Source organism: Phaethon aethereus, assembly GCF_964289735.1.
Source record: "Phaethon aethereus genome assembly, chromosome: 5".
In the NCBI taxonomy this organism is placed as follows: domain Eukaryota; kingdom Metazoa; phylum Chordata; class Aves; order Phaethontiformes; family Phaethontidae; genus Phaethon; species Phaethon aethereus.
The window spans coordinates 66434616-66578794 of record NC_138579.1 but is presented as its reverse complement, the minus strand read 5'-3'; the positions used below and the strand labels follow the sequence as shown (position 1 = coordinate 66578794).

At 39.7% G+C, this 144179-nt stretch overlaps 2 protein-coding genes across 2 annotated transcripts; one reads left to right on the top strand and one right to left on the bottom strand.

Moving 5' to 3' along the window:
• Window positions 1–25211: 25211 nt before the first annotated feature.
• GAS2 (growth arrest specific 2) lies at window positions 25212–112529 on the top strand (the record flags this gene model as incomplete). The annotated part of the gene is made up of 7 exons (XM_081999881.1): window positions 25212–25361; window positions 33525–33649; window positions 51225–51366; window positions 61413–61476; window positions 66229–66373; window positions 69700–69807; window positions 112311–112529. The coding sequence occupies exons 1-7, from the start codon at window positions 25220–25222 to the stop codon at window positions 112527–112529; spliced, it is 945 nt and encodes a 314-aa protein (XP_081856007.1). The 5' UTR covers window positions 25212–25219.
• Window positions 112530–116733: 4204 nt separating this feature from the next.
• Window positions 116734–124214, bottom strand: SVIP (small VCP interacting protein; the record flags this gene model as incomplete). Its single annotated transcript, XM_082000194.1, is given in 5 exon segments — window positions 116734–116919; window positions 120405–120518; window positions 122989–123039; window positions 124033–124175; window positions 124178–124214. Coding segments are annotated over 5 exon segments (531 nt in total).
• Window positions 124215–144179: the final 19965 nt, after the last annotated feature.

The following is a 144179-nucleotide window of genomic DNA, read 5'->3' as shown; positions in this document are numbered from 1 at the left end:
GGGATAGCCAGTGTTTCTTGTGTTGTGGGTTTTGGGTCTTTTTTTTTTCTCCCTCTCCCCCCCCAATAACATCTATCTTTTATTTTAATCTCCAAAATGAGCATTAAAATAAGAAAAGAGTCTTTGAGTGTATTGATCTACTGTTGTGTTAAACTGTGGTAAATATTTCTCTGTTACAGCTTTTGATTGATAAGATACATAGCAAAGAAAGTTGTTTAGCAAGTAAGAAAACCGTCTATTGGATACAGAATCTGCGAAGTCATTTCCACAGCTCCCTGAATACAAGCCCACTTTTCAGCGAAGCACCACAAAACAGTTTCACAAGCCCTGCATTTTGTATGAATTACTGTACTGTTTTATCTAAGCTGAGAAGTAAAGTAAAAGACTCATATGAAGTTTCATGGAAGTAGTGAGTTTCTTCACTCTGGTTATGGAGCCAGTAAAATTCACCCTGGCAGGGAATATCAGTTTTGAAGCAAAATTGGTCGAAGTAGCCAGAAGTCTGGATTCCATTGTTGTATTTTCCTTCCTCTAAGAAGTCATGTTGCCTGTAATATGGTTATAACTATTTCTTCTGAATAGAAATTTAGTACTCCGTTTACTCAGTATACCTAGCATTATAAAACTCTAAAATGGCCTTTCCTTGGGTAGGAAGTGTTATTTCAAATTACAAAAATTAATATAGAGAGATGAATGATCATCTTCTAAATTTCTGGCCCTAAAATGCACTTTTTAACTGTAAGGAGGTTTGCTTAGGCTGCCTCAAATTGCATGCTAGGCATAGGGTTGTTCTGAACTTGTGGACCATTCTTGCAGAATTTCTTCCTATTTCTGCAAGAAACTTTGTGGAAAACTGAGATTATTAGTCAATCCTGTACTGGCACACCTTGTCACTCCTTCCATAACTTCCAGTGAAGTCCTTAGAATTTTTTTGTCAATGTAATCTCTCATATCTCAAAAACTAGCAAGGCTGTGGTGGGCTTTTGGAATGAGAACAGAACAAGTATATGATCAAATTGCATAATAAAGGTATTGAGCCTACGAATTTGTACATCAGCGTGAGCCTCAGACCGTACAAAAGGCATATCTGTCAGCAGGGGGACTTCCCCCGAAACCTCTTAATGCTTGTTAGGATAGCACGGTGAGTCTGGCATACGCTGATCGTAGTGTATCAATGTATTGATAGCAATGCCCATTTGTGATGAGTTAGACCTATGATTTCAGTAATTGATGTCAATGTCAAAGCAGCAGTTTTATAATGCACTAGAGCGAAAATTGATTGAAAATCCACGTGTTGAAAGTACTATATGTAACTTATGTCATTACTGAGATAACCTGAAAAACCTGAAAAAATTCCTTCTCATTAGGAATTTTGCCTATGCCTGGCTATACCAGAACTGAATTTTTAGGAAATTGATATAAATAGGCAGACTTTACTGCCTAGACCCATTTCTAATTTTGATACTATGAGTGAGGACTATACTAGCAAAGCTGCTAAGCTAGGGTGTAGCTCTGCAGAACTAAGGACAAAAATAAGTAAAATTGAGTGGCAAGTTGTGTCACCTTTTTCTGACTGTGAATAGTTGAAGTGAAGTTACTACACACTTACGGAAGTCCCTCTCACCAGATGAGCCATGTTAAATGATCATACATGCGCTCTGAAACCACTTGCAGTGTATTAGCTACTAGTTTTGCCCTCAGGTTGTTTGAGCTAATGCATTTTCGCTTACCTTTGCTGTGGGGTAAGAGCATGCCTGCAGTCAGTTAAGATTGCTCAGCTGATGAATGGTAAGGTATTAAGCTGTGTGCTTTGATCATGAGCCATTGTTTTTGAGAGGTTTCATTTGCTGTCTGTTGTGGTTGTGAGTTTGATAGATCACAGGAAGTACTGATTAGAGTATTTGCCTGTGTGCCTTTTTCCAGACTGCTTTTCCTTCAAGCCAGGAAAATTCTTAGTTGCTTACGTTAAGTACTTTTATTATAGGATCAGGTGCACAAATTCAGCCTTCTGAGGCAGTTTGAATCCATCCGTCCCACCTCCCCGCCCTTTTTTAGGGTACCTGTTAGGAAGTATCTTAAAGAGCTGTCTGTGTCAGAGAGCATTTATCAGAATCCCTAGGAAATAATATTCCATAAAGCTTGAGCCATGAAACACTGGCTATGGCTGAAGGTATGTAATTTTGATATATAATGCTGTGGTACTTGCATGAAGTCAAGTATGCTAGGACTAAGCTTTGTCTAGCATCACGACTTTAGTATTTAACAACGAAGTGTCTTTAAGAGTATTGGGGGAAAAAAAATCTGTACATTTAAGAATAGCACCTAAAAATTCTTTCCTACTCATAGATTCTGTGTGTTTCCATGACAGTTAAATTGCTGTCATTCACAGGAGTACAGGGAGATCTTATAAACACACTTTCATGTCAGAATTGGTTATATTTTTCACTTGCATTTTTTATATATCTTTTTATGTAGGACAACTATGTATAGAGCTATTTATACATATGTCTGGGTTCTAATAACATAACTTAGATTTTTCACTTTCATTGCCCTAATAACGTGCGAACATCTTAAATTATCAGATACACTAATATCACTCCTTCGTAGCTCTGTACAGTGTCTTTACAAATAATACATGTCTGTGTATGCACAGGTAGCTGCATTAACACGCACACATGCACATGCTGGATAGACATTTCTTTTTTTGACCAATAAGGCTTTTAAGTATCTGTTGTTTCCATTTTCATGTCTCCACAGCTTTTATGTGAATTCTTCCAGCACATTTCTCATTATTCTCTCAACCTTTCCTCTGCTGGATAGCTGGGGTTTCCAGACATATAACCTGAAATGTCCTGAGAGAATTTACATAAAAACAATAAAGCCAAGGAAATGGAAACCACAGAGTATATACATAAATTTTTTTCAGTCTTTGCTAAGAAGCTCATTGGTTTATATTTACAAAGGAATCCAATTTTCCATATTAACATCCTTTTCACTGTGAAGCAAATGTGGCAGAATGGGATGGTAAGAATCATTACTTAAGTGAGAAGGGGGCTATATGTTAATCTCATTAATGATTAAAATGTTTTATTTTTTTCTTTCCTAGTATATCAAGAAGATCATCCCATGAAAAAAATCAGATAAATGGCTCAATCAAATGTTCATTCAAAACTTTGAAGGGACTTTTCTCCCTGTTTAAGAAGAGTTGAAGGGTTTTTTTTTGGTGTTAATCTATCTGAACACGTGTAAAGGGATACTGGTTTCTGTTACCTATACTCATAGCATCCTCTGAAAGCAAATCATAAAAACTGATACAGCTGGTTATAGGATCAATACTACAGTAAAACAATTTCAGTTTCTGTTGAGGGCTGCTTATTAGTAATGAGTTGTGTACCTGTCTCTGTGAAATGCCTCTGGCAGGTTTTGTCAGGAACTTCCTGATGGTAAGCTTCTCGTATCACAGAAACCCTTACCATAGCTGTCATATTGTCCTGATATTTATATTTGCTGCAGAAAGGGCAGGCCAAATAAACACAGACTTAAACTTTTTTGCTAGCTCCAGAGTTTTTAACGGTGTTCTTTAAGAAGACATTTTTCCCACATTTTATGGAAAATACCGGTTTATAATTAGTACAAATGCCCAGAAACCAGAATATTTTGATCTGGTGTTACAGTTTTCAATGGCAGTTAGGATTTCTGTATTTCATATTAATTCCATATTATTTTGGTTATCTGACTTGGTTCCTGGTCCAGTGCTGAACAACACTTAAGGATTTATATAATGACAAAGGTTGGAGCCTTTGTGTATATCCAAAAAGCATCACAATACAGGTAATACATGTATTAGAATATGCTAGTTCATAGCTGAACCTGAGATGTTGCCATTAGCTTTCTCATTAAGACAGGAAATTAGCAGCGCTAAATGAATTCTACTTGCAGGAAAGAATAACAATGAGTTTAAAAAAAGAAAGAAAAAAAGCAGAGGTGAGATTGTAGCATGTAGGATACTTGCATAAACCTAAAAGTCAGCTGGAAAAAAACTGCTGTGTAGTTCATACCTATGGATGAGATGAAGGTGATGGGTGAAGATGAATTCCTACAATTAAGGAAAAAGTCTAAAAAAGAGGTCTGCTCTATTAAAGGTCCAATTTTTTTCTGGTAAGAAAAAGGTAACAATCATCCAGTAGTAAGCCTGGAAATAATCAAATTCATATTAATTCAATTTGTTCTAATGAAAACAGCAAAAGCACTATTCTTAGTTGAAACCACTATTGCAAGCGTCCTCATATTTCTTGATATTACAATAGCTTCCCTTATTTTGAGAGAAATATGTTTGTAACTGCATCAAGGAATAATTACTCTCTAATGAATGTACTGGAGTTTTATACTCTGCATGGAGAAAATAACACTCATGAAACAATGAAAAATTATTGTTTGTGTCTGTATGTGTTTCTGTGAAATGCTGATGTTCCTCAAGTGTTTAGAAAGAGCGTGAAGTTCTGTTAACTGATAACTTATGACCCTTGAGGGCTGGAATTGGTTCCCTTGCTTTTTGTAGGAAGAGCTGGATGTATTAGTTCTTAGGAAAGGGACAATATGGATCAAGTCTTCCAGACAAAACTTGCCTATGATTGACTGTTTGAAAACACGTAAGGCAGTTAGGCGCCTTGCCACAATAGCAACTCAATGGGAACCAGATGCCTAAGGGTCTTAAGCGCTCTTGAAAATCTGTGTATTAACAGAGATGCTTGTGTCCCAGTTAGGGATCCTCATTCACCTAGTGAAAACATCTTGTGCATCTGGCAATAGTCATGATTTACATGGGAAATTCAGCATCTTACAATCTGGGTGTAACTTGCCTAAATACTGCAGTCCTAGTGGATAGATGCTATGAACTACAGTATAGAAATGATTATCCAAGAGACTAGTCCAGAGCATTTCCGTGGGAGTAAGCTGAGTAGTTTTTTAATCTCAGAATTAAATTTGCTTCTATTTTCTTGGGTGGTCTTTGCTATCAAACAGTAATTTCACCATGAATGAAGTTATTAAATAAAATGACTTGGGACAAATCAAAATGTTAGTTTAGATAAAATCATTATATTTTTCTTTAATAATTTTTACATAACTTTTAAGTGAACGTTTTAAAATTAAATGCTTTTAAAGATTTAAAAATTAAACATTTGTTAAAAATAATTTTTCAAAAAAGCATTCCAATTCTGTAGTAATGTTGAGGAAGGAGGGTTACTTTTACATCAACAGATTTTTACTGTAAGCAGAGAATTTGTTTAGGAGGTTTGAATTCCAGTAAGGGCATTTCCCAGCCTTCTGTTGAAATATTTTGAACATTCTCTTATTAGTTGGAACGGATGTTCACCGGTTTGAACTGCTCTTCCCTGACTTGATCTCTTCAAAGGACTTGGAAAAGAAGAAAGGGTCTTGTCAGTCCCTGCCCTGTTGACAGAATCAAGAACCTGGCCTGGTTCAAAATTACCCTTTCTCTTGCTGGTGTGGGAAGAACTGCAGAAGAGGGAGAATTGGAAATGCAGAGACTGTCCAATAGGATGCAGTGGGTCCTCGGACGGTAGGCTTAGCAGGGGTTGATATCCAAATGGAAAATGTTTGTTTCTTCTCACATTATATTATTTGTTTTTCCGAATATGTAACTGTTTCTAACAGCATTTTGTTATTCCTGGTTTCCAAGTCCTTTTCTTTTACAGTTTTTGCAAAGCTTTCACATGGGAATGATTTCAACTTGTGTATTTATGCTTCATACTAAGCCTGTAAGGTTCAAGTTATATAAGCCTATTGGTTCTAGGTAATTTGTCCTGCAAATAGATGGCTTCTGCCTAACTTGCTACTATGGCTAATGCATCACTATCTCAGGTAATTTGAAGTAACTAGTTTGGTGGGAAGTACTGACAAAGATATTGGTCAAAAATAACAATATGGACGTTCTTTCTTTATTTTTTTAAATTTTTACATGTTTTTTTTAATTTAGTAAATTGCAAACAGTGACTTCAATCCTGTTCCGAGTATTCCTCCATTTATAATATTAATGAACATAAACAGAAGTTTAATCCATCAGATTTGGTCATGGATTTCCCATTAAATTTGTCCCCAAAGTGGTTCAGGATCCCAGTTCTTAACAGGTCACTGAACGTGCCCAGTCAGTTGTAACTGGTCTGTATACAAATTAATGCCATGTTCAGCAAAATCCATGGAATTGTTTTGAGTCCCTGGGGAGAGTTTTTTTTGAACTTCGCAAAACTGGGAATATTTGTTAGAGTTTATTTTATTTTTCAGTGTCTTTTCAAGGAGAGATATTTCAGACTCTTTTTTTTCCCTGAAATTTACACATTGTGGGCCTGGCATTCTTAGTATTTTCTCCACTTTCACAGTGGTGTACATGTCTTGGTTTCATTAGCATTTCTCCTAATTTCTGTCTTTTATAGCATTTAATGAAGAAGCAGCCGGTGAACTTGGTCTAATCTTAGGATGTGAAATATGATCATCCATTATACTTAGGCTAACATATATATTATTAGGTTTATAATCGAGTTTTTATTATTAGAGTAATAAAAATTAAAGTTACCCTAAGAAAGTAATGGTTTTTATCTATGTCCAGTGAGACTTGGCGTACGTTACAGCAGATGATGTGGATCACCAGCTATGCCTTGGTAGATCACTGCATGTTTTTGTTTACCTCACATTTTTTTCTACGCATCAAAATTTCACATGCATAACTGCTGGGTTGGAAATGGAGAGGTCCTTGTGGTGGATTTAGACCCTAGCCCTTGTATATACTAAGACTAAAGTATGTCAAATTATTGTCTTTCCCATCTCGTTTTTTGTTGAATGAAGCCTGAGGGTCACAGATACACAGTACAGTATTTGATAGCGAATTCCATGTAGAATTATAGCATCCAACCATCTCATGCTATCATATCATTTAGATAACTGATCTAAATATTCGGTCTTCGTTGTTTGGTCTACTTTGTTCCTAATTCTTCTCACTTACCAGGCCTACGATATTTTGCACAAGTGTTTTTTTTCACATTTGTTGAATTATTTCTTGGTTTAATTATTTTGTGGGCTCTTTGCCTGGACTTGTGACAGATGAAGAAAAAGCAACATACTGAATTAAAAGATCACACAGAATGATTTTTTTAATACGGGAATCCTGACCCTGGACTTGCAAGCATGGCTATAATGTTCATGAGGTTAAAAAAATGGCTTTCTATCTATAGCTTTCTCTCCTCGCTATTGGTTTTGGGCATCTGGTTTCAAGGTTGGTGTGAAATTTGATCTTACTCAAATTCTCTCAATGTGTTTCAGCAACATATGTCATTAATGAAGGAAGCTGGGTAACTGGTCTCACCATTGTTTGTAATTCAGGCTATGACAGGCAGCAGGAAAGCAGAACAGTTTCAGCCAGCCCCAATTAGGAAAACATGCCCAAGGCATAGGCTATAGCATGAACAGAGATATGTTAGGCTCCTCCCTAGAAGAAAACTGAAAGTGTACATTTGGCAATGATGCTTTGCTTTTATTCTGAACAAGAAACCTGTTGAACAAAACCAACTCCTTATTTTGACATTAGTATGGCTAATGGCAAGGATAAAGAATCGTTCCCAATGAAGAGAAAGATAAACTAGGAAAGGATGATCTGTGGATTGCAGGTGCTGAAGTAACATTTGTGCAAAATAATAACCTTCTAAATTAAAAATGCACTGAATTACATAAGTATATTTTTGTCTGAAAAAAATATGCTAAAAATATAAACACTACTCTTTTGTCAGCAATTAGATATTCCCTTATCTTTCAGATTGTAATGCTGTGAACTTGGAATATTCTTCTGACGGAAGCTGCCATTCCACAACATGCCCTTACATGAAGAATAACGTCACAGAGATGATTCTGGAATTGAGCAACTTCTTTACAGCAAGAAGAATGCTTGCAAAAGAGGTAATACACTAAAAAAATCAAATACTCACATCAAGATGTTAAATAGGTGTCTCTTACCTCCCAACCCTCATGAGATACACCTAATAATCATCTTATAGATTGGAAGTCTGAAGCATCTGGAAGATTAAGTAACTTTCCCAAGATCACACACAGATTTCTTGTTTTGTTATGACAGCAAGTGATTACCAGAGCCAAGATTATTCCCAAACCACCTTACTTCCCTTCTCTAATAGCATATCACCAGATATGTGGTTTGCAGGATAAGGAAGAAGGAAAAACAGAGAAGGGAAATATGTGCAGGACTCTTCTATAAATTGAATTAATAAATTGAGCCCAATTTTATATAATTCTCACTGATCACTAAGATCAGACTACTTTACCAGAGAAAGTTTTTATGAATATGCCAATTTTACAGATGGGAAAACTGAAATAAAAAGTGATTTGATGAAACTCATACAACAGATAAATTTGCAGGGCTGGGAAAAGGAACCCAGTCTCCCAACGCCCCTGAGACAGGAATAACTTATACTCATTAAATGAGCTGGCATTCACCCTGTTTCATTTGGCAATGTAATACCGTGCAGAGGGAATGGTGTTCTTTCCATTAGGAATGCTTCGATGATGCCACTTTAATAGAAGAATGGAAAGGAATGCTGGACTCGAAGCATTCCCTAAGGTATAAGATTGACTATTTGAACTGAGCAGTTAGAGAAAAAATACTGGAAAAGAATAGCAATAGAAGTAGTATCTCAGCAATAGCTTCTGAGGAAAATTAATTTGAAATGTTGATGGAGAAAGTGTAGGGTTGAGGAATAAATGCTGAAAAGTGGTGTCAGAAACACCAGAACAAAGGCTGGGAGAACTATGAAGGTGATGTGGTAGGAAAATCTAACCGGCAGAAATGCAAGCGAGCACCTAATTTTTGCCTGTAAGGACCAGTCTGTCTCTCCTCCTTCACAATGCTAGGCAGGCAATGAAGCTTTTGAATTTTGTAGTTACAAAGGCATGTTTATTAGAAAATTACAAGTTTTGTGACTGTGCATCACTTCAAATGGGGTAGAATTAAGTATCTGCCATTTTTGACTTCGTGAACATAGCAATGTGAGGAAAGTAGAACCAAACTTCTGAGACAGCCAAAGAATCTGCTGCTTTATGGGGTTTTCATATGGAAATAAGATCCTAAGTTGGACTGCAGAATTTGTTCCAGTGACTAGGCTAGAGTAGCTCTATGAAATTTCTGTATTTTCACTAGGTAGCCAGTAGGGAAGGAAGACATATTTGTCTCACATAGGCCTGTACGGAGATACCTCTGTATGCCACATACTTGCTTCTAGGTTGAGCTTAATGTTTTCATTTAGAGGTGTCAGATCACTAGCTAACTGATTGAAATAACATTTTTCCCCATTCGGTAAAATGTTATGTAATGTCTCTGAGAAATACAGACTAGAGTGGTGTGGGAAAGTACCAGTGTGGATACGATGAAGTTACGAAGACTTTGGGATGAGTCCATAAGACTCTAAGAAGAGACTTAAAGCTCTATCTGTAATTATCTACAGTTCTCCCCTATTTGTAATACCTGCTGATAATTTAGTTCTTATAAACTAGATACAAAAAAAAGTGCCTTATCTAATGTCATTAATGTTAAAGGGAGTTTCGCTGTGGGTGACATTAAGGACAGAATTGGGCCCTGGTTTACTATAAATAGAAACACAAAAAATATTTTCATACCAAGTCCAATAACATGGGGAATAAACTAATGGGAATATTAATGATTTTAAGAGAAACCTAGGTATGTGTCATGAGAAGGAAGACTTTGAAAGGCAAAGAGAAAGAGGGAAGGCAGGACTTTCACCAGCCAAGGGGGGAGCAGCTGGTCAGATGTTACTACTCTGTTAGAGCATTTTCTGTTTAAAAGAATTTTTGAGTTCTTTAATAATGAATTGGTCCTCTGGTATTGTTGGTCTGGAAAATTTGTTACTTTGTAAAAACTGTGATGTGTGCATCTGGACTGTTTGTAAATTGTCTTCCAAAGCACAGCATTTATCTGTTAGCTCCGATGGATATTAGTTTGTGTATTTGGAGTCGACTACTACACAAGAAACTGATAAAATGATTCCAGAACACTTCTGATACAAGAAGACAGTGTCGCTGTGATAGCTGCTGGCATTCTTCAATCCTCTTTTTCTCATTGCTGTTTGTATGCTGCTGGTAGTTAAATTCTGACGCTTCTATGTGACCTTAGATAGCACCTTATTTTAATGACTTGTCCATCCCAAGTAGAAACCATCCGCAAAATCTGGGGCTGCTGTTGTAAAATATAAGGAACAGGAACAGAGATCAAACATGCATTTTTCCTTCACTTCATTAATATTTGGGCTAGTTCTGACAGGTATTTGGGTTAGCTTCAGTTGCTATATTGTCTCCTGAGTCACTTTCAATTGCTACGCTGTCTCGTGGAGAAGGCAGTGCAGTATGAGGTAGTTAGACAACTTTGAGTTCTGCATGTGGGTGTCACTGATTTCACTTCAAGAAAAAGGAAGGTGTTATGAGGCCTACCTAATCTATCTAGGCATTGCGATAATCTTTGTCAATGTAGTAGCTGAGATCCTCATATTTAAGAAAAAAGTAATAATAACAATCTGCCTTGTTAATGTTTAAGGCACTGGTTTGTTTAGAGACAGATCATTACACTTTAATTGTCAAATAGAACATGGACTTTGGCCTGCTAATCATTGTGTCAACCCCAGTATTTTTCTTGGCATGTCAGCAGCATGCTCTGTATCCATGAATAAACTCTTATGATGCTCAGCCGAAAGCTAGCTTTTCTGTATAAATCAGGATTGTGAGCACTTTGTGCTAGTGGCGCGTATTCCATGATTTATGTCCCAGCGGTGCACGTACTATACACCTGTAGCTTCTGAGCAGTCTATATATGCTGGTACGCAGTACATCAGTTCAAGTATGTGTACTCCATGATGATAGACAACTGTCTGTTATTGGGTCAAATTTCATCCAGCTGTTTTCCCTGACGCTGATGAAGATTACTCCAAAAGATTAGAAGTAGGTATGTTTTAGTAAATGTGATGCAAAGGAAACAGTTAATTTCTATCAGGCTCACAATGATAAAAACTTGTTTTTCTCAGATTGCAGCAATCAGTTTCACATGTAAGATTAAAAGCAAAAAAGTTTCATGAAAATTTTAATTATATGAATAGAAAGTACATTTCTTAGTAAGTTTACAAGATGGAAGGACAAAACATACTATTTATATGGTGAAGAAATTGTTTGCAGCTAGTAGAGCTTTAAAATAGGTATTTCACTGCAGGTTAGATGAAAGTTCAATTGATTACGAAGTCATTGTGTGCGTTGAACTGAATTATCAGAGGATTAATTTAGAGCATGCCTTATTTTCATAGTAATTAAAATGGAAAAGCATGCGTGACTGAATTAATTTTAAGTATTACACATTCATGATTTTTTCACATATTCTTCAAATTGCCAAACACAGGACATATCATATACAAATCCTAATTAAAATATTCCAACTGTCTCAGCAAAAATGTAAAATTAGGAGGTATCTGCCACCAGCTAGTGCAATATATTTCAGTGAGTTCGACAAGTATATATTTATTGATCACGGGCCTGCAAGGCTACTGACTACTCTGCCTTTTTTAAAAGTCAAGAAAGACATGGAAAACTTTGCAAAGTAAAAACTATCATATTGGGACAATGCTAGGTCATTTATGAAACATGTTCTGCGCTCATTGTGGCTGCTCATATTCTAGCAAGCTGACTCGAGCATCAGCAGTTTTTATTCACCTCTGACTCGACATCTTCTGAATTTTATCTTCTGTGGCATATACTGAAAGAAAGAAGAGAGTAAATGTACTTCTGCATTTCAAACTTTTCTTGATTTTCAGTTAAATAGTTTAATTGTACAGTCCCTTAAGTGGCAAAAGCAAGAAAATCAACAAGTATGACACTCTCTACTCAATATACACTTTGTTCATCATTTCTGCTACTCCTCAGTTGCTCTCTCCCATCTCTGTTCTCTTAGCTGACCAAGGTGTGTCCTGTTTAATGACTATATTGGGCTTTAAGAGTTGATATAGAATTGGGATGCCTGTCATAAATTACATTGTATCCATTATATTTAACTGATATTATACTGGTCAGTTGTGACACTTATTACATACTGAGGAAGGATTATTTGGGAAATTTGGAAAATCACCAGGAAAGCATGATCTAGAGATATGCCCAACCAGATGCCTGTGTCTCTTCTCTGCCCACCGAGAACTTCAGCCTCCTCTACATTCTGCCTCTCGTGCTCCCTTTTCTGCCTCCCATTTAGAGACTGCTGCTTCAGCTCCCTGTGCATTGATAACCCTTTGATCTAGGAATTTTCTCTCCCCATTTGTAAGTGAGCTGCGAGGTACCACCTTCTTGAGAAAATCATGATAATGACACAGAAGGATATAGCATCCGCTGGTCACCAGAGATGGTGATTATAAAGACACTTTAAGAAAAGAGCTGAAAAATTTAACGGATTAAAATGGGCCATTGTAATAATCTCCGCTGACCTTGTGCTCCAGAATTTAATCTGTATCTATGCATCAAGATTTATAATGTGCAACCATTTTAGAGTAAATCTTTCAGTATCTTTAATCCTGAGTTTTTGTCCCAAGCCATTAAAAGTCTATGACATCTTTAGACAGAATTTGCTGCATCTCAACCAATTGCACACATCGTCTGTCTCTTTTGAGAGTTAACATTCCCCTCCTACTGTTAAAATTATCTAAATGACAATACCTAGAACCAATTTGTCCTAGTTAGGGTAATAATTTTGTTCAGGCTTCCTGCATGTGCATATGACTTCCAAACAAACACTACCTTACTCAGTCACTGTTAAGTCTTCCCTCCCTGTTCTCTCTTCTCCTTCCTATGTCTGTCTTCAGATCATCATTCATTCATATGTGCATTCATGCTCTTATCTGTTTGGAAGTAGGCTGTGTCAAAAATATCAGAACATGTGGACACTGGAAGTCGGAAGCGTGGGGAGCTAAGATTGTTTATGTAGAGGAATATTAAAGAAAATGATAGCATTTCACAAGGAAATTTTTGTGCATTTCCTCTACAAAGGTTAGCAAGGATGTTATGGAAATGACCTTATGTAAAAAATGGATTTGTACTGTGGCTCTGAAGTTACTGTGTCAATTTTGAAAGTCAAATTCCAATGGTTAAGTGTGAAACAGAGAAGCTGTAGTCTTGCTTGAAGTGTGAATCTCAGTGCACTCATAACTCTGGTGTCACTACTGAAACTTCCAGAGCATTCGTATAATGAACATTTCAGATGCATACTTGGCATTGTTTTCCCCTCAGTCTTGCTTGTTTTTATCTAACTTCCAGTTTTTTGTTTTTCTTATCTGTTGTACTGGGTATTGTACTGGTATATAAGCATATTGCTTGCCTACTATCAATTATTTATGAAGTGATGGTAAGAAACTAACGACTGAAATAATAAAAGGTAGGACATGTTTCATATAGAGAGTGTATCTCTGAATGCATGCTCTTTTACTACCAGCTGATATTAGATTATTCTTTGGTACAAACTGACTGTATCAAGGCACGCACAACCAACCCTGGCTTCAAAACCTTACAACTGCTTTTTCAGCACTTCCCACTGGTACGTATGTAAATGCACACACAAGATTTCTTGCATGATGTCTGGAGAAGCCTCAGCTTAATTCCCTATGTAAAATTGCTCCTGAACTTAGTAGGAATCTTGTAACTTTAAGACCCTACATGTGAACCTTGAGAAGCTTTTACTGGAGGCATCACTGCTGCTTAAGGGGAATGTTTTCAGACTTCTCTCTAAAGTGGCAGAACTTATAAGTATAGAGGACACCATAACAGAATTGGTCTTCTCATCTCAAACTGTTTTTTATATTGAGGTGACACATGAAATTGCAGCTCATTATTAAAAAAAAAAAGAAAAATCTTTCCTAAGGTCAGATAAAACCTCTGTAAGATCATTTAGTGCATACAAGAATCTGCTAATCGGCTCACTATCCACTCCACCCAAGTGTATTTTTAGGAAATTTGAAGGCTTTTTTCCTCATTTTTTTTTCTGACCAAGAAATTGAATGAGCCAAAGAAAACCATCATGATGAGAGGCATCCAAATTCTGCTATCCAGAACAAAACCAGGAGTTCATTTAAATCTGTACTGTAACTCACGTAGTACATGGCTAGAGATCATCATGGTTAAATACATCAGCATGCTGATGAAATAATCTCATTTAAGCACCACTCATCACAGCAGTTTGTAGTCCATCAGACCAGCATAACATGAGCATAGGAATACAATAAATAACGAAAGATGTGTGTATTCTGATTGGCCAGAAATGAACATCTGCTACTCGGAGAACAGGAATTTGCTTACAGTGCAATTATTGAGAAATAGCCTAGCATTAATTGTGCAAATCAAGTTTTCCCAGCAGATCAGAGTACTAAGAAATGAATGTAAATAAAAAATAAGGGTCAGTTTGACATGCTTTTCAGCAATTGGGTTAAAACAATTCTTTCAGTATAATTATACATAATGTGCTTTTGTTAGAACAATTTAATTAAGTGGATATACACTGTGAAAGAAAAAAAAAAGTGTGCTGTTTGACTGGAGCACTCTTATGGAAAGTGATAACATGATGCCATTAGGAAACTCAACAAGACAATCTACGTCCACGCATTAAGAGAAGCAGAAGTCTGAACATCTGTTTCCCGCTATTGAATTCACAAAAGGGACTTCTCTGTGTAGGGAGTAAGTGAATAAACAACAGTTGGAGAAGGTTATCTCTGACATTTTGTTAAATGCTGAAATGTCACGAAAATGAGAGAAGGCGAGAATGAAATGACTGAAATAAAGGTGTGCTAGGAGTTTGCTTGGCAAACGAAGCATAGGCATATGAGAACAAGCAAAACTTCTACCCATCGCTCTTCTAAAAGCATAATATAAGAATGATTAATTTGTGAACAGCATATGGTTTTTGTTCAAAATAGACTACAAGGTGGCATGAAGTTCCTTTGGAGAAGTATGTAGTAAAGCAGAGTTCCCCAAGATGTTCCTTTAGCCAGGAAAAAAAAGAAAAAAACCTGCCAATTAAAAGAGGTGCTACTAAGTGTTAAAAAGTCCCAGAGGCAACTAGTCAAATTAAAGAAAAAGGGAGTTTTATCTGGGATGTGAAATTTTCCTTTCTCCCTTTTTTTTTTTCTCCCCCGGACAATCAAGAGTCTTGGAAAGGCAGTAGTAATAATAAAAGAGACATGGACCCAAGCACCAACTTTCTGCCAAGGGTTGTAATACAATATCTCAGCATTTCAAGGGTAAATCAGTGTGAACTGCGTTTGCCGTCCCTCGGAAAAAAAAGTAAGTATTTAACTTCCGTTCAGTCGGTGTGGACTGCTTAAATATAGGAAATCGGTTTCGGAGGGGGGGAAAAAAAAAAGGAAAAGGGGGGGGGGGGGGGGGGGAAGCAGCCGGGTTTCCCAAAGCGAGCACCGAGCGAGCGGACAGAAGTATGAGGAGCGGCAGCGCGGCTGCTGCCGGTCTGCTTAGCTCAGCTCGGGGACGGCGGCGGCTGCCGGAGGCGGGGGGCCAGCCAGTGCGGCCCCGGGGAGCCCTGCCTGCCCCCCTGCCCGCACCCCTGCCCGCCTGCCGCTCTGCCCGCGCGCCCCGGCGGGGCTCGCTGCCGGCCCCACGGCGCAGCCCGCAGCCCGGGCGCCTTTAAATTGAGGGCGTTTCGTGGCTCTCGCCGGCTGCCTCCGAGTTTAGAGAGCGAGGGGCCGGGGAGCGAGGCGGGAAGGTGAGCTGCGCCCGGCGCTGCCGGGTAGGTGCGTTTTGTTTCTTTCCCCCCGTGCCACGGGGCGGCCGGGCTCGGCGGTGGGCTGTGCGCGCGGCCGCGGTGGGTTTCTTTCTGGTTGTGGGGGTTTGTCTTGGGGTGTTTTTTTTTTTTTGGTTGGGTGGTTTTTGGTGGTGTGTGTGGTGTTTGTGGGTTTTTTTTTCGTCTTTCTTTCTTTCTTTTTTCTTTTTCCTGCCGGTCTCTGTCTGGAGTTTGAAAGCATCACGGAGGCGGAACGAGACCGTGCGTGGTGGAAAGTCACGAGCGGTTCACCCGCGGGTGGCTGGCGGGCCGCCCCGGGCACCCCGCGGAGGGCCGGGGGCCGCGGCGGTTTGCGTGGCCCTGCCCCCGAGGGGCAGACCGGGCAGCAGCGCTCCCGGCAGAGCCGTCGGCGCAGCCTGCCTGCGGAGCGGCCGCGAGGAGCGCAGCCGCGCCCCGGCGGTGAGAGCGGGGGAGGGTGCCGGCAGCGGTGCGGGCAAAACGCGGGGGCGTGGGAGGGGGATTCCCCTCGCGAGGCGGCGTGCGCGGTTCCAGCCCGTCTTTCGGGTAGCTCCTGCTCGCTGTGCGCTCCCGCAGCCTCTGGCTTAACTTTCGGGCTGCTCCGCGTAGCCCAGGGCTGCTGGTGGGGCAAAGAGAGGGGGAGGAGGACGGGTTCCGTGCGCTTGCGGTGCTCGGGGGACGTGCGAGCGCCTCAACAGCATCGGAGGCTGCGGCGAGTGTTGGGTGGGAGGCGGCCAAGCCGTGCTGCCGTGCGGGTGGCTGCCCCCTCCGTGCCCCAGAGGGCAGGCGGGCTGAGAGCCCTCTCATGCCGGAATCCATCCTGCCAGGTTCTTGCTTTCCTGTTCGGGCTCTAGATTCAAATCTCAGGAGGGCAGAGTCTGGCTTTACGAGAGCTCTGTTTCTTCACCGCTGCTTTGCTTGCAAGAAACGAAGGTTGCTGTCTTCCTTATCCAAGGTTAATGTCAGCATCCTGCTGTAATGGTGGGTGTCAGCTGAGCCCGCTGGCTTTGTGTGCTCCTAGGGGAGAAGGGCTTTTGGGGCACCAGCAAGGACGCATTGCAGGCTCCCCAGTGCAGTTCCTGCATGCTTCTGATGTTACTTTTTTTGTTCATTTTTAACTTCAAAGTTTTCTTCAGTTTCCATGTACATTAAATTACGAATGGTTTCTTCACTGCGGAGTAGATGCTGTGCCAAGTGTAATGGTTTTATGATGGTTTTGTGATGTGGATTGTGATTTAATAGGAAATTAGCTGATGGTCCTAAATTCGTATCATATGGTACCATAGGCCATCTGATCAGCATTATACCGTGGTGCCCTAGTTGGAACCACAGCCAAACCAAACCTAGATTGAGGTGGTGAGGAAGAGTCAGTACTACCGTCAGGTTTCTAGCTCTTACTGTCTTTAGGCTACTAACTTACTTGGTCACTTTATTTATTTTACCCACAATCTTTTTTAAATTGGCACACTTACTATCCAAAGTACCTCTTCAACTACACTTTACACCTTTCAGTTAAGCTTCACGCTAATTTCAGGACAGGATTTGGAAATGGAACTTCATAATTAAAAGCAAAGCTGGTGATCGGGGGTCCGCTTGTAATACTGTCTGCATGGTGTGCTTGCAGCAAGCAACATGCTTCTACTCCTTGTAAGATGTGATATGGCAGTTTAAATACGTATTTCCGTTTCTAGTTCATGGAGATTGAGACTTATTTTGTACTAATTTTTAATGGCTATTTTGCTTAGACAAGCAGAAAAACGCACAGTAAGAGCCAGGCAAAGAGAAGTCAACTTGAAAGTTTTTGGACTGTGTTAGGAATCGGGCTCAGTTTCCAGAAGTTATAATTTTATGAGCAAGTAGATATTGAACATTCCTGAAGTTTTATTTTGGTCTATGCGAGAAGGACTTTTTGCTCTCCTTTTTGGTAGAGGAGACATTATCAAGGCAACAAAATTGTTTCTACGAGGCATAGTCCTGAAAATGTCTGGGCTTCCAATGATTAGCTCAGATTTTTAAGTGCGGTTAACTTCATTTTGGTCTGGCCTCAGACCAAGGGCCTTACAGGTCTAAAGTATCAGCAAGCTGCTGTGCCAGGTTCTCTATCCTCTGCTCTAAGTGCTGCACACATTTGTAACACGTATATTCATAACGCAAAGGACAAAGGCTTCTTGTGATTAAAGTTTACTTTATCAATGTAGATCACATTTTGATGTAAGCCCTTAAAAATTCTAATTGATTAATGAGTTTCAGATGGTGGTTCCCCTCCAGTGCCCCTCCCCCTGCTCCTAACATGTACAGTATGCTCCAATTTAATCTGGGAAAGCTCCAGAAACCTTGGGCTAAATTGGTTGTGGTATAGTTTATAAGGATAATAAAATAACTAGAAAAATTGAATTTCCGTACAAAAATATGCTTGCTGCATTTGTGAGCTTATGTTTTATCTGCTTGTTTATGGTAGTGAGAAAACTAAGATTACAGATGTGTGCATTTAGGATGATGCAAGCAAGAATGACCTGTTGTTTCTTACAGAAGGGAAGGCTCTGCGATAGCTCTTGAAGAGGAGCTATTTGACGGAGTAGCAGAATCACTTTAGAAGTGATTGTGTTTGTTTTTACATATGTAAAAGGGCAAAATGAGAGTGATTACTGTTCTGTAGTAAACTGGAAATTGCAGGTGGGAAAGATTGAGTAACATCTACCAGTGAGTGACAGGTCTCTGTTTTTTCCTACTGCTTCTTTTAGTTAATTTTAAGAATTTCAAGTAGGGGACGTTTCACTTGGGGAAATTATTCTGCTGTCTAGCAGACCTCACCATAGGGAACCGTTTCATGACATAAAAAACATCAATTACAGAAGTTGTTAGTTACTTCTGTGGTTCCCAAAGGAAGACATTCATATATCTTCCCCCCGCCCCCCCCTTTCTGCATATATGTGTGTGTATACACATATGCACGGACATGGGTGAGGGGGTGAAAAAAACAGGAGCAAACTTTAGTCTATGCATTAATCCTATACTTTCCAAATCTGACAAATATACTAACACTGAGGCAGCAAAACTGAAACCAGTTTTCAAATGTGAATGTATTTATGCTTGGATGTGCTATGTGGGTAAAACTGGCACTTGCATCTGTGAAAAGTGGTGATTGCAAGTATGGGTCCCAAATTGTGGTCAGCCTCATTTGTGCTCGCACAAATGTGTGTTTTGTGGCTGCGACTTAATCTGTTTATGAACATTGAATCTTTTATTTAAGCCTCTTCTGCACCTAACTTGCAGTTACAGTAAGCGAATGCTTCACACAATCCACTTAAACTCCAGTAAAGTTAGAGAAGTTCTGTTCTTTTCCATCTGCTTGAGGTGATTAGAACTAGCAGGGAGATCCAGCAGAGACCCTTGCCAGATACTCATGAGCTCTGTTCTGGCTTTTGATCCTCTGTCTCCTCTCTTTCCAGGATGGCTGCTTTCCAATAGCATTACCTTCTCTCTAAGACAGCAGGAGATTGTCTGCAGTTATAGCTGATAGCCCTCTGTCAAAGCCAATGTGCAGTCTAGAGCTCAAGTTCCAGTTTCTTCAGAGAAAACTATTGCTGCTCTTGTCCTAAGTTGCTGTCTGCTCCCTCTACCATTGACAGTAAAGCTGTTGCACAGTTGCGTGCATGATGGCTTGTTTCTTCTAGAACTGGTAGCTAATGTGCTTCCTCGGTCATATTGCAAGAGACCTCACTTCACAAGCTTAAAGCCTGCATGTTCTGTGAAGATTTTATGAAGCAGAGTCTTTGAACCCAGTGTCCGAGGCAGAGTTGTGCCATCTTCTGTTCCAGCTTTGTAGAGCAAATAGGCCACTGAATTGGCACATGTGCAAATCTTCAGCCCTGGATGACTCTGGTTTGGCTGCCAACTGAACAGAGCCAGTCAGTTAGCTTGCCTGCTAGGCGGTAGCACCTGGGTGGGCCAAAACAGATGTCTGTTGCCCAGTGTCACAGTCCAGCTGGTACGGTGCGAATGGGACATCGTGTATGACCTTTGCATCAGACATGATTTGATTGATCTCTAAACACAATTCTGTATTTGCTTTATGATTTTTTTTTTTTACCTCCGTAGACACTTCTAATGTCTTCATATTCTTTTCTAACTGAATACAAATACAAAGAAAAATGCTTATTTTGCTGGATACTTAATTTCTGTGCTAATTCTTAAACCAAGTCATAAAGACCGAGTGACTCAGCAAGACTTCTTTATCCCCAACCTGGAAGGATTGTATGTAGGAGCAAATTAAAAGGAGTTGTTCAAGCCTCCTTTTGCTTGAGAACAAATGCACATGTTGTAATTAGGAATAAGGCTGAAGTGACAGTGAAACTTGTGTAATACAGAGAGCATTGCATAGCCAGCAGCTACTCAGTATGAGCCCTTACGTATATATGCTGGAACTGGATGAGTAATTTGGAGTAAAAACTTACTGGTTTGTATGGTTAAATCACAGGATGGAGCATGTGTATTTTCTGTGTATGTACATCTATGCATACATGCACACTCTTAAATATACATTTTTACTATATAGGATAGATTCCCCCGCCCCCCCCAATTATACTTGATTTTGGTTGAAGAGTGCTATTATCACAATTTTACAGGTAAGGAACGTGGTTGGGGTAGGAAATGGAATTGAATCCAGGGATCTGCATCTGTGAATGCCTAATTGTGCAGTCAGTTTTCCTTTCTGGATTAAACAGTCTTCCCCTCCTGCGTGTTTTGAGTACAGAGTGTATAATTTCTGAATTCATTTGTTCTACTGGTTAACCCCAACAAAAGCCAGGGGAATTACAGAAGATTACTTGTTTGATGCTCATTGCTTTCACCTGATGATCACTGACACCAGTGAGCAGGTAGTGTCCCTTACACTGCTGGCAAAATACAAGGAGTGAACTACAATACACAGAAAACTAAATCTACTACTGTGAAGCAAAATAAAAACTTTACTGTTTGGTAGAAGCAAGCAGAGGAAAATATAACCTTTCAGTGTGTTGAATCTGTTACGTGTCACTGGGTGTACTGTAAACTATCCCACACTGAATTCTTCAGCTAGACAGTAAGTCTAAGAATTTGAGATGTTGTCCTCTTATTGAGAGAGGTGGGGAAAAAAGGCAGTGCTGCATAAATACGACCTGCAACAAAACAGAATGAAAAGTAGTTAAAGACCTTTCCTTGCTTGCCTTCAGAATAGCAGGAGGAAGAAGCTGCCTTTTGAGGAACAAAGCATTTAGAGGTAAGTTTTGAAAATGCTTGTGCGTATCTCACATCAGCCTCAACAGTTTATAGATAAGTGTAACATTCTATAAAATATTTGACATGTTTGTGTTGCCTAGTTTTCAAGAGCTGTATGTGTGATGATGTGATGTTGCTATTAGGAAGTAGTGCGATTAGGAAAACCAATATTTTTTTGGCTACTTTGTTCATACCTTATGTCTGCCAAAAGGGAAGGATGAAGTAGCTGTCGGAGCCAAAGAGGCTTGCCTCAGGTGCGGTGGCGTATCCTTTAACGCTACCGTCCACCTCTGCTGCAAGTTAGTCCATTTCTCTGACCAAATTCCTCACGGCTAAACTGAGGAGTAAACTTCTCTCCAGCCCCCCAGAAAATAAATGTTAAGACGTTTTAAGGAGGCGAGTTGGTGGTATCTGAGCGAATAATCATGAGCCCGGCCTTGACCACAGGTGGAATCTTCAGAAGGGTCTTGAAGGAGCTCGGGATCCAGCTGCTGTTGCCTTTACCTAACTAACTTAGTTCAGCTTCTTCACAGATCTGAGCTAGTGTGTGATAAAGCTTTAGTAGTTACTGTATGGGCTATTACAGTTGATGAAGTAGATGAACATTTTAATGAAGCTTAGGTACTTCAGCACTGAAGTACTGTGGAGGCTTAAATTAAACTCAGAAGTTCAGTAGCAGCCAGTGTTTGCATAAAGAATAATTAAGAGTTTGATAGCTTCTGATGCTTGTGGTTTGATGAATGACCCATGATATCATTGGTAGAATTTGTGACAGGAGCTGCAGGTAACAAATTATGCTCTGTTCCTTAAAGGCTAATTTTTTTTTTTTTTCATTTTAAAAATCTAAGGTAGGAGTTTTGTTGCTTTGATTCTAATAAGAAAGTATTCTAGTGAAGTATAGGGCAGGTTTTTAGAGAAGCATTGAGGAAGGGAAAATTAATTTCTTTCACGAATGAAATTGAAGAAAACTTAAACAGAGGTAAGGTTGGATTGTAGGTGATTCATCTGTGATTCTTCAGGGTTCTTCTCGGGAGACTCTTCATCAGTATTAACTTTCTCATTCCACAGCCCTCACTTTGCATGCCTGCTTCACAAAGTAACCCATACGTTATCGTTAATTCAGGGCTACTGTTTCAAGCAGACGTAGTCCCAGAGATGCCCGAGTCATTTTCAGCTTCTAGAGATTTTTGTCACCTGTCTACCTGCTTCTCCTCATCTTTTCTAGTTTCCTATTCTGAGAACCTGTGTCCTGTTAAAACTACCTTAAGCTCAGAATACCCTTCTTGTCTCTGGATCTTCTCTCTTCTTACCGCCACAGCTACTACCAAACTGAAGCACCCATGCATCCTTCAAAATTGGAGCTATTATTCTCCCACTTTTCTTCCTTCAGTGAGTTTCAACAGTTCCTTGAGACCTTTACACAGCCTGGTTGCTGAGTTTTATGAAAAAGAGGTAGGTCAGTACAAAATATATTTAAAGACAGCCCTATATTTAGAGCCAAACTGACGTAACATCTCAAATCTCTGAATTTTCTGTTGTGCATCTTCACAGAGATCAACTCGACGCATATCGACTGCAGTACTTGTTTCACAGACTGATGGGCAAACCCAAACTGCTTCCATGTAGCTGCTCCAGAAGCCTTCCCTCTTTTTTTTTTTTTTTTTTTGTTCTCTAGTCTTCAAGAAATGGAGCTTTCAGACCCTAGAATTACTTCAATCCCATCGGTGGCAGCAGCTGGCTGTCAGGCATATTATAATGTTGGTGGTTATTAATTAGCTTCAAGTTTCAGAGGGCACTTCATACGGTCTTGGAAGTGATAAAATAGGTGGACCTTTCCTGAGATTAAAGAAGTAGTTGTCTCCGTAGTTTTCCTGTTAACACAGCCCAGCCCATTGTGTGTGCCATGTGTTACACTCCTAGCAGGGCACACCCTGGAGTTTATAGACTCCAGAAATTGGTCAAATATTATTTTAAGGTTTTTTTTTTTTTTCCCCCTGGAAAGAAAATATGACAGATGTACGTACACCTGATTTTTCCCATATAATCGTTGAAGACAAGGTGATATCAATTATCCATCTTGCTTCTGTTTCTACCTATCCAAAATGAAGCAGTGATTTGAAGCACCACACTGCACTGTTCTGAGTGACTTAGAGCAACTTTAAATATAGTGTCATTGTAACTCCTTAGCTGTTAGCATCATCTAGTCTGAAGGAATCTGTTTTAAGAGTGGCATTCCAGATTGATTTTTTTGCAGAGCTAACAGCCTTAATTCTTCTCCCTGCAGCCCCTCACACTCCGCCCCAAATGAACAGGTATGATTTGGATTTAATCAACAAGGAAGCCACAAATCCAAGCTGATGTTTTTACAAAGTCAGTTTTCAGAGCAGAGCTGTGCTTAAATTACATACTTTAGTCTGCCTTAAACTCCTCTGCTTTCAAAGGACCTTTGATACACAAGGATTTTTTTTTTTGTTAGAAAAATGTCAAATCTATTGATAAACCAGAAATCTGTATTTATACAAGGGAATAAAGTCTTCTTAATGTCTATTTTCCTCCCTCCCCAAGGGCCAAAAATGTCTGATTTCAGTAAGCAGTATATTTGTAGTGTAAGCTGTGTCTGCCTGAAGGACAGGTCGAACTTCAGGATTTGGGGTGAGGTACTCTCAACAAAAGCTTAAGGATATGTTTTTTGCAAACAAGAGTTGAGCTACCTAGGATATGGTTAAAAAATGCTGGAGGATTTTAATGTAAGCATTAAAATATCCCAGATAGCATGTCATATATGTGGAAATGTCAGTTACAGCACAATTTTAAGGAAAGGCAGTTGCTTTTTACATTCCATAAACTTTTTCCTTTTTGTGGCAAAGGAATTTTTTTAGTGTTCTTGTTGTTCCAGACCACAATGGCATGGTTACCAAATTGTTCTGTTTTGTTGTTTTTAAAGTCACCAACACCTCTTACCTGACTTGAAAGGTATGCAAAGGACAGAAGGAAGCTGTGTTTGCAGTGTATCATAAGCTGAAGCTGGCTGACACATGTAAGCACGGTTGGCGTGGATCAGCTGGTTGACAGTAGGCAAAGAACTATTCCTTATGGACCTCCCATCCCCGCTTAATGTCTGTCTGGTGCCACCTATAGAAGAGCTTGTGACTGCTAGTTGGTGTGGATGGGCTTTCAGCAGGCTCAGCCTATCGGGCAAGAAAGTATCGCGACTCATTGCCCCAAGCATTAGGGTCCGGGTCTGACTTTAGAGAGAAAAATAACCTTCTGTCCTTAGCAGGCTTCTGCCACAGATGGGGGAATTAGTCCTTCAGGAGCAGAGATACGGGTCCAGGGCGCCTAAGGTCTCTGCCTGCTGCAAAACTCGGCACACTTAACTCATATGTAACACATGATGTATTGTCTTACCCGAAACTAAAGTTTCGGTAAGTTGCCACTGAAGCGGGCGGGCAGAAAAGGTGGAAGTGGGAAGTGCGGATAACCAGCACTAGCTGTTTTGCTTCTTTCTGAAGAAAAAATGCTATTCAGTAAATATATTTGGTGTAGATTTTTTTCTTTAATTATTCTGAAGCAGTAGAATAGACTGATTCCATTTTAATTGCATTTTCTTAATTGTTAGTAATTTTGCTGTAGTAGTGTAACTCAGTTGTTCCCATGTTTTTCTTGGGCCTGATCCAAAAATCTCTGAAGCTTTCTATTTATTTTGAGTGGATATTGGATGAGGCACCTTAGTGAGTTGCGAGCTTTGTGTGAAATGTTTATTTTGATTTGATTTTAATAATTGCTTTCAGAATATTTGGTTATGTGTTGGCAACATGTGTAGCTTGGTGAGTACAAATGAAGTTGACATTTATCTGTATGATTTAATCACTTGCAACGTGATCATTAACAAAACAAAACTTCAGTCGTCGGTGTTGTATTCATATGTTAGAACCACAACTGTGTGCCTGGCATCCGATTTCTTAGAATCGTGGTTACTGTTGTCATCTTCTACAATTCTAAAAAGAGAACCTGCAAAACTTGATTTGGTATAATGAAGCACTTATTTTCTGTTCTTTTTCTTTTTTTATATATAATGAAATAGGTACGACAAGTGGATAAGCAATGTGCACTGCTCTGAGCCCGAAGGCACGTGGGCCTGGCCTCTCTGATATGCATCAATACAGTCAGTGGCTTGCGAGTAGACATGAGGCCAACTTGTTGCCGATGAAAGAGGATTTGGCCCTGTGGCTCACAAACCTGCTGGGTAAGATGCAGTAAAATAGAATGCAGATACTGGGCGGCAAGAGAACTCTGTTCACTGTTAGCTGGGAATTCAGTCCTTCAGACTGTTTACATTTCAAAAATAAAGGTAGTTATGGTTAGGTAGCTACCTCCACATAGTGCAACTGTTAGGAAGGGCAGAAAAGCTAATAAATAGTTTGCCTCCCTGGTGTTTCCGAGAGTAGCATAATTGAAGTTTATTATTAATTTCATGTTTATTTTTCCTCAAATTAACTTTTAAATGTTCTTTTGCATGGGTTTTCTGTATTAATACCATTAAGCTGAATGGTGCTAATTACTGCCATCAAGTACATTTTCCATTTTCATTGGTAGGCTGGCTAAAGAGTATGGGTGTATGGACGGTCTTGAACAGTAGGAGCCATTAATTACTTCTTTCATAGATAGAACTTTAAATAGTTCAACCAAGCAGTCTAGTGCTTGATAATTGCCACCCAAAGCAATGTACGCTAAGACTTGTGGAAGCTTGTGCACGGAGGGGTCTGACCTAGTGGCTGCAGCTGGGACCTGGGGATTTGCTGGTTGTGGCTGTACGTCTCGGTGTGGGAAGCCAAAACACATTGTTGGTGAAAGAGGATGCAAACCTAAGGCCAAGAAAAAAACCAGGTACACATGAAGAGGCGCGAATGAGAGTATGTCCCTGGCAGGGAGGAGAGAGACAGTTCTTCGGGATATACGACTCATTCAAGAAGGCGGAATTTGGAAACTGTGAGACAGGAAATAGTATGTTGTTTGCTGAGAGCATTCGGGGAAAATGGCTTTTGTATGATCTCTGTAAGTCCAAAGGATTCTACCAGAGAAACCATGACTTATAGAATACCTCATCCTAAGGGAAACATGCCAGTAGTTCCTCTCATTTAAACAAAGAGGAGAAAATATTTTAGAGGTCATGTTTACATGAAACTTCTGCTGATGTGATTTCAGAGGAAAATTTGGTTGAGCATTTTTAAATTTGTGGTCTGTGGTTTGGTGTGTGTTGTGTGTGTTGTTTTTTTTTCTTTCCTCCGCTGGAAGTCTGTTCTGGAGACACATAGACAGTGTCTTGTCTTGGCAAATGCTGTAGCTGAATCTTCTCGGTGATATCATACAATATAATAGAGTATATCTGATGCCTTTCATCTACACGTTCTACATTGCTCTATTTCCCCTTATTTTAAGAGGAAGGGAAGTATTGCTGTGTTACAAGAGGTGTAAGTCGATAAATACATTGTCAGCAGAATGCAAGACACGGTGTTTTGCAGGTAGGCGATACCCATTTTAGAGCTGTAGTAGTTATGAATCCACAGCTGCAGAAGTGGCACTCGCTTTGAATAACATCTTTATGTGGTAGTTCCATTTAAATTAAAGAATTTCAAGTATAAAGTTGTCTAGGCAATGCCAGCACAAAATGCAGAAATCCTGACTTTTCCTTCCAATTATCACAAGACTGCAGTCCAAAAGACTGCTTTTTTGAATCAGAAGCAGCACGTTCCATTCAGTATTTAATATATTGTTTAAATGCTTTACACAATGAAGTTTTAGTGAGCTGCTCTAAAACAAATAGAAGCTTGTTTGCAGTTCAAAACAGAGTTCTCACAGTGACAAGTTTAGGAATGAGGTCACTTTTTTAGCAAGAAAGTAATAATCAGCAGGAGGTTCTGAAATGCCAACTATAATTAAAAATCTGATTTTTCATATGGCCACCAAATTCTGCACTGCAGAACTAAATGGGCACAACCTTCTTTTAATTAAGCAGCATACACAGTTCATTTGCTTAATGCCTTCCCCCACACCTTCTCACACCAAGCTCTTCTCTTCTCAGAGTTTGTCCTGAAGAACTGAAATTATAGTGATTTGTTAAACTGTTTTGAATTCTTGTGTAGACATTGTTATTCAAATTCATAATTCAATTAAACTAAAATTCACATTCAAAATAAATTAAGTGTAACTGAATTAAAGTAATTAATATTCATATAAATATATTAACTCAGAATTCAAATTTGGTTTAATTACTGTATAATTTAGGTTAACTGTAGTGAGAAGAGGGACATGTGAGTGTGTTGCTGTAAGATAAAATAGGTATGAATTTATAGCATGCCACTACCTTGCTGTAAAAACCTGTTTGTACTCTGACTTTTCAGTATCCAAAAGGATATGCAAGGCTCTTTGTTTGTTTGTTTTGTTGTGTTTGGTTTTTTTTCCCTCCATGGGAGAAATAATCTACTTTGCATTAATGGTCAGTAGATTTTGATGTGCAGATAATGCTCTGTGCTGTAATTTGTGTGGCCTCATTGTAAGTGTCGTTATGCCGGTTTCAATGCAATAGGACTACTCAATTTATTAAAAAAAATTAATATGCATTTCAATTAATTTTGCCATGTTGGTTCTTCTTTTGTCTATATTTTGTTCATTTGTACTATGAATCAATAAGGGCACATGATCTTTTCAAATAAATTTAGTTTAAAAAAATAGAAAGTTTTAGGCAAGAATAGGGCTGAAACTCTTTGAGGTAGTTTGATTGACTGATAGTGTTTTTGGAAATTTTGTGGAGAGGCAAATATGTCCTGCACAGTGTTACTCTAAGTTAAAATAGTGACAGTTTTGCGGTAGCAAAGCCTGGTGTGGGTTTGAAATTACAAACCAGAAAACATTAGAGGGATATTGCATTTTGTAATAGGAGTGAAGGGTTTTGATATTAGATGGAAATCAGGCATAGCGAGAATTTGACCTTACCTGAGTCACAAATTGGAAGACTGAGATACATGGTGCATCTGGAAAATAACGCTGAAAGAATTTTTAACACTGAGACTTTGGACTTTGTCCATGCTAAATTAGAATAAATAGTTGTGGATTTTTTTTTTTTAGTAATCGTTAGTGCTTTTGTATGTGTTCTGCTAATTATTTTTGCAACTGTGTCAGAGGAACTCAGACCTTCTGAGAGGACAGTTTGTCATTTCAGCTCCATTGCTGAATAGATTTTAGCTGCCTGTATTCTGGGGGCTGGAAAAAGGACATTGGAGATGAAATCGATGTGCCACATGCGATTGACTTGTACAGTATTGTACATTATAGCGTTCGCAAAATGGGACACGTTAGCATTGCGGGGACTTGGGGTTTGCCTGCTGAAGAGGAAGGTTGGAGCAATGGATGTTGTGTCGCTCACTCTCACTTCCCTCTGCTGAGATCCAGTGGCTCGGTCGAGAGATCCTTGCAGTGGCGAAGTTAAGGAGATGTGCTGACCCAGCTGTGTTGCAGATCATGATCAACTCTCAGCCTTGTTTTCATTATGTAGAGAGCGAATGAAGCACTCGGCAATGCTTTCGCTTCAAATTTGGTAGACTATGTATATACTTATTTTAGTAGAATGCTCTTGAGGATACTTAAAACTTCTGTTTCCCTTCGAGCAAGCTTCACAGTTGGGCGCAGCATTAGCACAGGTTTGGCTATAGTAATCTTCTAGCAGAGGCAAAATGGCAATTTGAAAGCGAGTAAGGCTTTCTTGTCTGTTGTACTCTCCAGTACTGTCTTGTTCTCTCTTGTGTGTCTGCAGAGGGGAAAGGACTGACATCAGGAGGAGTGGGTCTCATCACGAGTCTGTAGTCTAGGACAAGTCCAGAAGGATGATTTCTCTGTTTCCCCTTCAGTTATTGTATAGAGCTGGGATCTTTCTTCCCCATTCCTGGAGCCCATTTACCAGCTGCAGACAGTTACCATGATGTAGGTTGCTCCATCCAGCCTCATTTAGCACATGGAACCACAGAATAGACCTGTAAGATGTGCCCTGGGCACACGCCTGGGCTCCCAGGGTTCATCGCTGAGGCCTCTTCCCGACAGAGCTGTCTGGGCTTCAGAAGCTCATAGGTAAAGAGCTGGAAAGTGCAAGATGCTGAGGAATTGGACATGTAAACATGAAATATTGCATGAGACATGTTAAAAGTTGCTGGAGTGCAGAAGTGAAGTGTGTTTGGAGAAAAGGAACAGAGAGGTGAGGATGTTAGGAGAGGCATTGAGTTGAAGACCAAGTGTGGAATTTAAAGGTGTGTTGAAGGAAGTGTAAAGTTTGGGGGATGAAGGGTGGTAGGTCTTCTGTGAGAAAATGGTCTTTTTAAATTGTGAATTAAAGAAAACCCTGCTTCAACTCGGTGACCTTGCTCATCTTGCTGTCAATGAGGATTCTGTAGCAGTACCTTCATTTTCAACACCAGCGTGTTCGGCTCAAGCCGGTGGGAAAGGCAGGTTTTAAATATCTGAATATGAAGACAGTCACGGTACTGATACTTCTAGTGATCCTGCTGGCACTGATGCAGTTTCTGATTTAGTTGAGAGGCTTTATAATTTTCTTTAGTATCAACATACCTTTGGGTTTTTTTATATGTCCTGTTGCAAGTAAGTGATAATGCCTCAATGCTATCAAAACTATTTCTCTTGCTGTCAGCTGTTCTAGGATACACAGTGGCCTTGTCAGAAAATAACAAGTTTCGCCTGTGCCTAAAATCATTGGCCTCTATGTTTTCTTTATTTCTGTTGGTTTTGGTTATGTTGGGTGTAATTGCCACATAATTTGAGACGATCAAGAAGAGTAGTTCCACTGGTGCCTCAATATTGTAGAAGCGCATCCTACCGATGTGTTTCAGAGGTTCACCTGAGTGAAATATTTCTGTTTGTAAACTCATAGTTTCGTGTCACCGCTGAAGTGTACAGTTAAAATAGTTGATGGGCTAGTTGTGAAGCTGGAGTCAGTGTCTTGCATTGTATTTGTTAAAGTAAGAGTGGAAGAACTTGGTGCAGTAATAGAAGAACCAACTACATTTTGGTACTTTGTTTTAGTCTTTGAGCCCCCTTGCCTTCTTCTGAAGGCTCTGGTTGTCTGAGGTGGCCCACAGGGAATGCTTTATCTTCGGCCTCTCGGGCACACACCCTGGGTATGGGCTTTTTAGTTATCCTTTTGTAGACCTCCCAGTCTGGTTACATGAGGGCCCCCAGGGCTGGATGGCCGTAGAGACAGCTGCCCACAGTTTCCAAGGGGTAGGTGTTCAGGTGTAACAGTTTGTCTTTGTAAGGGGCATCTGGTGATTGCGGTAAAAGAGAGGGTAAGTGATACTTCGAGGTTTGAGACAGCCTTCCTATTCTGGGTTTTTTTTTTTTTCATACTTTTAGTGTTGTTTTTTTATTATACTTAATGTTATTACCATTCTATAGAAACATTGCAACTGCTTTCTTGTAATTATAGAGGGAGTTATACATTTTTAATGGAGTTTAATGTTTTTTCCATACAAATATACAGAGCCATTTTCTTCCTCAGGCTATGAACATTACTCTCATTTGAATCAATACATTTCAACTGTTAAATATGTCAGAGTGTCTGTTTTAGCAAAGAAATGCCACCTTTTGGAGCCATAAAATACATTGAATTGAAAGCTGACACCTAATATATTTTTCATTGGATACAGATGTTCAATGCAAAACTCATTCTTTCAGCTTTCATAAAAGGGAACAGAACTAAAATACTCCAGCTTAGTGTACGATATGCAGTGACCAAACTGCTAACGTAATTCAGCATTTAAAATAATATAAACATATTGTTAAATAGCAGAAGAAGATAGAAGAATTTTTCCATGTCTGTTTAAAGAGAAAATACCTCTAAATAGGTTTTAGGTTTTTTTAATGCTTAACCAGTGAAATAATAAATCTACAAATCATAGAGCAGAATAGAGGTGTAGAATGTGATTTTTTTTTTTTTACCCGTGTGAAAAATTATGCTCTCCAAAAAAGAATAAAAATCTTAAGTAGCATAAAAATATTTGAAATACATTTTTTTTAGAAGGCAATGAGTCTATTATAAAATGTATTACTGTATTAAAAATAAAGCAGTTCCTATAACGTAGTCTTTTTTCAAATTTAGCTTTCTGATGGCTTTACACCTTTTGCCAAGAATGCTGATGGGCAAATGGGAAAATACGTAGGCTAGAATGGTGATGAAGGCTTTTGAGGTGCTGCGATGTTCAATTTTTGTATCTGTGGACTATTACAGTTTCAGTCCCGGCTTCAGCTGAGCTGGAGGCACTGCTAAAATACCGTCAGTTATGCGCAAGCTACCACCGAGCGTCCGCAGTGCTGCTACTGCTCTTTTGCCTGGAGAAGTCATTTAGGTACACAGGAGCTATGAAGTAGGCTGTATGGCAGAGAGAATTGAGGGGGAATAAAAAGGGAAAAACACTTCACATTAATCAGATACTTCTGAAGTAGAAATGTGTTAGAACTAAACAGGTTTAAGTTCAACCGAAAATAGATATCTACTGTTGTATCTGAAGGTGATTTGCTGCAAAGATCCAAGATGTTAGTCTTTGATTTTAAGTGACCAAGCTGAAGAGACTCAACAGGTTTTTTTGCCCCCAGGATGCTGAAGTAGCTATCAGTTTTCAGGCAAAGGCCTAGAGAAATCAACTTTCCTTTAGCATTTTTTAGTCCTATTGCTCTAATACTGCTGTCTTCAGTGTTAAAAGTGACATCGACTATCGGATTACAACGTACCAGCAATATATTGCAGAAGTACAATGTTAATTTTTGATTACCTACTTAATTTTTGTTACTTTTGAAGGTTAGTTTTCCTCTCTCTTCTGAATGAAAAGCTATTGATAAGCTTTACATCTTTTTTCTGAATATACTTTTTCTATGTTTTTTGATAAAAAAACAAAACCATTGTGAACCTGTTCTATACGGTTTAATGTTTTCAGCTTCCAGACATCTCATGGAAAATAAATTTCCCCAAACTAACTAGGAAAAACAAAACAAACAAAAAACCGGGTTTAATCAGGCAGCTGCTTGTTGATCAGAAATCTGTGGCAAAAAAATCCGACCAGAAGTGAGCAGACTTCTATTGTTGTCCTGCCTGCAAACAAGGTTTTGAGCAGCATGGGAGGATCTGGATGGGATGAAGAACCACTCTCACTTCAGCTTTTTAATTTTTTTCATTTTTTGGGCAGGGTAGACTATTGTTACTGATGACTGCTATGTAACAGCCTGTGAAAAATGAGTTGATAAAGCTGTTCTTGTTCCCAAATGACATATGTAAATATTGCCAAACATGCATAAATCCTGTCTTAATAGGAAGAGCAAGAATTAGTCCTCAATGCTCTTTTCATATTAGTAGAAGTTAAGAGGGCTGAAAAATGCAGCTGCTGGTCAAAAAAAGTGTCCAAAGAGAAGGCAAGTTTTCCAGTAGACGTGAAAATGGAAAACCTTCAATAAGGAATAGGAATATTTTTACCTGGAAATGATGTTAAGATGCTGGAAGCTTAGTTTAGGGTGGTAAATGATTCCCTTCTCATCTGGCCTGTCCAGCCTGGTCAGAGTGCACGTCTCATCCTGGGACTCGTGTCGTCTCCGCCAGGAGGATGTAATTACGGTGTAGTGGAAGGTTGTCTGGTCTGCTGTAGCCAGGGAGGACTATCTGTGGCAGCTGAAGTACAGCATCATCTAGCATGATAATAATTCCTAGATTTTGAAATTGGAGTATTTTGGCTTTCTTTGGGTGAAAATTTTAACCTGTGTGGCAGGTAGATACATAACATAGAGTTTCACTCTCTCCCTATTTTCTAATGAACCGAACTTTACCTCTGAAAAATCCCTTTCAAAAGGAGTGTTGTAATCACTGTAGTATTTTGTCAACTTCTTTGCAGGTTCAAGTCTTAAAGTCTTTTTAAAGAAATACAGTCCTTTCCTTCTTGACAGGGTTTTCTACTTCGGTTACAAAACAAGCCGCAATAGTGTTAGCAACTCTTACACTGTAGCTGCCCACACAGAGTGGTGTAAACCATTTGCCTGCTGTATTCTGTCTTTTAAAACATAGTGTTAAAAGCACTGGAATTTCATGAGTAAAATGAGATATGGAGAGTCTGCTATGCTAGAATTATTTTTCAAATACCACATGCCTTCCCAAAGAAATGGTGGTTTTTTTGAATAATTTGCTGTATGTCTACCACTGAAGTAATAGTGAGGTTATTCACTAAATATTCAAAGTAATGGAAGTTACTCATTTACAGTATGTTTCAAATTGTTGTCAAGATTTCTATTAATTTCTCTTTTTACACAAATGCCATCTGTACTATTGCATGCTTTCTGCCATGTTAACTGTCTGTTTGCTGTTCAGGTAGAGAAATAACAGCAGAAACCTTTATGGAGAAATTGGATAATGGTGCCTTGCTTTGTCGGTTAGCTGAGACCCTGCAGGAGAAATTTAAGGAAAACAGCTTTGATGCAAACAAGCCTGGCAAAGTAAGTGTCGGTAAATGTTCTAGCATATATTATCAGTATCTGAGGTATCTGACTGTTTTGGTATTGAACTTTTTTCACAGTTAAGAGAAATCATTTGTGGAGGCCCTGCAAATGGGCAGGGAGGTAACTGCTCCGTGTAGGAAAAATTACAATATAAAATTGGGGGGGATTAATACTTCTTGGGTCATTATTAAAGTAACTACAAGACGAAATTACCCCAAAAAATGGCTTGTAACGTGGAGGATAAGACATAGAACAAGGTCTAGCAGTGCGATGTGGTAGCTAATAGAGAAAATGTGATCCTTGTATTTATTTGCAAGGGGACTATTAAGTAGCTGTGGGAGGTGCCTTTTCCTCCATAAACGGCTCTAGGGAAGCCAATAATAAAATTCTGTAGTTTCGGTGCCTTGAGTTTAAAGGTCCTGTAGGTGTCCTGGAAGGGGCTCGGTAAAGAGTTTCAGGGAGGATGTGGAAAATCTGAACCTTCAGATGACACTGGAGAGTTTTGCGAAGATGAGGTTAAGATCTTGCTTGACCGCAACCTCCCTTTAATTTAAATGATTTTCTTAGGACAGTCTTATTGGGAGAAATTTAAAGACTGCAGCATGCTTCTTTTTGGGAGGAGCTGAATTAAATGGTTGATGTATACATTAATGCATTTACTGTGAAACTGTTTTTATTTTTCTTATTGAAATCAGATACATCTTCCTTGAAAACTAAATCAGGCAAATACACAGAAGGTAAAAAAGAGCTCAAGAGCGGAAATCACAAAACGTGTTGTCGTTTCTTGGTGTTCTCATAACTGATCTGTAGCAGAAATTAGGGCACAGCCTTGTGTCAGCTGCAGCTGCATATGTTGTTTTTCTTGGGTCCAAGCTGATAATTGTTGTTGCAGAAGAAATTGTCTGGACAAAGGCAGGCTTTATTTATTTAATTATTTTTAACCTTCTGTGGGTTGGGGTGGGTGCAGGGGGCATTGTTTGCTTGCTTTGTTTCTGTTTTTGGTTCTTGTGTTTGGGGTTTTTTTCCCCCCCCCCCCCCCCTAAAGAAAAAGGAAGCGAGAGCTGGGAAGGAAGATAAGAAGTAGAGAAGGAAGGAAACCTTTCTCCGCAAAGCGGGAAAAGACATCTGGAACTCATATTTCATATTTCAAATTCTAATCAGGGTTTGGTTAGTAGAAGCACTGGATGACTTTTGAGTTCCTCTTTATAATATGGTCTAGCTTGTCTTCAACTAAGTAATGGCCTGTTAGTGTTATAGTAGATCCCAAGCTGAGAAAACACTTATGGCAGTCGTCTTGGTTGAGCCTAGGAACTAGCGAGGCCAAAAGAAGGGTTACTTGTTGTTTTGTTTCCTTCCCTTAACAAACAAACAAAAGGTACCATTATTGATGAAAAAGCTTCAGTGAATGCCCAAAAGCGTAAACTTGGCTATGTAGTTCTAAAACATTCCCTTTTCATATACTGCCCAGCTGGTATACTAGAAAATCACAAAATGCAAAGCATTTTTTTACAGACTGACATCTCAGAAAGCCATGTCCATTTAATATAAACCTATCAGGACAATAATAGTCCTAAATTCATGAACAACTACAAAATTGTAGTGAAAATTCAGAAATTCAAGCAATACATTTTTGTTAGCTGTCTACTGCTTTTTGGGGTCTGGCTTTGTGTTTTTTTTTTTTTATTTTGTATCATCAGGCTTTTATCTGATGGTGGCTCATTTGGAGAGAGCTACCATTTGGAGAGAGAACCCAGAAATGTACCAATGTTTGGTACTTCTATTTTTGCTGCTGAAAAGAGGTAGACCTCCCTTGTTGTATTAACTTTCTCATCTGAGAATATGGCCTTCCTTACTTCAGTTATCTGAGCCCCTTTATTTGAACATAAGTTACATTAGAAGCCAATTAGTCGTTTGTAATCCCATATGTTGTAATTACTTAGATTTGTTGGTCTTTTATTTGTCAAACTGGTATAACGGGCAATGCAATTAAAGGGAAAAAATTGTGCTCCACTGCTGTTTCTCAGTGTGTATGATTTCATACTTAGTGTAGTAAGAATTCAAAGAAATGGCAGAGTAATAGATTTGTGTCATTGTAGGCTATTAGGGAGCTATTTATCCTTTCAGATTGTAATTCCCTGGGTATCAGTCCTAGGCAATAGGACTAGTCTACACATTGGAAAATCTGACTTGTGGTGCCAAGGAAATTATAAGACGACTGTACCGTATGAAATTTAGCATAGTAAGAATTCCTCAATCCTCCCCTGAATAATTATTATGCATTCTGTTATTAATACATGTGGAATTTTGAAGCCATTTGGCCATTTCTTTGTGCACAGGAAAACATTATGGTCTTTCATCGTAGTGCCCTGGTGACTTCCCTGGCAGCTGGAAGAAGCTGCTGACTTAGAGTGCCGCTTCTATCAGAATAGATAACGTGCTTTTCTATCCATGTATGTAACCTTTAATTTTTTTAGATAGAAGCAGACTGATATAAAAAGAGTGGCTGCCAGAAGGATGAGCTTGCAGGCAGCACCAGGTTGCCACTGAGTAAGGGAGACAGGATAAGGCTATGGGTAATGGGGGTGGGGGGGGGGGCAAGCTTGAAGATTTGGTCTGTTTTCACAAGTGAAGTTTTTCCTTGTATAAGAGCTACTTCCTAGATTGCAAAGCTCCATAAAATACTTTGGTTTTAATTTTTTCTTGGAGGAAGATGATATATCCTGCTCTGCTTGATATGTACTACTGATGGTGAATTTACTTTTGCAACTCTTTGGGGCTGTCTGGCCAGTTTAGCAGCTATAGCAACATGTGTAAGAAGACATTTAAAAACTAATACTGCATGAACTGACTCATCGCTGTTTTTCTGTAATTCCTTAAATCCATATTGCAATAGTCTACAGAATGGCAGAGGTTAAATCCTGTTGCACAAGCAGTTAACCCAGAAGCAGTAAGTTTCTAGTTACTGTCAGTTTTGCAGTTTGTTTCCTAACAGAACTGTATCATTCCCTTTCTTACTAGGGAGGACTGAACTTCATCTGTCAGGGACCCCCTAGGGCAGCATCAGCTTTTTTGTGTGGAATAAATCAGGAAGGCAGAAGCCAAAAAATGTGTGCCTCCCAAAATATCACGTTTTCCAAATCTGGAAGAAAAATGGTGGTATTGATATAAACCCTTCCTTTTTTTTTGTCATGTGGAGACACTTTTGGATACTGGGGACATTTTCTTGAAAAGACGTAGGGAACTACTGGTAATATGACTTGGGGAAACAGCTTTAAGAAACTGAAAAGGAGACGAAAAGGTGTGTGATGCAAAAGTAAAGTTGTCTTCCTTTAAGAGTCAGACGAAGGCAATGAAGGATTGATTTTTTTATGAGCGAAGGAGATGAATGGAATAGCTTTTTATGAGTGACTGAGTAGGCTAGGATTCTGCAGTGTGGAAAGAGGCAGCACGAGGGCATATGATGGAACCTGTGAGATCAGGAATGGCATGCTAGATGTTCAGTCTTTTCTATACGAAAACTATGGGACATCGAATGAAGAGAGTAGGAGCCAAATAAACAAAAGGGGGTCCTTGTTTGTGAATCGGTTGGAAATTTCTTGCCAATGAATGTTAAAGTTTACCTGGGTTCAAGAAAGCACTGAATAAGGTAACGGAAGAGGGATCTCTTGGAGGGCGGAATACACAGAAACCTTACCTAGGCGAGGAAGTCCCCATAGCTGAAAATGCTTGGAGCTTCAGAAAGTATTGAGAGGTGTAATGTGTTTGCTGTGGTCTTTGTCTTCCCTGGATGCTTACTTATGGCCACCTGGGTTGGATGAACCTTTAGCTGACCACACACCCTTCTGTTCTGTGTGTTATTGCTTCTTGGGGATGGATACCTTGCTGGTTAGGCAGGTGGACGTGGACAAATCTATCCTTTCTCAAGGGTCAAACCTCAAAGAAATTATTTTAAATTAAGGAATTTAATACTTTTTTGTTCTATGTAGAGATGCCTCTTTAGGACTGAATGCCTACAGCTAAAAATAGCACCCGAGTCACACGCTGCTTTGGTATCTGTTTTCCAGGGGAGTAACGTGTGCTTGAGAGCACTGGAGTTTGGCAGCCTCTGGTGCCGTTTATGCAGTCTCTGCTTGTTGCCTTCTGAGCTTAATGCCATAATAGGCACCTTTGGATATCATAATGGATACTCTGAATGCATCCGCCACGAGTCTAGCTCCCGAACCCTGTGGTGTTTGATTTGTTAACCATTCAGTAATAAGTTATTAAAAGCATTTCAGTTTCTAAAGGTGAAGCATTTAACAGTTGTTCATTTCAAAGGCTGTTAGGTGCTAGGTTCTTTTGCAAATCCCAGAAGACAACGTTCTTCATTGTTAAACAGCTATACCGTGCTTCAAAATCTGAAGGTTCTGAAAAGGGTGGTGTTGTATCTGATCCTTTGCTTCAGACAGAAAAAACTTTTAAGCTTAAATGAAAATAGAAATTGTAAACAGGGAGCGCAGTATTAGACTGGTGTGACTGGATGCTGTATTTTTAAAGAAGTAATTTTTTCCACTTTTTGGAGATTTTAGTCATAAATAAATGTAATCATGTACATTTGTAAAATGACAAGGAGATGACTGATACCAATCTTAATAAATGCTCAAGACTTGTACGGTAGTAAGCTGTTGGAACTATCTGTGCTGCTGCTGCTAATGATCTACTGTGTAGAAGCTACAGACTTATTATTATAGCAGGAGTTATGCCATAAAAGTGATTCATGTCACAGGATGCCATTTTGTAATTTTCTCCCATTGGCTTGGATTTCATCTCCGTGTTCTCCTGGCAGTATTTTACTTTTTCTGACAGATAGTTAATTTGAGAATTTCACAGCTGTAGAAACAAATTCAAAGCATCAAGACATGTGCAATATGCACAGAGCCCACATTTGCTTGGGCTTAGTTTAGTAAGCCCATTAATAAAGACTTTAAAATAAACATAAATAAATTGTGTTAATAGTTATCACCATTTTAATAGGCAGGTCATAATAGTCTGCCCACCATCCTTGAAGCTGCCTATATGTTTATGAACATGCCATTGAAAACAAAGTTTTCATGGGGAATGAATGAAAACGGGTTGAAGCTCAATCATCCTTGTTCTCAGAGGTTAATCAGATAAATCTCAGCTCAAATCTGTCTTAGAAATACTTCTGAGTAATGAATCAGAATGTAATATTTAACCTTGTTTTCAGGAAGTTGGGATCTAGATTTGATTTGGCCTGTGAAAGAAATAGAATTAAGTCCAAAACAGATCTGGATGCAAACATTTTTTAAGTCCTATAATGTTTAATTCAAACACCCATTTAATTTTGTTCTTCCAATGGGAACTGATTTAATAAGATGAAACTGAATGTGCACTGAAATGAAGCTGTTGTGTAGAAAATGGCAAATTTTGTCCTTGAATGTGCATGTGCCCTTCCATCGAAACTGGCTATGAAAGCAGTAATTTATGCGCACACACATTCATGTATTTCCTAACATTAAGAGATTCTGTCTGTGTCTTGCCCATAGTCCTAGTATCCAAAGTGTATTTTACAGTTGTTCCGTATCCAAAGCTTTCATTTGCTCCTGGGAAATACACTTAACGAATCTGATATTTGGTGTAGATCAATGTGACAACATTGGCTTCTCAGAGTCTGGCAGGTTTGCCTAGGGTGAGATTTTGGGCTAGTGAGAGCACTTTGAGAGTCACATTACACATTTTGAGAGTTACAATTAAGGGGTCCCAACCGAGGTTTGGGATGGAAGTTTTTTGCCCTTAATTAAGTTCTAATATTGACGTTGGATCTCAGAGGCAAAACAAGTCAGCAGTTACACACCTGAAAAGTCACAGTTTGTGTTAAATTTCAAGATGTTTATGTTTCTAAAGAGAATTATGTATATCTGTGGAAGTAGAGGCAGAATCCTGTAAACTAAGGGACTCAAAGCCAGGGAATTGACTTGAACTCACTGAGTTCAAATATTGAAAGAAGAGGCCAGTGGCAAAAGGAAATTAACTTGGCCTCCAGTTTATAATCTTGTTCTATCTCAGCTCTGAGCTTATTGTTTGCTTTTGGAAGAATACATCTCTCTGCTTTCATTTTTCCACATCTGTAACCTGGGAATACTATTCACTGTACACTAGTGGCTTGATTTGTGAGCATTGTAAAGTGCTCTGAGCACTTCCCGTGCCAAATGGTATTGCTACCCCATTCGGTGAGCTGTGAATAATATTAGGTAGTTCCCATTATGAAAAAAAAAAAAAGATATTTGACTCTGCTTATTTACAAGAAACATGGAAGTTCATGGCGCTCTAAATGTAGGGAGGAGACAGACCTTTGCTTGTGAATCTACTGTTTCAAAAAGCTTTTTCCGTTCTGCGATGGGACCACAAGCAAATGTAGTGATCCTAGTCCTCTTAGTAGAAAAGTAGAGAATTTGGACCAATCTGGTTTAGGATTTGACTCATCTCCAAAACCGGTGAGAGTCGGGGCTGGGTAACAGCTTTGGGCTTGCTTTAACAATTTATAGGAACACAAAGATGTGTTTATGCTTGTTCTAGCTTTTCAATCCTTCCTTTGCATAAAGGGAATTCTGTGAACGGAGAAATTTATCGGAATCCTGGAGTTTCAAGAGAAGTAACAAATGCCTCTGAGTCTCCAAGGCATCCGCCGTCAAGGAAAGCAAAGTGTCTGGCAGTTTAGAAATTCAGTTTAGAAATGAGGAAGTTTGTTTTTAGAAAACACTATATATCTTCATACGGAGATATTATCACATAGGTTAAATGACAAATGAATATGCTACTGTAACCCTCATTTGTAAGTAATCTGTTCAAGTCTTGGACAAGGTGAGACACTTGTACAGATACTGTAAGGTTAAATTGTTATTTTTGTTCACAGAAGACCATACACATCTGACAAATTATAAAAGGTGTAACAGGTCATGGTAGTATATCTTCACCTAAACCGAAGAAAAATCAAACCAGGAAGAGAACTAGGAAGATACTTAATAATTTGCCAAGGCAGCTAGCTTGGCTGGCGGACAAGAGGCAGGCTGTACTTGGCATAATTCAAAGGCTCAGTAGTTGGTTTAAGATCTAACTAAGCCTGAATAAAGTAGTAAAGACCACAGTATTTTTGAAGGGCTCTTAAAAATGAGCAGGCTAGTAAAAAATTTTTTGGGCTAGATAGTACAGTTTATAAAATCAACACCAAAGCCCTTTGACCTTCCCTTGCTGAAGTAGTCAAAAAGTGGGTGTGCATTAAAATTATTCAGGATATTAAAATACAAAAAAGAAGCCAAACGAGAGAACTTCATTTTTCTTCAAGTAGAAAAGGTCCTGCCCTAAGGAAATCTTGCTTTTGACAAGTGATTGAGACGCTGTGCAATGACAATTAGTAAATTTATAATTCCCTTTCATGTGGTCTTTCTGTAATATAATTTTTGAACTTACTGCATCAAGGTATTCTCAATTAAGAATAAGACTAACAGATTCCTAGACAGAATCAGAACGTGTGATTGCTATGAGAACATCCACAGATACAGTAGAAAGAATAGCTTCAATTTTTTTAAAATTATTTTTAATTTGGAAAAGGAATACATTTTCATGCCTGAAGGTGTAATTCAAGTTAAAACGGAAGGGCCTAAGAATAAATTTTCTCTTTGGATAGTTTCTTCTATCGTTGTCTGCTTTGAAGTATCTTCCTCTGAAGCGTGTGGATCTTAGTCCTCTTAGACCCTGGATGGCCAAGCTGAAAATCGGATCTAATCAAACATGGTGGTTCTATTTTTACTGTAGTCTTCAGTTTCTCAAGTTTATCTGTGTCCTGTAGATGGGAGGGATTCCCAGCAAATACAGTATTCTGTAAGCTTGGTGCCTTGAGCCTGTCTGTCCAGCGTAAAGAGTCCTCTATAGCACAGCCATGCTCAGGTGCTCTCTGGAAGTTGCAAGTCTGACTCTCCAGTCGAGAATCGCGTGGATGTGGTTAGGTTATGAACAGATTCTTTGTGGTCTGGGGCAGCAAGTTGCTTGTCTGCACACTTGTACTTTCTGAAGACTTTTGTTTTGCAGTAAAAGCTTGTGGAGCCAATTTTCTAATCATTTACAGCATAGATATGGCCCTCGGTTACTTGGGAGTAAAAAAAAAAATAATAGAGCATTGTCTTTTTGTATATTAATCTTTTATAGTGGTAGACTGATGTGGATATGAGAGGAAAAGAATAATCTTGTGAAATGACTCACAAGTGCTAATCCATCTGGAAGGAATCATTTCCACAAGACTGTAAAGCTATTTGTTGGAGAATTCCTTGTACCTTTCTCAGACATGTCAATAGCTTGCTGAGCTCATGTTCAACTGGATTGCTACCAGGTTTCTTGCGGATGCTGTAAGATTCGCCTGCAACAGGTCATGTGGACAAACCCTATATGCCTCAACAAATAATTCTTGCAACTAAGGCTTTTCTGCTTGCAGGAGAATTGCATGGTAGGGCAGAGTTCTGTTTCTCACCACACCGTAAGTGGAGATTTCTGAATAAATTTAGGATATTCTGCGGTTGTCTGCTTGGCACCTTCCAGGTGAATACATTGAAGAACTTTTTATAAGTTTTTAGGTGTGCTTGAAGCCATGCTGTGGTGGGGGCAGAGCTACACAATCCTGGAAGGAGCACTGAGACATCTCTTTCCACATGGTTCTTCTCGCTGATACTTCTTGTCCTTGGGAAAGCATGGTTTGTTCCCTCGTTTGGCTGGAGCACGTCTAATCTTTGTGTGAACTGGCCTTGCTCTTGTCAGTGACCCTGAGGTAGGGATTCCCCTGCATGCCCTCCCTCCACTCCTATCTGACATTGCAGAAATAATCGCAACTTGCATCTCAGGGTAGGTGTCGTGGAAAAAGCGGTGCAGATATAAGCGGCTAACTGCCTGTTAGATCCTGCTTTGGGAAATAGCCTAATGATTGAGACTGTAAATCAGGGCAAGAGGAGAACCAAACTTGGACTTCTTATAGTATCATTTACCTAGAAGGCATTTTAAGTCGTTTGTTTTTTTTTTTTTTAATTAACATTGGATTTGTATGGAATACTAATACTTTGACACTTCATAAAATTTGTATTAAGACGGGAAATTTTTACAACATTTCTACCATTGCTTCAGTCCAGGTATTGCAAATAGGGATGGCATATTTTCAGAGACAAGTATATAAACAGCCATTTTTAGATTTGCTGGATTTTGCCTTTTAGTTGAAATGCAATGTAACAATCCTATAATTTATTTTGTTAGGTCTTTAAAGCAAACTGTAAAAATCTTTCTAACAGATCTTTCCATGGGGCTTTTTATTTAGACTATTAGGAATAGTCCGGAACAGAAATGTAAGATGATGGATTTGAGTGGAAATTAGCATATGTTTTTAAAAGCTCGAGAAAATATAATTTAGTCCAACTATCTTCAGCTTAATTGTGCAATTTCTAGGTCAAACTTACTGTTAGTAGTTTTTAGGGAATAATGAATAAGCAAGAACTACAGAATTTGGTCCATTTACCAGTAGTGAGCCTGGAACTTACAATAATGAGCCAAAATTCCTGAAACAATGGGAATAGTGAATATACAGCCATAAGTGATGAATGCAATGCAGAAGGAGAGAACAGAAGTCACTTTCAGGCATAGACACCAATTTTTAGATATCATAGTTATGTCTAAGTTGTTTATTTAAACATGTATTCTCATTTGGACTTGTATATGTAAATTGGCCCCAAATGCTTCAAGTATACAGTAAAGCTTTGTTCGCAACTTTGGAGGCTGATTTAAGGCTGGTTTGGAAATTTGGCTGTATAGATTAACATTCCAACATGTTTTTCAAATCACGGACACTTTTAAATTCTACACCAGCTTAGAATTCCCAGGGCTCTAGCAGTTTCCTTGTGGTTTCTAATTGGAAAACTCAGAGAAAATCAGATTCTTGATCATAAAGGCAAAGATGCCATTTTTCTTTAAAATGAACATACAGGGCTTTGGAGAATCAGACTTACCTGCAGTGAACTACGTGTGAAATTCTTTCTGAATGTTTTCAGAGTCTGCGTGAAAATTCTATCTTTGTTAAACATCTGGAAATCCAAAAAGCGAACAGATAAAGCATCTGAAAAAATTCTGTCTTCCTTTAGACTGCATAGGTCTTTATCACAGTCTTCCTTGACACTTGGCTCGTGTTAAGTAAAGCACCATTTGGAACTAATCTTACAGAAAGAGCTGGGAACCCCCCACCCTGCCTTGCACTTGAAAAGGTCACCAAGCATGCGACTGATCATTGAGAGGAAAACGGGGGGGAAAAGGGAGCAGGGGCATGACTGCCATTCGGCAGTATCCCCAGCGTGATAATTATTAGGTTTTTGAATGCCACCTTACATTTGCTATTGAGGCTGCCAGTTATCCACTATAATTCCATAGATCAAAGAAATATGTTGGTTATTTGAACTGTATTATGCCACACTTACAGTGAAATTATGGAAACATCTTTCAATATGAAACTTTAGAACCTATAATGTGTCTTGATGGACTTCAGCTATTCTGACTGAAATTTTTCTAAGCATTGTCCTTAGCTTGGGTTCTCCTGGAACGATTAAGGGGAAAAAGTGATTTTGAAATTTCTGAGACTAAAATGAGTTGGTTTTGCCAAAAATTAATATTTTTCATATTTAATTTTATTTTGTGAGACAATCATATCCCCTTCAAGAATGTGATGTTTGATAAAGCATGATTGTGGGTTAATAAGATGCTTTTTGGAATGTGTCCTGTGAAGATCCCCTCAGATTTGACCAGTTTAGATCTCATGGAAAAATTGCTGCTTATGCATATAGTTGCCATGTTCGTTCACGCGTCCTGCTGTGAAACAGTGAAATAGCTACAAGCAACTTACTCAAATGCAATCCTCCTGTTTTTCTCATTAAATTACAATATAAATGAGGGAAATTCAGAAACTGGGGTTCTTTAATGTCTTCAACTAACTCTATGTTAATTCAGCTCTGGCTTCTGTGGTTGTGATGAGGAAAAGCTCACGATCACGCATCAAAGATAAGGTGTGTAACTGCCCTCTGGAAGAGCAACTGTGAGAATTGCCCCATTCTGTTGTAATCAAGTATTATCTAAGGAACCTATTAAGAAATGCCAATTTTAATAAAACCTCATCTAAACATAAATTATGAAAAAGAGGCCTAAGGCCAAAGTACAGAGCATTTATTGAATGGGCATCAACTACGGAATCCCAGGCTTTGCCCCGTGCGTTTGTTTTCAGGAACACTGCAAGGAGGTATTTGCCGTGACTTACCTTAGTGTCTCTGTTTTAAAAAAGTTTATTGAAGTTTTATAAATTTTGATTGTAGTCTCTCTCTTTAATGTGGTTATCTCATTAGGAAAAAAAACAAGCCACCTTTGATTTTTGTGTTTGACCTGCTAGTGTTTTCAGATTGTAGGTTAGTAGAAGTAGTGACTTTTAATCTGTGGTGCGTACGTGCCTGGAGCATGTAAATTACTTCTACAAGATCTCTGGAAGTCTGTTAAAAGTGAGCTTGTCGGTAGGCATAGATATGTTATACAGTTAGGTGTTTGGAAATTTTGAAAGTCAATTTATAGACCTCCCCAAGATTTTGATCTATAGTGACTTAATACCATCCTCAGTTCCACAGATTTGAGTGGGCAGGAGCAGGGTCTGACGTCTGTTTAAATGGGCTCTTTGTGGTCGACTTCCATGAGTTGTGCCTCACCTGCTCTCCAGCGGAAGGTTCCTGGTTGTTGGGCTTTGTATGTTATCCAGCTGCCCGATAGCCAGCCTCTCATAGGTGGCCTTCTGATTCATTCACAACATGTCCCACACATTTCCTCCTTTAGTTTATCTTTCCAGACATTTCCAGGTAATTCAGTTGCCAAATGTCAGTTGAATCTTAAGAGAAATTCATCACCTGTCATATTTTACTGAGGCTTTTGCTTTCAGTTAGATAGATGTCACTTAGTCTGGCAAACAGCGTGATTTTTGCCTCCATATGTTAAAATGGACATGTCCCTTGGCTACATTTATATTAGTTATTAGTCAAATAATCAAATGTGCTTAAGCTCATGAATGAAGCTCCTACCTTGCCAATTTTTGACATTATTTACATCTGGGTGTCCCAGTTGTCTGGTGTGTTGTATGTGAATTGAATCATCTCTTGTAGTCTTTGGCTTTCTAACACACTGCAAAAGTAGGAGATGCAGTGTTTCTGTTAAACTAGTTTTTCATAAATATTTATTAACCATCTTTTGTTTTTTTTTTTTTTTTAAATGATAACCAATGTTTTCATCTTCTGCTGTGTGACCAGTAAGCTGTGTCTTGGACACAGCACCTGGAAGAACAAAGCCATGAACAAAATCTTAATTTAACAACATCGTTTTAAAAGTTAACCTTATTCTCCATCTATGCTTACTCTTAAGAAGTTAATGCTATGTGGAAGAAGTGGGAGAACGTATTCTACTTTGACCCTAATAGTATGGCTAAACCATTCCTTTAGCTCTGTGTTTATTTTAACATTGTAGTCTGTATGTTGATATAAAGCCTTGATGATGTTAATTATTTTTATTGGCACATCATAAATCTGTTAGGTATTCCAAAGTGATCACAAGTGCTTTCTTAGATTCTAGGGAGTTGATAATGAGTGATTTTTGGCTTTTGATGATCTCTGCAATGATTACATAGGATAAAAATCTGGTCAGCACATGATTACTTCAACTTGAAATCCAACCTGCTGTTCCATTAAAATGACATCTCTCTACAGTGCTTAATATGATGATGCAAAGACTGTGTTTCACTGAAGGAGAATGTTTTGCCAATTGTTAAGTGACTTGCTCGGGATGCTTTCTTTGTTGTAAGCGCAATGTCATTTTTCATTAATCTGGAAGCTGTTCCTGGTTCCATGTCTGTTGAAAAGTTTGGCGATTTTTATTGATGTCTCGTAAGCCTTCAAAATTTCCATGCTGAGTTTTTGGTTTTTAAATTTTCCTGGATTTTAACTTCCATTGCAGCTTTGGGAGGGCTAGGGGAGGGGTTTGTATTTTTTTTTCTTAGGTTTTAGTTTTTTTGCAGTGGGAAATGCTTCATTTTAAATTCTATGTATGTATTTCTACATTCAGAGTTCTTTGTACCCATTTTATATATGCATTTAGCACATTCTTTTGATTGTTGGTCCAGTTGTTATATTTGGAATGTGCTTTCTCCCATAGTAAATGGGGTAGGGAAAAACAAAACTGGGCCCACCTTGGAAAGGAGTACTTATTTTACCTTGTAGGTATTAGAGTTGCATGTATTTAATGTCTAGTTCATACTTGTCTATACTTTATGGCTATTCGCTAAACCTGAATTTTAGCACTGCAAAGCATTCTAAGGTAAATTTGATTTTTCCTTTGCTGAAACGAGTGTCTGGGACACCACTTCTGCGATTTATAAATGGGATCTGAAACGTTTTAGGTTTGAGTTTCTGAGGAATTAAGACTAGCAGCTGAATAAATGATGGTTGGCTAAAGGGTATTGTCACTCTGTGGTGAGGGGAATTGTAACAGCTCAATAAGAGTAAGTTCTTGTAGCAATGATCTTCAGTTCATTTATGTTTAACTAATAAAAGACAAGGAGAAAAATTGTATTTACAGAGAAGATTGTGGGAGAACTTCTCTTTTGTATTCTCTATCCTAAAGCGCAAATTCAGATTTTGAGGGGAAGGAGGGCTTTTCTAAGAATACCTGAGCCAAATGAGGGAAGAATTTAAGAAGGAAAAGAATAACTCTGTGGCCAGTAGCAAAGTTAAAAGCAAAATTGTAAAAACTTCTGAAACAGATGCATGTTCTATCTAGCTGATATACACAAATTTCAATAAATATAATAATATAACATAAATTTCAACTTATGCTTACGTAACACTGAGTGGTTGCATGAGACAACACTGCAGTCAGATACTGCAGTCTCCATAGTGTAATCTTCCCCCCCCCGGCCCCCCCTCCTTTTTTTGGTTAATGTAGGTCATCAGGTGATAAAAGCAATTTTTTGTGACGAGTGCCTAGCTAACTGTAACCCTCTTCCATAACAAACAAAATTGCTAACCTTTTTCCTTTTATTCAAGAGTGAGCGACAGTTCAAAAAGTTGTGAAATGATCTATTCCAAGAGGAGGGTATGATTAGGAAGCTTCTGTCTCAAGTCTACTATAAAAAAAAAAAAAAAGGTGTTTTTAACATGTATTTGTTGACCCTCAGTTTGAAAAAAACAGTACACAATAATACATTTTTCCATGTGATTTCAGAGCATCAGTGTAAGACAGCCCCTTTTGGGATTAGAAGTGAACCTGACAGCATTTTTCCAGAACTGCGTCATATGTTTCACTCACACTTTCACATCCTGCATTAAACCGCATGCATGCACATCAACAAGACAAGATTGTAAAAGGAGTGTAACTGGGGAACTGTTTTCATGATATTTGATAGGAGTAATTGCGGCCACTGCTGTTTCAAAGCAACTGCGGTTATACTATACTATGTCAACAAAAGTCACTTTTACCATATGGAAACCTAATTACTTCAGAATGATCTGTTAGAAAGCACTTTTGAGATAGTCAGGCCATTTGTACAAATCAGTAAAAAATATTTGTGCATGAAACCTTTCTTAAATTAGAGCTTTCATGTGTTACAGGTTGAACATTACAGTGATGGTTTTGGAAATATTAAAAAAGTAGACTTCTATTTAAAAGGCGGTGGGGAAATTTATTGGGTGATGAGAAAATATGAGTGTATCCCTATGATTTCTGTGATAAACCCGATCGTGCTGGTGTTGAATGGAAAGGAGGGTTTTTTGCCGTTCTCTTCAGCAAGACCCTAATATTGTGGGAAACGGGATGAAATACAGAATGCTACATTTTGGTGAGATCATGTGGTGCCAGGGATACAGATCTCTGTAGTATTTGTTCTGTAAAATGACTTAAAACTTTTTCATGTCTTCCATTAACGTCGTTTTTTTCCCTTCTGTAATCCAGGACATGCCTTGTTTTTGCATTTGGATGTTTGTCACTTCTGAGTTGTTTAGGGTACCTCTTAATCAGACAATTTTTTCTGTCGCTATGAAACTAGAGACTGTCACAAGTTTGATTAGTTAAGTGTGATAGTTACCTAGACTCCTCTTATTTGCTGTCAGTAGCTGTTACTACAAAAACGTACTTCTAAAAGGCACCGTAATCCTTACAGTTGTAAAAGCAATGTCGCGAGCTCCACGAACGTTTAAGTGTCACAGCGAAGCTAGGTTGACTGATGTGTTTAAAGGTCTGTCTTAGTCGTCAAGGTATAGAAGCCTTTACGTACGTAAGTTTTAGGTGGTTTATTTGCCGACTCGAACTGCATAGGTCTCTGACACATAAACCGTCTGGTCTGAATCGCTTTCCTTGAAAGCGTTTCTGTATTCAGGCCTTACGATCTACCTAAATCAGAAGACCTAAAATATTTAGTGCCAGGTTTAGTCGCCTGTTGTTAGCACTGGGGAGCAGCAGCGACCCCGGGGAGGACCAGCGCTGTGCGTGCTCCCGCCGGGCGCCGCGATGCCTTCCCAACAGCCCCTCGTAAGAAGGGCGGTGTGCGTTGTCCTGGCCGTCTCCTCGCTTCTAGCGGCTTTCGTACTGCCGCGGGCACCTGCGCCAAGGAGCAGCTCCTGCTCGCCCGGGCCGGTGCTACAGGCTTGCCCAGGGCCGGGTAGAGCAGGTCGGTTGTGCCCACGCTGGGCCCAGGGCCCCTCTGATTGCCAGCGAGCGGCCGCCAGCCGTATAGCACAGTATTTCTCTGCTAGTTCAAATTTCCTGAAGTAATAGGAGGGTTTTGTCACCGATTTCCAGAACAGCGTTTGATGCCCTTAAAATGACATGGAAGAACGTAGGCTGGTTATTGGGGAGCGTGGTAGGACAAAGCAGCGTAAGGGCACAGAACTGGCTGGGCTGGAGTTGGAGAAGTGGGTGGACAGAAACAAACCTGGTATGATTTCGTCTGTAATTTCAGCTGTTTTGTGGTGTGGTGTGGGTTTTTTTTAAATTTATTCTGGGTTTAGTGGATAGCTGCCTTCCTTACTTTCTTCCTCCTTCCCCTGCCTTGCTCCAGGATGGTCCAGGAGGTGATGCAGTATCTGTGACGCAAGGTTTACTTGGATTTTTCTTTAAAATATCATGTAAAACTGGTCAGTGTTTTCTGCTAGTACAAAATAGAAAAGTATTAATATCTCCTTGTAAATACTTTGAAACATAAGCATAATTTTTACGAAACAAGGAAATGTAAAAAAGTGCATTTGGAATAAGAATTGTGGGGGAATGAGAGCTAGACAGTGATCTGAGGAACAGGTCTAAACGTTTATAAGGCATGTGTTTATGTCTAAGACAATTTATAAACTCCCATTGACATATTGATAAAACAAGTAGAATAGTGTTTATCCCTGTAGCCGTTTTACTTGCAGTTTATTTGATTTATCAGGTATATAGAGGTGTGTATGCATATATATTTTTGCAACTACATTGCTGCTATCATATCTTTAATATAAAATCATATATCAACTCTTTCTAAGCTGTCTTTAAATAGTATTAGTGGCATTAGTATGCTGCCAGCCGCTGTTGTAAGGGGAAGCCTACTCCAGTGTCTTTTTTTTTTTCTCCCCTCCTCACATTTCCACCATTAATTCCTCCACGATTTGGAGATTTCTAAAGTTATACAATAACAATGTTTCCTTTTCTCTTCATTTTGCCATGGACAATGGCTGTTTTTCATTAGAGGAACAGAAATCTTAAATGACAACTAAATGCTAAAGGATGTTTTTTGTGTGTGTTTCGGTAAATGTACCAGTACAAGCAAAAACGTTGCTGTGGTAATTACTCTGGTTCGGATATTGAGACGCTGTATCAGTAGCATCTCCCCTGATATCAAAATCCTGTAAATGGAACCGCTCTGGTACAATGAGAGCCTGGCTGTGTGTTACGCCTTGATGTTGTAGCTACTAGACTAAATTGCTGTGTTGTGGGTAGGGACCTTTTGTGCGTTGTTAAATGGGAGACAGTGCATTTCTGAAGCGTTCACGGTCTTTAGTCCTCAAGACCTGTTGCTTTACTCTTATGATTCCCACCTAACAGAGATCTGAAACTAATTAATTTTGCAAAAGTTCAGTCCTAGCTTGAAGTCTGTCTTTATAAATGTTTTCTTTTCTTTTTTTTTAAATTTGGTGAACTGGACCAAATGCTAAATCCCCAAATTGTAGTTGCTAATATTGCTAAAAAGTTGATAATAGCAATTCAGGTCTCAACTTCACATTGCCTAGTCAGTCATGATGCTTTTGAAAAGACTTTGTGGTTGACAGCTTTGTGCCATTAAATTCACTTCTCATTCTTCTTTGGTTGGAATTCTTTAATGGACAAGGAAGTATGTTGGTGGCTCTGTGGTCATCCATCTATGCAAAACTTGGTTATTGATTTCAACGTACTTAAGTACTGTGCTTGCAGGTATTGTTTATCTAAGTAGAGAACTTCTATTTTTCAGACCTTACCGGTACGGAAGATTCCATGCAAAGCCAATGCTCCTTCAGGGTCTTTTTTTGCACGGGACAACACAGCAAATTTCTTATCCTGGTGCAGAGATGTAGGCGTGGATGATACCTGCCTATTTGAGTCGGAAGGTTTGGGTACGTATTTGTTTATATAGCAGTTGATAATTTTAAGTAACTTTTTGTGTTTTGCCTTGAAAGACAGAACGGCTGTCTTCATAGATCCTGACTCCAAATCTGACCCTTGTCTGGCGGTGTTAATTCTGTCCCTTATCCGAGCAAATAAAGTACACATCACTGAAATGAATTTTAAGTTAACTTTAAGAGGGGCTTAAATGAGAGAGAAATCTTTCTATGATCTCTTGCCCACAGATGATTTTTTCCACCCTACACACACTTTTTTGGTCGTGGAATGCTGTTCCTTAGCTTGATGTATACAATGGTGCTTTTCTGTGTCAGGAGAGTAGGATACACGCGCGTGCTCAGTTTTGGCTGCAGATTTTTATTTGTGCAGATTCAATGGGTTGCTCGGGAGGCAAGAAAATGTGAAATTTTTGTCTGTGTCCTATACTGACTTTTTTCCCAGCGGATTTACTAGTGCTTCAGGGTGTTCCGTCAAAAGAATTGGACTGCATAGGAAATCACTGTTCTAATAGCACATGTTCTTCATTATTTTAACTCTTCTCCTTTCAAAGGAAAAATTCCGAATCTTACCTCGAGAGCTTGTCTCAGCCAAATATCATGAAATGAAGAGAATCAAATGTTTGTTTGTTATCTGAACTCAGATAAAAGTGTAAAGCAGTTGTGATGATAGACAGCTCAGTTTCTGTGGAAGGCAAATGAACACACTGTACTGAATGAAGAGGCTTCTTTGTTCTGTTGCTCAAAAGGTCTTTGACTGTCCGGTTGATGTTCTTACCTGCGTTGCAACTGATCTATTCCCTTCCTTTGTATTACAGTCTTGCTCTTCTAGGTCAGCTGTTTCTGAAGCAATTTTTTCATGTATGTTCTTTTATCCTGTGAGGTTTTTTAATTAAATTAAATTCTTCTATATCCCCAGAAGAAAATGTTTGGCAGAGAAGAAATCACTATCACAAAGGTGACAAATAATAAGGAGGATACATGTATTGTCTCTGTTTTGTTAATTAAATCCTCAACACTAAATTTTTATTGAACATGGTAAATCATGTGGACTAATAATTGTATTTCCAAAGATTTGAAATTATGGAGGAGTTGGACATTGCCTAGGACAAAGAAACTTGCAAACACGAGAAAGAGAGAGACACAGACCTCCAGTGTCTGAGAAAAGCAGAACAACCTGTGGGTAAACAAACATTTAATTTAGACTTTGTACTGCTGTGGTAAACTCATCAGTTTACCGTTGTTCCAATAATAGGTTAACCATGTAATTGAGAGCATGTTTATAAGGAATTTTCTTGTGCATTGTTAAAAAAAGAGATCTTGTTTAGAGCTGGAATTGGGTATAGCCGAAGTACCGACATGCCCTGGGTAAGTTAATTTTTACGCATACGCAGTACTTTGCCTGCCACAGTATAACACTGCGTGCAAACGCACCTGCAATGCTGATGTTCAGGATGCCTTCCTCTCTTGGAAGTGAGGTGAAATATGCCCAGATACACAGTGCACAAGCCAGGTATGGCTGTATTAGGTTTGATTAATGACTGATTTTTCTTCACTGATTGAAAACTAGGTGCTGTTGTTCTTCCTTCTCTGAGTGGTACTGTTTATAGAATGCACATGCTGAAAAGGACTTGATAATACTTTGCCTTATTTTTCTGGACTTGAGAGGGGGATAGCAACCATGCCATTGCTAAAAAGGATAAAAATCAAAGCTACTGTTCTCCCTCAGTTTGAACTAGAACTCTCAAAGTTTTTATTTCATTTGAGGTTTTTCTAATGCATTAGAAATAACGATGAATCATAACAGCTGCCAGTCTAAAGCTTTTATGTTCCTCTCTCTCCCATAAATCACTTCTCCACTGCATAGGAAATAAAAATTCAGCAAAGGTAAGTATTATCAAAAGTTCCAGTCAAAGTGGTGAGAAGCGTGTGTGCACGTCATCTAAGTGTTTGCACTGCCTCATGGAAGTCTGCTGTATTTTTGATAACGAATAATTGTTACGAAATTATGGTTATGGAGGTAACTGGGGTTTATGTTTTCTTGTAGTTTTTTTCCCCAGGGCTAATAAACTGTATTGATAATGTAAATTGCTAGTGATAAAGCAACTGTTTTCCCTCTATACTGAGGAATCTTACTGTGTTAATGTTTTTAATAGATTTGATTTTTATCCTCCTTTTTTACTGTATTCTGCCTACTTTATTGTATGTAAATACTGCATTGTTTAATAAGACACACATAGTGATATTTTCTTCATGCCACTGTAGCACATAAAACACTCCTGAGGCTTTTTTCTAGTAAATTTCTATTGTAACATTATAAGAGTAATTTTTAAGATACATTGCACTGAAATATTTGAATGATGGATTTATGACACTACTTAATTTAAAAAGGGAAAAAGACCAAAGCCTACTCAGAGATCAGCAAAATTAGATATATACTAGCTAGGAAATTACTAATTGCTATTATTTCTAATTACTTAAAGATATGTTCTGATCCTGATGAGTTCTGAAGTCTTTGAAGTCATGCAAGTATTTTAGCCCTCAGATTGAAGTCATGTGAAGGTGTTTGTCACTGGAACGGAACTGTGTCAAACAGACACTATCGCAGATAGGTGCTGTCCATGCCCGAGGAGCTTGCAGACGAGTGATGTTAATGGGAACCTTGAGTGTTCCTAGAAGCTTGGTTCTGCAAAGTGTTAACATTCTAGTGCTGTTCCAGACAAGCCGGTGAGTAGACCTAGTCATGTCACTTTGTGTCCTAGTTCATCACTTGTTGACTAATTCAATTACTTGAAGTTAAACAAGTGTTCAGTTGCTTTGTTGGACTTGGGCTATCCAGCTGAGGTAAATAAGGAAACGTGATCAAAGTCTGTCTTCAAAATAAGTAGGAGGAAAAAAAGGGGTATTTGTTATGCTGGTAGATCTGATTATGCCTTCCAATCCATGGAGTTGCTTTAAAGATCCTGGAAAGAGATCAGTACAGAGCTCAAAAGTTTGAAAACAATGCACTTGTACTACGAACTTGTACTTAGTAGTCTATAATACGATGTAGTTTGTCTTGCTGAATGTTATGATGCTTTATCATAGTTGAAAATTCAAACAAATTGGAAATAAAGTTTTCTGTAAACATTTATAATACAGCCAGAGCTGACTGGCAGCAATCTATACTTATTTTGCCTTTAACTTACGTTAATGCAGAGAGATGGCAGGAAAGTCTCGGTGTTAATGCCTCTGCGAAGAGAGAGTGGATGCTGTGCCTGTTGTGTGAGCTGCAGGAAAAACATGACCATCTGTAATGTATCCAGCAATGCACTATGTAGGGGTAATCTTGAATGCTGCAAGATAGAAGGAGGCTCTGCATGCTCCCTGCACTTGTTAAGAAATTTAGCATGCTTTTCTTAATTGTTATTTTTATAGTTAATGTATTTAAAGAAGGAATTAGCTTTGATAGCAAAAACTATGATCTGAAGTCCAAACTTTGATCTGGGCAAATCTTGAGACATACTGTATCTGAATGGGGTTCCTTGACGTGTCAGAGGTCGAAATTTGTCCCATATCTAGGACTTGGAACATAATGCACTAACTCTTTTCAGTCTAAGTAAAGTAATACTGTCTGTGACTCCTCTGTTCCCATGATGTGTATGTTTTCTACGTTCCCCTTTGTAGGTTTTAGGGCAGCAAAACCACACATCTATGGTAATTCAATTCATGGAGGCTTTCTTGATGGAGATATTTGTCATTATGGTGTTCGAGCCTGAAGAGTGTAATACTCGAAGAAAACTCTTCCTGGCCAAATACATAAAGTCTTACTATTCTCGCTGATTGCTGTAATTAAGTGAACTTAAAGCATAAGTTACGAAGCTTTGTTGGTAATGTAGTGTTGTTGAATGATTATAGGGTTTGGAACCAGTGAATATTCTGCATCTCTTCTATGATAAAGACTCTACCAGGCAAGAAAAGGGTTTGCTACAAAGTGTGCCAGCATGCTAATGTGTGTTGTTTGTTTTGGGAGTTGTTGGATGATATTGTTGTATTAATGTTTTGTGCTTGTATATTCTGTAACTGTGCGTGTGTACATACAATATATGACATAAACTTCTTTTGATGCAACTTATTGATTATAGAGTGTAATGGACAGGTTTCATATACACAGGCATCCATCTAGTGTTCTAGTGGAAATAACAGACTTAAACACGGACACCTCTGATCTCTATTCTAATGTGGGCTTTTAAAAAGTTTCTTAAAAACACTCATATGTTGATTGCTTAAAAATATTTTATGCATAGGGCAAATGATATTTTTAAACAAATACTTTTGTTGATCTAATTTAATGTTACAAGATGGAAGTACACTTTTGAATCAGTCTTTCACAGTGATGCGTTTACGGCTTGTAATAGCATGTTAAATTTTCCATGTAGTTGCATCAGAATAAGGCTTTGTCCCATCTTTCACCACATTTTACTAACCAACTCTTACTACTGTTGAATATATCTTGTTTTGAGGACTATAGAAGCATCTGGAAACTGTCGTGTTATCATTGGATTAGCATCTTTAATAATTTACTGGAATCCATTAATTTGTGTTTAGATGATACCTATATTAATTCTAGATTAATTCATAGATCTACTGTGTTTGAAACATTAATTGTTTGGAGACTTCCGTAAGTGACAGTGCTGAAATGGGGAGTGGGGGGGACACAACTCCTTGATTGAAGTATGTCCTCTTTGATGCAGGAGCAAGGATATGTTTGGGATAAGCTAAACGGAGTAAGTGTTGTCAAAGCAATGCTTAAAAAAAAAAAAAAAGACTACTGTAGGATTGGAAGAAGAAGTATTAAAGGAGAAAGTGAAAGATAAGAGGAAGAAGAATCGAAGGAGCAACCTTTTGAAAAACCTTCCCTTAAACATGTTTGCGTTCTGATGGCAGTTGGAAGGCTATGATAAAAAGTCCTAAACCCTTTTGAAAAATCTCTTCTAAGTGAGACAACAAATGCTTTAGAAGCAGAAAAATCATACTTACTTTTTTGATTCAGCTATGCCTGAGATCTAAAAAAAAAAAAAAAAAAAAAAAGAAAGAAGGAAAAAGTTTGTTTGGAAGAAAAAGCGACTCCACTAATAATGGTTTATAAAAATGTTAGGAGGCAAGGTTTGAAAGTTGGCAGGGAGGTACAAGAAGTTTGTTCCTGTATTGTGATTGGGAATTCTGCTAATTTAAAAAAACAAAAAAGACAACACCCCCCCCCTCCCATTTCCTATGGCGAACACTCTCCAACTGGCAGGCGCGTGCTCTCAATGTGCAGGGCACGTTCTGTCTCCCCACAGCCCCAGGGCTGATCAGCGCTGAAAGCAGCGGCTGTTCCTCCTCCCTTCTCTCTACTTCTCCTGGTAGCATCCAGGTGCTTGGGAAGGGAGCAGTGAAGGATGCAGAAATGTGTTGAACATTAGGTAGGAAAGGAATGAAGTGCAAGGAAGGAGAACAAGGGGTGCGTGATCAGGGGAGGAGGACCTGTATGTAAAAGGAGCAAGGGGCAGCAACAAGACAGTAGTGTGGAGAAAGAAGTTCTAGCCAGAGAGGAGCAGGAATAAAGCTTGCTAGGAGCTGAAAGAGTTAAAAAAGAGTGGCTGGAAGTAGCTTGAAAAGATGCAGGCAGTGAGGACAGCAGATAAGTAGGATTTGAAATGAATGAGATGGAAAGCAAAAGGGCTTGTCAGGCCACCTAAAATAAGCTGGACTTGTGTGCACCATTTCTAAGACTTCACATTGCTTTCTTCTCATCAGGTATCATCAGCGAGATTCTCTGGCAAGGTGGATATTTCCATTAATCTTTTGCAGTAGACCTGTATAGTGTATGTGTCTTCTACATTTACAAATTGCTACTTGCTTGTAGTCCCCTACTCAGATGATTTACCTTGCTAAGGATTGCTAGGGGAGGGCTGGCTAATGATTCTCGAGGGGTATTGTCTTCTTCCATATATGAAAGTGTGAAAAATTACAGGAAATTGCAAACAAAAATGGTATTCGTGCGCAAGGTGAAGTACTTGGGCTATAATTAAGGCTGGCTGTACTGTATTAATTAAAGTATTTGTTATGATATACCTATCAATATTGCATGTGGTCATGGGCTATTTTTTCTCTGAAAGAGCTGTGTTCTCTTTAGGATGGACCTTGCTCTGCCAACATGTTGGTCTGATATGGTTCGGTTCATGAGGTGAAAGTAACCCTTATTGGTATGTTATTTTCTCCTCACATGCCTTATTTGTTGCAAAAATCTGAAGATGTTTGGAAAATGATGCAAGATGCTGAAGTACTTTGATGTTGCCACTGAACGGCATCAGAAGCAGCGACTATGGCTCTATGGCATAGCTCCCGTGTGCAGCGGGAGGATCCATATCAGACTTTGTAATGGCTCGCTAGTTGTGTTGGCTTTGCTTTCATACAAAATGTACCATTAGGAAACTCAACGGTACCCTGGAGGTCAGAGAGTAAGTACTTTAAAATAGCACCTAGATAAGTGTGCTTTTTTTGTATCTTTTGCCTATACCTTAAATCCACCTATAAGGTGGGGATAATAATACTGCTTACCTCACTGAAGTGTTAGAGAACCCTTAATTTTTGCTTTTTCTTTGAATTTTTCACAGCATACAGTAGCACTGTTACGGAAATGAATAGCACTGTGGTGAGCGTAGATTTCAAATGATGTACGCTGAATTGTGTCTGTGGCCATAGGTAGAATGAAGACGGCTTCTAAGAATAATTTTTCGGCTTCCAGTACTTACTGTGTCTAATTGCATAAAAATTGCTACAATTACAGAAAATGTGTTGCTTAGCAAATGTCTGTTTGCCATGTAATATATCTGGGATTAAGTGACTGGTCGGGTCAAAAAGTTGAGGTGGTGCCTATTGCCGAAATGCACCGATTAATGTAGGTTATAGTAAATAATTCAGAAAGTGGTAGATGTAGCTCCCCCAGGATACAACAGAATACCATGGGTACAGGCGTTATATTTCAGCCTGAGCTTGTAACCAGTCGCTCCAGAATGAATTGCCTCTAGTCCTCAAATGGTATTCGTTATTATCATATAGTTATTAAGTTATATAGTTATTGCCATATACCATTTATAAACATGTACAATTACATGTTGATAAAACTGTGTACATATATGTGGTGTAGTTACCCATGAACTGCAGTACAGTCAGAATTTAAATGCAAATTTAAATTACAGTACAGCGAGATATTAAATGTCAATTATGAGGACTTCTACAGATTTTTTTTTTAGTGGCATACTTATTTTAAACAATGAAAGAAGGGATTTTGATGCTGTGTAGTGCCTCTGCAATAGTTTTTGCCATCTCTTGATGTCTTGAAGTGTTTTGAGAATATCGATTAACTCAACTCCTAAACATTAAACTAAAAAAAGGAAGTGTAAGAGATGTTTCTCTTTCTGTTCTCTAAAAGTAGGTTTTTTTCAAAAGGCTTAGGAGGCAGGCTTTTGAAAGTGACTGTAAATATCAAGTTATTTTAGGTATTGTGGAATAGCACCAGACTAAAAGTATCTCAAAGTAAGTACTCAGAAATCAAGGCACTCAAAAGTGTTCCTTGTTCCAAAAGGCAGTGGTCTCAATTTGCTCGCTCAAGATTATACTGAACGTTTGGGACCAAGATAGGTGTGGAAATGCAGCCTGTGTCTCTGTGGCTTTTGCTGTAAGGCCTGACTAGTCTCTTGCGAGATGGTGGCCCATTAAACAGTTGTGCTTTTGGGGGAAGGAAAAAAAAAGGAAAATTTTTGTTTGAGAATCTAAATTGTTTCCAGTGGGTATTACAACGTACAAAATAACGTTTGTTTGCCTCCAAAATTCCCAAATACGTATGCTGGTATAGTCCTCAGGAATGCTAACCTGTTCTTGTTAAACGTGCTGTGTCATTGTCATTTTATCAGACGAGCAGATGTTTGTTGTTGTGGCTGGTTATTGCCTGCACAGCTCTTCATCCTCGAACAGTGATTTCACTGTGTCACGTTGTTTGTGAAATGCATGAAATGTCTCTAGATTATGTTGAGTCAGATTTGCTAAAGGTCTTGGATTTTATTTGGGTAGAAGAGCTTCCGGCGTTGACAGAAAAACATTTTACCTTTCTTAATCAAATCCTCTTCCAGCTCTGCTTGTGGGTCCTTGTGCGTATAAAGTTACTTGAGCATCTGTTTTCCTCCACCCTTCCATAAGTTATTCCGATGTGTATATGTGTCAATCGCAATTAAGAAATACTGAACTCCCTTTGTCTATTCCAAAACTGGTTTATTTCATTTATATTTTGGGGGATACCTTATTTCTTAAAATCAAGTTTTATTTTGGGGCGGTCCCAACAGGTGTAGAACCAAAGCAACACAACACATTTGTAGTCATGAATGTAACCCTTCAAAAATACTGATTACTAGTAAAGGTAAATGTTGTAGCAAATTACTGTGGTGCGGCAAGGAAGAATATTGAGAATAGCTCAATGTCCAAGTCAGCATCTTTTATAGTCTTAAGAACAGATGGCTGAAGGATAAAAATACTTTTCCTAGTGCAGTGCCGTTTTAGATTTCATGCTCTGCAATTTCACTTAGGGAAATATGTTTGGATGAGATTAGAGGGGTGGAATATACACATCTCAAAATGCTACATATACACTGGTAAAAGATATTGGCATGAGCATTCAACTCGCACAATTTATGTACACTTATGCAAGTCAGTAGAGATGGAAGTTGAAGTTGCAGAAGCTGAAGGTCTTCTCCAGGGCATTTGTTATTTAGAGACGTTTAAGTCTGTGCATTCCCATTTTGGGTCTCATACATACAGTGTAGGACGAAGTAAAGGCTTTCAGAGCTTTAAATAGGCATTGAAATATCTTTTTCAGGTATGGTATTTTTTCTTCATGCATTTGAGTTAGGTGAGTCTTCAGACAACCAAAACGTTTGTATAGCAGATGTCTTGACTTTAACTCTTTAAAAACAAATAAATTTTGTGGCTGGTATTTTTTTGATTTATACAAATATTCACCCAATTATTTTTTGCTGACACTTCAATATGAAGTATAAGGTACAAATCTTTCTGTTACTGTGGAAATTTCCAAAACCTGGATTTTATTCATGATACGAGGATTTTACTGCAATAGGTATTTCTATATGTACTTATAATTCCTTTTTTGGTTTTTTTCCCTTCTTTTTTCCTTTCTTCTTTTTGGACTGTTGTGGGGTTGATTATGCAAACAGCCACAGGCCTTTCCTCACTTACTGATTTTTGGATTTTGCTTATATATTTTGCCGGACTTCTCTACAGAACATTACCTATCTGAGTTGGGGGGTGGTTGTGTGGGGGAAGAATTATCTTGGACTATGGTGGTATTTCTTCATGAGAAGTTCATGCTGTGTTACAGCTGCTTCTGGAGCTTAAAAATCAAAGGTTTTGTGTGCAATCCAGGCATGAAAACTTGCATATATGTGTGTATATATACAGAATAAAAGTTTTTTGTTTGGTTGGTTTCTTTCTATGATGAGCTGAACTCCTAAAGTATTCTAGTTTCATATTTGCTTTGGGAGTAGTTTATAATGAGATATATCTTTTCTAATGCAATTTTGTTATTTTTGTGATTTGAACAGGCTAAGAAAAATAGTGATGCAAAGGATAGGAATTTTCTTTATAGAAAGAGAAGTATCACTTTAATTTATTTTTGCCATTCTACTAATCTTAGTGTTCTGCCAGAGCTCTTGATTATTTTTAAATAGTTATGAACTGCTTGCAAGTTACCAAATAGTCCAAATAATTACTTGGTGATTTAGATTTAGAATGGTATTTTCAAAGGATAACTAAATGGCAACTTCCTAAATCGTCTGCACTTTGAGAACCACTCCTCAATCCCCTCATTTTTTATTCCAGTAAAAAGCCGCTGCAAGCCAAAGAAAACCAAGTTTTATCTGAATCAAGAGTTACAGATGCTGATGATTAGGTTCCATTCATCACAGAGATTTTATTTATAAATGTTTTCTGTCTTCATTTTGCTTTTCCAGTTCTCCACAAGCAGCCAAGAGAAGTGTGCCTTTGTTTGTTGGAACTTGGAAGGATTGCAGCAAGGTAGGTGAAAGTATTTGAAGAATGAAGAAATATTTACATTCTTGACAGGAGTGGCTATTGAAAGACTTACTAAACCAGCACCTCTCAAGCTTTCATGCTGATTACATTCAAGGAGAACGCTTGTCTTGATGTCACTCAAGAATATCTTGTGGGCAGTTGTTAACAAGTATAATGACATCTCTGTACCGTCACCTCAATGAGGATATTTGTTGGCTATCCTCATATTAGGAGAGGAGAGAGTTGAGAATTTTTTTCTAAATAGCACTTTGAGCTCTTTCTCCTTCTAACAGTCAGATGTCTCTATAAACAGCTGAGATTTCATTAACTTCACTGATAATAAATTGATCTTCACATGACCTAAATCTGACCTAAGCAACACTTGACTCATTTATTTAAATAAACTTTGCTCTGATTTTCACCGACAGAACCCATACGAGAATTGAGTTAACAGTCTGTGTTCTGTCTTGTCAGATGATTCTAGCCAGACTGGACCTTCAGTACATTGTAGCATTATCTTTCATGTCAAGACAACAGTGGCTTTTGCTAGACAATCAAAGTGACAGTAATTAGAATGTGATTTTTTTTTTTTTCCCTTTTTGCAAATGCAGATTTAACCAGCATAGCACATCAGATTTGCTACAAACTATGTGAACAGCAGTGCTGCTGCCCAGTCTTGCATATTAATTGCAGTTGCATTCATCCAGGTGTATCAGATTGGACTGCCTTGCTATTAAAATAATTTCATTAATTTCGTAAGAGTTCCTTGTGGTTACAATCAATGTGAAGGAAACCCTGTTTATTCCTAGCTTAAGAAGTAGTATTTTCATGTTATAGTTTCATTATGGGTCATATTTTGTGAATGCAATTCACTTGGGAAGTTGCTTAACTAGAAATTTGTCTCCTGGTCAAGTTTCAGAAAAGCCCTCGCTATCAGTGGAAGCTTGCATAGGAATAGCGTTGGCCAGAAAAGGAGTTGATTTGCAGGAATTTTCTTTCTAAAACTTGGATTTAGTCCAACATGGAGGGGAAAAAAAAAAAATTAACTTTCCATGAATAAGAAAGTATCCTGATCTGTAGGTGCTGAATGAAATAGATTTTTCACGAATCTTACTTTACCTGAGCGAGCAAACATGCTTTCAAGATCCCCAGCTTGTAGACAGACCTTTCAGCATCCCAAGACCCTGTACGCAGGGTGTAGCTGTCAGGGATGTCTGCCCCAGGTTTACTTGATAGTATCCAGCTTTTCCAGGGAATGCAGGTCAGTTTTTAGGCAGTGTTGGATTCTGCTAAAGTTGATTGAGTTAAATTAATCTAATTTTGTAATAAGATTTGATTTCTCAACAGATCTACACAGGAATTATTTGTCATTTGTTTTAAGGTTCCATGTCTCCCATATTCTCTGTTTGAGGCATGAAAACAAAAACTGAACCAATAAATGAACCATGTTTTCATTTATTATGCATTTCTATCCCTTTGTCTTTAAAATATTTTATATATCTTATATATTTTATTTTTTATTTATAATACATGTATCCTACCACATATCATTAATGTATTTTATTTATTATATTTATGTTACTGTATTTTATTTTTGTTTGTAGCTTAGGGGTCAAATAACATATGTCTGTCTACTTGTTCCTGCTCCAATATCTCTTCGAAAACAAACCAACCCCATTTATAATCTTGCAAGTTTCCAGGGTGCATAAACCTGTCGAAGGGGAGCATCAGACTGATGTAATTGAAACGCAAATACGGGATGCCACATTTGCCCGAGCGGTGGTAAACTAGAACTATATGGAAAAGGAGAATAGATACCTCCACTAAGCATAGGAAGAAGCACATTAGACTGACGTCGTGCTGCTTTAAACAGGAGAGAAGTCAGATGTATGCTTGCTCTGTCAAGCAAGCTGGGTCTGTTGACGGTCTTAGGGGTCTGCTTTCCAGAACGGGAGCTGCAGAGATCTTTGACAAGGTGCCTCAGTATGTTTTCAAAGATTGACGAGAGTTAGAGACACGGCGTAACTTCTTACTTTTCCTTTTCTCTTTTAGAAGTAGATGTGTTCAAAGTGGCTTATCATTGCTAGGAGCCAGCTGTTGGCACACTTTGCCCAGCTAGATTACTGTTAGTCTTCAGGATCTGTAAGTCCCGTAAGTCAGCCTAGGCCTTTCTTCCTAAAGAAAATGGGCTTGGGATTGAGGCACAAGTGAGCAGGAATGGGGATTGTTTGAGGAGGAGGTAGCGGAACAGAGTGCAATTTTAAACTTGAACCTGTTCAACTGATACTCTGTGGATCAGGGGACACAGTTGATAATTTACCTATGCTTTAGCAAAGCTTTTAGCATATTCTCTCATAGTGTCCTTTTAGCCAAATTAGAGAGATGGACTGGATGGATGGACTACACAGTGAGTGGAAAACTGATGTGACCATTTGGCTCAAAGAGTGGCAGTTCAAAGACTGACGGTCCAGGTACTAATAAAAATAGAATAGCCTGATAAACTATCCTGGATTTCACTTGTTTATGAAAACAAAATTCTGAGGTCATCTATGAAATTTCAATAGCTAGCATGGCCCATTGTGTGCAGTCGCAGATATTATGTGGGTAGGTTGAGAACTTGGAGCAACCTGGTCTAGTGGAAGGTGTCCTTGCCCACGGCAGGGAGGTCAGAACTAGATGATCTTGAAGGTCCCTTGCAACCCAAACCATTCTGTGATTCTGTGATTTATGAGAAAGGGAAGTGTCCTACAGGATAAAATACACAGGACTACTGTAGTGGGTTGCACAAGTCCAGCATTCTCCCCAAGTATTTTTAAGTCAGATATTGTACAATGGAAAACAGCTAAATTATCTTTTCTGCAGAAGGAATAAAGTTCTTGGGTAACTATTAAACGCTGGGGGCTTAAACAACCCCCACACATCTTTTGAAATGACTGTTGAGCAATTGCAAGATCTTTCTGCTATTGTATTCAATTTTTCCTTGGTAAAAATAGGAAGTGGTGCTCTAAGAAGTCTATTGGAGATCATGTTACAGTCCGGTGCTGCTTCATTTGTAGTTATGAGAAGGCAGGCTAGAAGAGAGCAGAAAAGGAAATTCTCAGCATACCTTCCAGAGCAGAATTTGCACCTCTACCCCTCCCAGAAAAGATGTGGGTGTTACTATTTCAGCTTTCCAGCAACTTTGCTTTAGGTTGATACATAATGTGGAAAAAAAATACGCATGTATGCTCGTTTGTTCATTGGTTTTATTTTTCAACTCATCACCGGAGGAATTCAGAATACTGGAAATACAGGGAACTTATTAAAAAGTCTGTCACAAGGACAAAAATTGGAGCTTATGAAAAACGGTAGAAGCAAAGCAGCAGCATTGCTTAGAGTGGAAGAGTTTTATTTGATGAGCAAGGCTGCATGCAGGTGTAGGCTTAGAGCCCAGTGGGAATGTCATGATTTACAGCCTGCCGGCATCTGCAGACAGACAGGAAGTAAATGGATTGTATGTAAGTGCTTGCTCCAATGTTGGCTGACTTTTCATTAGGCAGACTGCACCAGTTAGAAGCCAATACAAGCACAGATTTCGTTCTCGGTTTTCTTAATATTAATTTACTGGGCAGTAGTGTGACTAAATTAAAAGTTATCAGAAAAACACAAAAGATAGTATATACGCTTACGCGCTTTCTCTGTACACTTTTAACTTTATTAAGGTATTTAGCTTGGATTTTCATAATATATTTGTTACTGCTCAATATTTTAGCGTCCAGATCTTTACCCACTTAAGTCAGCATCGTTCTGCATCTGGGCTATGGACTTTTCTACTACAGAAGAAAATATGGTTTCATTTATGCAAGTAGTTAGCTATGAGAAGCCTACCTGGCATGATAACTTTTCCAAGCTGAAAAAGGAAATCTTCCAATTTTTCTGGATTTTCTTCAGTGTTGGCAAAGAAAAAAAAACAGAGGGGAATTATCAGCGATTAGGAAAATGGGATGGGCTTTTAGACTGCTGACGTCTGTCCAGGCTTTGCTGCTTGCTGTGAGATACTGACTTAATCACTTGCTATAAAGCTTTCAAAAGCAGGCATTGTTTTCAAGAGCCTTGCTCTCTAAGTGCTGTGTTTGAGATGCTCCATGCCGAAGTTGCATGTATTTTGTTTTAGTTGGAGCTACGAGTGTTTTGCCACTGTAAGCAGAGATTTGATGATTGGCTGTCAAAAATTGGTTAGAAAAAGCATTAGCCATTTCTGAAAAATGTTGGGCGTGTGTCAATTTATTTTTGAGACCAGGATAACCTTTAATCCCTTTTCATCTGGATTTCATTGAAAAATACCAACACAAAATCTAAGTTTTCAAGTAATTTGAAAGGACATTGTTGGGGAGGAGGGGGGAAGGAAAAAAAGGAAGAAAAAAACCAAAAAGGCGAATGTGCTGCACTTGAATCTGTCCTATATGGCATAGCAATTTTTGAGGCCTGGTGGTGTTCATAAATTAGTCATTCACCAACATACATGTTACCAGACAGAGAAGTTGAATAAAACCTATGTTTCCTATAAATTTGATCAACTGAGAGATTTTCATTTTTTGTATTAATTTGGAATGATGGCATTAATGATTGATGTATTTATACATGTTTACTAATGTATGTAGCATTCTATTGCTGCACAATAGTGCAATACAGCGAGCATAAATTCTTCCCACCATTTTGTTTTCAAGTATGTAATACTTGATAAGGAGTAGTAATTGGTTTGCATGTTTCCAAAAGGTTTGGGGTGGAGCCTCCTGGATTAATAAAGTTGGAGAAAGAGATTGAACAAGAGGAAACGCTTTCAGCCCCCCTTCCGTCTCCTTCACCGTCACCAACAAAATCTCCTGGGAAAAAGAGCACAGGGAAACTGTTGGATGATGCTGTAAGTTGTGGGAGGAAACTGCTTCCTATTTGACCCATGCTGGTATGCACTTACTTGCAAAGCACACAGAAGCCCGAGTTTAACATCTCACTGTATTTTAAAGATTTGCAGACGGATAGAGTTCACTTATTTTTGACCAGTTATTTATGCCAGAAGTTTGGAAAAAATGTCACACTGTGTAGGAGATCTGTAGTTTAGCCTAGCTTTGTGCTTAGGGCCAAGTTCCCTTCTTATTACTGCGCTTTCTGTTCACTTCTTATTCATCAACTCCCACTTGCTGTTTTGTCTGAGAAAGGACTGAGTCAGGACTAGGAGATTTGGCCCATACTGACTTGTACAGAATGTTAACAAACACTCCGAAATTATCTCAGCCTAATTTTTACGCTGCTGTTCTGCATGTTTCTCATGTGGTAGAAAACCAAGCATTTTTTTTCCTCGTTGTTAGAAAGAAAGTATCTTGCATTGAATTTCATTAAAGTCTTTGCGCTATACCATAGTGTTCATTTCTGCGTTGCAAACCCTAGAGGGGTTCGTTTGAAACAGCTGGGATCACATGAAAAGGACACATTTTGAGTCCATGAAGAGGTTAAACTTGAAAAGTACAAATATATTCTATAAAAAGAAGCAGTTACTATAGTAACTGCTATATTACAAGGTAGATGTGCCACCTGGGAGTTACAAAGCACTTCTTGAAAAATGTATGTGCCGCTTTTTTGTTACAAAGAGCACACGGAGTAAAATGTTCGTTCATTTTATTGAAATACTTCGTACTATTTGATGCAAATAATTACATTTAACGTCTTTTACATTTTGTCTTCCTTCCTTAACTTTGCAAAACCACTCACTTAGGTTTCAACAGAACTGAGAAAGAACAGTTATGTGTAGAAGGAGGGTGGTGAGTGCATATCTTGTAGGAACGGAACAGAGAGTATGAAGGTTGTCTCCAACCACCTTCTTTAATTTAGAAAGCAGTAGGGATAGAAACAGAATGGAATTCATCCAGCTAGATTCCTGACCCGCACTGCCCCAGACACTCACACCGTAAAATAGCAGCAGTGCTCATATAGGCCAGACACAAAATAAAATAGGATATAATTCTTCCCTCTGCTTCCTTATTTGATTTCCAAATTGCACTCAATAATACTTCTGTGTCCTTTGGTACAGGAAGGTAATGGAAGCCTCAATATCAGGATCAGCAATGAAGGTCTTATTATCCTCTGTTTTACACCAGTATAAATCTGTTGGCTTTCATTCTCCACAGGCCAAAGATGGATCTATTGTGCTTACCCGGTTCAAAACAACCTCGAACCTGTTAGGTCTGGCTACTCTGTGTTTTTGCCTGCTTAGGTGAACCCTGGTAGATGCAGCTATTAAGGCACAGTTCACACTACCCATTTTCAGCTTTGAATTTCACGAGTGTCTCCAGAGGTGATAAATGCCATAGGATATTATGTTAGAAATCACTGATTATTGCGTAGCTTTCAGAGGGCCGTTGCCAAATAGTCCTCGAAGCACAATCCCAGTCTTGGTACTGCATTCCGAGAGATACAAGAATGCACCTTTTGCACCCTCAGCAACTTGCACTTGATGGATTTAAGTCATCAGCCACTGACTTCATATATGTTCTTTCTGTTGTACACTGACTATCTAAATAGTTTGGTTCTCCAGAAATGGAGGCTAACGCTCGCCCATGTTGATAAAAATCACTGGAATCATTATCTTAAAATTATTCAGTGACACTGCATTCAAACTGAGGACAACTCATCTGATACTTGAGAAACATTTTTTTTGTGTGTAAAATACCTGTAGAGTTTGTCTGCTGAGTGTTATTTTAATATGAAATTTTTCACAAAAATATAATGCCTTGGTTTAAAAAAAGCTAAGAATAATAATTTAAAAAATATTCCACAAAGTAATAAAGTTATTCAGATAACACTGAAAAACTTCAGAAATAATTGGAAAGCCTTTAAATTGGTCAACAGGGTTAGTTTCAAAGGCATATTTGCTCCCTATTCTAGTATAGAAACAATAATTGATTAACTTCTTAATTTCTTTCCGCTTTATTTAACATACTATAATTTTATTTTAAAGGCAGATCTGAAAAACATTTATTCAAGATAACAAAACACCGATCAGAGTGCCATAGCTTTGTCCTGATTTTTTTTTTTTTTTTCTGAAATGGTTTAGGACTTAATTTGTTAACTATTCTGAGAATATCTTTTCCTGGACCTCAGACCATTTTTGCAGGCCTTGGTTTACAAACTCTATTCGAAGGGTCTTTAGAATATTATTTGAAGTGGACAAAACCCCTAGGAAATTGCTCTGGCATTCTGCATTGTTTGACACTGACGTACTAGGTCAGCATTCATCCAAGGAAACTGCAGTATTTCAAAATGCTGCACTTGTTATTTGCACTATGCAGTAGTGCAATTTGCATGTCAAATAAGAGTTTCTCAACAAGATCTGCTCTCTTGGCATTGTTGGCTCTGCTACTTTCAGAGTACAAAATATACTTGTCCTAAACAGAAATGCCTTCGGTAGCACATGCAAGGCCAGGTTTTCACAAGAGGCTGAAGTCAAGCTGATGCGGCTAATAAAAAGCAGGAAAGTTGTTTTCATCTGTCTTTTCTCAGCCCATATTTTTGGGGCTATGTAGTTAGGTTTGGCAATGATAGAGTAGAGTACTCTTGAGGCCCCTTTAAATTACCCTTGATTGCACTAATACCTTAAGGCAGAGATGATCATCAAAGGGTTAGCAATACCGGGGAGCATCTTGGCATGGACTTGTGATTATGTCACAGTATTTTCTGTATACTTTTATTAAGGTGTAAGTTCACTATTTGAAAGTGCCAAGTGAAGGTATTGGGCAGGGCCTTGTGTTGGTAAGCAAGATGCTTCTGTATTTATTACATTTGTGTACAAGGGAAAATACATTGTTATGACAACTTCATTTTGCCTGTCGGCTATATTAGGACTTCGACAGTTGAGCTGATTCACCATAAAATACTGAGAACCCATCTACGAAAGTTTGATGCTGAACTCAAATTAACGAACTGTTTGACTTCAATTAAACGGTGCAAATTCTATGTTGGACTCTGTGACACTTGTCTCTATTTTTACCTCATCACAGCTGTAAAATCATTCTTGATATTGGAAGCACCATAGTCTGGGATTACAGAAATATTAAGAAAATTAACAAAAACTAAGAAAATATCATCAGTGAAGACTTAGATTAGTGATATCATGTTATGGCAAATGTCTACTTGAATGTTTTGCTACATGTGTTGTTAATAACAATTGTTTAGAATAACTTCTGTGTTCTTCAGGTTAAACACATTTCTGAAGATCCACCTTGTAAATGCCCAAACAAGTTCTGTGTGGAGCGTCTTTCACAAGGAAGGTACAGAGTTGGAGAGAAGATCCTCTTTATTAGGGTAAAGGTTTTATTTTTTGTTTTGTAGTTAATTGCTGTTATCTGCTATCTTCCACTTGGCAAATGATAACACTGATTAACAGGAGAAAATATTTTCCTTATTAACCAGCATGGACTTATTTTTATGATGCTGTCAGGAATAAACTACAGTTTATTCTTAGTTAACTGACTCAAGGAATTATTAGCATGTGGTAGATCCTTCTAACTTGAGGTCATTGAATTTGCTCTATCTTTGATCAGTGGCAACCAAAAGTCTTCACAAACGGAGATGATGACTTCCTCTCAGTTCAGTTTGAAAGAACATCCACTTCATTGAAATGGCCATTTTCCGACTTTGCTTTCACTGGTAGTATTTGACAGGTCAGGAAACAGATCAAAGACTTCATGATCATTGAATTGCCAAGTCATGACTAAGACATATTGCTAAAGTAGGCTGAGGAAAACATTGATGTCCATGGTACTTCGTTTGATTAACAGGTATTTCCAAACCCAGTGTTGTATTTCAGATTTCATATGTAGTATATGAACTCCCATAGCACAAAGTTAATCGTTAATATAAATATTTGCTAGCATTAGTATCTGGCTGAATTTAGCACAAATATATTATCCAAATTTAATTTTGATCCTTTTAATCTTCTGTATATATGCTTATGGTAATAATGTGAAAATATGCGAATCGTATTATTCTGTAGTAGTAGGTTAAGAATCTGATTTGTGCTATGCTGCTTCCATTTTCCATTTTGCTCTCTGCATGTACTAGTCGTGAGGAGTGACTTGACAAAATGATAGCTCCTGCTCAGAAGTAACTGTTACCCTATTTCGTGAAAGGCATGCCACTGTGACCTGATAAAGCTGAGGATTTAGCACTTGTGAGAACAAAAGAAGTCAGAGGGACTACTTCCCATCTGTAGAAGTCAAGTTCCTAGCTCAAGAAAACACCAGAGTGCTTGCTCTGCCATAAACTTGTGCTTAACTTACACTGAAGTTAAATTTAGATAAGGGTTTAGGTTTTCTCATGTGTACGAAGTTGAGAACATGTTTAAGTACTGTGTGAAACAGGGATTGAGAACTCCCAATTAATTCAGTAATAGCTCAGGAAGAAGAAATAATACAGGATTTGTCACAGATAGTTTGAGATTTAACATGCTAGTATAAAGGATTAATAGCTTTTCTGTTTCATAGCCAGTGAGACTTTTTTTTCAATTCCGCAGTATTTTTAGGTACTTGCTTATTACTAGCTTCAAATGACTCTGAAGAAGGTAGTGTTCATTAACCAAAGATCCCAGTAATCTGGCACAGTTTCACACTTATGTTTTCCTCCTTTTGATTGTAATTTCAAATAACAATATCGAAGTATTTTTAATCTTCTAGTTTTCATAAACTAAGTTTTTCTGCCAGAATGGTGAGTGTCAAATTCCCTTTTGCTGGCTTCTTTATTGTGCAGTGTAGTCCAAGTCAGATTTCATTCCAAGTTTGCAAACAAAACACCCTTTTCATATCACGCTACCACATTCCAAGTTGAATTGTGCCAAAAAATCAAAGACATTAAAGACATTAAACATTAGACATTAAACTGCAGTATTAGAGATCATTCCTAAAACACTGGTATCAATGGAAATGTGCCATGAACTTCAGTGGGAGCAAGTCCATATTCCTAGGTTTTAAAAGTTGGTTGTCTTTTGGTTTTGGTTGGTTTGAACCTCATTTTGGAATGCTTCACTGGATCACCGTAAGTTTTTACTCTTTGTTCTGCACGTTCTTACTGTGTACATAAGTAGATTTATTAGTCTTTCTTTGGAATCCTTTGGACACTTGTGAGAAAACACATTTGAGATGTGTAGCTGACTTATTTTGTTGAAATTTGGCACCCTTTTTGATGCCACTGAGGTGGTTCCTCCTATGTTGTATGTTCTTTACGCAGCATGACACAGCCAGATATGTGCCATTTATTTATAACCCAGCGTGTTCCAGTCTACTTGAGATCAAAAGTTTTATTGTTTTAAGTTGGCTTAGTATACCCATTACTATCTCTATTAGCTTTCTCCAGTAACCTATGTAGGACTTAAAGCCTACAGAGTTTCAGTGATGCTACAAGTATGCCATGTGACAAAACATTACAAGAGTGAAATTTAAAGTAGAGTTAACACCTCTTAATTGACGGTTAAGATTTTTTCAGAAAATATTTAATAAAATTACATCCATGAAAATTTGTTTTATTCTAGTCCTACAAGTGCTCTTAAACAAACAAGCAAAAAAAACCCACAAAAAACCCAAAGAGTGATTCAGGCAATTTTTTCTTTAATTTATATCTGTGTATGAAACAAGTGAAAAAGTAATAGTAAAGAAAAATAAAACCTGGCAGAACATAGAATTCACACAAAAATCACACACAAAAAAATTATGCTTCTTAATATGAAGGAATTGTAAGGCAAAAAAACTTTGGAATATGTGGCAAAGGCCAGAGGACACAGTCCAAATTTCTCTTGTATAGCAGTAATTTCTTAAGGTAGTGGTCCTCTTGAAATTTTGTGAATAAAGACTTAATTTTTTTTTTCCCCCCTACATGGAAAAATTTTTAAAGTTGAGATAAAAATAAACCGTGGAAGCCCATGGAGTAATGGAAATGACGAAAACCCATGAAAACATTAAGACACTTCTGAAGTCTGCTGATAAAAATGCATGTCACAAAAGGAGTTCTTCATGCATGAAGTAGTTCCGTAACGCATAAACTGAACACGGTTACCATAATGGTGTGGTGGTTTAGGTGCTAAAAATTTATTTTCAATAAAAATTTATCTGCTCATGAGTTCTTTTTCCTTCCTGCCATATAGGAATGAGAGCCTAAATTCCACTTACACAAAAGGCATGTTTTACAATAATAGGTTGTGTTAATAACTTGAAGTAAATGAAATGACTAGCTTACTTAAAACTGAAACATTATTTTAGAATTAGTGTGATCTCTCTATGTGTGCCATATACAATCAATCATTTGCCTATTCACTCTTGGATGCTACCGTTATTCCCTGAACTATTTCATGGCATAAGCCTTAATCTTTCAAAGTAGAATTGAATTAATATGCCTTTTTAAAAAAATAAAGAAAAAAAAAGACATAAAAACTTACCTTGCACAAAGCCATGTTTTATAACTTGGAAAAAAAGAGTCACAGAGTTTGAAGTGCTTGCTTCTTGCAGAAGGCAGTAAAGGAGCTATATAGATTAATAGAGGGTGTTTTTTTTTAATAGTTAGAAATGTCAGCCAGACCTTAAAAAAAGGTGTATTTTTTTACCAATTTCAGTGGCAAATATTCTTATTTCAAGTTATCTTGTGTTTAATACGTTGTAATTTTATAAGGAGGTACGCTTTCCACAAACTGGCAAGCTTGCTAGAAAGACTGGTCCTGTTGGTCCGTACCCATAATAACGTTCAAATTTTTGAGTTCTGCACAATGGAAAAATTATTTCATTGTGCAACTGGAGTCAGATTAAATGATACAATGGGTCCTGGCTTTAAAGCCTGTCATTTTTCCTATGACTTACAGGCGTTCTCTGCCTTGCAGACCAGATGATAAGCACGTGATTGCTCTTACACTTTTTGATCTTGCACTTTTAATAGTTGATACCTGTTAGCATTATTTTGCTGTAGTAACAATAAAATGTTTAATACTAGCTTCCTTTAAATCCCAGGAAATGAAAGACACGATTTGCCTGCTATAGCACCTGTGTAGAAACTTTATTTTGGGATTCACTTTCAAAATGAGTGTGTGTGTGCTTCATATATATATGTGTATACAGATAAAAACACTCTGCAAACAGTCTATGCGATTACCTCTTCCTAATGAGAGTAATGTACTGATGTATTAAAATGGAAGCATGCTTTACTCCAAGCCATCCAGGTAGGGTTGATGTACCAGATAAGAACTGGAAATAAGGAAAAATGGAAAGCAGATTGATTATTCTCAAGACTCAAATGGTTTGTCCTGCTTTTCCAATCCAAATACATAGGTCATGTTCATAGCTTTTGCTTGGTGTGCTTTTGTGTTCTGTTTTTTTTTTTTTTTTTCCTTTGGCATCACTTACCTGGCTTTTATTATCTTCCTTATTCCAAGGGTTGTAACAGTTGATCTGCTTTTCCCAGGCCATTTCACTTCTAGTCTTCAAAATAGTCTACCTTTTTAGCACCGAAATTCCTTCTTTCATAGAATCAGAGAGTTATTTATGTTGAGAAAGACCTTTAAAAGATCTATTAATGTAGCATTGCCAAGTCCACCACCAAACCATGTCCCTAAGCGTCATGTCTACACGTCTTTTAAATACCTCCAGGGATGGTGACTCAACCACTTCCCTGGGCAGCCTGTTCCCATGCTTGACAACCTTTTCGGTGAAGAAATTTTTCCCAATATCCTGTCAGCCTCCCCTGGTGCAACTTGAGGCCACTTCTGCTCGTCCTATCGCTTGTTACTTGGGAGAAGAGACCAACACCCACCTTGCTTCAGGTAGCTATAGAGAGTGATTAAGTCTCCCCTCAGCCTTCTCTTCTCCAGACTGAACAATCCCAGTTCCCTCAGTCGCTCTTCATAAGACTTGTTCTCTAGACCCTTCACCAGCTCTGATGTTCTTCTTTGGACACGCTCTGGCACCTCAATGTCCTTCTTGTAGTGAGGGGCCCAAAACTGAACACAGTATTTGAGGTACGGCCTCACCAGGGCTGAGTACAGGGCCATGATCACTTCCCTACTCCTGATGGCCTCTCTATTTCTGATGCAGGCCAGGATGTTACTGGCCGCCTTGGCTACCTGGGCACACTGCTGGCTCATATTCAGTTGGCTGTCGAGCAACACACCCAGGTCCTTTTCTGCCAGCCACCTTTCCAGCCATTCCTCCCCAAGCCTGTAGCGTTGCATGGGGTTGTTGTGACCCAAGTGCAGGACCCAGCACTTGGCCTTGTTGAACCTCATACAGTTGGCCTCAGCCCATCGATCCAGCCTGTCCAGATCCCTCTGCAGAGCCCTCCTAACCTCCAGCAGATCAACGCTCCCGCCCAACTTGGTGTTGTCTGCAAACTTACTGAGAGTGGCACTTGGTCCCCTCATCCAGATCATTGATAAAGATATTAAACAGAACTGGCCCCACTACTGAGCCCTGGGGAACGCCGCTTGTGACTGGCTGCCAGCTGGATTTAATTCCGTTCACTACAACTCTTTGAGTCCGGCCATCCAGCCAGTTTTTTACTTGGAAGAGTATGCCTGTCCAAGCCATGAGCAACCAGTTTCTCCAGGGGAATGCTGTGGGAAATGGTGTCAAAGGCTTTACTAAAGTCCAGGTAAACAACATCTGCAGCCTTTCCTTCATCCACCAAACGGGTCACCTTGTCATAGAAGGAGATCAGGTTTGTCAAGCAGGACCTGCCTTTCATAAACCCATGCTGACAGGGCCTGATCATCTGGTTGTCCTGTATGTGCTGTGTGATGGCACTCAAGATGATCTGCTCCATAACCTTCTCCGTCACAGAGGTCAGACTGACAGACTTGTAGTTCCCTGGATCCTTCTTCTGGCCCTTCTTGTAGATGGGCATCATGTTTGCTAACCCTCAATCAACTGAGACCTCCTTGGTTAGCCAGAATTGCTGATAAATGATAGACAGTGGTTTGGTGAGCACTTCTATCACCTCCTTCAGTACCCTTGGGTGGGACCCATCCGGCCCCATGGACTTGTGTGTGTGTAAATGGTGTAGCAGGGGGCTTCATTCTGCTCCCTGCGCCTGTCTTCCAGTTCAGGGGGCTGGGCACCCAAAGAACAATGGGTCTTGTTATTAAAGACCAAGGCAAAGAAAGCATTAAGTACCTCAACCTTTTCCTCATCCTTTGCCGCTGTGTTTCCCCTTGCATCCAATGAAGGATGCAGATTCTTTCTTTGTTTGTGAATGTATTTATAGGAACATTTTTTATTGTCTTTTATGGCAGTAGCCAGATTAAATTCTAGCTGGGCTTTGGCCCTTCTGATTGTCTCCCTCCATAACCTCACATCATCCTTGTAGTTCTCCCTGAGTTGCCTCCCCCGTCTTCCAAAGATCATAAACTCTCCTTTTTTTCCTGAGTTCCAGCCAAAGCTCTCTGTTCAGCCAGGCTGGTAGTCTGCGCTGCCGGCTTCTCTTTTGCCATATGGGGATGGCCTGCTCCTCCGCCTTTAAGATTTCCTTCTTGAAGAATGTCCAGCCTTTCTGGACTCCTTTGCCCTTCAGGACTGCCTCTCAAGGGACTCTGTCAACCAGGCTCCTAAACAGGCCTGGACTCTTCTCTGGAAGTCCAACGTGGTAGTTCTGCTGACTCTCCTCCTTCTCCAACGATCAAAAACTATAATTTTGTGATCGCTATACTCAAGATGGCCTCCAACCATCACATCACCCACAAGTCCTTCTCTGTTTGCGAACAACAGGTCCAGCAGGGTGCCTTCCCTAGCTGGCTCGCTCACCACCTGTGTCAGGAAGTTATCTTTCACACACTCCAGGAACTTCCTAGACTGTTTTCTGTCTGCTGTACTGTATTTCCAGCAGACATCTGGTAAGTTGAAGTTCCCCATGAGAACAAGGGCTAGCAATTGTGAGACTTCTCCCAGCTGCTTTTAGAATATTTTGTCTGCCTCTTCATCCTGGTTGGGTGGTCTATAACAGACTCCCACCACAATAGCTGCCTTGTTAGCCTTCTCCCTGATTCTTACCCATAAACATTCAACTTTATAGTTACCATCATGAAGCTCTAGACAATCAAAATGCTCCCTAAGATACAGGGCTACCCCACCGCCTCTCCTTCCTTGCCTATCCCTTCTGAAGAGCCAGTAGCCATCCACTGCAGCACTCTAGTTGTGCGAGTCATCCCACCATGTTTCCATGATGGCAACTGTATCATAGCTTTTCTGCTGCACAGTGGCTTCCAACTGCTCTTGATTGTTGCCCAGGCTGCGCGCATTGGTGTAGATGCACTTCAGTCAGACTATTGATCCCACCACCTTTTTGGGGGCCTATGTGACCATTCTCAGGGACTTCTATCGTTTCTAACACATCAATAACCTTTGTGTCTTTGCTGCCACATGGATCTCCATCCCCTACTTCCACTGAGACAGCAGACTGAACGACCTCGCTAGCACACTGGCCCTCAAACATTGGTGTGCCACCCCCAGACTTATCCCTAGCGAGCCTGGTTTTCTCCTGTTCCCCCTTCAAATCTAGTTTAAAGCTCTTTCAGTGAGGTTGGCTAACTCCTGTGCAAAGATCCTTTTCCTCCTTTGAGACAGGTGTACCCCATCTGTTGCCAGTAGGCCTGGTGTCATGTAGACTGACCCATGATCAAAACCCCAGAATTCTGCTGGTGACACCAGGCTCAGAACCAGGTATTGATCTGCTGGTTCTTCCTATTTCTTCCCTCATCATTCCCTGCAACTGGAAGGACAGAAGAGAACACTACTTGTGCTCCTGATCCCTTAACCAGTCGTCCCAAGGCCCTGAAGTCTCTCTTGGTTGCCCTTGAAATTTTTGCAACTTCATCACTGCCTACCTGAAAAATCAATAATGGTTAATAATCTGAGGGCTGTAGCAGAGTAGGAAGCTTTCTCTTCACATCTTTAACCCGGGCCCCAGAGAGGCAGCAGATTTTACTAAGAAGTGAGTCTGGTCTGCATATTGGGCCTTCTGTTCTCTTCAGAAGGGAGACTGCTATGACAATGACCCGTCTTTTTTTTTTTTTTTTCTTTATGGAAGCAGTTTTGATGCAAGGCGTAGGCCGACTGAACCTCGGCAACACCTCTAAGCTAGATGAACCATCTTTGGAGCTTCATATATATAAAATACCTTTTGAGGATGTGTGAAATGTGAAAAATATTGGCAGACCAGGAGAGGGACTTGATGCTGCCTTTTTCTTCTATTTTTTTCTTTTCTTTTTTTTCTTTTTTTTTTTGTCTTTTCTAATAGGAAGAAGTTGAAATAACTCCTAAGGAGATGTAGCGGGATGCCTGGGAGTCGCAAGTGAATTCTGAAAACATACCTTGGGCCTCAGGACAGTGACAGTCATTGGCCTCTTCTTTGGGCTTCTAATTTCAGTCTCCTCATGCTTATAGACAAACGTACTAATTCTGAACCCCAGAATGCAGAAGACCTAGGGAAAAGCATGTCTAAAGTCCAGCCCTAATTTATGTCCCAGATGCAAGGTCTTTTTGGAGGTCTTCCAGCAGTGGATGGCTGGACACTTTTTTACTATGTGCCAATTCCTCTACAACTGCTTTATGCTCATAGAGTAGTTGGCACATTTCGGTCTTGCGCTAAGAATTCCGTGAAGGTCAAATTCTTCTCAACCTTCTCAGGTTTTGTTTTTGGTTTGAAAAAAGTCCTTAAAAGACTGGTAAATAAAAAGTCCACAAGACTCAAAGGCTCTTAAACATTAAATCAGTGATACTGAACATGTCTCAGTGGGGTGACTGCAGTCCACTGCTGCCTATAGGACAGGCAGCCAGGAAATCTCTTTTTTTCTTTACTCTCCCATTAACCTGTTGAGTGACGTTGGGCAGACCTGTGCCCTCCCCTAACTTAAGTTACAGCTCACTTGTTCTCACAGTTACACTTTCTTTCCTGCTTCTCCCTTTTTTCCTTTATTTTTTCCTCTTCCTGCCTTGAGCCTTTCTTATTCAGGCCTAGTAGCGGCTTTGATGGAGCAGAAGCCCGTGGACATCTCTCTGCTCACGCTGTACTTGATGATACTGTGTTTGCACTGAACACAAGAGCAGCTACAGTTCCACTCTCTGGTTCTGTGAAGACTTGACATTTCTAATTAAATGGCTGACAGACTTTCACTGAGGGTTAGCCACACCCATAAATTAGTAGAAATTAAATAGGTGGGGTTTTTTTCCCCTCTTGATTTAATTTTCTCTATTTTTTTCCTTGCCATGCTTCTTTTGCATGGCCATTCATGTTAATTTAGTGTATAGAACTTGTGTGTGTTGGGGATAGTTTAGAGTGCATATTGTGAGCAAAAATGCTTTGAAAGGATTCATTGTAAACTTCTTTACTAAAAAGCTGTGTAAGTCAAATTCCCAGCTGCTAATTCAATGGGAAAGTGATGGAGTTACTCCTTTTTACTTTCACTTAAATGGTATTCTCGTTAGTTTTGGTTGAAAATGTTTTGACAGAATATATCTCCAATGCAATACTCTGATTCAGTGGAACTGACAGGCTAGGTAATAGTTTAGCAGTTTTTCTCACTAGCTTAGACCTTGGTGAACTCCTGTGGGCAATTAAATATTGTGTGCCTTTAATTCCCAGTGTCTCTTTCTATGTAATATTGCTCTATGAGAACTCCACTTGGATGTCTGAAACATCTTTAGCAAATCATGTTGTGCTTTTCTAAGATGCAGTGCATCTTCAAGAAGTGTCATAGTCTAGTTCTTGCAATGACTATTAGACCTGCAGTAATTTCCTGCCGAGGTATTTATAATTTAGGCTTCCGGAGTTGAACTTAAAACAACGTAAGGTTCCCTGTATTCGGTGGAAAGAGAAATGTCCCTCAGGATGTGGCTCAGAACAGGAGGCCAGGGTAGGGTATTCTGAAGCTATACGTGTAATATCTTTAGAAGTACTACCCAAATATTCAACTGACTTCCTTAGCGATGTGACTCAGGCTGAGGAAGCCTTCGGTGTGCTCTGGGTGCAGCCAGTGCCTGCGAGAGCTGAAGATGGCAAAGCGAGACCTCCCTGGGGGCCAGAGTTTCCTCTCTGGCACGAATGTGCCGGGGTAGAGCCGCCCTGCACGCCAGCATCAGTGGTGTCTTCTGTCTGGTAACTAACTGTGCAAAAAATTTCTCCATACTTAAAAGGTAAAAAAGATGAGTAACAAAGCTAGCCAAATATGTTCTGTATTACAGATCTTATTATTTCAGGCCTTCCCTCCCCCCCGCCCCTAGAATACTGAGAATACAAAAATTGACCAAATTATATAACTCCCCTCCTGTCTGTCCATCCCCTTTTTTTTCTGCTCCTCTGACTCCTTTTATACTCCATTATTATTAGTCTACGGACAAGAATTTGCAAAATGAAACAGCCTTTATTGTTGAGAACCACAGATTGGGTCCCAGAGGTTTATACTGAAAATATGAATAAAGGAAAGTGTTTGTTGTTTGTTCTGTTACTTTCTTGTTGTGGTTCTGTTTAATAGATTTCGTAAGAATCCGTTTAACACTTACTAGACATTAATACATTTTACATTAACGATGAGACAGCAGTTGATGCTCACAATTTGGAAGTAGTCAGCCTGATGTATTAGAACTAGAGATGCAGCTATTTGTGGTGTTGCTCTTTAAGAAGGGTAGCACTGAACTTCACATTTCCCTACTTAAACTTCTTCCTTGATGAGGTGAAAAGGTCTTGTATGACAGTAATGTGAATAATATTTAACAGAGTCAAGGAAAGCACATCTATCTTTTGTAGGATGACGCTGCAGTATTTTATGGGGTGAATTAAAGTTAATCTTCACTGTAGCTTTAGATAATTAGTATAGAATGCAAATTAAAAAATGATTCTTTGTTGTGATATACTTTGTGTACGGTGTACTTTTACACTAGAAACATAACTCACGCTACCAAAATGACAATGAATGAGGCTTACGTGGTGGCGTCAGTAAACCGAAGTTTCTGCGCTGTTCATCAGAGATTCTCATTCAACGTTTACGATTCGGGCATAAAAGTACAGTGATTATCTATTGCAGCACTCTCTAACTTTAGGGTAATATTCTTAAAGAACTCACAGTTTTCATGGGAATTTCCAACTGGGCTTTATATCTTGACTTGAGAATGATGGTACTACATAGAACTGAACTGGTCATGATTTAACAAAAATTGTATCTAGGCTTTTAAAATATTTAATACAATGTGGTTTGGCCTTTCTTTTCCTGAAATAACAGGAAAAAGTTAAAGTGCATTTTAAAAAGTGTTTTATTTCTTTGTCATTCTCTTACCAGTGTGAAAGCAATGGTTTTTCCTCCTGTTGCATCCAGTTACACTTTGTATGCATTCACGTTGTTCATTAAAAACTATTTATATCTACTGTATTTTATTCTGAAGCTCCATCGCACCTGTGTGGCAACATGCAAGATGCATGTTACCATAAATAAAGGCAGCAGGATCTTATCCCGTATGTTTATTGATGAGTTTGCCCTCTGTGCTGCCTTCTAATTCTCTCGAGTAGAAAAGTAGTAAATGCTCTATTTCCAAATCCTCTTTTTCACGTTGAAATATTGAATATTGTATTTTAATGAGATTTGCATACCAATTGATTAGTCAACCAATCTTTTCCACTAGGATGGTTTTTTTCTAGCAGAAGTTATGGGGTGCTCACTCTTCCTAAAGAGACATGGGGAAGTTGAGGGGGTTTTTTTGGTGTGTTTTGTTTTCTTAAAAAGTGAATATTCTTTTTTAGACTCTGAGGGCTACATTCATCTCGCCTAGATTTGATGCCTACAGAGCTCGTTCAGTGGAGAGGAACAAGCAATTCCTTTCTATTTCTAATATGTTGATTAACTGGTTTGTTAATCAACTTACAGAATTGCATGTTATATTGTTTATGTCTTAGGTTAAAACTTTTAAAAGTAAACTGTCCATTTCAGATATTCCTTTTTCAAAATTATGGGGAATTTGGTTTTTTACATTGGTTCCTTAAGATTCTGTCTTGAAATGTTATGTTCCAACTGTAAAAGAAAAAAAAGCAAAACTTAAGGTGCATCTGTGTGAGTCCATAGGAATTGATTTCTCTTTCAAAAGCCAAAAAAAAAAACCCAAACCCAATTATCAAGAATAAACTGTCATGGTAGAGAATGGATAAAACAATGAGACATTCATCCGTAACAGTTATGTCCTTGAATTATTTATTAATCTGTCTAGGAGCCAGAGACTATGAAACAGTCATGATAAATTCAGCTTATCTGTCTTACATATGCAATAGGATAGAAATAATACTTGTAGGATATATTGAGCAATGTTTTGAAGTGCAGATTTTTAGATTTTATGTAACTGCAATGTAATAAAATTTTCCTTTGAAATGTAATTTGCTGTTAATAATTTAGCACAGTATTAATAGTTATTTTTACTTCACATTTTAAATTTCATTTGCTAATTTAAATTAATCATTCAAAAGACTGGTTGGCAAATGTTCTTGCTTACAGTAAAAGAAAATTAAGGAAAGAGGTTTTAAGGTTATGTGCACTCAAGTTTGATTGTGTATTTTGCTCTCATATAATGACAACTTGACCATTTGAGCTGTTTGTGCTCAAATATATATGTGCTCACATCTCTATATGGGAACATATATAAATTTAGTTTATGATCAAAATACATGAACAGGTTAAAATATATGTTTTCCTAGTTCTCCAGGGGTACCTGTCAGACCCTAAACTAGACTCTATCAGTTGCTGTCTCTGCTTCTTGAACGTGTGACCTCTTTTTATGTTACAAATGGAAATAGCTGCAGCAAATGACTACCCCGGTTCACGTGGGACCAAAATTATGCTTCAATGGCTCCTCCATCAACAGAAATTGCAAATGCTCAACTAAGGTCAACATTTGAGCCTGGCTTTATTTTCTGTGGTTTTGTTTAATTTCTTCTTGGCATTAGAAGTAGCGTTTTTTGAGTCCAAGTCTGCTTATATGTTTTGTGCGTCAAATAATGAATTTTTGCAGAAGTGAGTTTCTATGTAGTTTTACTCTTTTAGCAATGGACTATTAAAAAGGTTATAATTACTGCCTTTTTGCCTTGATGAAGAGTTTATTAATGATCACATGAATGCTGTAGAGTAAGTGCTAACTTAGGGAGAGATGTAAGTTGGTACACAAACACTGAAGTCAGCAGTAGCCCACAAAAGCCAAGGGGTAAAAATTCTAGCTTCTCCCAATCTGGAATTTGGAGTTAAAACTGGATATGAAGTTCCGTTAAAATATATACCCAACGCCATTATTTCTCCTTTTCTGAAAACAACATTGTTTTCCTTACCTAAGTCCAGAAATAATTTCTTGTGATTGTCTTGTAGTAATGAACTATTTCATTGAGGTATAGCTGTATATGAAAACAAATTTTCCCAGCTATATAGTTGATTTTAAAAATGGTGAGAGTACAAATTTCTAGAACTTTGAACCATTTTTTTGAACATCAGCTTGTTTTGCAAATCTCCTTGAGACCTCATGTGTGTAAAACTGATCTAACTATTTAAATAATGTTGTGCATGTTTTAATGGAAGTTTAGGAGCATCTCTTCTGCTCTTTTTTGGTCGTTAATTTTTGAAACTCAGAGCAAAACAAGAAGAACCTGTTGCTGTAAGGAAGTATTAAATACAGCAAACATTTTCTTTGGCAAAGATTAGTAAACTCTGGAAATCCCAGACTCAACTGTTTATCTGAATGGTATTTTCCAAAAAACAGCAACTGTTAAACTGAAGACCGGATATAGATTGCTCCCCAAGTCATAAATTGGCATCAGTTGATTCAGACTGCTTTGTGGTGTGCTGTCATGCCTTGTTTTCAACTCAGCAGAAATGGATTTACCTTAAGGTTTGAAAACCAACCCGAAACCAAAAAAAACCCGCACCATACCAGATCATTAAAATTGTCTTATATTGTCAAGTTAGTATTTCCATTATGGCAACAGATGCTGAAATGTTTTAGTTATTATAAACACTCTATTTAGATAAATACATGCTGAAACAAGAACTGATTAGATTGTTTTAGCTTTTGCAGTCAAAAATATGCCTTTTGTCTACACAAGTAGATGCAATCCTGTTTGCACTTAAAAGTTGAGAGAGAGCCGGACCCATTGCCCTAAACATGCCATTTACTGTTAGTTATTAGGTTGTGATTGCTTTTGTAAACAATGCTGAAACAGCATTAAGTAATTTTTTAATTTGCATTCAGATCTTCTTTGAAACTCTATCACAATACAGCACAGGGAAAGGAGCTGCTTCCTCTGCTGTATTTACTGCCTAAAGCCTTTGGCAGTCTGGCTTTTCTCATATCATCTTAAACACGTGATCATCTTAACTTCACACGACCATTATTGTATTTAAGAGCAATTATTTATTCATAAGGAGACATGTTTATAACTATTTGGCAAATGCATAGCCATAATAAATTCCTGTCTCATTCAAAGGAAGATTTAACAATCTCAAAGGCTTTCTAAGTATAGAGGAAGTGAGTTTATGCCTCAGTCTCAAAGTTTCACACGGGTTAGACTACCCGTGTTTCATGTAAAGGAGCTGGTTTCTACCTCATCTGTGTTCTGCCCTCGCAGCCCCCAGTCTGAAACCTTTCGTTTCCCTGAATCTTTAATTTTTCTTTTGAATGAGATAAAGGTATTGTCCTTGATCTCTACACATCTGAATGTCAGCCTTGATCTCAGACACAATTTGGAATCTTGCCATTAGAGCAATGATGTATTTAAATAAGTGTGCTTGATGCAAATGGTCCTGGTATGGCAGGGGGGCCCAGAGACATGACGTGGCTGGGGCCGTTCAGCTTAGCAGCTGATAGCTTCCTCATCCCCTTCTACTTGTGTTATTTTACAGAGACCATACGTATTAATAGACCACTTAAAGATGACCCAGCTAGGTCACAAACTGAGAGTTTCTATTATAATGTTGTGGATTTTTTTTTTAACTGACTAATTTTTAAAATTAGATATTTTTAACACTTTGATACCATTTTGCTCTAACATTGCTTTCTGTGGAAGACACTTGAGGTCTAGGTAAACTAATAGGGTATATGATACCACGTCAGGTTGTGAAATCTCTCCTTGTTTCCTTCAAGGGAACACACTCAAAAAAGTTTGAATTGTAGTAGTTATTCTTTTTACAGCTCAGGTTTCTCTTTCAATATTGGACCTGGGAAACATTCTGCCATTAGCTAGCCTGTTACCCAACCAGTTAGACTAATGTAGCTCACTTATGGTCAAGTACAGTGTTTGAAACTAGTATTTGAATATTGTTTTGAAAAGTAAACTGAATTCTTTTAACTAGATGATAATATTGTAAAGTTTCTAGCCTAAAAAGTTTCCCAATCAAAAATTTCCTAAGTTTATCTTGCTGCCACTTCTTTTTATTTTTATTATCTGATCATCACGAAAATGATCTGTATTGTTTCATTTCTATATTGGACAAGAATTTTTTTTTTTCCCAAATACAAAAGCAGCCAATACTTCTGTGGATCCTGACTGACTTGCTGAAGACCTGATTCATCATGCTTCCTACTGTATTCCCCCTTCAGACAGTCTTACAAAACTAATGATGTTTTCATATTGTCTTTCCTGATTTTGGTTTGCGTCCCATCCCCCATGTATTTAAATCTTGTTTTGAATCCCAGAAAGGAGAATCTTATTGAAGCAGTCATGGAAAAGAGTGCTTGGATGAAGCTGACCCTTAGTAAGGTTGTGCACATAACTGAAAGGAATCACTTGGTTCCTTGGATACTCCAAAGTCAGGTGGAGAATAAGGTGGCCAGAGTCCACAACCAAGTCCTTCATGATAACTTTTATTGATATTTCCTTGTTACCGTTCTAGGTCAGTAAGCACTTGTCAACATATTAAGGTGGATGTTGCTGAGATCTTACAGTGTTACGACGTAAGGACCAGCAGGCAGGTAGACTGAAAATAGAAGAAAGGAATAACACATTTAAAAGTTTTATAACTTCAGTATAGATCAGTAATATTCAACATGGAAAGCGTGGAGAAAGTGAGTCTACAAAAGATTCTTAAGTGGGGGGAAAAAGTAAAATCCAGCGTAAATGCATCAGGTTTATGAGGATTCCTGGTCTGATTCTGTGCTAGCTGGCTGAGATTTGTCAAGGAAGCAGGGAAGGTCGTATACAACTGGAATGTTTTAGTTAGGCAAATGTAGACATAAAGTGAACAAAAGCAACTCCCATTTTCCCATTTTGTTAGTATAAAATTTTGGAACTGTTTTGTTTAGTTTTTTAGCATGGTTCTTTCTCTGCTCTAGGATGAATTTTCAATATGGAAACCAAAACAGATAGTTACTAAACTTGTTGCAAAACTCGTATTATGTCAGTGGATTTTTCTGACCGAACATTCCCTAGACCATCTTTAATTGCCTAATCTAATTTTGCTGTATATGGGAAAGCATAGCAAAAATTAAAAAGTGCGACATGTTGATTTTGGGCTGCCTAAGCGTTCCTGGCTGGTACAGCAGCCTGTTAAATGCCAACACGTTATATTTTCCACTTGTAAATAAGGCCAGTTTCTCTCTTTTGGCATGATTAGAATGGTGTCCCTTTGCTACGTTCCATCAAATGTATTTCCAATCTGTTCCCTGTTCAGGCGCACAAAAAAATGTGGTGAAAGCCAGAGGGGTCTGCAGGTGGGAAGTAAAATTGTTCCAGGTTGAACTGAAAAAAATCAACACATGCCCACACCCTGATGCCAAGGGATAGTTACTATTACGGTTTCTCCTCTGTTTACATGGAAAACACAGACATCTGTTACAAAGAACGTAAGGATAATCCTGGCTGGCCTAAAAAACCCTTATTTGCAAAAGATATGTATTTTAAATATCAATATTCTGTTGTGTCTGAAGTCTAGACCTCCAGTGGCGTTCAGAATTGTGTGGAAAACCTTCTAACCAGAGTCACATAATTCAGGTAAAATGACAGGCTGGCACTTTAGTTAAACCAGGTTTTCAGAAATGACTATGCTGTTTGTGCTAATTTCTTGGTTCATGTTACTTAACTACTTCCCTGTGATTTACTGAGGGGCAAGAGGGAGAACGAGTCATTTGGTGTTTCATAAGGGTACAAAGAACCCTGTTTCTGTTGCCTTCCCTCCTCCCTGCCCCAGTCTCTAAAGTATATATATTAGCAAGCCAAAGAATGATATCATGGCGTTTTCGTGCTGAAAGTGTACATTGTTCTCAAGTCTCCCTCCTCTTCGGTCTGCTTTGGTAGAGTGGTGGGGTTTGCTGGGGTTTTTGTTTCTTTTTTTCATTTAAATACAGTGTTTGCAAAAGATGCTATAGAAAGTCCTACATAAGACAGCTCTGAGCATAAGCCATGATTTTTAAGGAGTCGGTGAAAGCCTGGTCTGCGTGTATTGATAATTGTGTTTCGTTATCTTACAGATTCAGGTATAATGCAGTTAATTGCTTAGGGTTACTCTCTTACTGGCCTAATTTTAGAAGACATTTTCCAGGTAAGGGAAAGTAGTAGAAAAGTGGGGTGTTTTGTTTGTTTGGGATTTTTTATCAGATATTGTAATTTAAATATTTAGGATTGAGCTACCCCTGATTTCCTTGCAAGCAATGCAAAAAAAAAAGTCTCTGTGTGGAGTTAAGTTGGTTCTCAGCACCTCAGAAAATCCCATCGGCACAAAAAAGCTAGTAAGGCTAAGCAGGCTGCCAGCGGGTTAGGAGTACCTGGGTGTGTGTAAAACAGTAGGGAAAAGACCTTTTTTTAAATGTGCTAAGCATCCAGATCCCTTCTTTCAGCTAGTGAAAGGCATTGCAAAATGTCCTTAACATACTGACTAGTCTTGTGATACTACTTTTTTAAACTCCTCTGTCTTTTCTCTACTGTCGTTTCAATTTTGTCCAAAAAGCTGGCCTGAGTGTTAAGCCAGATGAGATGCCTTCAAGCTCAAACCTTTATACTGTGTAATATGGTGTCTGTGGTATGAAATCTTTGCTGTAGGAAACGTGGAGATCAAGTGTTTGATCCAGGTCTGGCGATGTATGTATCTGTATAAAAGGCCGGTCAATGAATTGTTCTGTAAAGCCAAGAGTCTGGCTGCATTTGGCTTAGAGCCATCAAGTAATTTTTTTCAGATTCTAGTGAATATTAAAATATTTCCATTTAATACTTCAGGACTTGTTGTATAATATCCCCATTTTGCTAATAGTGAAGTAAAGAATCATATACAAAAACAAGACTACACTGATGATGAGAGATGATGTTGACATAAAAATAGAAATCATTAAATTTTCACACTGTCATCTTCACAGGAGGAATTAATTTATGTTTCTTGGCTGTTAAAAATTCATAGAACCTGCTTAGGAGATATTTTGAGCACAAAATAGTGTAGGAAGGATTTCTCAGAACTGGTGCTTAGCATTAGCAGTGCCAGTCTAAGGGGAAGATCTCTGTAGCTTTGTGTCTGTCTAGGGCTACCGCTTGGGGTTATCCATGACCACCTAAGAAGTTTTATCCTAACAATTAGTTCCCGCTTTCAAGATTAACCTAATAACAACTACTGCTTTGAAAGCAACGTCTTTTTAGAACGAAAGCTAAAACTAGCTTAATAGATTCTCCAGCCTGAAGAAGGTTTGTTTTACAACACACGATTCTTTGGCTTTAGTCATAATACAGAAATGGAAAAAATGTTATGAAAGTATTTTATGAACCAGTTGACCTACCACCCAAATACATATGTTTGCATTTAGGAGCCCTCGTCTGCTTTATACGCCATGTTACCTGGCCACAATGTACTTTGCGTATTTTATGTGAGGGTACGTGTGTGTACGCACCTACACACGGGTGTGCACGAACACACACGTGCCACACTTTTATCAGTGAAACCATAGTCCTCTGACTAAAATTTGTATGGCGGCAGCTCCAAATACATCAAAGAGCAGTAGTATCCAGCTGACAGCTCGGTTTGCTGAACGACGACTGCAGTTCAGAGCAGAGCCCGGGGCAGACGCTGGTCTGGGATTGCGTGGCAGACCGCCGCTTCGCCGATCACGTGCGCGCTTACGCCTGCTCCCAGGTACAATTCCCGCGTCAGCTGGGGAGTTCTGCGTTGCCGGTCTGTGCTGTACTTCGGTGGGAGCAAAGTCTGTAGGGCCAGTTGTGAACTTTGCAAGATAGAGGATGACAAGACAAATTGGTTCAAATCTAGAAATACTCTCCTGCCTTTTCTTGGTGCGTGAAATTCACCACTCCTTCCCCAGTGTTTACGACTGATTCTTAGTCATTTCCCATCTCCCAAGATTAGATATTTTCCTTCTGAGAAATAGCTCCTGACCTATCCTAAAGGCATGCTTGCTGCAGTAACTGCTCCACAAAATGCCTGTGGCTTCACGAAAGTTCAGGCTAGCTGACCTTCTACTTCTGCACGTAAGCTGGTCACCTAGATGCGCTGTTGGACCTGAGTGTAGCCCCCTTCTCTCAGTGTCGTCTGACCCTGCCAGATCCCCACCTTGAAGAGCAATCTACGAAATTGCATGTTTTGATTTTTATTTTTTTTTTCTCCTTCCCTTCAATATAGCTTTTTGACAATTTTACAATATTCGAGGACAGTGACATTCAATCTGCTTTTCTTGTCATTTTGGGATATATGTTATCTGAGTGTGTGTTAGACACTAGGATGAATTAAAAGGGAGAACTGTGCCCTTTAAATATTGTAAATGTAAGAAGGGAATGTTGATTCGATCTTCTCTGTTTTGGCCCTGAACTGGAAATATTTAGGTCTCTATGCTACTTTCTAATCTAGTCAAACTGTTTTGCAGAACATACGCACTAAAGAGAAAGGAATCAATTAAAACAGCATATGGTGAGAGACACTGTGAAGACAAAGATCAGTGCAGAAGGATTCAGTAGAAATTAATCTCCCCAGCTCCAGTTGGGAAACCGATTTCTCAAACTCATTTTTCCCTGGAAGTAAGACCTGATTTTTTTCAGAAGACACGTGCCACCAGGATCTGCTTTCAAGTAGATATGGCTTAGTAACTGTATCTTAACTTGTCCTGCAGTTGCAGTGGATTTCTCTGCAGGACTCTGGGCATGAAGACTTTGGCCTTTAGCATCTCGTTTTAAAGGATGCGCTCACTCACTTTTGCTGTTTAAGTTCAATATGTTACATTTGTAGAATTTCAGTATGTGATTTCCAGAAGTCAAGAATTGTCATGCTTCGTGCTTAGATTATATGTGTATATTTTTAATAATAATTTATTCACTGTGGATGGACTAAAAGATCATAATAAGGCTTTAGGGATTTAACAGGCCTGTAGATTCAACTAAGATTTTTAGGAACTGCAACAGTAGTCCCTTCTAGTCGGCTCTGACTATGTTGAGATTATGAAGCAGATGTAATTTTGGATACACGGGGTTTATTGAATGGCCAGATTGAGTATGCAGCTAGAGCTGTTCTGGCTCCTCTTCTGTGGAAACCTGAAAGTAACAGGTTAAAAAAAGTCTTGCTTTCTCATGGATTAAGATGTGGCCAGGGCTCACAATACAGATGTGGAACATAGGAAGCACTTTCTACCCCAACGTTCAGACATAGCAGCAATGAATGAGAGAGAATATTTGAGAAGGCATTTCAGCCAAGAATGTTTCCATAGCTTTTTCAGGCTTTATTGGAGCATCGCCTGATCACCTTTATGGAAAAAAGAAAAGAAAAAACAACCCCCCAAGAGTCCCTCCCACCCCCCCCAGTCATACGAATAAAAGTCATCATTGTGCAAGGTCGTCTTGTAAACATTAATTAAATTCTCTATTGGACCATTATCAAAGGAAAATCTCTTATGCTGACAGTAAGCAAAAAGCACTTCACTGAAGGAAGTGAAATCTAAGGATGAAGTATTGAAGGATGCACGTATCCTTGCATACTTGATCCTTGCATACTGGGTTTGTCTAAAGGTAGTTCTTCCTTTTGTTGGATAGACCTTTTTTTTTGTTTGTTTGTTTAATTTAAAGGCGTTTTCCATAATTTCTGCTATTGAAATCATGGTTAAAAAGCATACAAGCAATAGAAGTACTGCTTCTGTCCCTGTTGTCTGTACCCGCTCTATCTCCTGCAGTGTAGGACTAAATAGTATAAAATTTATTTGTGCTTCTGAGTAAGCGAAAAGTGGTTTGTGTACTCTATGGCAAGAGTCACATATAGTCTAGCTAGACGCAGACTAGCACTGAGGAAAACACCTTTGCCAGGAGAGTCGGTTCTAAATCAGAAACAAGTTTACATATTAAAAGGAAAAGGATAGAAACTCCAGGCTACTCTGTTACAGTAATCAGTGCCTTTTTGGCAACTAGCACGTTTTCCCATTCCAAGTTCTTTGCCAGAACTTAAAAAGATCTTTCTTCTGGTATTTGCGGAAAGATATAAAACTGATGACTGCAAAGAGATCCAACAAACTAGAATATATACAACAGGGGATTTCCATGTGACTAAATCTAAGTGCCGTCAGGTTACAGCTGGCAGCTATCAAAACTACCTAAATTACTAACACTAACTTTAAATAATTCATTCCTGTGTCAAGAGAGTTATCAGAGTCCTACAATTATTAAATATTCCAAAGAAAAAGAGTACTACATGAAAAATCTGTGCACTGTTTAAGTCTGATTTCTTCTCCTCTTGACCCAATCTGTTTTTTTCTTAACTTCCACACCAAGGAAGCGTTTTTTTTTGGTAGCGCTCAGAACACTTAAATGGATTTCAGGGTTTGGCACCTGGTCAGCCACTCACGAGTGTCATGAAAATACAGTACAGTAAACTGTCCTAGAATGTGTTCCAAAGATAAACTTGGAATTCTGCAGAACAAAAGTGATAGTAATACCATGATTTTTTCCTGGATCTGTCCCGTGGAAAAGTGAGGATTAGGCACAAAGTTAATATCAGATGTGCTGTCAGAGTAGGGGTGAGGAGAACAAAAACATCAGTGTTTTCTCTTTTGTCACCCAAATTTACCAAACTGGTAAATCTTGGTGGTTTCATGTCCATGTAAAATGTATTGTCTTGTGTCAAACTAGATGAGGCTGTGTTTTCAGCTGAATTTCACTTTGGGCTAAACTTTAAAAGAAATGCCGAATTAAAAAAACACCTCAGATGATTTATATGTTTACAGTTTAAAACATTAGACAATTTGTTAATGTTCCCAAGAACCGAAATCACTGTAATTTGTATGTTCCCTTATGTTCAGTATTGATGGAGTAATAGTGTGAGACTATATATGGGGTGTTGGTAAGGAGGTCCAAAAATGGGTGTAATGACTGTGACAGAGCAGTTATGGGTGTGAAATGAAGTTGTCAACTTCAATAAAATTCATACGTTCTGTAAGCTGAAATGCAGATCCTTCCTTTCTCTATGGCACTATAATTTCAGGGTAAACCCATTTTAGGTTCAAATGCATTGGAAATTTGATTCAAGATGACTGCAAGTGCTAATCTGATCCCAGAAAGAAAGGAAAAAGGTGGAGCAAGAAACCTTGGTAATAGTGAAACATCATACAGCCGCGCTGTCGTGTTAACTTGTGCTCATGCTACCCTCATCAATGCATGCAATTAAATCACCTCTGATTTGCATTTCGATTACTGTTTTTAGAAGCTGGGAGAGTGACCAGATCTGGATTTCCTGCTTTCACATTGTATCAGGAGTAAATTTTGTCCGCTTGATTAAATCCTCCAACCATTTGTTTTTTTTTTCCAGTTGTTGTACCTGCTATATAATTTCCAGTATTATTTATACTCTGACCAAATTTGGCCCAAAGACTTCCACGCAAGCTGCAGTCACTTGAACTATGGTGGATTTGAATTTAGGTAATATACTACAGATTGCACTTGACTGGATTTGGCTCTATGTCCAAAAATATATATATATGTTTGGGGTTTGGTTTTTTTTTTTTTTTGATCCATAGTCAAGACTAATGATTGCCGTCTCAGATAAATAATTTCTGGTCTGTAAAATCTTAATTTTATTCAAAGTTGTTTATTGCATTCAGATTGTTTTCACAATTTTTTAACACATTATTATAGCTTTGGTTTGTTACTTACAATGTTGCTTTCATAGATTTGCAGTGACATAATTTCATTCCAACGTTGTAACATCATACCCCATAGACTCACACTGACATCATTTTGAAAACTTTGAGAGGATGCTTTGTACTATTTAAAGGAAATTAAGCCTAAGTATAAACATTATTGAAATTATGCTACCCTCGTTCTCCCCTCATTACCCCAGTGTAAATTCGAAGACATTTTAATGAAATCCGTGGAATTAAGCAAGTTTATTTCAGGCCTGTTGATTTAAAAGAACAATATCTAATCTTAATTCAAGGAAGATCTGATAAAATAATCTGTCTCTAGATACTTTCCAAATGTAATTTTCCTGGTTATGCATGTAGCTCTGTTGATTTAAAAAACAGAGGATAGAGGTAGGAGGCAGTTTCCAAATCTCTGCATCTTACTTTGGGACAGCTGTGACTATTTTCATAATTTTGGTGTTGCCTTGAACTGTTCATATATGAGACTGTTTTCTGTGTCTATTAGATCTTCTCTAAAAGCACATAGACTAATGTTTCCAGCACAACAGAAGGAATCTGAAGCACTCTATCGGCAACCCACCAGTATCTTGGGCTACTTGTGCTTTGCACAGGTTTTCTGAAGTGTCTTGCAGAACCCTGACAGTTCTTGTGAATAAAATCAGTCAGTGATGGCTGCAGGAACGTCATCTGGATAGTGGCAGCTCACCGATATTTTTATTGTAAGCCCTTTATCTCTGTTAAAGGTGGTAGTAACCAAAAGATTCTTCTCTGAAATAATTTTCCCATAAAAGCTATCGCTGTGCCGCTTCCACTGATAAGTCAATGTAAGCAGTTACACAGCAGGATAGAATTGGCAGTGTACTTACTGCTTGGGATCTTATTTATTCCCTTATTGTGTTATTTAATTGCAATTTACATGAAACTAAAAATTGTTTGTATTTAGACTGTACCACACCTGTAAAGGCATATTGTAATCTGAAAAGAAATTAAGCTGGAATTTGACGACAGTGAGAATGTCGTACTGCTAGAAGAGATAAGGGTCAAATTTTGGGGGAATTGACACTAGAGTGAGGCCATAGGACAATTCCAGTGCAGAGACTTGCTGACACTCAGGACTAAGATGGAGACAGAGTGTGAAAAAAACTGAAACAAAATATACAAATGATGCATTTTTCAAAGACGACTGCTGTACAAGAAAAAAAGCCCATATAAACCTGGACTGAAATTCATCAAAAATAGCTGTTAGAATGAGTGTATAATATACTGATATTCGATGTAATTAAGTATTGTTAAATATCAGTTGTTAGCTACTGTCTGTTCACCAGATACATGACAAATAGAGGAGATATAGACATACGCATATCATGACTTTTAATCTTAAATGGTGTTCATCTCGTGTTTTTTACCTTAGCATGCTCTGCCTACAGGCTTTATGAATCTAGGAGGGAATTTTTCAAAAGAGGAAAAGGACAGCTAGTTGAACGGAGCTGTAGAGGTGGGACTGTATAAATATGGAAGGCAAAAAAAAAAAAAGTCCTCTCCTTAACTGTTCTGTCCATTATTTGCCCTTCTGTCCATGTACCCTTCTTTAGATAGATGACATACCCTGGATGAGGCAGGAGTGGCATTGGTCTGGAGCCCAGAGATACTTACTGCTTAGATAAGTGGTGGGCGTGCAAGGTGCCTAATGCAACGTGGTGCTCACCTGCAGCTCATCAAGGGGAGGAGGTAGAGTCTGGAGTGGTGGAAACATTCCTACCAGAGAGCGTGAGTGGGAGGAGATGGGGTTACAGCTCCTGCTACACTACACCGTGCGGGGAAGCAATCGGAGGCCAAGCCTTCACTCCATGGTCCAGAACTTTTTGGAAGAGAGTCAGACCAGAAGATCTATTTCGGTATGTTGGGAATTAATGTCCATCTCTACAGAGCTAGATTATGCTACTTTGATTTTTGGGCAAATTAACCAAGTTACTTTTAGGGTGTGAGTTATCAGCATGTCAGCTATGCCGAAACAAATGTTCACATGCAGTCTTTCACCTTAAGGTAAACGTTAAGCAATAGTCCCTAGTGCACTGTTACTAAAATTATATTGCACCTATTTGAGGAATATTCTGGCTTCAGAATACCAGAGAGCGAGGAGGCTGGGGTGAGAACAGTTCCCTGTTTTCTCCTCCTTGCCATTTGGGAGTACTGGGTTGCCACGGGGCACTTGTAAAGAGAAGGCTTGCGTCCTTCTCCGCTTCTGTACTTGTTCCTTTATGCTTCCATTCTTTGGCAGGTTTTAATTTTATCTTACCTGTAATGCAGAGAGCAGATTTCCCTAAAGCTTGTGGGTTGTGCTGTAGAGGAAAGATGGAGGAAAAAAAGATGGATTAAATTATTGAAATGGAACCCATCCTTAAGCACGATAAATGTACCTCAGTGGTGTTTACTAATTCCTGTTACTGTTAGAAGAGATTTGTAAGCAATACCCTCAACGTAGCCACATTTTAATGAGGTTTTTTCACAGAGGATAGTATAAAGGAATAGTTCCCTTTTAGCAGACCATACTGTTAAATATATTTAATGATAAGATTAGACAATAGCATGTAACCTTTTGAATTAGTCAGAATAAAGGCCCAATGAATTTCTTTACATCTCTATTCTAGGATCGCTAAGCAACCAAGGACAAATGGCTTTGTGTCTGGCTGGTATATTGTATTGCTTTTAAAAGCTTTTAAAAAGAACATTAGTTCTTTGGCACAGGAGTAAGTGGATTGTAAGCATATTACAGCTCCCCTCGAATAATTCCTGGGTTTTCGCACGTGATCTCCCCAGGCCAGTGTAGTCACATGGCTGGGGCTTCCCCAGTTATAAATTTCTCACCTTAATTAAACTTCGTAACTATCATCATTGCAGTGCATTGTGTTGGTGCTGTTGTCTTGTGTGTGTTTGTTGATTTTTTTTTTTTTTTTTTTTTCATAAGAGGCAGTCACAGTGAGCTGGGGGCCTAGTGCACATGGAATTGTGCACTACAGTTGCTGCATCTTCAGGCGCATGTAGGCAGCTCGATAGTTACAAGCACAGAGCAATTTCATCTGCAAGCGTTCAGTGAGGAGTCGCGATAATCTATGCATTGGTCTTAAAAACTGCTTTTAATTTCAACCATAGCTACCCGGTGACTGGTTTACATCAGTTGCTGGAAACTGTACTTTCTAATGGTGATGTTTTATCCACATATATTCAAGGATCATGTCTTTGAACGGTCGGCAAGCCAGTACACAGAACAAATGGAAAAAATAAGTCTTGTTATGCCCAGGCTAGAGACTTGTAGTATAGAATTACAGTATATTTACTTGCTGAAGGTCATGCAAAAAGTATCTCTTAGAGCTTATAATTGAACCTACATCTCTCTCATAAATTTGAGGAAGTGAAATGGTGTTATAGTCCTTGTATATTATTTACTCCTATGGGCTGGATCGACACCCCAGCGCTCTGCCAGTCCTGAAAGTAATGCCACGAAGAGGCAAAAAGTCTGAGTAATAAAGGCATTATTGCACTTTTCATCAAAAAAATTCTTCAGAACTTCTGCACCTGAAAGTGTGCAGACTATTCGGAGAATGTCTGGAAAAATACAAATCCTGCTGGCATTCTTCGCTGGGGCCCTCACTGCGGAGTGCTTTGTAGCCTTTTTGTTTGAGCGTTACCGTTGCTTTCCTGGAACAAGATGTGATGAAATAACTTCATAGGTAAATTCCAAAGGCAGTGTTATCTCAATATAGGACGGACTAAAGGCTATGCAGAGATGCTGCTAGGTGTGGCGGCAGACGTTACGGTTGTGAGAACTTCCCTTGGTGCAGCAGGAAGCTTTTCATGGGGGGTATCTAAGCCCAAACAAACAGCTGTTGCCAGCAGCTTCAAGTTCCGCGTAACAGTTATTCTGTGGTGATTGTTACTTGTGACATAATTCAGCTTCTGGAGATCAAATTTGTGGATACAGGAAAAGAGAAATAATATTTTTCAAAGATCTCTTCAAACTAAAGGCAAGCCTGAATGGAAGGTGAAAATAGGGTCGTGCCTACCCTTTCAGGTATCCGTGCTCAAAACAACGCGCCTGTGTTCTGGCTTAAACCCGGAGACAAGATTTTCCTCTGTTTCCCATGATCAAACAGAAATTACACCTTCTCTTCCGCCCTAGGAGCAAACAGGCTGCGTGGTCTCTGTCTCACCGCGAAGGTGCAGGGCACGCGGCGCTGCGCCGGCCTCCTCTCTCCCCTCTACAAAACACCTCGGTATTGTTTTTCCTCTCGCTTACTTGGCAGCGTCAAACCAAACGAGGCAGGTACTAACACCAGACGAGCTCAGAGACTGCAGAAGATTACCTAAAGGCAAGGTACTGGTGGTGCTGATGAGCGCAGAGGAGCTCTACTGAGGGGCCGAGTATTTATCAGTTCTTCGCAAAGATAAATCTGCAAACGTAAATACACGGCATTCAGTTCCTTGCCATCTGTTAAGGTGTCTGCAGATTTTTAGTTTCTGTTCGTTTTCATTACGCAAGCAAGTGAAAAAGTTCTACCCGTCCTTTGCGAAATCTTCGCTTGTCCCGAACATCCTTTTTTTGTTCCTTTTGCTCATGCGTTTAATTGGTCGTGGTGCTTGTCTGCCTCCGTGCGATTGTCTCTATAATTGCAGCCCTGTGGGTTGGGTGGGTTGGTTTTTGTGGGGGTTTTGTGGAGGCTGGGCTGAGTAATTGAGTTGTATTGTGACTACTCCAGCGTGCCGTTTTTTATTTATTTCTCAGAGACAGGGAAGAGTGATGCTCTTAAGAGGCTCGTTAATGAACAGATAAGCGTGATCCCGTACTTTGTCATCATTTTTTCTTGGTGTAAGTGATAGCTGATGCTATCATGCCTTCCCATTGCTCACTAGCTTTTTAATCTTGTGACTCGGTAAGATATGACACTGTCCTAAAAGTGACTTCATCGTGTGCATGGCTTCTTGCTACTCCAGGCAACAACATTTTCTATTTTAAATAATGCTAGCATGGGATGCTCATCTGTGAAAAGTAGCTGTTTCACTAAAAAAGGGATGAAAATAAAATGGTTAGAGCCAGATCCAACTGTAAAAAATCCTGAAATTTGGGAATTCTGAATAAATTATTCTGCTATACGTCTGTTTCTTTAAAGGTTAGGACAGAGTGGTGATGTTTCTCATGTTAGACACTGTAAAAACTCATACTAAAAGCTGATTTGGTTTAGGTTTTCAGATGATCAGATTAGACAAAGATAGTGGAAGGGTAATGAAAGAAAAAAAAAAAAGCGTGTTCATGGCATTTATTTTTCAAGGTCATGGTCAGTCATACGAACTGGAATGATGGCGACTCACACATCCAGTTCTTGATCCATCCTGTCTCACTAACCTGCTTGGACTTGAGGTCTGTAGAAGCAGAGAAAGTCAGCTAGGAAAAATGTTTAAAAGCACCAGTTGTTGGGGCTATGCCTTAATGTTGGCCTTGCGGTAGTCCAAAGTATTATGACTTTAGACCTAACATATTAAACTGAAACACTGACAGCCATTTTGAGGGCGTTGCCATACCTATCTCAACTGAAATTAATTTTGAATGTTGGGTAAATCAAAATACCTTAAACATAATTTTAAAATTTATGGGTCATGATTTTTACCCCTAAGGGAGCTGGCAGCATATTTATTTCAATAGGAGGCAAAAGATGGGCATATTATTTTTCAACACAACGTGGTTTCAACTGCAAGAATATCCAGACATGCAAGCAGGAAAGGAATCAAGGCACCAGAATTATGGGGAGCAGTGTAAACTGCCTTTAGATGCTGGTGGTTTAAAGCCGCTGCTAGTGAATCAAAGTCTATGTGAAATGCAGTTGGAACTCCCATTGTTTGAGGTAAGAGATTTCACCTTCTGGCTCTGAGCAATTTGTGTTCATGAACGCTTTATATCAGTATCTCTGCGTGATAGGAAAAATATAATTACAGATACCGAAAGCTTTATTCCAGCAAAAATATTTTCAGCTACTTTACTCAAATGGTTTTCTGCCCAAGGACTTTCCAATCTCTACAACATGCCTGATTGTCATATGCTTTAAGTGGAGTGAAGGATTTCTAATAATGAAATTTCCCTACTTTCTCCTCTCTGCGTGTGAGAAACCACGTTTGACTTGGTCGCTTTTCTGTACTTACGGTAAGCTCCTGCTGCAACACTGCTTCTGAAAGTATCCCTTTAGGTTTACTGTCTATAGAGGTCAAAGCCTGTCTTGTCCTCTGAAGAAAATAGTGGTTTGGGGAAAATTGCCTACAGTCGCTTTTGTGACAAATACTGCAAAGATCACAACTGCAGGGAAGTTACTGCTGGGTCTGCTGTGCTGGTATCCCTGAGGGTATGGATGCACGACGAAGGAGGCACGTTAAACATTTTAACTCCAGCTTCTGCATTAATCTTGCATATGCTTGCTTCAGACAGCTACTTTCAATTTGGAATGTTGAAAAAATGCAGGCAGAGTTAGGGAAACGTACAGGTTGCTGCAGCTGGATACATGTGATAAGTCAAATCAATCTGTGCCCGACTCTGTGTCACCTATCACATGCACATCACCTCTATAGGCAGGCAGTGAGAAGAATTCTATGGATGAAGATGTGGGTGTTTTTATTTGGTTGTGGGAAATAGTTTCTTTTATTTGACTGTTTTGAGGCTGTTGTTCAGGAAATCAGGAGATGCAGCATGAGTCTTGAGAAAATAGCTAGAAAACAGATGGCACCTTAGGGTTCAAAAGAACATTTTCATGTACTTTTGCGATGCTGTGACACAGGCGTGTTCACATGCAACCCACGCACATTTGCATAGTGAAATCCTAGATTCACTGAATTCAGTGGCAAAATCTCAACGGACGATCACCCTGTGCATGAACATACTCTGTAAATGACTTAATATCCTTAAAGGAATGTAAATTAGGAGAATCTTGATAGTCGGGTTAAAATTAATTCCTTTTCTACTAAGAGAGATTTCTGTTTTAAATGTGTGCACTGTTTATAAGCGGGACTCATGTTTCTATTTCTCACTATATTTTGCCCCTCTAACTCATTTGAATAGTATCTCACTGTTCCAATATATTATTTCAGTGGTATTCCTTGAGAGGTAAAAACCTAGTTAACTTTAGAAAGTGAGACAGAATTGTCCCCTTAGCTGTTTGTTTTTAAAAGTGACTTTCCAAGGCTCAAAATGCTAATAGAAACATTAATTATCTACAATTAAGAATTTTTTTTTTCATTCAAAGGTAAGAGTAAAGCCTATTTCTTCTTTTTAAGCAATCACTCATAGATTTATTTGGGCAGCCTCACGCTTATGTTTTTGAAATGTTTTTTCTGAAAGACGGTCTTCCCTCCCCCCATTATTTGATCTTAGTACATCTGTGTTTTCCTGTCTCCATCCAGAGACAGCATTTGCCAGTTTATGCTTTCTCTTGCACTTAACCTCATAAATGCTGCCTGATTTCTTTTTGTGTGTTTAATCTGTTTGCCGTATCATCTCTTCTGCCGAGCGTTGCGTAAAGTATTTCTTATGAGTCAGTGCTGTAGCTAGAAGCATTTTTGTTAAATTTCTGTTTAATTTCTGTTAAATAGCCCACATTTCGGTTGACTGGGAATGGCTCTGCCTTGTGGCTGGTCCCCAAATAAATGTCTGGAGGGGAAGCAACAAAAAAGTGTCACCCTCATTGCCCTCACAGTCACCCAGATGCAGGGTCTCACCCAAAGTGCTTGAAAATGCACAGTCCCTTTACCTACAGATGCCATTCTGAACATGACTACCACATCTAATGAATTTTGCTTGACAGTATTCCTCCTTGTCCAAGAAGTAAAAGCCTCCACTTGTCAGAAATCCACTTGTCTCTTAATGAATAAACAAGCGCGTTTACTTCTGTCTGCATCTGAGTCATTTCTCGCACACAAAGTGCTCGCCTACACAGGATGCTTTTTTCAAACAGCAGCTGAGGTCTGGTGTTAATTAGACACCAAATGTGTACTATTCCCAAATTCTGTAAAATTGTGTCAGACAGAAGCTAAAAGTGAGGTTTGAGGGAAAGTTTAATCAAGAGTGAGAATCCCAAATGTCCAAAGTCTCGTGTTGTTTATATCGGTACACATTGGTACACACTTGATTTCAGTTAGTTAAGCAGGAATACTTTGAGTAATTATTTCAATGAGTCTGCTATATTCTGAAAACAGAAATAAGGACTTGAGTTTCATTAAGTGCAACATTTGTGCTACAGCGGATACTTTCATTTGACCTTACCCAGCGCTTTCCCTTTGTAAAAATGTTCTATGCAACTTTGCCTTTTCCTTAACCTCCAGAGGTCAATGGACTGTTGACCTTAAGGTGTCTATGCCACGCAGGATGTATGTAGCTGTGGATTCACCCTCTATGCCAATTCCTGGCTTCTTCAGGTGTGTGAAAAGTGGCTAAACTGTTGTCCTGTTACAATCTAGAGCTTTGCAAATGAGGCTGGCTTCCTGCATGTGTATTCAATCTGGAGCTGAACCAGTGGAACAGGCAATTTTCTTCATTAGTTTCCATCCATGTGCATTAGTGTTTTATGCCATTATATGAAGCACATTCACTTCATCTCTTGCCAAGAACAAATAGAGGGAGGAGGTTGCATTTTTGCAATGCAAAAGGAGATAAATTCTTTCTTTCTTTCTTTCCTTTGGAGAAGGCGAGATGTTCTTTGGCGGGTTTTAATTACCTTTTATGGTAGAATGACTGCAGAAATGCTGGTCCTCAAGCTGGGACCTCTACACTAATCAGATCATTGTTCCCCAATGCCTCAGGCTTAATGAGATCTTTCCATCACTCTACTGTGCAAGTGGACCTTTCTTCTTTCCTACCCCATTCCTATGAAATTCTCAGTTACCCTGGCACCATCTTCTATATATGTCTTTGTATGTGTTTCAGGTCCCACTGTCAGGTATCATGTGCAATTCTCTTGATCATTGCTCCATAGTTTCAACCTCTACCGTCTCTTCAGATGACTGGGCGTCAGCTAAAGAGCATCTCTATGCTAGATTCCATAATTAACGGGACAGTGTTGTCAGTCATGCTTCCAGTTTGGTACCAGTGTGAACATGCCATTTGCCTGTTCTCTGACTGCTTTAAGTGAGGTCATGGTCCTAGTTATCCTCTGTTATTTCCCTCAGATTGTATGAGGCTTTAGTCATCTAGCATCCTGTTGATTCTGTTTTCTTAGACACCCCATGTCTTCATGCTCACATTTATGCTTCCTGGCTTCTTTCAGACCTTTACAAACTGCCCACTTTGAGCAGCTGTTTGTTATAAACCAGGATGTAACTAAGAAGCCGTCTCAACTTTTCCACATATGTACCTCAACTAGGGGAAAGCTCTAGGAACAATTTATAAAAACTTTACCCTTGGTATTGGGTTTCCAACCCAATTACATGCTAGTTTGAGCTATGACTAAATCTAAATGAATTTTTGTTTTCATTTCATATTTCTGTGGTGCTTGGTGAGAAGGATTTGCCTCCTGCATAAACAGTAACAGAGGACCAGGATTTAGCTCTGTGTAAGGGCGAAGGGCAGAGACTTGGTATACTTGTTCGCACCATCCCCAGATTTTTAAAGGTTTATACAAGTTCCGTTTGCTTTCCTGTTAAGGGGAATTTACAGTCATGTATGAATTATATGTCACTTAAGCATTGTTAGAGCATTTTAGCTTTCTTCAGCAGGTGACCAGGTAATGTAGCTCATACCAACAAGGTATGTTAATATATGAAGCCTTTGTTTTTGATCTACAGCAGTCTGATTTCAGTCGAATCACTAGACGCTTATTTTTGTGCGCCTCTGTCTTCAGCAGCATACAGATGTCTTCAGTTCCCGGTTGCATTGTCAGCCCTGTGCTGAAAATGTGACATTTTATAACAGTGTTTCATAAGCACTATAAAGAAGGAGTTTTGACTGATAAGGTACTTTAATAATTGGGTAAGTATTGGGAAAATAAATTGAAAAGTTGTGAGGTGGAAATCTCAAATGAGGCCCAAAGATCCTCTAGCAGGAACTTACAAATGGAATAAGGAAGGTTTGAAAAGAAACGAAGTCCCAAGAGGCAAAGGTGTTCTCATTTCAGACCAACTTTACTTACCCTCCTTTTGCTTCAGTTTTTCATGGAAAGAAGTGGTTTTGCAAGTGGAAGAAGTTGCCAAATGGGCTGTAACGTCAATCTAGAAAACGGATAAATCAACGTGCAAGCAAAATGACTGACTGATTAAGTAAGGGTGAGTTGGGTGAAAGCAATTCACTGCATCTTCCTCTTCTTGAGAGCTTTCTGCAGTGTGATTTAGTGAAGTAAAAAAGTTGATGTTGTTATGCATCTTTGATGCATAGGGGATGTAAAGGAGAATGAGAGGGCTGCTTTGTAAGGAGTGGATTTAATTAACAAAGGACATGGTGGGTACAGTTTTAAAGCCCTTATCCTGGGGGCTTTTTCAGAGAAGAAAAAAAACCCAAACTTATTTTAGCAGAAGGGTCAGGTTCAGACTTCAGAAAAACATGATTCAAAATACATTTTGAAGAACTGGATAAACTCCCATTGACTTCAGTAGGAACTGGATCAGTCACTTAATGAAAATGTTGTGTAACTGGTCTCATTCGGTTTTATTAGATCTCATTATGTTTCCTCTGAGACCTTTTGGTGCATACGTTAGTTAATCTGCTAGGAGACCAGGAGTTAACTTACGTACCTCACATGGATCGTTTTAGTATCAACGGTTAAGTACATTGAAGCTTGCAAGCATTGTGCTGTAAGTATTGTTAGTGAGCCTTCTCGTTTTGTGGCAAAGCAATAATGCTGCAGCATGTTTCAAACACCTCGCCCTTTGCCACTTGAAGATTGGCATTTTCACGTTGATGCGAAACGATCTTAAGAAGTCAACTTCTGTTAGCACAGAAAACCCTGTGGGCCAGGGAGGATACGTAACTAACACAGTCAAATGATTTAATACCTGTAATGGCCACCTTTACTACACAGTGTTGAAGAATAAAAATCGGATACAACTCGGGCTTCCAAAACTTCCTCGGGCAGACTGGCAAAGGCCTAAACTGGCAGCATCATTTTGAGGAATAAGAGTGTAACTCGTCACTCAGGCGAGCCAGGTCTCGGATCTTTTCACTAAGATCATCAACAAGTAGACGTGATTTACAATGGGGCAACGGCTCTCAGCTTTGAGACCGCCAGCCATTTTACAAAACCCAGCGAGGAATTGCATGTTTCAGATCAGGTTTGAATAAGCAAAGTAGAAGTAAAAAAATCTCCCTGTACTGTCTACCCAAATTCACTATAGTCTGTGCCAAGGTTTCAGTTTAATTCCCAGTTTAATCCATTCTTAAAAAAAAAAAAATTCCCTTATTCAGAGGGGAGCATCAATCTCATTGATGTTAAACTTTGTTTCTTATTGGAACTCATTTTATTTGGGCTTCTTTTTTTTTTTCCCAATGACAAATGGAAATGGATACAAAGTCCTGCTAATTTTGGAGAAGGAATAGGAGACAAAAGTCTGTCTGGAGAGTGGATCCTCACTTTATTTATATATTTAAACATTTCCAAAAGGTTATTTGCAAAATCTGTTAATAGATTTAAGTGTGGAACAATAGGTAATAGCTGTTTAGTTTAATACTACACTACAATAATATAATACTAGAATAATAAATTATAATATATAATATTATATAATAATACTGTAAACTGCTATCGCTTTACAAATCCTGAAGAATTTCTACATCATTTCTGAGGCTCAACCATGTACTAGAAAACTGACAAAAGTCTGGGTAGGAAAGACAATTTAATGAAAACACAGTTATAATTCAAAATCAAACATTTTTCCCTTCACAGAGTAGTGACTGTTAAAGGTGTCTGTCGATTGCCCACTAAACCTTATGCGTCTCTCATTATGTCTTAAGTCATTTGAAGATAGGTGGCTTTTTTCTTCTAAAGATGAAGTTGTCTTTGAAGGAATAACAGTCGCTGTGATAGAGAACGTTATTAATTAATACTAATATCTCATTCTTATTGCTGAAAAAAACCCCCTCACTATTAATGTGTCTGATGTGCGTATCTGAAGCAGTTTGGAGTTGAATATGGAAAATGGTACCAAAATACATTATCGTACCCTAAATCCTTATTTGCTGTGTGATGATGCCTTTGGGCATCAGACACAGATCAAGGATAGCGTTTGTCTTGAAGATGTCGCTATATATAATATACTGCACCACTAACATCCCTTCTTTTATGTTTAGTACTCTAACTAGAATAACAGTTCGTACTTAAAGAAAAGCAAGATGGATGAAAATTAGTACTCAGCTCAGTTTTGCAGAAAGCCTCACTTTTACAAGAAACGGACTTTGTAAAAATGACTCAGTGAATTATAGGAGGCTTCTGATGTATGTTTAGCGTAAGGCCTGGTCTACATATGCTTCGAAGGTTCCATCGGTGCGAGCCCCTGTGGCTGCCCCACCTGGAAAATCTATCGGGCTTCAGTGTATCAGCAACCACTGAAAATCACGGCAGCTGGAACTACACTAATACAATTTTTTGTATCACCTATTTAAGTCAGTACTTTTTTCAGTTCCCCCCACCCCGTATGTCAGCCCATAGACATGAAGAATATAAGTGTAGTGGTGTTGCTGAAGCGGTTGGGAACTTTATTAGGTTCTACATGAAAACTGAGCTCCTTCTTCAGTGAGAAATATCACTTGATACAAAGCAATAAAGGTTATTCTGCCCAGAAATGGAGATTTAGAGATTCTGATGAATGCCTCCATTCTGGTTTATTTTCCACCGTTAATATTTACTATAAAATCAGGAATGTTTGCATTTGATTTGTTTCAGGAATACAGTCTTGAACCAATGAAGCTTATAAATAATTTATAAAGTATCATTCCGTCCCTTTCTGTGTTTATACGACATGGTGTAAGAGATTGTTTCAATAAACTGAGTGGATACCTGTTAATGCGTTTGATAAAGCCCAAGATACAATGTTAAAATAAAATTCTTTATAATTCAAAAAGTGTGTTAATTATAAAGCCCAACTCCAGCACAGCTGGAAATAGTGTGATAAGCCATTAGCATGTGCTTTTGACATCTTCTTTTCAAGCTAAACTTTTTTATAATGCTTTTTGCAGCTAAGTGAGATTCATTTAGTGTGATTTACTACACAGAAATCCCGGAAAAAGCGAGGGAGATGTTAATCCAGCGAGCTGTCTATTTTCCATGTCATTATCATGGTGTCTGCAGAGAGGGGAAGTGCAGGCTCCTTTACTGGGGTTTTAGAACGACAACACAGAAACTCAGTGGAGGTCCCTAAACAAATCCATATGTAAAGACTGGAGTGATACAAGTTGCATCATTGGGAAGCTTTAAAACTAGTTGACATAATCCAAAACAGTTTTGTATAATCCTGTATCAAGAGAGGGGCTAGGCAAAATGTGACTTAATAAGGGATGACAAGGAAAAATGAGGAGGGCATTTTTCCTGTTTTTCAGGTGGGGAAAGATTTTTTTTTTTTTCCTTGATACAATTGGATCATAGGATAATTCAGGTTGGAAGGAACTAATACACTGTTGCCTGCCAAAATACACATTAATACACTCTAAGTGGATTACTTCAGTGTGGATGAATAATTAATATCTGGCATTAGCTATATAATTTGCACTTTTTCAGATTTGCAGAGTTGAGGTTTAATTTGAATTCCTTAGATGTGCACTTAGGCACATAAGTGAGTTCTTAAAAGTCTAAAATAAGCTTTATGCTTTATCAACCTCAGACTTTTCTCTAAGAAGACAACACACAAATTCAATGACAAAAGGAGAATGAAAGCCAAGAAGAAGAATAGTTGGAAGGAAGCTTTCCAGATGGAAGCTGGTTTTCTTCCTTATCCTCTTGGGCATTGTTGTCATGATCCCTTGTGTCCCTATGTATGCTACAGTGGCTGTAAACTTTTCAAAAAAGGAATGTATCTAAATCTAACCTGACTGGTGTTTAAATCTCATGGTACTCCAGGATTTTGCTGTAAGTTTTACAATGAACTCTAGAAATGAACTTGCATAATCTCTGCTAACAAGGTATTTTTAATGTCTGTAATTATGTGGCTTGCAACAATTAATCAGGAGACTATTACACGTTCTTGATGCTGTTTTCAGCTCACTGAATTCTCAGGGAAGTAGAAAAACTCGAGGTAGAAACAGTTACCTACAAATTTCTGAAATTCTCTTCCCAGTTTGAATGTATTTGGAAGACTCGGTGTAAATGCCTAGTACTGCCTACTACTGCATTTACTGCATGGGCATTTACTGGAAATTAGGATAAAGTTGCCATTTACTGTCAGTAGGATAACAGCAATGATTATGGACATCTGAGGTTGCTAAACATCCCTATTAAGCACTGCTAATCCAGGATCCACAGGGCAGCACTGCAGCTCTCTTTCTTTTGTCCAAGCCCTTGCACTTGCTCGTGTCAGATCTCCTCAAAACCTCCGTGGAACAAGTAGGAGTCCGAACTCCTCTCTGCTCCTGGCTTGCCCCATCAGAGACCGGCCACACTCAGCGTGTGCTGCACGTCTGTGTAGCTTCCCTCAATTTCTCTTTTTTTTACCAAGCCCATTTTCAGAAAACTGTCAGACCTTTGTCAGACCAATGGTCAGGGCCCACTGAGCTCTCCTCAGTGTCCTCTTCTCAGCCAGCCTCCAGTCATGACCTGTTTGAGTGGAATATTAGCGTTATCTGTTATGATGAGCTTCTGTATGTTTTGGTGACCATCAGGGATGTTGAACTAATATCATCGGAGCTTCGGTGATGGCATACAGCTAAACAGGCTTCTCTGCACATTGCCAGTCTTTCACAGAGTCTTTCTTAGGGCCCCACCAGGCTAGACCTGGCTCTGCATTAAATTATAGATGTGAGAATTTTCAGTGGCCACCTTCAAGAGGACCTAGGTAACTGCTAAGCATTGGAATCTCTGGAGAATGTGAGGACTAATTTTGCTGTCTTTAGAGCTTTACTATTAGACGTTTTTGCCACGAGAAGGAAGAAAATTTTGATGCTTGATGATACATGCCTTGTTCTCTGAAGCAATAGTGTCTCAAGTCCCCGAATAAGACTTTTTCCTCTTCCGTATAGCTACGCACACCAAATTCCAAGAAAACTTCACCTTCTGCCAGCCACATACACAGCCACAGGCTGCAAGTTCTCTCCTAGCATCAGCTCTTCAAGCCACAACTAGGAAGATGCTGAGGGAGACCACGCTGTCTTGTATGGAAGAGATGTCCCGCTCCATGAAAATGACCACATGAGCTGTGCCCTGTGGAACAATTTGTCATTACTTGACAATACCGTGTTCTGGAATCAGGCTCAGAGCCCCACCAGGGAAGGCTGGTAGCCCAGATCAGGGTTCTGTTCCTGGTCTAGGAACTCTCACCTTCTTTTTACTGAGAGTGGTCAGTGAATGATACTGAGATTTGAGAAAGCCTTTTTTTTACATAGTCGGGAAGGTGGATCGTTGATGTAAATGATACAGACAAGCTGGAACAAAATGTTTCCCAAGTAGCATCAGGTGGGGTTGCAGCAAAATCGTAGAGGTGCCATATGAGTGTCTGTGTGTGTGTACTTGCCTCAGGCCTCAAAGCCTGCAGTGACGGCGGCGAGATGCTCCAGCTTGCTATGGGTAGTCATCTGAGAGAGTAACGTGGATAAATCTTAACAGCACTGGGATTTATTTTAACATTTCATGGGCTGGACACCTCTCAAAGAAGGTCCCCTAAATGCTAAGCAAAGATATGAGAAACAAGGGTTATATCTACTGATGACAGTAAGTCTACGTGGCGCATGTTCAGTAAAAATTAATTGATACAGGTTCAGTTCTTCTCTTTCCCAATCTCATTAACATTTCACTTTTGAAGTGCAACATTTTCTTTGCACAGTCACTGGTGTGATGCACTGTGTTATTTTGCCAAACACCTTTGGATTTTATAGTCGATATTCTTGCAGTATGTAGCCTACATAGTTTCTGAAGTTGGCCTGAAATCACACCACCAACTAATTCCAGGCTATGATTTGCTTTACGTTGCTGCGTTTGGCTTCCAGAGCCCAGCCCAAGTTCCTTTTGAGTCAGTAGGATTCTTTCCGTTGGCTTTTGCAGTATTTGGATCAGATCCACAGCGTGCAATTCCTCCCCCCGCTTCCCCTCCCCTCCCTGAAATATTCTTTAAGAAAGTTATAATAAAATCTGAAGAAGAATAATACTGGGCCAGATTTTCAGGTCCCATAAAACAGAATAGATTTTTTTCAAGTCAGTAAAACTATGCTCATTTACATGAGCTTAATATCTTTACATATAGTCTCATATCTCTTTAATAAGCCATAAAGCTCTCTCAACTTATATATGTGAAAACCAGAACCGTTTAGACTATATTACACTTTGATGCCAAAGTCCTATGCAATGACAGCTTGTTCACCTAACTTTTATTGACTATTTTTCATGTTCTCTCTTGATACAGCCGTAATGCATACCAAAACAATCTATAATTCCTCCTCTGTGATGCTGTTGTCTGGTCGTCTGGTTTCTTATATGTTTGCTTCACCATAGATTAAACTCTTCTAACTTAAACACAGATTCTAGAGGGAACGGCTTTTAGCGACAACCCTGCTTCAGACACGACAGAAATAATGAAGATTTACAGCAATCGTAAACGTATGTTGGATTTTATTTTACAGAAAGAGTTTTTCAGTTTCAATTGGCTGGATAGCAGCGTGAAAATAGATGGATGTCATCAATTTATTTATGTTGATAACTGACTAATAAACTTCGTTATTGTAGAGTCCAACTTTTTATTTCTCAGAGATCTTATGCAATGGAAAAGCTGAATTGGGTGGATCATAAAAATCTCAACAAGTTTCATCTTCAGCTGAAGTGTGTTGGGGAGGAAACTGCTTTTTCAGTTAGAAGGTAGAGCAGGTTTTTTGTTGGGGTTTTTTTTTTTTTTTTGTTTGGTGAGAAATCCTTTATACTTTCGTGAACCTGGAGCAATTCTGAAGCTAGCAGAGTTATTCTGGGTTTGTGCTGGTGTTACTAAAATCAAAATACGGCTGTTGGAGTAAAATGGTGCTTTTGCGGCACAGCACAGCACAAACAATGACTATATTTAGGATGTAGGAAAACCTGGTCTCTATAGAAAGCAAGCATTCAATGAATTTTATAATAGTATAATAATACGAAGAGAAAGCAAAAAATGGGGAAGGACAGAAGATGTACATTTAACCTGAGCATCAGGAAATAACGGACCAGCAATAGGTTTTATTTTTCTGCACAGAAGTCCCTAAGGGAAATTGAACCAAATGTAGTTTTTGCTAACTTTCCATTCCTAACTCTTAATCAGAAGTCCAGATACTAGCTGCTCTTGGAACGTGAACCCCTCGTGACAATATGTGGAAGCTGAAATTCAGCAACAGTTAACTCCTTCCCACAGCAGCATCACGTGTTGTAGCGGACCAAAGTTGGGCTTAAAATGCCTTTATGTGAAAAGTTTTTTTGGCATTTCTCAAATGCTTTTTCGACATTCAAAGAGGAGAAAGTTGCTAAATAAAATTCTGTAGACTCTTTTGTCTCAAGGCTGTGTCACCATTTGAGCTGCAGTTTTCAAACTTGAGGTAAAAACCATTTGCTGCTTTCACGATACATTGTCCAGACGAAAGACTTGATTCAAAACTCGTACCAGTGAAGGCTGGTCATACCATTGTCCATTCAAAATGAAGCCTTGAAACTAAAATACAAAGCTGGAGGGGAAAAAGTGTGATTGGCGAAGACGTGAGTCTGATTCTGCTTTCATATCCATGTAAAGCTAGAGAAAAACCTCACTCGTGTATAGCTATTGCAGAGGCTAACGCTCTTACAACCTGGGGCAACAGCACAGGCAGTCTCCGTAGCTCAGAGGCGTTAGTTAAACTAAGAGTACTTGAGTGTCCTCTCATTAGGATGGATCAGAAGTAACTTTATTTTTCAGTATCTGTAAAGCTGAATTGACTTCCCACCGTTTCACATTAGAACCAAAATGCAGAAGCAAGAACAGTTTCCTCTGCGTTAAAATGTTTTAAATTAAAACTTTCAATCGAGGTTTCATCTGCAGCTGCTTATTCAAATGAAGAGTTTGATTCCTTATAATCTTACCCTGATTTTCAAACTTCAGAAAGTTGTACAACTTTCCATGCTTTCTTCACTCCAGGTGACTCCGTCTCCTCATGTGACAGAAGCCAAACGACCTATTTTTAGGCTGAGGTGGGCTGTTTGTTGGTGGGGGGTTTTTTAAGAGTTACATTTTTGCCTTTTATTATCTGTGATTTTGTGTGAGAATTTGTCTTGCTTTGTTGTCTATGCTGTGTGTATATTTGAATCGTGCTGCGTTACAAAAAGCTTATGTGCCACGTAACTCTCAATTGCAAATACCGTCAGCCCTCGAGGGAGGTTTGGACATGTAGAAGAGCCCATATACACACCACAGCCATAAATCCAAATGTCATTACCCAGAGTACATTAAACATCTTCTAGCATGCCTTTTACAGGGCCAATTTTTAATTTCTGGCACTATGGCTAAATGATGTTTAGCGTTTCATGAGAGGTACTAATCAAAGCATTTTTCTATGCGTGATTTACGATGTGGCTTCTATAGAATATGCTGCTTTACGATACCTCGCTGGTATTTATTTGACTGTTCTGCGTGGAGAACCGGAGGAGAGAAATGACAGTGAAATTGCCAAGTGAACTCACGGGTGCAGACGTGGGAGAAGTTACACCGGTACTTGGTGAAAAATTTTATTTCAGTTTAGACAGAAAATGAGTGTGGATCTTGAGGATATACATTAGATGTAGGTACCTAATTTGGCCGTTAGACACCGCTCTCAGCGTGAAATGGCTTTGTAGGTCAAGCCCCAGTGTTTCTGGAGAGCGAAAGCAGTACTATAAGCTTTCCCAGTAGTAAGAGCCCAGGGACTTTTCTGGTGTTTTCTTTCACAACTCAGTGTAAATTCAGGTATCTCCAAACAGTTCCAGATTTATTGTTTCTGATGTCCCTCATTAGACTAATTTCATTACAGTATTAGGCTATTTTAGTTACAAGCTATGTCAGCAATGCTAAATCAATTTCCTTTTCTTACTGACGTATCGATTGATTTGATATTCTAGGAGAGGGGGTGATTGTTTTGGTTGGTTGTCCTTCACTGCTGCTTTTCTGTAGTTCCCTATCTTATAAAGAAAAGCCAGCTTCAAGACATCCCAAATGCTGTCTTTACTAACACATTTTCAAAAAATTCATCTGAAAAACATTCGTGATCCGTAACGTGTTTATACTGAACACATGAAGAACAGGCTCACCCAGGGCTACAGGATAGAAAAACATGTAGCATTGTTACATAAAATACGAAAATCTTTAGTTTGAAATACCATCTCATTTTCTTACACTTTTTTAATCTACTTATTAAATTCTAATAAAAACCATTCTACTATTTCTTCTCCTTTCCTTTTATTATAAAGCAGACTACTAACATATGTCTGTGACTTTTAATTAAAGTAAGCACAGCTTTTTCCAGCAGGAAAAAATGTGATTTCCCAGTGAATGGTTCACTTTCAAGACTTTTTGTGGGTTTTTTCCCTGTATATGTAATTTCAGATGCTGCACAACAAACATGTGATGGTTCGTGTTGGAGGAGGATGGGAGACTTTTGCAGGTTACTTACTGAAGCATGACCCGTGCCGAATGTTGCAGATCTCCCGAGTGGATGGGAAAACTTCTCCAATCCAGAGCAAGTCTCCAACCCTCAGGGACATGAATCCAGACAATTATCTGGTGGTTTCTGCCCACTACAAAACCAAGAAGGAGATTAAGTGAAATAAGCTTTTCATGTGAGTGGGACTCTATGTACGTAGGCCCAAATTATTTTCTCAAGTGTAGTACATTTAGTTTCTGCTTTAAAAGGACTTTGGACAATTTAAGACAGACTGGAAATGGCAACCCATTTTGAAGATCTTTGAACTGTAGAACTATTTATTTCTAGTACTGTATCTTTTATAGCTAATTACCCTTGATAGGCTAATTACTACAGTCAGATAAGAAATAGACATATATTTTTAGCCAAATTATTACTCTTTAATATGTGAATGTATACTTAGAGTTACATAAAGGAGTGGATCTTGTTAATGGAAGAAAATAGACAATACAGTATATTTGTATGAGAATCTTATTACATTAAATCCTTGACTGTTAGGCTAGTTGAAAAATATATATGCAGGTGGAAAATGAGTATTTGTGGAAATTATTTGGCAATGCCTCTTGAAACGACATAAAAATTGACTATTTTTATGGGTTGCAAGATTTTCTTAACCGGTAGAATATAAAGACTTAACTGCATGCCAAACGACTTCCCAAAGTGATTCCTTTAAAAAAAAGCCCGAGAAAAAACAACCCACACCTCCTACTTTTTATAGCTGAAGACAATGCTCGGGGCTAGATCGGTGTGTAGATCCTTCCTGTTTTTTACAAAGTTGCCCAATATAGAAGCCCGGGGAAGTTGAGAGGTTGCCCCTTCCTCTGGCAGACAATGGAGATGGCCAGTTGCGCTAGCGGGGCGATGTACGGCACCCCGGGAAGGGAAGCAGAAGGTGCAGAGGCCTTTGACCCAAGGAGGAGCTTCAGCAGATGCTGGTGCCTCCCGAGTCACGAAGCACGACACTCCTCTTGCATCTGAGCTTTTCCTTCCCCTTTTTTTTAATGGTGTTGGTCATGCCAAATGTGAAATACTCATTACCCTGTCGGTAGAGTGATTCACATTCTTGTAAATCGCTCACACACCTCTAAAATAGCTAAAGGCGTACGGGGGCTTAGTTCATTATTTTGGCTACTTTTCTATGTTTATATTTGGTAATTTATGTGCCTTGTAACGTCCTAGAAAAATCATTTTATAGGATTATTTCACTGACTGTATAAATTTGAGCAGAACTCAGTTGTTTCATTACAAATGAAATAAAATTTTTTAAAATACTCATACATTTTGGAAGTCTTCTTTATTATTTGTAATCTCTGTTCCCGCGCTTTGCTGCTACTGACTGGATGCCTACAATATACAATACTGCTTGCTGACCTAGTAGCGGGCTACACAGTGAACGGGACAAGCATTTCACTCACTCACTGCAAATAGCACAGAAAACCCCAGATTTTATTGAAAATTAATTTTCCTTTGCAGTGAAAGAAAAAAATTGAAAGCGTTCTTGAAATGATTTTTTAAGCACCAACTGGTATTTTTCCGTATTTTTTTATGTTTAAATTTGAAACGTAGCCTTATGATCTGCTCCTGGGGTCTTTAAAATTAACAGCAAAATACCTACTGGCTAGACAGGATCAAGACCTTCTTCTTTCCTGCTCCATGCCTTATTAAAATCCACAGGTTGTATCTCATTTCTGTGGAACTATTCTACCTCGCCATCTAAAAATATCTGCTAAGTACAGACAGTTCACAGTTGCTTGGTGCACCATATTAAGTGGCAGTACATAATTCTAAACATGGTTTTAGAGAGAAAACTTACAGCCTTTTATTCTTATTTCGAGACATTTTTAGGAAGATTAAACACATACTCAAGCAGTAAATCCTTTGAAAAGCTATAGGAAGACCCAGTTCTCACCGAAGCAATGTATGTAGCCCTTAGGCGAGTGGACAACAGACCATAAGCACCATTATTTTTAAAAAATGCAGCACAGCTGAAAAAGATCATTATCTTAATATATGCACCAGGAAATCTGGGAAAAAAAAAAATCACTTGTGAACGCGTCAGATGTTTATTTTGAAATAACGGTTACTTTAAAAAACATAAATAGTTGTATTTCCATCATCCAAAATTAAGTTGGCATTACTATTATGTTTTTTCTTTAAAATATTTGAAGGTGTTTACACGTTAATAAATCAAGAGCAGATAATTATTAAAAAAAAGTATTCCTAGGTTTATCTTAATATTAAATTCCAACAAATAATCCGGGTAAATCCAAGATTTTAAATTAAACTTGAACTGCTTTATGTGCTTGAACTGCAGCTATCAAAATAGTCTGTTTTGATTCACGATTCTGGGTACTCAAGCATCTTTAAAAAGAAAAAAATACTAAAACACTTCCTGACTTAAAACCTCAACTTAGCCAGTTCCAGAACGGGAGCCCTATAAAGGACTTTTTAAAGTATTGCCACCACCACTGATCTGTGTAAAAAGCTTGCAGGAGGGCTTGCTTACTTTTTTTGATGCACCTGGTGTGGGTGGGGATAGCAGAGGAGGAAATAAAAGCAGGAGCATCAATAAAGCAACCAAAAAACTGCAGTAAGCTGGTTAGCTGTGGAGTGGAGGGGCTGGGAGTGTGTTACTCAGAAGGTAAGTGTTGCTGATTTGATAAATGGTATTTTCTTAGTGTACTAGCCCCATAGCAACGTAGGAGTTAGGGGATTTGTTAGGAGTCTAAGGCTCAATTTACAAAGCTGAAGTTGAGTGGCAGGCGCTTGCCGAAAGAGGTATGGCCCTTGCTGCAGCGATGGGAGCAGAACAGGCTTTATGTAGAAAGAATTTGGAGAGAAAAAACCCCATTGTTTGACCAGCTAGCTGTAGTGGATGATACTTGAAGCTTCTATGCCAAAATCTATGGTATTCGGGTATCTAGTGTAGACATTTAGAAGGTTGCACTGAATGGCAGAGGACCACCAGGGAAGACCTGCAGCTCCTCTCTTGTCCCTCCAAGTGAGGAAGGGGCCATTGAGACTGTGGAGTAGTCGCTTGTTAAAAGGGCAGGAGATGAGATGCTGCTACGTTGAAGTAGCCATGGAAGGTGACTGTAGAGAAGAGTGCCGCGTAGTGATGTTAGCTTACGCTGCTGCTGTGTAACTAACTCGGCTGAATGTGAGTGGCAAGCAGGCTGAAAGTCCTAAAAAGTTGAACTGCTGTGAGCTGCAATGAAGCCTTTCCCCAAAGTCCTTGTTGAGTCATAGAACAAACCCCCGGGAGCTCCTGCTGGCTGTGAATAAGCAGCTGGGCTCAAAAGCAAGATGGCTAAATTATGTAAGATTACTTTAGAAAACTATTATTATTATATAATGTCAAATAAGCATCACGATGCCAGAAGCAATTTGGAATTGGTTTGCAAATATAACTGTAACATCTGTTACTGCTCCTTACAGGAGGTACTTTCTGTCACCTTGCTGCTCATCTATTACCTGGAGCTCTTCTTCCAGGGAGGATTATTTACACAAGTGATCGAGGATAGTTTGGGGTTTTTTCTTATCTTTATTACAGTGATAATTGCTCCTTCCTTTGCATGACCACCCTTTTTCCAACAGCAGTTTAGAGATGATCTGTAAAAATCTATGGAAACTAGTTCAAGGCTGTTGGTGGGGTTGAGTGAAATAGGGAGGTGTCAATAAATGTGTGTGGGAAGGGATAGCAAGTTTCTTCTAACTTAAGGCCCAACACTGAATTCATTACGTGTTCATTTTGGATTAGGGGGACGAGCTGTTTGCCACACTGTGCTGTTACAGAAGCATCTGCTAGAGATGCTTTACAAGGGTTTGGTGCTTACGGGGCTTATGTTTTGTACCACCTCGTTGGCCGCTGCTATGCCGTACCTGCAGGAAGGAGGTAGAGTGCTTTGTCTTTGCTCTGCGTCTCCTACTTCCTCAGCCTGTGGCATGTCAGGAATCTAATGGAAAGTGAAGCAGACGTGTGGGATCACGCGAACCTTTATGGGGCTGGAGAGGTTTTCCCACTCCAGTCCAACTGCTGGCACCGCTTGTGCCTGAGGAGCTGCGTCCCAACGACTTAGTCTGTCGCTGTGCCAAACCCACACGCTGAAGTCATCCGTTCTCCCGAGGGCCCGCAGTGCTGCTACCTACCCTGGCGGAGCCGCAGCTTCTGTGCCCTCCCAAACCTCGGGGCGTTCTGCCCCGAACGCTCTCCCTGGCATAATCTGTGTGTGTGAACAGTACGCAGCAGCAGACGGTTTCATTTTCTGTTACCGCAGTGAAGATTATGCTATTGCGGTCACCAAGAGTCAGCTCTTCCGTTGCAGCTTACGGGCAGCGGTCTTTGACTGCCAGCAGCTTCTCAGGTGATCTGCAAGCAACTGGAAGCGCTTTCAGAAGGTGGAGAAAAAGGGTATAGTCGTACTGCTGTAAAGCAAACGAATTGTCAACTGACTGCCAAGACAATCTACGTGAATGGATGTATTTTAACAGTCTCTGAGGTGAACTAAACGTCTAGGATTTGGGAGAATAAGGACAGAATTTCTGCTGTTTCTCCTATTCACTTAGTGCAGCACTAGGTGATATGAAAGGGGAGGCATCTCTTTCCACAAGGACAGAGCAGCTATAGTACGTGTAGCGCTCAGCTTTGCGGTTTAATGGTACACTTCAGGTAGCAGTCAGTTGTGTACTACTGAACTACAGTATTTTCTGCTTTCATTCTCAACTGAAATCAATGTTACCAAAAAAACTTAAAACAAGAGGTGTGTTTATCTACCCAAATAATTTCCCAGATTCAGACTGGCCAGTTAGATGGGTATGGTACAGAAGCTTCTTCAAAAATAGCTTTAATCAATCAGTGCTTATGGTATAGAAACTTCTTTACAAATCACTGATTGATAAAGCTATTTTTAATATAGAACTACAAACACCCAAATCCTCCGATGCGTTTCTTAGCTGTAGGAATAAATTTGACTTTCGAAACAAGGACTCTAAAGAAGCACAGAGTGATCTGTTTAAAGGATGGAGAGCGAGCAGAGCAGTGTTTTCTTCTACGGTGATGCTGCATTGCAAGAATCGCCGCTTAAAGACCAGATCCACTCAATCGGAGGCGGTTCAGACCTTTACTCCCACCTTCCAGAAAAGCTGCCAGGCAGACAGCCACAAGCACGGCAACCGCTTCAGCAGGATGACGAGCGCTGTGGGTGTTCAGACAGGGTGGGAATGTTTTACTCAAACGCAGAGCACCTTTACTGGTGCCAGGACGCAGAGCAGGCTCACCTTGGGCTGCCTACCCAAGGGTGGGCGGCACAGCCCTGTCTCTGCTCCTGTTCAGCCAGTGTGCTAGCTCTTTCACAGAGCAGGGGCTTGGATGAAAAAAGAAATGGATGGTTATGTCCTCCCCTTAGAGTTTTGAGGGAGACCTGAGAATGAAGAGAAGCTTAAAATATCCCAAGTGAGCAGCTAGAGTGTTAAGTGCTGCTTAAGTGCCTTACTAGGACACCTACTGTGACAGAGGTTAGATAGAAATTCACATTTCAAACTAAAGTTTTGTACATTTTATTATAATTCAATGCATTTTCATTAGACTTAAAAAAAAAATCACTATGACCAGTTAATACAGTGAAGAAAACAATTACCAGCAACCAATGGAAAGTGAAGGTATTAATCTGCCAAGGACACAGCTTTTTAGCCCAAACACCATTCTACTAATGTTGAGAAGTCTCCCTTCTCAACTCCATTCTGAAGGCTAAGCGAGGAAACTTACTGTGTCAGGACATAAGAGCATAGCTCTTAAGACAGGGTGAGACACTATTGGGAGAGGTAAAAGAAATACTTCGTTCAGAGAAAGAAAAAAATAAAAAGCCTCTATAGCCTAAACAAGGTCAGAAATGGGGCCAGTAAGATACCGAGGCCAAGCATAACGTTCTCTGGGGAAACTAAGAGCTAGATTCTGAGCATTGCTCATGCTACAACAAACTTCCCTCCTCTACCAAAGCAGTGGCTCAAGGCCACTACTTTGAAAGTCTAGTTGTAACACCATAGTTTAGCTTGCTCTAAATAATCAAAGGCAGCTTCACATTTGGTAAAGGGATTATAGACACTGCTGAATACAGAATAAAAGCAACAGAGCTTTGGGCATTTAGCAAACGTTACTGCACTGTAACAAACTGACCTAGATAGTACAGAAACTTTAGGAAATGAACCACCCAAGAGATGACATACTAAGTCTTTTGCTTTTTGTTTTTCAAAATCCTGAGAAGTGCAGCATTGCCCTCTTGTGGTAATAAAGGAGAACAATTAATAACAGTATCTTTAATTTAATGTTTAACTTCCAGTATTCCTTATAAATACTTACAGACTCAAAAGAAATCCACATCAGAAAATGAGGAGTACAATTACTAGACTCATAAAAGAGCTTTCTTCCTGTAAGTATACAGGGTTTATAAAGGTTTTATTCTTTTAACTAGAGTCACAAAATGCTTCCATTTGGAGGACTCGCCTCCTTACTCATGGTGAGTACGGACTCACCATGAGTCAGCTTTTGTTTTTGAAAAAGGCACTAAATCCCTAAGCAGTTCAAAAGTCATTAGGAAACTGAAGAGAAATGCTGTCACCCACATATTCAAATACATCTATTTATGAACAACTTTCTACATGAGGACTTGGAGAAAACGTCAACTGCAGAGCTTGAAATAAGCATCAAAAACAACGTATGGGGCACCTGAGCTGTGCCTAAGCCAGTCATACGCAGACATACATACATCAACTGACCAGACAGCGTACACTTACTGACTGACTACAGGTAAGGAGGCCACTTCCATGTGAGAAAGCCCATCTCACTCCCGACAGGGAAGCAATAAAACATGCACCTAAAACAAAAAAAATTGGCCAAAACTTAGTGTTCAGAGTTAGTTCTTAAGTTTCTTAGTGTGTGTTTCCACATCTGTTCTCCCACGATGGCAAAGTACTGCTGAGCCTTCATATGCAAACAGCAAAAGCCACATGATGAGTAAGTGCCACGCCGCAGCAGAAACTGGCAAGCTATTGGCAGTAAACATCAACCATCTTCTCTTCAGAAGTCATGCTGCTTTATCCAACCTGCCACTAAAGACAAAAACAGCAAAAGACACCACGTTTGTATGAAGGTAGGGGAAAGAAAGGAAAAACATTCCAACCAAACAAAAAAAAATACCCAAACAATCACAAGGTTGTCTAAAGACCATAAATTTCCCATTTGAACACCTTTTACATCCAGCAAGTGAGGGACATGCAGCCCACCAGGGGCAGCTTATACCAACTCCTGTCCCCTGAGTCATATACAGAAATGAGGGTAAGAGATGAAGGGTTATGAAGCCTGTGTTTTGTTTCAATGACCACATGCATCTATTGCCTTGAGCAGATTCTAATTAATTAAATCTCTGCCTGTCATTCTGAGACCAAGTTTACATTAGAAAAGTAGTAGCAGTAACATTCACCAGTATCTGTGCCAACACTGTACGTTTCTTTTGCAAAGAGAGAGAGACACATCAAACCCAAAGCCATTACCCTACTTAGTTCAAACATATGCTAGAAGCTCTGAGAGGAAAAAAAGACATAATCTCAACTGGTACTGAAAAGGGACACCGACTACAGGTCAACTCAGTGAGGAGGTCCCCAGTGCCGAGAGTACTGTGAAACTGGTGCATGGTAGGTACAGAAACTGGGGGGGGGAGGCGGGGAGCTCTCTGCCATCCTGCTCACTGCAGGGGGGGTTGGACTAGATGACCTTTAAAGGTCCCTTCCAACCCAAAGATTCTATGATTCTACCTGTCTTTGTGTCCCAGAAATGAAGTCTCATGGAGAACAGTGCAGGATAATGACACATGCTTACATTTCTATCCCATTTCCCTTCCTTTTGGTTCTTCTTCAAGTTATTCAACTTGTAGAAAACAACAAAACAGAATTTTCTCAGTGAATATAAGGACAGCTGCATCATGTTGTTTCTTTTTTAAACTTACTCTCAGTCCTCCTTCTCCTCCAGAACCTGAAGCTGCAATTCGTTTTTCTATTTCTTCCTGTTTCTTTTTCTTTTGCTCTACAGAGTAAGTGTTCTTAATACCTCGAGAGGAAGCCTGGGAGAAAACACATTTGGGCAAGACCAGTCAGCTATTTTTCTGGATAGAAACCAAACTGCAGGTCTTGGTAACACCATTCAGTGACCTCTGGTTTGCGTGGAAAGACTGAAATATTAAGTAATGCTACTATTACATAAACGCAGACCTTGCTGGATACTTCTTCATACTGTGAGCTCTTGGTCCCATAGGGATGTGAGGGTGTTCTTGTTTTGTATTGTTATTACATCCAGGTGAACATATTCAATGCAATTACATGTCCCTGCTTTGCCTCCTAGGATGCAGAACCAGAACCTCCCTTCCAAAAAGTCCCATAAAGTTTTAGTCTGTGGCTTTTCCAGTGTCAGGGCCTATTGTTGCTCTCAAACAGAATTAACTGGTAAGAGAAGATTCAGGCAGATGTAACTTCTAAGAACTATTTCATAATTCATTCTCTTCTTCCACCTCCTTTTATCAAAAGGCTACCTAGAGATAGGATACAGATGATGGAAAGCATAATGACAGCTTCTCTTCTAACCTTCAATAAGCAAAGTCACGAGCTCTGTATAGCTACTACAGAAATCAATGGCAGCTTTATGTGCAGGGGAGCAAAAAGGTCCTGTTAGTAGCACTAGCCTAGGCTGTAACAAATCCAACTTCTAAATTGTGATGTGTGAGAACACCCTGTGTGATATTCTACCCTTCAAACTTCACAGGACATCTGGATAGCAGTAGTACACAGACGAGAAACCTCTTGTCAACTGCCCGCTTCATACCTTCACGGTGATGGTCTAATGAGGACCTGGACTAGATGGTAGGAGTACCAGAACTACAAACAAACAGTTACCATGGTAAATCTAGAAAGAAAATGTTTTAAAAACCGATTCTTAGCTAAGTTTAAGGTTATGATACTACATACTACTACATACATCATACTAGAGTTATGATACTACAGCATAAGCCATGCAAAAGATGTTAAAACCTACCAAGGGAAAACAGCAATGCTCTAGCCTGAAATTCAAGGCCCTGGTGACAAGCACAATGCTCAGGGGGCTACTAAGGCAAATCTTAGCAACAAATACTAACTTACTTAGACCCCACGGTTTCTAGCTTTTAGGCAACTGACCTGCCAAGTCAGTTAGGTACCCAGACTGTCTCTACAGCACCCCAAAAGGAAGAACACCTCACACAACTTCAGGCTGAAAAACGAGCAGTTAAGAAGCAAGTACAGGAAAACACCAAGCAGGGAAGGACATCTGATCTACTCCCTTGTCCCTCACGAGGGGGAAATGGAATTAGGCTACTTGCAATAAATCTCCGTTATCCAACATTCAGAGGCTAAAATGCTCTCAAAGATAGTCCTGAAAAATTCTGGCAGATGTTTTATCTCTCTGTCTTTTAAGAAAAGAAAAAGTAATACAGCGATGCTTCCATTTTTCTTCAGCAGCTTAACGGCTACACAGAACTTGAGAGCCATCCGTAACCCAAGCTGCTTCATTCCTCCTTCTTCCTGGGAAAGCTTTTTAGCAATTTGAGCTTGATAGGGACTTTCCCCTTCCACACACTTCTCGAAAGTGTATTTCCTATAGTTGTGCTTAAAAAACCCATTATGATTTAATATTACGTGTGGACTGCTTTAAGTATGTAGTCTGACACAACATCAAGAGGTTTTTAAAGGAGGACTCTGAACCATCACTCAGCTGTTGCTCCCATTATTCACCACACTCCCTTAAAACCAGTTCGACATGGTCCTCATCAATAATGGTCACACAAACAACATATTCCTCTACTCTCCATAGTTCTGCCTTGGTCTCTAAGATACACTTTCTACTTGTTGTAGATTTTGCATGGTGTATGTTACAAGCTTTTTTGAGAAGTATAGAAAAGACATAGACTGGCTAGTTCTACATTCTGCCAGAACATCTGCATCCTACCTCTTCTAACTTTAAGGATATTTAAGGAGTTAAAGCTTAGAAAACTTAAAAAAAAAAAAGTTAATACTACTTCTTTGCTGGAATTTGAGGTGAGAAACATGCCTAATTGTTGCCAGCTTCGTAAAGTGAACTTGCAAGCGCCCATAACCTGCATTTGTAAGAGAAGGACAAGTGCAGTACCACTGGAAATTGCCACCACAACAATTGTTTGACAAATATGGTTCAAAACATTTCTCAATCTTTTGTTTTCAAGTCTTCTAAGGGGGAAAGAAATACTGTTGAACTTGCTGTTCAATTCTTAGGTTGTTTTCCAACTCCTGCAGAACTTCTTCTGTTCCAACAAGCTCAGTTATCTTGCAATGGTCTTTGAGCACCGACCTAGCTGTGAAACTCTACGGTAAATATATAGAAAAAATGGTATAAAGGTGAATATATTTAATGACAATTCCCACAATCCAGGCATGATAGCCAGTGTTCCCACAGAAGCCCTATCTATTTTCCCCATAAACCAGTTACCAAAATATATTTTGAATAAATGGCATTTTATCAGACATTACCTCCATCTGCCTCTTTTCAGCAGCTTCTGCTAGCTGTCTTCTTTTTATTTCCTAAATAAAATGTGAAAGACAGTGAAATTCTATTCCAACACAGTCTGTACATTCTTTTGAAAAGTCTTAATTTTCAAATATGACGCAAATCTGCAATGCAAACTGCCACAAAATGCCAACCTTAGCTCAATTAGCATCATCTGTGATCTTCCCCTCCATTGCCAGTCTGCAGGAACAAAGTGGTTTTAGTAACCAAAGTGCTAGAAGAGCAGCTGCTGACAAATCTACAGTCAAGCCCCCACTGGGACTCTGTATTCAGCTGTCTGCATTACACCTCCACTCCAAAAAATTCAGAACTGAGAAGGCACGCAGTGCGTGAAGTGTCCTTTTGGAGGCTGAAAAGGGGAAAGCTCGCTCTTCCGGGCCTGAGGGGCTGTTTCCCCCGACCCTCAGGTGAGGGGTAGAGAGGCACGGCGATGGGTTGCTGCCCGCCCAGGAAAAATTTCGTCTCGTGAGGTTCGTTAAAAGCCGCCATCACTGTACACTGGAGAGACGAGCAGAGTTTTTTCCCGTTTCTGGCTAACTCAGGGGCATCCTGGCCCCGGCCACGGCACAAACCCCCTTCACCTGAAGCTACCGGTCTCCATACAAGTAGCCTCGACTGAGCGCCGCGACGGCACAGAGGGGGGCCGCGGGCGGGCCCGGGCCCGAGGCCGGCCGAAGGACGAGCTTCCCCCGCGCAGCCGCTGCCTCGGGCACCCGCCGGGGCAGCGCGGAGGCCGGGAGGCCCTTCACCGAGCGAGGGCTGCCGCGGAGCCTCGGCGGCGGCGCAGGGAGGCCCCGGCTCTGCGGCCCGGCCTCCATTTTAAGGAAGGCGGCCCGTTCCCCCGCCGCGGCGGCGAGGGCCGGTGCTCCCCGCGCTCGTCCTCCGGCCCCGTGCCGCTGGGCGTCACTGCCTGCTTACAAACAACCGGGAGGGAGGGATGGCAAGAAGGAAGGAACGAAGGAATTAAGGAAGGAAACCGCCCGGCGACGCCGCGACCCTGCACTCACCGGGTCGGGCGTCTCCACCACGTCCTTGACGGCGCCCCCCATGCAGGGCAGGCACAGCCCCATGGCGAGCCCCACCGCCGGCGGGGCCGGCGACCGCTGGGGAGGCGGCGGTTGAGGAGGGGGAGGCGCTGGCAGCAGCGGCCCCGCCCGGCGCCGCGCTCCGGCAGGGCCCGCCCCGTCATGAGACCCGGGGCAGGGAGGGGGCATGGCGTGCGCGGGCGGTGGCTGTGGCGCGTCCGCGCTACTCCCCCGTTGTCGTTTCTCTCTCTTCGCCCCCCCCCACCCCCCCCCAAATTAAATTCATTGCGTTAGGGCAGAAGGGACGGCAGCCTAATTAATTCCCAGCTCGCTCCGGTAAAGCTTGCAGAGGGATTCAGAGCCGTCTGGGAGCCAGCGAGCGTTTCCGACGCCCGCCGCCGCGCCGCCACCGGGGCTCTCACGCCGGCTTTCAGCCTCCGCGTTCGAAGCTCGAACACGGTTCTGGTGTCTCAAAGGTTCCGCGCCCCTTTGCCTGAGGCACAGCGCGCCCGGAGCCCCGCCGGGCGGGGGGCACGGCCTGGGCCCCCGCAGCCGCTCCCCCCCGCGGGTCTCGCCCCGCAGCTTTCGGCCTTTTTGATTTGCGTGTGTAGCCCAGGAAAACGTTGTTCACGTTTCTTTGCTAGTCACTTACGTGCATCCCGAGATGGATGTGATTCCCCCCCCCCCGCCATTTTTAAATGCTCACGGCATTACGAAGCTCCTGGGTTTAGATGGACTAATGCTTTATTTCACGTTCAGTCTTTTTTTCCTCTTTGAAATGGTTTGCCGTGGCTTACCGTCTGGCACTGCCGTGCAAGAGTGTCTTTCCTTGCTGGCCTTCCTTGGAAAACTTTGTATCAGTAACAGAAACAGCCAAAAGTCTTCTCCTTTTTTCAGCTCTTCCACTATTTCTCTTTCTTAAAATTTTGCCACCTTCTCTTCTAGTTAGTTATAGTAGACTCCAGCATCACCCTATCCAACAACATTTCCTGAATTTGAGTATTGTACTCACATAATCCCCAAGGATCGTGTGAGGAGTACAATATGTATTCTTCATAAACAATGCAACATCTTCCCAGCCTCTCTCCTGCCTGTATTTTGAATGAGGTCTATTTTTTTTGCACCAGTGCTCCTGTCCTGTAATTTATTCCACCAGTCTATGATGTCCTACGTTACTGTAAAGTAACTAAGTTCTTATCTTTGTTCCCTGCAGCTGTAATTAGCCATCAGAGAGGATTACCATGCCGGTGAACTAGGTACTCTACACAAGTCACAACGTTGTCTTGAGCTGTCTGAACGGGACATGGAAGGTCTCACTGTGATCGTGGGAGATTAATCAGGCTGGTGGAAGGGGGAGCGGAAGGAGGCTCAGCTGCTGCCCGTCCCTCGCTAGCAAGGCTGAGATTGTCTGCAGGAGTGCACAAAAGCTCTAGCAGAGCACCTGGGCTGGGCTGTGTTCTTCTAGGAGCTTCAGCAGAGGTGGTGTAACTTTGCTGTTCTGTGGTGTAGTATGTTATGTAGCATGTTTCTGCTTTGTGATGAAGGCATTATTATTTTTTTACCTGTTAAGTATTGAGATGCTCTTGTTTTATGGTTATATGGGTTAAATGATTAGTGTTTGTCAAGCTTCAGATTAGAACTGAGGGGTTCTTGACTGGTTGCGGTCCCCTATTTGATCCATCAGATTATAGTTGAGTTAAAATACAATTTGCTGTATCTAAAAGGTTAGAGGAAGATTGAAACACACTTGGACAGAAGAGAACAGCTTTTGGACAGCTTCCTGGTAGTATGAGCTGGTAAGACACATAACTGAAAAGGTGAGTGGTTCAAACAGAACTTTAGTTCTTTAGAAGTGCATAAGGTAGTCAGAATGTCATTTATTGAGAAGTAGCAGGAAATATGGTCACAACTTCTTGTTATGTAACAAAGGTCTTATAGGTTATCACTGAGGGTTTTCGGGGCCTATGTTTTTACTGCTGAAGTTTTAGGGATAACCTTCTGGTAGAGTCACTTAGTTTGCGGTTGTTCATTAACAGGTTCTTCTTGAGACTGTCTGGAATGAGCTTGAAGAAATTCTGAGTATGTGTAGTTTGAAATGAAATCAATAGGAGCTTTGTATGTTAAGATATAGTGATAACCAGTGATAGCTTGAAAATTAGATACAAATTCTCACTTTTTGGGCTCTGTATGAGTGAGGAGCTAGCCTTGCTGTCTTCTAAGAGCTAGGTGAGGATTGATAAAGAGCTCTCTGGCCTGGAGCAGCTGATTACCCGTGTGTGTGTGTGTGTGAGATAGCACTAATAAAACACAGACCTGTCTAGCGGTTTTTGGCTGAATTCATCTGTGTTGCCTCAGGAAGCATACTGAAAACAAGCAGTGGCAGTTAACTGTCTGTCTTTTCTGAAGAGAGAGTCTTTTAATCCTTACCACTCAAGCTCTGCATTTCTTTCTCCTGGAAACTTACTGCCTGTGTTGGGTGTGAACCGTGCAGAGCATCCCTTTGCCCTTTGCCTGCAAAAGGGGTGAAGCTCATCTTCATAAACACAGCAGCGATCGCTGGACAGAGTGAAGTGTGCTCTTCGCAGTTGTGGGTTGCTTTTAATGAATTGTGCGCTGAGCATTTCTTGATGCTGTGAGATCAGAAATATTAATGCGGGGTAGCTCAATAGTAATGGATGATAGTAGGTTTTTGGGAGTTAGTTTTAGTGGTTTTGCGGTTTTTTTGTCCATTTTGCCCACCCTGCCAAATAGTATTGTAGTGGTATAGCACATTAGTTATGTAATCAACTTAAAAAAAAAAAAACCCAAAACAACACACCACCAAACGCTACTTAAAACTAACATTAATAGTAGTAGCATGTTACTTTTAAATGGGGCTGCTAGGCTGACTAATTTGAGGGTTTTTTACTCATATGATGAATTGGGTGTAGTGAGTTTTGAATACCTGATTTAACAAGAACTACATATTAAAAATGGCAGTGACCTTTCAGCAGGTTTTTGGCAAGATTAGAAGATTTGGCAATTTGTTAATAGTTCATTTGTAATGGTTTAGTTATGGTGGCATTTGTGCAAGAATGGTATTGAATTCTGTCTTAATCTGACTTTTATCAACGTTGATTAGTCTCTAACTCTCTTCTCGAAATCCAGCAGGTGGTACTATTGACACAAAAATTCCCCGTGTTTCCCAAATGTGCATCCACACCTCCGGTTTATTGTTTTGTTTTGATATTACTGGCAGCATGGCTTTGAATAGGAATGAAGATGCTGCTATCTGCTACATTTCTGGAAGTGTCTGAAAGCATTTCACAATAACTGACAGGGACTGCAGGAGGGGGAAAAAAAGACAGTTTTTACCCTGCGGTATTGTGAGTGCAGGATAATGCAGGTACAAGGGAAATTGCTTCAAGAACCCTGACCAAGTGACTCACAGGTTGATGGCTTTCACTTCCAGGGTGAAAATCAGTCTTCACACATACTCAGTCTGCCCCATAAATGTCTTTTTCAATACCTCCGTCTTCTGAAACACTTCATATTGTTACGCCGCTACAAAAGAGAATCTGTCGAGTACGAGGTCTAACGGGGCGCAGCAGTTGCAGTGTTGATCTTTGAACGTGGGAACTTACTGATAATGAAGGATTCATATGTATTGCTGTTATTGCACGTAAACCTGGAGAGAGAATCCGTTTCTGAGTGATAGTTTACCAAGTTATTGTGCTCATTTAATTATTTAAAGAGAAAAACATTGCTAATCGAATTATAGTTGGGAATTAACTCCGCAATGTTTAGTTACTTATCATACCTCTCTTCCAGCTAATAGAAATATTAATTTGAATTTTTAGCTTCAGGAATCTTTCTTCAAGAAAAAGCAAGTGACTATAACAGTCATTCGTGTCCGTGGTTTGGGAATCGGCAGTACTTGCTTTCACCATAGGCTGCTTTTAAAGCAGCAAACACACGTAGCCCTTTCCGGGAAACGTATGGAACAGCTTACAGCCAAGCTGTCTACTGGAAAAGTAATTGCAGCATTTGTGGACATTTATATAAGTCCTTGAGGCCTTGATATGTTACTCTGTAGTCATAAGCCATCAGTTTAAGTCTCGACAGGGAAGGACTGATGCTAGTCGACACAAAGGCTGTCACTGATTTCCGTGAGAGCGGGCGCAGTCCTGACGGGCGGTGATGTGCCGCGGGTGTCCATGGCGTTTGGTTTGCCAGCCTCCAGGTCTGACGCTCTTCACAGCAGCTCTGCTAAGTCAGTCCCACTCCAAGTTACGTCTTCTCTGGCTGTATAGTTGCATGCCACCATCCTCTCAGAGTAGCGAGTTAAAGGGGAAAAGCAGTTCTTGGTTGTGGAAGAGTTCTTTTCTCTGTGTAAATGCCACCTGCAGTACAGGGGAACGTGCTATGGAGTCCTGCCAGTTCAGAACAACATGTTGGGCTGGAAGGGAGCGTTTCCACCTCTGTCCTGTCCTCTTCATACCTTGGATTTTTACCTGCCTGGAAACACATGACATGAGAATTTGCTAGACAGTCTCTGGTTTTGGACATTTTAGAAAACTAGCTCTTAAACCACAAACTTCAGACAAAAAGTATTTTATGTATGTGTGTAGTAGAATATTAGCAGTGAAATAATAATGAACTTTAATTTTTCCCCTCTACTTAGATGTATATAATTCTGCACAAAATGTAGGGAAGGACATGGGATCTGTAAGGAGCAGTTAGATGAAAATGCACAATATTTCATGACAGATTAAATGTACTAGTTCTCAACATCATGGAAAGTTTGAGAATTGTTTTTAAAAGAATGCACCAAAGTGTTTTTTGGTTTGGTGGTTTGTGTTTGGTTTTTTTTTTTTAATTGTTATTTTAACCAGAGGTGAGTGAATATGGTGTAGTGCTTAATTATAGATTATGGATGCAGATATTCAGTGTTCACTTCATGAGTTTCCTCAGATTTCTTTTTATATTTTAGCTTAGGGATTCCTGTGAATGTCAGACTGCAATCCAAGCTCTGTCTGATCTCTGAGAGTACAGCTTTTGTTGAGGTGCATGAAAGCTGAGATTTTTTTAAGCCATGGCTTAACTTACTTCACAAGCTTTCAGCTAATCTTGGTAGTTTTCCTTTATTAGCAATTAATTCTTTTCCATTAGTTTCCCATCTTTCCTCATGGCTTGTCATGATCTGCTCTGCAGAAGCAAGACAGCTTTTCAGATTTAAGGGTGTTGCTAGTTGGTGACTAAACACTTGTGTACTGCATACAAGCCTTCTTCATATGCATTTTCCTTCTGTGCAAAAAAAACCCATACATGTGAAGCACTGAAATTTCTGGGAAAAATTCAGTGTACAATTCAGTAACATCATATACTTGAATAAAATCTGTAAAAGCACGTGGAAATCCAGCTCGACTGACTGTCCAGCATCTAGTGATAACCTCTGAATCCTGGTGAAGCTCCTTCAGATTTCTTTTCTAGCTAAAACAAAGAATGCTTTTAGGTGGTGTGCTGAGCATGTTCATAGGATGCATTTATCAGTCCAGAATACCTCAGTTAGGTGGTAATTAGGGACTGACGAAAGAACATCTGTTTACAGTCACCACTTCTAAGGATAAATCTGCATCATGAAATGGTTTGTGCTTCAGTACAAGGGCAATTAAAACTGGGAAGGAAGATTTCACTGCTTTTTAAGGTCAGGTTTGCACTCTGCTTGCCTTTGTGCTGCTACGGTTTGAAAAAATCACCATGCAATAGACTCCTTTACAAGACATACAGCAGTGCATACGCTCTCTCCCTGTAGCATGTTAGCAGAGAGAGGCTTCGAGTTATTTGGCATAAAACAACTTCTAAACCAAGTAAAATGCAGACCGTGTTCCCAGAATTGGGTGAGGACGGGAGCAGGGGCTTCTTGGCCTTTGCGCATTCAGCTTGGTTTCTGCAGCGCCCGATGCTCTGTAGCCCTACCTGGGGCACCAGTTCTGTGTCTTGGCTACAGAAGGGAATTAAGCTCTTGCACATCTGGCTTCTGCGTGTCGAATAACCCTCCCCAATTTGAGGAGGGTTCACAATCTGTTCCCTGCCGCAGTGTCTGTATTCCCAGAGACTGGCACAGCTTTGATGTACTCTATTAAAAGATAGTATTCTTGCTGAAATTTTTTCCTGCTCAAAATTGGCTTGATACAGCTGCTGTAATGCTTTCCTGCTTGGGTCTTTTACTGGTTGCCCACTGGCTAGCGTGGGGCATATTGTAGAGTCGCCTCTTCAGACCTGAGAAATGCTTAGGCCCTTGCAAGAGTGTGGCATATAAAAGGTAAGGCTGTGGGAGCGGGGACATCCTACAGAGTCTTCTACAAGGCTATGGTATTTTCATATGTAAGTGCACTTGTATTATTCGTATGTATGTGGTATGTGCTTGCTTGGGTTTTTTTGGTTTTGTTGGGTTGTTTTGTTTTTTTTTTTTTTGAAACCTCTTGCATCTGTGCAGTGGGGAACACTTGGCTTCACTTACACATTTTAAATCGGTATTGTGGCGGGGGGAGCCCAAAAGGTGAAGGGCACAGACATGCGTTTCTGTTTTTCTCATCCTGGAAATGTGACTTAAAAATTAAACTGGTACCTTTAAGAAAAAAGGAATGCGGGCTTCCCATATGAAAACAAAGCATCAAAAATTGGTGTTTGCAGTCAGCAGATGCTGGAGTGTCTGACAGCGTACTTGGCTGAAATCTATTATTTTCTTTTTTTGTGCAGAGTATTAGACAAGATCTTAAGGGTAAGGCTTTTGGTGATACATAAATTATTCTGTCACCAAAACCCATGTGTGCATGTTCTGGCATATATTTGTAATGATGTTTCATGGTCTCTTCGGTCATTCGGCAACCTGTCTTTGTGATTCTGTGAACGTAGCAATATTTCTTGGCCTTAATTATCTCCTTCAAACAAGAGCAGAACATACCGAAACTTTACCTAGACACATGGACTATGTCTAGCAATAAATTAATGAGTAATGATTTTAGGACTTCATTTACAGTGTAATGCCACATCATAGTCCAGTAAATAGAAATTGGAAAACTAAAGGTAAAAATCAATTGTATGACATTATAATGGAGTTCTAGGAAGTTCTAATAATTAAACTTGTCAGAACTATATGGAAAAACAAGAACATTTGCCAGACTTAGGATAAATGTATGTAATTCTAGTATGTCGCCTAACAATAAATGAACTACGTCATTTCTTTATTTTTCCATTTGAAATAGTGTGTTTTATTGGAAATTACATAATTTATAAGGTTTATATATATAAATTTCTGCTTTCTGGTGTGACTGACTACATGTAATGAAGGCTCTAGGGATAACTGACCAGAAATCCCCGTGCAGGCTCTATAGGTTACATCCTGATAACCATAGTGAAATTCAGGCACTAGTGAAGGTGTGGTAAACTCCCAGAACTTTGCCTGTACATCACGCTACCGACAAATCCTGTTGCAGGCAGTTGTCTTTATTCGCTGGTGTTTCCAGGAATTGTTGCCATAGTTTTTAGGACACGTCAGTCTCTGAGACTGTTAATAGTTTAATTCCGTACTGGAAGAGAATGGTAATGGGAAAAGGATTTCATGTTCTCAGCCCTTTACTGTCTTCTGATATACATCCATGGTATATATCCAAGCGTATTCTTATTAATTACCAGCTAAAGAGCAAACAGGCCATGAGCCTTCCCAGGGAAACACCTTTTCCAACTATAGCAGAAGCCCCTGTGTGCGTGCGTGCATGTGTATTTGTAAACACACATAAATGATTAATGGGCACAAAAGTGAGGCGTTTACTTGAAGGATAACGAAGGGGTTTTTCATGGCTGTAGAAGTGCTCTGAGAGTTTGCTTTGTCTCCTAGGTAGAAAGTTTGCTGGTTCGGAACGGGCTGGTTGGAGCTCCGTTAGTTTGCTTGGGCAAGGACAGCTTGTAGCTCTGTGAACTGAACGAGCAGCCCGCTGCTTTAAAGCGCCGACCACGGAGGAGGCGTGGGTACGCCTTGCCAGGAGCAGCTAACACAGCAGTGTTTGATAACCTCATTCCTTCGTCCTGTGACATTTTAGCAGTTATACTCCCACATGTTTCGTGTCTGGTCAGTCACAGAATCATAGAATCACAGAATCATTAAGGTTGGAAAGGACCTTCAAGATCTTCAAGTCCAACCATTAACCCAACACCACCGTGCCCCTAAAGCATGTCCTGAAGCGCCACATCCACATGTTTTTTGAACACTTCCAGAGATGGTGACTCCACCACTTCCCTGGGCAGCCTGTTCCAATGCTTGACCAGTGTTTCACCTTCCACTTTCTTTTCTTTCGTTTGCTTCTTATCTCATAATTTTCCAGCTATTTTTGTCAGGACTGATCTTGCAAAACTCTTTGTTCGTTTCCTGCCCCTGCAGGTGAATACTGTCTCAATTCTGCATTTCCGCATGCGCCCATTATAGACGGAAGCTTTTGTGTCACTCCATTAAAGTTTCCTGACACTTAACGTGACAAGATTTGGGTTTCAGCTTTTTCTAACGCTGCCAAACTTAAGCTGCTCGGGCTGAAATTCTTCACCTGAGTGTTTGCCTCAGGCTGCCCTTCTTTGAGGAGCTTCAGCAAAAAGGTTTAGCTGCTAGAGGTAGTATTTGGGAAACACCAAGTGGGACGCTTAACGAAAACAACTGCCCTGAGACTCTTGTGTGCTAAAGCTCTTCAGCAAAGGTCCTACCCCCGTGTCAGGGATGCGATTTGGGCTGCTGCAGGGCGAAGGTGCCGGCCCTTGGCAACTCGAGGTACTGGTCAATGTTGGGAACACATGGGAGTTTGGATGCCTGGTTGTGGAGAAAAAGCTGTGTGGGTGGAAGAGTAAGTGGGAAATATAACTGGTTCATGATAGCTCTCAAATAATCTTGACTGTACCTTCAAAAGCAGTGCTTACTACCTGTCTGCAGCAATTAAAAAGAAATGCTGTCTTTTCTGTGAACTGTAGATCAAGTCTGAATCTTGTTATTATAATGTTTCCATGGCAACATTTTGCATGTTTATGCTGTGTAGTTGAACGCAGAGTTTGGGTTCTTTTTTTTTCTTTACGTTCCAGGTGAGAAGCAAGTTATCATTTAAAAAACTGAATTAAAACAACTATGCACAGTTACTGCAGATTTAGATGTACTTTTTGGTGGGATATCGGTCCTAATACTGAAAGTGGGTCACTTCCAGTTCATAGATGACTATAAATAAATGGGAATTGTTTAAGACTGCCCAATTATCAGACTTTCTTTATGAGCAACTCTCCAGATGAGAGAAGTCTCTCCAAGCACTACAGATTATGCATCCTCTGCTACAAGTCATGGTAATAGCATCTGTAGAAAAACATGCCATATAGAACTAGCAGGCTTCTCTTCCTTACCCTTAGGGACTCAAGGAATCTCGGTGAAATCCAGGCTACAAATTAATCATGAATATATGTTTTGCATGATTGCAAGTTTGCAGCTTATCCCAATGTATTTTCAAACCATGTATAAAATGAAGCCGCACCAAGTGTGAACCTGAGGCGCAGCTGAAGTAGTGGCTGCATTATCAAAATCTCATGTCATGTTGCAGGAGCCGCTGAAGAGCAGCAGTGCTGGATGCAGACAGGCACTACCGGACCCGCCGAGCACTGATACGGCACTATGGAAACTGTTCATGCTGCAGGTCTTGCTGTTACTGCAGCGACCTGCTAAAAACAGACAAAATAACAAAGAAAGGACAATAATAAGCATATAATCGTTGATGAATTCTATACATCTTTTCAACTAACTGTTGCAAAACGCTGGCACTACTGGCTTACTGATATATGTTTTTAATGCTGCTGTTATGCTTCCTATTTATCTCAGTTTTTAGTTAGTAACTGGTCAAGGGTGAGAGGTGTCACTTGTAGCTATATTTAAGGAATTTGTAAAACCAGAGGCTGATCTCACCGGTATGAACTGTACTCATAAGATGGTAGTTGTGTATCAGATTAGTGAGAAGCATGCCGCAGTGTCTTCCCAGGCGGTGTTATTGATACCCTATATACATTGAAAATAATCTTCCACAACATTTTCAACCTGGTGCCTTTTAAAAATAGTATTCTAAATTAGGTTTTAATATATTTGTATTCGGTATTTGAAATGGAAGTGTACAAATCTTGTAAGGGGATCTATGCATCCTACCATCTCTCTCTTTCTCTCCGTATATGTATACGTGCCCACATGCACACGCACATGATTGTCAAGTGTGATGTTATGACAAGTGCTGTCATAGCAGCACATCTTCTCTATTGGGTGCTGGTAAGAGTGCAAATTAAAGCAAACCAAGAGGGATGCTGGTGAGCACACTCCAGAAAGCCAAGACATGACTTGGAAAAATGCCAGTGGAAATTATGCTTCAACTGTGAAAATATAAACTGGTATGTAAGAAACAGAAGAGGAACAACACATTAGATATCTGATTATCTGTGACAGAATTTAATGGGAAGCAAATAATCAGTGTATCATTTGAGCATAGATGTTTCCGAGTGTCTCAGGAATTACGGCTAGATATTTGAAGAACTGCTTGTGTCTCTGTTCTTAACATGTAAGTCTAAAAGCCAGCAGCTGCCTGTTTGGACAAAAGAAGAGCTCGTAATGATCAAGATCCCAGAACTCTACTTATTTTTCCACAAAATAAGCTGTACTGGGACTTCATGATATAAGGCCTACAACTAGGCATGAACAGTAGCACAGATCACACATCATTATAGCAACCAGTAAGGTAAATTTTGGTATTTTCTTATTTGTTAGTAATAGCTGCCTGTTGGCTTTTTTTTTTCCCTTTCTCAAGCCTCCTGTGGTCTATTTAAGCACTACAGTTGCCAGAAACATGTCTAGAACCTGAAGAGTGTGCTTTGCTGGTTTAAAACTGAGCAGATTAAAAAGCTTGATGTGTTTTAATGGGGAAGATCTTGTCGTGTGGTCCAAGTGCTTTGACATGAAATGAGGAAAATTCGTGAAGCCCCAGTGAACTTTGGGGCCTGTCAAACCCAGTATTTCATGGTGGGGGAAGACTTTTCAATAGCCTCTATGTTTAAGTTCCTGTTGCCCATGAGTTACAGCCCAATCTTCTTCCACTTAGTCATGCTATTTGCTCTTTCCTGATGTCATTAAATTTAGTTGGTGTTGGTGAAGAAATTCTATTTAATCGAGGTTTTATCATGTTCACATACTCCCTAGTTCCACCAGTTTTCTTTTCTAATGAAAGAAAAGTGGGCCACAAGTTGAAGAAACTTTGACTGCTGTTCTCCTAATGAAATACTGCAGCATATGCTCTTGAGCATCATCTTTCATACATTTTAACTAAAGTCCTGTAAGTAACTAGTTCATGTAGCAGGGTTTAAAAGCCCATCCCTGCCAGATAAATTCTGTGTTTTCTTCTGTCAGCCACCTAAAATCTTTCAGTATAAAGCTGCATGCTTTTTAGAGGCATTCTTGCAGTAATACTTGATTTTTACAATGTTAAAACTTCCAAGGTTGGTGCTTTGCTTTCTGCCGTTCAGAAAATTTCACTGTATCTTTATGTACGTGTGCATCACAGCGTGGAAGTTGCTGATAAATTACCCTGTAATTTAATATTTGCAGAATACCATCTTCTTTAGTTACCTCCTTCTTAATATGAAGTGGCTTGTGTTTATACAACTTGGAATCATGTGATATTTAACTTACGACTAAGTCTGTCTTCACTCCTGAGGTACAATAGGCAAGAAGCTGTGTAAAAAATACTCCTATGTTACATAAAATAATCAGGACCATAAGAACAGGAGCTATTACTCTAAGTGGAGAATTAGAAGTGATGAAACAAGGAATTAACTTTCCCTAACTTTATAATTATATTCCTTATTCCTAGTATTCCTACAGGAATACCATCTTGTATCCACAGATGTCATGATACCGTTTACAAAAAGATCCATTCCTGGTGAAACCATTAATCTGGAAATGTTCATACTCCTCCACATAAATAAGTTTTACAGGGAAATTCCTAATCGTGTTAAGACTACTTATTCTCATACATCCGTTTCAGGTGTCTGTCACTAACTGCACATTTTGCAGAAATGGTACAACATTACATCACAACATAACCAAGGTCTTTCCCCAAGAACTGCATCTGCAAAGAGAAGCTTGCTCTTCCATGCTGCAGAAAATTGCATGTTTCTGGCATCGAGGGAGCTTGGGGGCCTGATGACAGTAATGTGGTGTTCGCCAAGCCTGTGCTTCCATGAGCTCTGGTGCTCTCCTTTGATCTCCCCATTAAGAAATATGGACGTTGAAGACACAGGGCTGCTTCTTGGTGATCCTAAATAGAAAAGAGGTTCCATTATACAATGTCATCATATGCATGGTTGTTACTGAGACAGTATTACACCATCGGGTTGAGAATAAGTCCAAGGAAAGATGCGTACAGCTTTATGGCTTGAGGCACAAAGCGTTTGGCCGGGCTCAGCAGGAGGTTCCTGCTGAAGTGAAGGGAAGCACGCGGAGCTGCGGAGGACCTCCAGCCTAGCACCTTCACCTCAGGACTGACTTCTTAAAACAACTACCAATTCCTACACCGACTACCTTCTCCCACAGCCTTGATCAGGTCTCAGTAGGTATGTTGATAAGGTATATATCCCCTCCATCTGACATACATCTTAATGGCTTGCAAGTCAGAGGGTGTGAAAAAGGCTTATATATATATGCATTTATAACATATGTACATATAGATGACATATATTTTTAAAAGAAGGTAATTAAGAGGTTGGAAGTTTTAACTAGAAAGGGAACGGGTGATACTCTTCTTCAGAAATATTGTTGTCTTGAGTTTTTTCCAGAATAAAGTATAACTGCTTTCTTACGGCTGTGCATCCTGCAGTTCTATGTGATAATGCACCTAAGATATTTGGGGCTTCAGTTTTCTTTTTAGAGCCTCTGTTATTTTTCTTCTCACTTAGGGTGTAAATGCAAAACAAACCTCATTTATTGAATCTGTTAATCTCTGGATTAGCAGGAGTTGTTAAACTGATTTGCAGAGCTTGTTTTGAGAGCTATTAAGTTTCACCTCTTTCCCCATACTTGATTGAATAGTGTTGTGTGGTTGTTTTTTTTTTTTTTAGGATTACTGCATAGTTTAAATTCTCTTCAATGCAGAAACCATAATTTTGGAAACTCTCCATGAATTGTAATAGAAGCAGTGCTGCATTTCTATTTACTTGTAAATGTGCGGAGTTTATGGAATACTTGTATTGTATACTCACTGTTCCAGAAGAAGAAATTGAACTTAAAGTCATTTCAAGATACTGGATGCCATAGAGTTTGTGTGAATGAAAAGACCTGGGTCTGAGTTGAACTTCATGTCTAATATTGTAGGTCCAATTAAACTAGCTGTATAACTTACAATTGAATGAAAAAAATCTCAGAGGAGTTGTGTTTTTTCATTTTAGGCCAGCCCCGTCCTTTTTAATTTAGGTCAGGAAATGGTTTTATTAATTCATGGGATTAAATAAATTTAAATGGTATTTTTTCTTCTGAAATTAATTCCATTATGGGGAGTCCTATGGCATTTAACGAGAATGAAAGCAATAAGGTTTTCTCCATAAATTACATTAGAAATGTGCATATTTTAAAGGAATTATCTTTTTTTAAAGAGGGTTTTTGAACCCTTCTCCAGCATTATATCGCAGAGATAGAATTCTTTCTTCAATGCCAGAAGATACTTTAGGATGGCTATTCCTTTTGTGATATTTTAATAAAATCTTCCACAAGGGTTTCCATCATAAGATGTTCTGCTATAATGCAATTTGTGACATTTTCTTTCAGATGAGTCAGATGCAGATTTGAATTTAAACGCGGGGCAAGAAGTGTTTGGTTTATTTTAGTAGAACCATAGCAGAGCAGGGAAGGGAAGGAATAACGTTTACCTCTCAGATGTTTAAGATGTGCATGAGTCATACCTTGGTCGACCGTGACTTGCTTTGAACCACGCTGGGCTGTGTGGAAAGTTACTGGCCGCAGGAATAGTCATTCAAGCACTTAACCATGATGTGTGAGTGAAACGTAGCCTGACCCCCTTCACTCACTAATAAGCATATACAAACACATAGCAAAAATGTCTTTTGGAGTTTCTATTATATTACAAGACACTTATGCATGTATTGAAATAAAAATAGTATTTTTATTCATAAGAGAAAAACTATTACTCTTCTGTTCATGGCTATATCTCACTTTACCGTGCCGAGACAACCCATGAAAATAACTTTCCTATCTTGTCTGCTGGTATCCCAGCTGTTTTGCTTTGGCTGAGACACCAGCCGTATATTTTTGGCTGATACATCCGTACTTAGAGGTTTAGGGTGAGCTAACAGTTCGGGCTGTTGGGCAGAAAGAGCCTAAGGTGAAGCGGGAGCCCCGTGAGTGCATAAGCTACTCGCACCCTGGGCTTGGGTCTGTGGGGATTCGAATAAATAGGTGATGCCTGGTGCATGTAACAGGAAAGGGGAGAGCTTTGGTCCTGCTTTTACAGTAACTCGGTGGAACTGCGGACAGAAAGGAATTACTTTGTATGACAGCTCTGGGTCACGGGAGGAGCGTTGCTTCTGAGAGCACGTCCTGAATACCAGCAGTTCCTCTCTTACTTTGTTATCAGAGATCTGGTGGCAGAAAATAGTTTTGGGAGGTTGGAAGTGGACCCTTAAATCTTAGGAAGAAGAAATTGAATCATATCTCAATCCTGCACCACTTGGCCCATGCCTCAGCCCTGGCCCACGCGTAGTGAAAGGGTGCGCGATACTTGCTGTTTAAAAATCCATCTTGCCTTTACCCTTTTCTCCCTTAGTCCCTCTTGGAGAAAAGACGTTGTTCAAATTTCTAGGAAGGGTTTACAGATCTTTGGCACGAGGAAAAGCCAAGGGCAAGGTGCTGAAGCTCCCAAGAGCAGAATTTGACATAGGCTTAATCCTTATTTTGTTAGCCACGTCTCTTACCAGATAAGTGACTGGGCTCTCTCATTGCCATAGTCTGCTTTGATGCCTACCTTACTGCCTTTCTGCTTAACACAAGGCTTGGCACCCTGTCTTCAGGGTGGGTATTTTTAAATGAGGTACCGCAATGCCATTTTCTGATGTCAAAATCACTTTATAGCTATAGTCCTTATGCTACATAAAGACTAATTACAGTCTAATACAGTGTTCACAGATGTCATTATGAGTATATAATGACTTCAACACGCATGATAGCCTGCAGCTGTGGGCTTCCTTTGAATAATTTTATGCTAGTGAGTCTTTTCAAAACAACTTCCAGTTCTTTTTTGTCACCGTTTGAGATGATAAACTGGCGATAACAATGATATTCTGAAATATGTCTATTATTAAAAAGCCAGCGGCAGCAGTAAGGATTGAATATTCAGCTTGTGGGGAATTACGGTGTCTGCAAGATAATTGTGTTGGAATAGCACAATGTGCATAGCTGCCCTGGATGCTGCCGTGCCGCTCTTTCCTTGTTAGAGCGTGGAGATCTGACAGGTAGCTATTACCGAGGGACTGTTCCCATCTTAAATATCCCAGGAAAGGTTCCAGGCTAAAGGAAACAAAATGAGTTTTGAGCCCTGGGAAGCAACAGCCTCGGAATGAGGAAGGAAGATTTTGTGGTGTTCAGGTTGTCACTGGTCAAAATGGCCTTGTAAAAGAGGTTTGTGCCTCCAGCACGCTTTGCGTCCAGCACGTTTTGCGGAGCAAGGCTCAAGTTGAGGCTTGTGCCAGACACCCATCAATACCCACAGCACTTGATCAATATCTCATGTTACTCCCTCTCCCTTGTTCGTTGCATAACAAAGCTACAGGACCCAAGCAGCACTCTGGCCCATGTGAAGAAGCTGAAGTTCGTATTCACAAAAATGGGAAGACCAGGAGCCAAATTGAGCGCTTGGTGTTAGGGCGAATTTGGGTTATTGCTGTACTACAGGGTTGGGGTGTTTTCTGTTGAAAGAGGGATCTTCCTATGAGCATGTCACTGCAGTTTAGTCCACGGACGCAAGCAATTAATACTGTTACAGAATAGTCTGTTCCAGAGTAGACTTGTGTCTGGTATGGTGTATATGCAACGTTGTGTAACAACCGGGCGGACTTGTGCTTTGTTAGCCGATGTGATGTACGGGGCTAGAATGAGAGGGTTAACTTGAATTTTATTGAGGGCTCTCATGCACGTGAGCCTTGGCAAGGCACTGCTCTCGGTTTCTGTGTGCCCCTGTCAGCTTGCTACCGTAGGACCCCACTGCCTTCTACATAGGCTAAATCGTACCCATCTCCGTCTTCAGTGCTGTGCTTTCAACAGGGAGGCACCCAGGGAAATTCTTCTACCTATTAAACACTTGTAATCTTCATTCATAAACGCAACATCCTCTAGTTGCGTTGTCACCACTATGGGTGACCTCTGGGACTCAACTTTCTGCTGCTTGTACAAAGCTCATTCAATTTGAGAGATTTTCTCTGGCTGTATTTGGTCCTATGTTAGATTGTTTGTAGGCATCTCTTGTACCTGAGATGCCCTGACTTAACACACAAAATGCTGAGCAAATGTTTGTGAAGATCAGGGCAGAAAAAAAAGTGCATCCTGTTTTCCTTGAATATTGCAGTATTCTTTGCTGGGAGACCTGAAAAGTGATCAGTATGCTGTTTAGTTTTGACTGGTAAATTGAAAAGATATCAATTCCATCAAAAGACTACCATTTAAAAAAGTAATAATTGAATTAGAAACTTTCAGATTAGTATTACTACTACTTTTTTCTCAGCCTAATTTCTGTTGGATGTTTTGAATATGCTCAATGCAAAATATTTTGTCTGTGCTCATGTGTGAACAATATTTTTGGAGTTCATTTTTAAAAGTAGATGTGTATTAGCCTTTAATAAAATAGAAAGTTTCATTTTCTGGTTTGAACAATGTGCCCTTAATATGGAATCTTGACCTCGTACACGTGTATTTTGTAACCTGCTCTGTGGGGTTCTTTTTGATGCGTTTGTTTTATGTCTTTCACAGACTTGCACTAACCTTGCAGCTAATCTCATATTGATTTCTTTCCCAGAAGTTTAGTGTTTGCAATTGGAAGTATTTTTCAGATTGGATGCTATACTAATTTTTCACTGCAAAGGACTCGCAGTGCGTGGGTTGCTAGCTGAGATAGTGAGGACAAGAGATCGTGGGTTGCTAGCTGAGATAGTGAGGACAAGAGATCCACAGGTGCCCCAGGCCTAAAGTCCTCATCTCAGGTGTGACCATTCCTGAAATACACAGTCACATCAACCAGATTTCATAAGGCGCTCAAACATAAAAGTAATAATAAGAGTCCTGGCCCACATCAGCGTACTCATTGCAGTGGGGCGAGAGTTGGGTCTTTTGCAGAGGAAAGCTGGAGGCCAGGGAAAGCTACACGGAGTCTTTTATATCTGTAACAGTTCTTGCTTTTCAGTCCTCGTACTTCTTGAGTATGTAATGTAGCCTTTCTGCCTCAAAACTGGGTATTTTATTTCCCATTTCAATTTCTCTTTAAAATGCATCATCCATCATAGTGTTTTAGCATGTGAATAGCCCCAGTGATTGCAGATTGAATCAGATCAGGGTTTACAATAAGACATCTGTCGAGAAGAAAATACACTTACCGACAATGTAAATATTGTATTCAGATACAAATGTGAATCCTCTTGAAATTATGCATTGATTTAGAACAAATGAAATGATATTTATCTCTCTTCTCTCTCTTGGCACTGTATCCTGCCAATACAGGAATGCTTCCTGCCTCCGTTATGTGGCGCGCTCTTTAGATTTAGGTTAGATATAAAGAAGTTTTTCCACAGTGAGGGTGGTGGAACCCTGGCCCAGGTTGCCCAGAGAGGTGGTAGGTGCCCCATCCCTGGAAACATCCTAGATCAGGTTGGACGGGGCTCTGAGCAACCTCCTCTAGTTGAAGATGTCCCTGCTCATTGCAGTGGGGTTGGACTAGATGGCCTTTAAAGGGCACTTCCAAGCCAAATTGTTCTATGATTCTATGATCCTTTCAAACCTCTGGGCTGCAGACAGGAAAAGTAGATTTTTGGGGTTGATGTGGATAGTGTTCTTCATGACGAAGAACGCATTAGCTTGAAACTACTGTAAATCAACTTGAGGACAAGTCTATGTTGGAGTAAATTTTGACCCAGTTCATTGGAGCCAGCTATTAAAATCCCATTTGTGAGCTAGCTGCTAAAAAAAGTTGCCTGCAGCAGGCTCTGCTTCCTGCTGCTACTGCACCTTTCAGGAGCTGTTGCTGGTGTTTGTTGTCTGACTCTTGTGGGCTTTGTGGTGGTTTTTTAGCTCAAGTTCAGGAGACCATGAGTACAGAGGGTCCAGCTGGTTTCCCGCTCCTGGAGTGCCCTTTACTCCGTTGTCCTGAAGTTACTGTGGTAATTCTACCTCTGTGAGGAAGGAAGGAAGGAAGGATTTAGTCCTTTGTGCAATTCCCCAGTGTTTCAAAAGAAGAGTTAAAACCTGCATACTGACGTTTACAGCCGTAACGCTGGGGGAGCATGCATACAAACATCTAAGTAATCTGTCCAGTAATTTCAGTAATTCAAAGTACTCCAAGCTTCCTTGAGCCAAGGATTCATCCTTTTCAGAGTATCTAGCACTTCATACCCAAATCTCTGTGGGGGTAGTCAACCAGGTAAGCCACCCCATTGCATAACAGAAATATCCCTCTTTGTTTTAATGGAAATCAACTGTGGCTACAGGAGGCAAGCCGTTTGGCTAGATCCCTGACATTTAGCTTTTGATGCAGCATATTTTGACCTTCCACTGTGTTCCTCTTTCTCTCTCTCTCTCAGCAAAAGGCAAGGGTAGATGAAATGATTGCTTTCTCCTGCGGGTCTGTAGGAGTTCACTGGATGGTGTGTGTTAGCCCTCTCTTCTCACACGGTGCTATATGACTGCTTTAGGTATATAGGTATGCAAGTGAATTCCACTGTAGTAGACTTTTTTTCCCATGCAGATTTTCTAAATGTACAGACCCAGCAGAAGACCTGCCTCCTGATCCACCACTTTCTTCTCTAGCTGTTTCTGCTGCCATTCATCCTTCCACCATTACAACCTTTATTTCTATGTGAAGAGGAAAAAATGGTTCTTTTTTCTACATCCAGCAGAAACCCATGGAGTAGTCTCTTTCCCATGAAATCCTGTGCCTGGCAACCGCTTGGCTCCTGCCCTTCTGTGCTGGTGCATAGTTAGTCAGTTTAAAAGGTTGGTGCTGGTGTGGTTTTATTAGAGTGGAGGAGCTGCAAGTTAGCATATGGTTTTTGAAAGGCTGCGGTAAGCCTCGGTGTGATTATTTCTTTCAGCAGTTCATTTCTTGGTTATCTTTGTGGATTATTTTTTCTTCTTTGACTTCAAGAATATTCCCCACAAGCCAATTCCTTGGCAAGAAATGTGACCCTTATGATGAACGTGGGACTCGCTTTTCAAAACATTGCACTGAAACACCTGCTGAAATTGTTTTTCTACACCTATGTATGGCTCCTTCTCCCACCTTTTTCTCTGAAACCAATGTAACATTTGGTTCTGTCAAAAAACTGAAACGGCTATGTCAGGTTTCTGCCTCACGCTGATAAACTTCAGCTTGATGAAGCTACGGGTAACAGAAGTAGGTTTTGCAATCAAAAGTCAGAGAAAGCATATCCCCTATTATCTGAATTGTGTTTTCTAGGTGCTTATAAAAAATAAATTAAACCAAATGTTCCCCACTCCCCACCCCAAATAAAAACCTTCTGCCAAAGCAGAACTGGTCCCTACTTAGACTTTTCTGTTTAGACAAGTACCAGCTGTGCTCACAACTGCTTCAGTTTGTGGAAGAAAGGCTCTTTCAAGCCTGAATCCCTTTCGGGGACCCCTCTATACCTTGAAAGGCAAGGATTCAGGATGCCAAATTTCAGTGAAAAGGTTTTGGACAGTATCCGTGAGCCTCATGCTGCGTGGTCACACTCTGTTCCACCTAAATGCAAGACCTGGAAGGACGTTCTGTGGGTTGGGGATCCTTGCAGAATCGAGGGCGATTCCATGCTGGAGCATGGAAATC